The sequence below is a fragment of the Phyllostomus hastatus genome, unplaced genomic scaffold (genome assembly GCF_019186645.2).
Source record: "Phyllostomus hastatus isolate PE091 unplaced genomic scaffold, TTU_PhHast_1.1 phas_scaffold_11, whole genome shotgun sequence".
Classification (NCBI taxonomy): Eukaryota; Metazoa; Chordata; class Mammalia; order Chiroptera; family Phyllostomidae; genus Phyllostomus; species Phyllostomus hastatus.
Window position 1 is genome coordinate 5425852 of NW_025334005.1, and position 131559 is coordinate 5557410.

The 131559-nt window shown below is 55.3% G+C and overlaps 13 protein-coding genes, 2 non-coding genes and 1 pseudogene across 22 annotated transcripts in view; 12 read left to right on the forward strand and 4 right to left on the reverse strand.

Moving 5' to 3' along the window:
• The first annotated feature begins 3500 nt into the window (after positions 1 to 3500).
• Positions 3501 to 6162, forward strand: UBXN1 (UBX domain protein 1). Its single transcript, XM_045855093.1, has 10 exons — positions 3501 to 3630; positions 3734 to 3821; positions 3961 to 4014; positions 4100 to 4206; positions 4290 to 4359; positions 4591 to 4782; positions 4873 to 4924; positions 5061 to 5174; positions 5664 to 5856; positions 6024 to 6162. The coding sequence occupies exons 2-10, from the start codon at positions 3763 to 3765 to the stop codon at positions 6071 to 6073; spliced, it is 891 nt and encodes a 296-aa protein (XP_045711049.1). The 5' UTR covers positions 3501 to 3630; positions 3734 to 3762; the 3' UTR covers positions 6074 to 6162.
• A 1772-nt stretch (positions 6163 to 7934) lies between these two features.
• LOC123829451 (ubiquinol-cytochrome-c reductase complex assembly factor 3) lies at positions 7935 to 8915 on the reverse strand. Its single transcript, XM_045855183.1, has 2 exons — positions 8395 to 8915; positions 7935 to 8304 (listed from the first exon to the last, which is right to left on the reverse strand). Exons 1-2 carry the CDS (start codon positions 8512 to 8514, stop codon positions 8161 to 8163), a joined length of 264 nt encoding a protein of 87 aa, XP_045711139.1. The 5' UTR covers positions 8515 to 8915; the 3' UTR covers positions 7935 to 8160.
• A 3331-nt stretch (positions 8916 to 12246) lies between these two features.
• Positions 12247 to 14126, reverse strand: CSKMT (citrate synthase lysine methyltransferase). 4 transcript variants are annotated; one of them, XM_045855408.1, is made up of 4 exons: positions 14102 to 14118; positions 13733 to 13824; positions 13503 to 13634; positions 12247 to 13343 (listed from the first exon to the last, which is right to left on the reverse strand). In XM_045855408.1, exons 3-4 carry the CDS (start codon positions 13567 to 13569, stop codon positions 12688 to 12690), a joined length of 723 nt encoding a protein of 240 aa, XP_045711364.1. In that variant the 5' UTR covers positions 13570 to 13634; positions 13733 to 13824; positions 14102 to 14118; the 3' UTR covers positions 12247 to 12687. The 4 variants fall into 4 exon arrangements, with proteins under 4 accessions (XP_045711364.1, XP_045711362.1, XP_045711360.1 ...); XM_045855406.1 differs by having other exon boundaries at positions 13503 to 13824; positions 14111 to 14126; XM_045855404.1 differs by having other exon boundaries at positions 13503 to 13824; positions 14100 to 14123.
• Positions 13902 to 14050, reverse strand: LOC123829628. The gene has a single exon (XR_006787631.1). It is a non-coding gene; the product is annotated as a small nucleolar RNA SNORA57 (small nucleolar RNA).
• Positions 14127 to 14234: 108 nt separating the features above from the next.
• On the forward strand, positions 14235 to 16537 carry CUNH11orf98 (chromosome unknown C11orf98 homolog). Its single transcript, XM_045855409.1, has 4 exons — positions 14235 to 14315; positions 14469 to 14593; positions 16009 to 16106; positions 16194 to 16537. Exons 1-4 carry the CDS (start codon positions 14277 to 14279, stop codon positions 16301 to 16303), a joined length of 372 nt encoding a protein of 123 aa, XP_045711365.1. The 5' UTR covers positions 14235 to 14276; the 3' UTR covers positions 16304 to 16537.
• Positions 16538 to 21320: 4783 nt separating this feature from the next.
• On the forward strand, positions 21321 to 26206 carry INTS5 (integrator complex subunit 5). Its single transcript, XM_045855434.1, has 2 exons — positions 21321 to 21459; positions 23067 to 26206. The coding sequence occupies exons 1-2, from the start codon at positions 21380 to 21382 to the stop codon at positions 26041 to 26043; spliced, it is 3057 nt and encodes a 1018-aa protein (XP_045711390.1). The 5' UTR covers positions 21321 to 21379; the 3' UTR covers positions 26044 to 26206.
• Positions 26207 to 26389: 183 nt separating this feature from the next.
• Positions 26390 to 41481, forward strand: GANAB (glucosidase II alpha subunit). Of its 3 annotated transcripts, none has more exons than XM_045855078.1 (25): positions 26390 to 26491; positions 29364 to 29468; positions 29619 to 29727; positions 29969 to 30096; positions 32730 to 32909; positions 33330 to 33395; positions 34200 to 34269; positions 34444 to 34531; positions 34618 to 34714; positions 34950 to 35130; positions 35708 to 35861; positions 36064 to 36299; positions 36380 to 36506; positions 36593 to 36672; positions 36894 to 37037; positions 37315 to 37411; positions 37719 to 37820; positions 38017 to 38260; positions 39130 to 39194; positions 39377 to 39453; positions 39566 to 39640; positions 39800 to 39913; positions 40023 to 40135; positions 40290 to 40390; positions 40527 to 41481. In XM_045855078.1, exons 1-25 carry the CDS (start codon positions 26454 to 26456, stop codon positions 40634 to 40636), a joined length of 2901 nt encoding a protein of 966 aa, XP_045711034.1. In that variant the 5' UTR covers positions 26390 to 26453; the 3' UTR covers positions 40637 to 41481. The 3 variants fall into 3 exon arrangements, with proteins under 3 accessions (XP_045711034.1, XP_045711035.1, XP_045711036.1); XM_045855079.1 differs by having other exon boundaries at positions 35741 to 35861; XM_045855080.1 differs by lacking the exon at positions 33330 to 33395.
• A 3023-nt stretch (positions 41482 to 44504) lies between these two features.
• Positions 44505 to 49094, forward strand: B3GAT3 (beta-1,3-glucuronyltransferase 3). Its single transcript, XM_045855444.1, has 5 exons — positions 44505 to 44823; positions 45923 to 46097; positions 47325 to 47685; positions 47879 to 48169; positions 48587 to 49094. The coding sequence occupies exons 1-5, from the start codon at positions 44742 to 44744 to the stop codon at positions 48683 to 48685; spliced, it is 1008 nt and encodes a 335-aa protein (XP_045711400.1). The 5' UTR covers positions 44505 to 44741; the 3' UTR covers positions 48686 to 49094.
• A 149-nt stretch (positions 49095 to 49243) lies between these two features.
• Positions 49244 to 51414, reverse strand: ROM1 (retinal outer segment membrane protein 1). The gene is made up of 3 exons (XM_045854722.1): positions 50483 to 51414; positions 49858 to 50104; positions 49244 to 49753 (listed from the first exon to the last, which is right to left on the reverse strand). Exons 1-3 carry the CDS (start codon positions 51070 to 51072, stop codon positions 49535 to 49537), a joined length of 1056 nt encoding a protein of 351 aa, XP_045710678.1. The 5' UTR covers positions 51073 to 51414; the 3' UTR covers positions 49244 to 49534.
• A 158-nt stretch (positions 51415 to 51572) lies between these two features.
• EML3 (EMAP like 3) lies at positions 51573 to 61141 on the forward strand. Its single transcript, XM_045854719.1, has 22 exons — positions 51573 to 51886; positions 52740 to 52911; positions 52992 to 53258; positions 53353 to 53460; positions 54486 to 54553; positions 54726 to 54849; positions 55073 to 55243; positions 55434 to 55503; positions 55611 to 55721; positions 55935 to 56030; positions 56354 to 56509; positions 56661 to 56802; positions 57178 to 57329; positions 57635 to 57760; positions 57847 to 57978; positions 58401 to 58468; positions 59024 to 59112; positions 59184 to 59281; positions 59413 to 59500; positions 60115 to 60213; positions 60477 to 60607; positions 60702 to 61141. Exons 1-22 carry the CDS (start codon positions 51865 to 51867, stop codon positions 60903 to 60905), a joined length of 2694 nt encoding a protein of 897 aa, XP_045710675.1. The 5' UTR covers positions 51573 to 51864; the 3' UTR covers positions 60906 to 61141.
• Positions 61142 to 61258: 117 nt separating this feature from the next.
• On the forward strand, positions 61259 to 70240 carry MTA2 (metastasis associated 1 family member 2). Its single transcript, XM_045854720.1, has 18 exons — positions 61259 to 61935; positions 62640 to 62707; positions 63059 to 63152; positions 65069 to 65186; positions 65330 to 65393; positions 65565 to 65682; positions 66002 to 66104; positions 66290 to 66389; positions 66557 to 66745; positions 66849 to 66923; positions 67004 to 67062; positions 67238 to 67335; positions 67457 to 67596; positions 67858 to 68086; positions 68280 to 68369; positions 68837 to 68955; positions 69061 to 69209; positions 69419 to 70240. The coding sequence occupies exons 1-18, from the start codon at positions 61908 to 61910 to the stop codon at positions 69582 to 69584; spliced, it is 2007 nt and encodes a 668-aa protein (XP_045710676.1). The 5' UTR covers positions 61259 to 61907; the 3' UTR covers positions 69585 to 70240.
• A 2029-nt stretch (positions 70241 to 72269) lies between these two features.
• TUT1 (terminal uridylyl transferase 1, U6 snRNA-specific) lies at positions 72270 to 82270 on the forward strand. Its single transcript, XM_045855435.1, has 9 exons — positions 72270 to 72431; positions 74581 to 74771; positions 77176 to 77491; positions 77694 to 77794; positions 78718 to 79187; positions 80003 to 80112; positions 80236 to 80346; positions 80559 to 80651; positions 81068 to 82270. Exons 1-9 carry the CDS (start codon positions 72350 to 72352, stop codon positions 82225 to 82227), a joined length of 2634 nt encoding a protein of 877 aa, XP_045711391.1. The 5' UTR covers positions 72270 to 72349; the 3' UTR covers positions 82228 to 82270.
• LOC123829617 lies at positions 76502 to 76623 on the forward strand (annotated as a pseudogene).
• Positions 82271 to 83310: 1040 nt separating the features above from the next.
• Positions 83311 to 93151, forward strand: EEF1G (eukaryotic translation elongation factor 1 gamma). The gene is made up of 10 exons (XM_045855464.1): positions 83311 to 83442; positions 84547 to 84705; positions 85427 to 85490; positions 85633 to 85775; positions 86540 to 86683; positions 88124 to 88253; positions 88610 to 88814; positions 92265 to 92437; positions 92523 to 92647; positions 92917 to 93151. The coding sequence occupies exons 1-10, from the start codon at positions 83431 to 83433 to the stop codon at positions 93073 to 93075; spliced, it is 1314 nt and encodes a 437-aa protein (XP_045711420.1). The 5' UTR covers positions 83311 to 83430; the 3' UTR covers positions 93076 to 93151.
• LOC123829632 lies at positions 90374 to 90512 on the forward strand. The gene has a single exon (XR_006787635.1). It is a non-coding gene; the product is annotated as a small nucleolar RNA SNORA29 (small nucleolar RNA).
• An 8967-nt stretch (positions 93152 to 102118) lies between the features above and the next one.
• The window catches only part of AHNAK (AHNAK nucleoprotein), an 83298-nt gene continuing 53857 nt past the window's right edge, over positions 102119 to 131559 (forward strand). The window contains exons 1-7 of one of the 3 annotated variants that reach the window (XM_045855478.1): positions 102127 to 102294; positions 111457 to 111557; positions 111858 to 112017; positions 112464 to 112651; positions 113509 to 113916; positions 114673 to 124422; positions 124807 to 126140. In XM_045855478.1, coding sequence (XP_045711434.1) covers positions 111858 to 112017; positions 112464 to 112651; positions 113509 to 113916; positions 114673 to 124422; positions 124807 to 126000 — 11700 coding nt within the window. In that variant the 5' untranslated portion in view covers positions 102127 to 102294; positions 111457 to 111557 and the 3' untranslated portion in view covers positions 126001 to 126140. Of the gene's footprint in view, positions 102295 to 111456; positions 111558 to 111857; positions 112018 to 112463; positions 112652 to 113508; positions 113917 to 114672; positions 124423 to 124806; positions 126141 to 131559 lie in introns of those variants that run through there. The other 2 variants (XM_045855479.1, XM_045855480.1) reach the window with 2 other exon arrangements.

Consider the following 131559-nt stretch of genomic DNA (forward strand, 5'->3'; position numbering starts at 1 on the left):
ATGAAAGCTTTGCTGGATACAGCAATCTTGGATGTAGGTTCTTGCCTTTCATGGCTTGAAATCCTTCTTTCCAGCCCCTTCTTTTTTTTAATTTAATTTAATTGTAATTGTTGCAGTACAATTTTCTATCTTTTACTCCCATCCCAGCCCACCCACCCATCCCTCCCCACCTCCTTCCCATTGCTATTCCCGCCCTAGTTTTTGTCCATGTGTATTTTATACTTGTTTCTGTAAACCCTTCCCCTTTTCCCCTGAAATTCCCTCCCCTCTCCCCTGTGGTCACTGTCAGCCTGCCCTCTATTTCAGTGTCTTTGGTTATATTTTGCTTGTTTCTTTGTTTTATTGTTTAGGTTCCTGTTAAAGGTGAGATCATATGGTATTTGTCTTTCACTGCCTCGCCTATTTCACTTAGCACAATGCTTTCCAGCTCCATCCAAGCTGTTGCAAAGGGTAGGAGCTCCTTCTTTCTTTCTGCTGCATAGAATTCCATTGTGTAAATGTACCATAGTTTTTTGATCCATTCATTTACTGATGGGCATCTAGGTTGTTTCCAGCACCTAGCTATTGTAAATTGTGGTGCTCTGAACATTGGGGTGCATCGGTTCTTTTGGATTGGTGTTCAGGGTTCTTAGTATATAATCTAGCAGTGGAACTGCTAGGTCAAGAGACAGATCCATTTTCAGTTTTCTGAGAAAATTCCATACTGCTTTCCATAGTGGTTGAACCAGTTTTCCAGCCCCTTCTTACCTACAAAGTCTCTTTTGAGAAATCAGCTGACAGTCTTATGGGCACTCCTTTGTAAGTAACTTTCTCATTTTGTCTTGTTGCTTTTAAGATTCTCTCCTTATCTTTAATCTTGGGTATTGTAATTATGATGTGCCTTGGTGTGTTCCTCCTTGGGTCCAACTTCTTTGGGACTCTCTGAGGTTCCTGTACTTCCTGGAAGTCTATTTCCTTTGCCAGAATGGGGAAGTTCTCCTTTATTATTTGTTCAAATAAGTTTTCCACTTGTTGCTCTTCCTTTTCTCCTTCTGGCACCCCTATAATTTGGATGTTGGAATGTTTAAAGATGTCCTGGAGGTTCCTAAGCCTCTCCTAATTTTTTTTTGAATTCTTGTTTCTTTGTTCTTTTCTGTTTGATTGTTTCTTTCTTCCTTCTGGTCCACTCCATTGATTTGAGTCCCAGTTTCCTTCCCATCACTATTGGTTTCCTGTACTTTCCTTTATTTCTCTTAGCATAGCTTTCATTTTTTCATCTAATTTGTGAACAAATTCAACCAATTCTGTGAGCATCCTGATCACCAGTGCTTTAAACTGTGCATCTGATAGGTTGGCTATCTCTTCGTCACTTAGTTGTATTTTTTTCTGGAGCTTTGCTTTGTTCTTTCATTTGGGCCATTTTTTTTTTTTTGTCTCGATGCACCTGTTTTGTAGTGAGGGGTTGAGCCTTAGGTGTTCATCAGGGCGGGACAACCCAGTTGCTGGGTTATGAGGCTGTATGTGGGGCAGGGGCCTGAGAGGGAACAATGGCGGTGGCTCTACTCTCTGCCACTACCATTTCAGTCACTTCCACCACTTCCCTCAAGCAAACTGGGTTCTTCTGGTGCTGATTCCCATGTGGGTGGGTTTGTGTACATTCTAGGACCTTGCGGGTCTCTCCAACGAACTCTCCTGTGAGGCTGGGTGTGTCTCCCAGCACCTCAACTCCCACAGGTGTTTCCAATCGGTGTTTTGAGGCTTTATTTCCCTGCACTAGGGCCTTGGGTTGGTGGTCTGTCTCACTCCCCAGTTTCTCCTGGTTTATCTGCACACGAATGTGGGACCTCTGGGTCCGCCAGCCACCTTGTGCACCAGTACCCCTCCACAATCCGCCACCTCGCTGGGTCCACCTGCTGCCACCCTGCGTGGGGGCCCGCCAGCACTGCATTTTGCTTTTTTTTGCTGTGACCCCTCTCCACCCAGCCATCCAACTCTGCCCTGCCTGCTGGTCTGGATGAATATGTCTACTTCAACTCCTTGGTTGTCGGACTTCCATACAGTTCACTTTTCTGTCAGTACTGGGCTTTTTTTGTTTCTAAATTTTTGTTGTCCTTATTATGGTTGTGCGAGGAGGCACAATGTGTCTACCTATGCCTCCATCTTGGCCAGAAGTCCAAGTTATAAAAATTTAAAGAAAGAAAGCAAGCCCTGGCTGGTGTGGCTCCGTGGATTGAGTGCCAGCCTGCAAACCAAGGTGGTTCAATTTCTGCTCAGGGAACACATCTGGGTTATGTGCCAGGTTCCCAGTAGGGGGCGCGTGAGAGGCAACCCCATGATGTTTCTGTGCCTCTCTTCCTCCCTCCCTTCTTGTCTCTCTAGAAATAGATAAATAAAATCTTTTAAAAAATAAAAGAAGGAAAGAAGAAAACTCAGAGTCCAGTCCAAAAACTGAGAGTTAACCAAGCCCACAGAAGAGGCAGGACATCCCAGGCAGAGGGACCGGTAGGTGCAAAGGCCAGGAGGAGGGAGAGGGCCTGTTTTGCAATAAGCACAAGTTACCCTCAAGTGGTGGAAGGTAAAACGGCTCACTAATTACTAACATTTATACAGTACAGTCTTGCCAGGTACCTGAGGTAGGTGCTACTGTTATCCTCACTTTACAGATGGGGCTCTAACAAAAAAGGAGGGGGAGGCAGGAGGAAGCCAGACAGACTACTGGCATTTAAATCCCCTCCTAAGTGATTGGGGTGGCATGGAGTTTTAAGCAGGGAGGTGATGACTGGGTAAGATACTGTGTTTTGCAAGCAACTCAATGAATTCCCTGAAGAGGCTGAGCAGGTCAAAGAGTATTCACATTTTTAATCCTGGTAAACAGTGGCAAATAGCTTCCCAACTGGTTGCACCAAAGGACCATACCGGGAACTGGCTTCCTTCCGCCCACGGGTTCAGGGCCGCACCTCCTTCCCCACAGCTCTCAGACGCCCTGCTTTAGGGGCCATTTCTCTATCCGACTCCCACAGGATGCTTGCCTTGCCCGGCTGGTCCTGACAGAAGGCCCACGTTTGTGCTTTCTTTTTTTCCTTATTTTTTTAAACTTTTAAATTTATTTTTCTTTTTTATCCTCACCCCAGTACATTTTTTCACTGCTTTCAGATATAGAGGGAGAGAGAGAAACAGCCATGTGACAGAGAAGCATCAGTTGGTTGCCTGCACCCTAACGGGGGATCGTTCACACCCCTACCGTGGATTAAACACGAAACCTAGATATGTGCCCTGACCGGGGCATCGAACCCTTAACCTTTTAGTTACAAGATAATGCTGCAACCAAATGAGCCACACTGGCCAGGTCTTGTTTATTAATTTTAAAGAGATGGGGGGCGGGCAGAGATGAAGATCGATTTGCCTTTCCACTCATTTATGTATTTATTGGCTGGTTGTTGCACGTCCCGGACCAGGGATAAAACCTGCAACCCTTCCTAATCCAGAGGACGCGCTAACTCGCTGAACTACCCGGTGGGGGTCCAGGCCTGTGCTTTCTGACTCTCAGCGGGACCCGTCCACGGCCTTCTCCACGTGACCCAAACAGATCCGGGCATTTCCGCTTCCCCTCTGCTTTCTTCTCTTAGGTGTCCGCGGCGGGTCCGGAGTTGGGTGAGTGAGCGAGCGCCCCGGTCTGGACCGTCGGGAGCGGGATTGTTCGCGGGCCGAGGGCGCTCCGCGCTGACCCTCTCCGTCCTCCTTCTCGTCCCCCCAGGTCCCCGCGGAAGCGGCGTTGGCGGCGTCATGGCGGAGCTGACGGCTCTGGAGAGTCTCATCGAGATGGGCTTCCCCAGGGGACGCGCGTAAGGGAGCCCCCTTACCCCGGCCCGCGGGGGTCCCGGACGTGTCCGGGCCTTTCCCCCAGCCTGGCCTCAGGCTCTACGCCCCAAGCTGACCGTCACCATGGCTCGTGGGCGCTATTCACGGTGTTTCTGCCCTCAGGGAGAAGGCTCTGGCCCTCACAGGGAACCAGGGCATCGAGGCCGCGATGGACTGGTGAGCGCTCGCACCGGGTGCCAGGGGCCCGGGGGCTCGGAGGGGCAGCCTCAACGTTGACCTCCTTCTCGACCTTTTCTGCCAGGTTGATGGAGCATGAAGACGACCCCGATGTGGACGAGCCGCTAGCGACCCCCCTCGGACATATCCTAGGACGGGAACCCACCCCCTCCGAGCACGGTGGCCCTGAAGGTCCTGACTGAGGGACACGGTGTGATTATTCAGGAGGGCCCGAGGAGGATGAACGGGTAATGACACCGATCACTTGTTTGTAGGACCTGGGTCCGCTGCGGAAGAAAGCAAACCCACCTTGAGTGAAGAGGAAAGACAGGAGCAGACGAAGAGGTAAGAAACAGCCATGCATTCCTGAGGGTCACCTTCCACCTTTCCGCTGTACACAGTCTAATCGGAGAATCTCGAATTTTTCACATTCTTTCTGTCCTTGCTTGGCGCTTCTTTTTGTTCTTTCCTGTTTTATCAGAGGGTTCCTGAGTTGGTTTTCTGAGTCCCTTGTCATAAACTCACCTTCCCCATCCATGTTCATTTCTCTTGAGCTTTTCCCTTTTTGCCATGCAGGATGTTGGAGCTGGTGGCCCAGAAACAGCGGGAGCGGGAAGAAAGAGAAGAGCGGGAGGCGCTGGAACGCGAACGGCAGCGCAGGAGACAAGGGCAGGAGCTGTCAGCTGCCAGACAGCGGCTGCAGGAAGACGAGATGCGCCGGGCCGCCGAGGAGCGGAGGCGGGAAAAGGCTGAAGAGTTAGCAGCCAGGTCTGCCGCTGGGGCTGTGAGATGAGAGATGTGAAAGGAATCAATATGTGCTTTCTCCACACCTGACCTTCCTTTCTGTCCGCATTTCAGGCAAAGAGTCCGAGAAAAGATTGAAAGAGACAAAGCAGAGAGAGCCAAGAAGGTGGGTGACTGGGAAGACACCGGGTAATCGACTAGGGAGAGCTAACCCCGTCTTCTGCATCGGCGGGAAAGGAAGGGCGCACAGCGTTTCTCCTGAGGGCGGGCGCGTGCCTGATGCAGTGTTCTTTGTCCTCCAGTATGGTGGTGGTGTGGGTTCTCAGCCATCCCCGCCGACAGAGCCAGGACCTGTGCCCTCCTCTCCCAGCCAGGAGCCTCCCACCAAGAGGGAGTACGACCAATGTCGCATACAGGTACTGATTCTGGTTCTGCTTGCTCCAGGGACCCGTCCGTTGGCCTAGGAAGCACCTAGTCCAGAGCTTTTTTCAGTCCTGTTTCCTTTGCCAGACCTTCCCCTTCTTTGTAAGTGGCTTTTGAAATCCTACCTCCTCTGCTCCTAGAAAGATCAAATTTCACTTGCCCAATCTTACTTAAATCCGTGTCTCCCTCTTAACTCAGCAGTCATCTCTTCATGCTTTCATTGGGTTTATCACACAGCTGTTTATCCAGGTAGTTTTGTGTAATCTTGCCTTTGTCTTTCTTAAATTGTGAGGGAGCAGGGAGTATGTTTCTGTTCAGTACGTGGTCGAGCAGAGCCCAAGTCGTCGTTTATTAGGTGCTTTTAATAGTAGTTGTGTTGGTTCGATCTGAGGAGGAGGAGGAGCCAGCTTTGCTCTTCTTTCCCTTACTTGGGTGCCTCACTCAGCTTTGACACTCACCGTCGTCTTTCACTCGCCCTCTAGGTCAGGCTGCCAGATGGGACCTCGCTGACCCAGACCTTCCGGGCTCGGGAACAGCTGGCAGCTGTTAGGCTCTATGTGGAGCTCCACCGTGGGGAGGAACCTGGAGGGGGCCGGGACCCTGTGCAGTTGCTCAGTGGCTTCCCCCGGCGGGCCTTCTCAGAGGCCGACATGGAGCGGCCCCTGCAGGAGCTGGGTATGACGACATGGGGGACCTGAAGCAGGACTTGGGTGTGATAGGGGACATACCTGAGAAAGGAAGGGATGCAGAGAGAAGGGACCTTGTGGAGATGATGTGAGGCCAGGAATTTTGGGGGACGGATAGGTATGTGTGGTTTAAACCTGTTTTTCTTCCATCTTTAGGACTTGTGCCTTCTGCTGTTCTCATTGTGGCCAAGAAATGTCCCAGCTGAGAAGGCTTTCTCCCACCTTACCTGACCTCGTCATCTTTGATAAAGCACTGACATCTCCTTCCTAATAAACAGACCCTCTGAGTTCTCTATATGCGGACTCCTTCCTGAATGGCTGGGAGGGACCGAACCGAGGCAGAGGAAGAATCTAAAGGGAATGCTTTTAGAGTAGATACTACTCATCTTAACGTTTTAAACACAGAGACTTGTTTCTAATCTCTGGGTCTGATGAGTTTTCTGGGGAAGTTGAAGGGGAAGAGGAACTAGGGGTGGGGAATACAGTGGATGACACCCTTTGCTCCTATGGGTAAGGCGGTGCATAAGCCTGAAATCCTGGTTAGCTGTGTGCCTGACCTTCTTAAGCCTGTTTTCCTCTTTTAGTGAAACATGACCGCACACGTCAGTGGGTTATGCAATGCGGGGGGGAAGGTGCTTGAGCACAGCGCCCAGAGCTGAGTCAGTCCTCAGGAATGTTCCTGAGTTGTTCCTGAATGTTCCTCAGCTGTTCCTGAATGTTGAGGAACATTAGTGACTCTCACAAGCGCATCTCTTCTGCACTAAAAAGTATTGAAAACTTAATAGCACACATTTTAAAGTACTTTTATATGCGTGAACTGGGATATGGAGGTACTATTACCTATGAATGGGTACCATTGTCCCATTTTAGAGACAGGGACACTGAGCCATGTGACTTAGCCACACTGACATGGGTTAGAGATCCTTGACACACACTTGGGGAGCCCACAAATCTAGGGCTTGGGTCCTGTAACTGCCAAACACCTTTATGAGAGCTGGTCCGTCTGCTGCTGCTAACCTCAGCCTAGCGTTCCCGCAGACTCCTCTCATTCCCAGCCTGTGAAAGGACCACAAACTGTAAAGGTCATATATGATGTGATTTCAGCAGCTGAAAACTGCTCCAACACTCAGCCTGGGCTTATACCTCAGTGTACGTGGTGGTCTGGCTAAATTTATTTGTTAAAGCAGCCTTTTTTCCTATTGCCAGGATATAAAATAGACAAAAGCAATGGACTTGACTATGGGGCCATTACTTCACCAACAGTTTTGTGCCATCTCTTCAGTAGCCTTTCCAGTAGGCCTCGTGAGTGGACTCTGATGGAAAACTACAGTGAAAACCTGGAGTGGGGAAAGCCCCACTATCTGTTGAGAGGTTGCTCTGCCAGGCATTGCACTTACTGTTCTAAATTAACCTTAGGACAGCCCTGGCTGGTGTAGCTCAGTGCACTAGGGTTGCCTGATTGATTCCCAGTCAGGGCACATGCTTGGGTTGCAGGCCAGTTCAGGTCCCAAGAAGGGGCATGCATGAGGCAACCACACATTCATGTTTCTTTCCCTCTCGATCTCCTTCCCCTCTATAAACAAACAAATAAATATATAAATCTTTAAAATTAACCTTAGGACAGACCTTAAGATAATTACCACTTTTTATAGAACAGGACTGAGGCTCAGATTTTGTAACATGATGGAATTGAATCAAGATGTGACTCAAAGCATGCTTTCACTACTTCAAACAAATGGGCTCCAAAGGTTAAATAATGGCCACAGGAGACATCTGGCGCATGTTAAGTGCTAGAAGTCCCACTCCAACCTCACTTGAAAGGTAGGAACCTGTGTGGGCATTTCTGCTACAAGATTTTCTGGTATAGTTCTGAGTTCAGGAATATTCCCAAAAGTACAGACAGGTCACGTGACCTGACTCGTGTTTTGAAAACCTGGTCGCTGTGCCTATTGGGCTTCAGCCTCACGTGGGGAGCGGGGCAGGCGGGAGCCGAGGTCATCCCCGCCCACAGAACCGACCCCAGAACTCGGCATTTACAAGCGTCAGACTGCACGGCTCACTTCTGGATAGAGGAACACGATTTACTGATTTCTTCAGTTCGATGACCACGTCCGATGACTCTGGCCAGCGATAAGAACGTGAACGCACAGTCAGTGCAAGGTTTAGGGGGAACGTGCTCACTCGGCAGCAGCTTCCCGGTCCGGGCTACCCGCCAGGTCCATGAAAGAGGAAGACGGCCTTGGACTCCAGCGCCAGAGCGGAGCTCCCAGCACCCACCGGTTCGGGTCCCATCTCATGTTGACTTTCCGCTGCTCACCCAGTTCTTCCTCCAGGTCACGTTCTCCTGCGTGGCAGCTGCCTCCTGCAGAGTGGCCAGCAGTAACTGTTTGGTCCTGGCCGCCTCTTCCCTGCTCCGTGGATCCTGTCCCGGCATCTCCTGTGGGCAGGGAGAAAGGATCGCAGTTACGGCTGGTCCCATGCTCTCCGCCGGCCCACCCACCCCTTCTCTGATTTCCATTGCTCCCACCTTTAGCATCGCCTGAACGCGATCCTCTCCCGGGGTTACCAGGACAAAGAGTGCGGAGCCCACGCCAGCCCACGCACTCACTACTGCAACTGCGATCAGTGCTTTACGCAAGGACCCCATTGCTGACCGCCGGAAGAGCGAGACGACCTCAGGCCGTGTCCCGCATTCTAGACAGACTCGCACCGCGTCTCACTGGCTCCTGTGCGGGCTAGAGCGACCCACAGCAGATACCATAGAGGGGAACGGGCTAGAGAGGACCGATCAGGAAACGTTTAGAATCTAGAGCGCCTGGGTCTTAAGTTTAAATTTGGCGGAGAGGATTGAGCTGTCATGAAGGTTTTGGACCTGGCTGGTGTGGCTCAGTGGATTGAGTGCCGACCTGAGAACCAAAGGGTTGCGGGTCCGATTCCCAGTGGGGTCACATGCCTGGGTTGCAGGCAGGATTCCCAGTGTGGGCGTGCCAAAGGCAGACAGACACTGGTGTTTCTCTCCCTTTCTTCTTCCCTCTCCCCTTCTCTAAAAATAAATAAATACAACTTTTTAAAAAAGGGCTGCATATCATTTCTTTAAACAAACAACAACAAAAAAGGTTTTGACACCAAAGTCCGGAGTGGGAGTGTGTGTTTTTGTTTTGTTCTAATTTTAGAGAGAAACATGGATTTGTGTTCCACTTACTCATTCATTGATTGCTTCTTTTCCTAAGATTTTTATTTATTTATTTTTAGAGGGGAAGGGAGGGAGAAAGGAGAGAAACATCAATATGTGGTTGCCTGTGGAGCCCCACCCCCCTTGCCCCAGCTGGGGACCTGGCCCAAACCCAGGCATGTGCCCTGTCCTCTGACTGGGAATCATATCTGTGACTGTGTGGTTCGCAGGCCTGCGGTCAATCCGCTGAGCCACAACAGCCAGGGCCATTGGTTGCTTTAAAAAAAAATCCTCACCACCTGTTTATTTTTTTTAATTGATTTTAGAGAGAGGAAAGGCAAGTGAGAGAAACATCCATGGGTTACCTACCAGCAGTGCCCCTACCAAGCATGGAGGCCAAATTTACGCATGTGCTCTGACGCAGAATGGAACCTACAACCCTTTGGGGTATGGATGACTCTCCACCCAACTGAGCACCCTGGCCAGGGCTCATTGGTCGCTTCTTGTAGGTGCCCTGACCAGAGATCAAACCTGCAACTCTGGAGTATCAGACATGCTTTAACCTACTGAACTACCAGACCAACAATGTGTGTCTTTGTGGTTGCTGTGGGTTTTACAACTAACTGCCCAGTTCCAACATTTACTTCTATTGATCTATCTCATCAATAGAAGGCCAGGGCAAAAAAGGGGGATGGGGGGGAGGCTAGGGTTGTGGTCTGTGGTCTCCTATAATAACCTGTGGTGTTTCAATACACATAGTAGACATCCAGATACTCGAACACATCAATTCGTCTACAGATTCTCTTCAGCCCCTTCAAGTCCTGAACAAAAACTCAAAGCCAAGTATACTAGGTGTGGAAAAGGGTGTATTCATATATTTCTTTATCTTACTTGCTAATAAACTGGTTACGTCCTAGATGAGTAACTCAGTTGGTTAGAGCATCATCCTGGTACTTCAACATCCCTGGCCAAAGCAGAGACAAGACTCAATCAATAAATACATAAATAAGTGGGACAACAAACTGATGTTTCTCTCTCTCACTAAAAATCAATCAATAAAAAATCTTTAAATAAGAAGAGTTAACGTGTTTAATTTTTCATTATGGTATGCCCTTGGCATTCATACACACACACACACACACACACACACACATAAAGTTCAGATTTTGTGTAACACAAAAAATTCCAATTTGGAGAAGAAAACACCTTAGTTGTGCATGGACAGTTATTTAACATTTAAGTTCTTTGTGCCCTGGTTTTTGCATTGTAAAAGGGAGCTGATAACAATGTCTCATAGTTTTAGGATAATTAAATGAGTTTACACATAGAGCCCTGGCGAATAGTAAATGCCATATAAATATTCATTTAAAGATACAAGGAAATATGCCAATTTGGGAAACCTGGTAAACAAAGGAATAAGGAAGTTATGAGTTTGTTATTAAGGCTCTCACAGGGCTTTAATCCAGATGTCCTTCTTAATATCCCTACTGCCTTTCCTAGTGTCACCAGGGAGTGAGTAGAAATAAAGCTCTTATCCCAGCCTTGGGATTTCCCCCTCCCCTGGGAGGCCCATAATCTCCTGGCATGTCATCCTGCTCTCAGAAGTGATTAAGGAGCCAGGCTCCAAAGAAGATTAAAGGAGCAGTCTGTGGAGTACACTGGGCAGGGGTTCAGAACTCTACTCTGAGTTCAACCACCCCGCACGCTAAAACTCAGCAGCCATGGACCTTGAGCCAGGGAGCAGTGAGGATGGGCATCCAGAAAGTCCTAGGCTGACCACCCCTCTGTGGAAGGACAGAGAAGAAATCGACAGAGATGAAGTTCATCAGGATGCTCAGGTCAGTACTTTCCCACCCTGTGCCCTGCTGCTGGCTCATCCTCCAAGTTAGCCCAAGACCTCTGCTGTCCCCATGCAGGTTGTCTCTCAAAAGACCCAGCTGCCCTCCCTTGTGGTGGAAGCTTCAGAGGTAAGTGAAGAGAGCGGGGAGCTCCGGTGGCCGCATGAGGAGCTGCTGTTGCTCACTGATGATGAGAGAGAAGAGGCCCAGGTCTGCTTCCAGGACCAAAGTGAAGAGCCAGGTGAGGGAGCTGGCAGGTTCATTGGGGCCCTTGTGACCTGGAAGTTCTGGAGAGGACCAAGATGGAAAACTCAGTTGTGTTCATGAATTAAGCAATGCCAGGCACACAGACGTTTAGTCAACAGAGTCAAGAAAAATGTTGAGATGGGAGAGAAAGGTCAGGGTGGCTGCCAGAATTGACCTTTAGAGGACAGTTCCGATGTTGGATAGATCATGTCTTTTTTTTTTTTTTAAGATTTCATTTATTTAGAGGGGAAGGGAGGGAGAGAGGGAGAGAAACATCAATGTGTGGTTGCCTCCTGTGCACCCCAACCAAGGACCTGGCCCTCACCCCAAGCATGTGCCCTGACTGGGAATCGAACCAGCAACCCTCCCACCCACAGGCTGGCACTCAATCCACTGAGCCACACTAGCTAGGGCTCATGTCTTTTAATATGTGTTTTTAGTATTTAAAAATATTTAGTTTGTTGTAGGGGAAAATAGATAATAAAATTACCCCAAATCTAACTACCTAGAGACAGTTAACATTTGAGATGCTTTCTTTTGCAGATATTTTATCATGTCTACATACTGTTATAGAATTTTTTTTTCTTTGAGTATTTACTATGTGCCAGGCACTGTATTATAAACTTACACCTCAAGATTTTCAGCATCCAATGAGGGATATATTTTCCCCTCTAGAGGAAACTGAGGCTGTGAATTTAGGCTTTTCATTATAATTGCCGTATTACTTTATAGGCACAAATTACAAATCCATGTTTGTTTTTTAAATAAAAGGCGAAACATTTGATCTGAAGTGAAACAAGCATCACAAGTTCATTTTATTTTTTAAAAATTCAACGGACCAGAAATATTTTTCATTGTCCATAGGCTCTTTAACTCCCTCCCCCCCACGCAGGCTGGACATGGAGCCCACTGGACCCCAGATCTCCTTTAAGAACCGTTAACCCACAACTCAGCTGGGGGCAGGAACAGGTAGAGCAAGATGCCTGTTGGATTCCTGAGGACGCAGAGTGTCAGGAAGCACCCAATGCCTGTCCGCTCTGGGATCCTACAGGCTTCCGTGTTGGCAGAAGCCAATACATGGAATACCCCCATCTCCTGCCTCCCAGGAGCTTTGAGGGTAAGTTCTTGTTTGTTCTCTCTCCTTGAACATTTCAGCTAGGTTTCTTCATAGAGCAATTTTACCTATCCTTTCACAACTTTCTCCTGTTCCCAGGAGAGGAAAATGAGATTAGAGGCTTGGCCACTGGGTTTGATGAACAATTCTTATCTGCTGCTTCTAGAGAAGTTCCAGTTAGCTGGAGGTGGGGAATGATCCACTTGGATCTTCTCTGTTCAGTACTCATTTTGGGCCTGGGCCTGCTCAATGTTTCAGCTATCGCTGTATGTAATCCATAACCCCAGGTTCCATTCCTACCTTGCTGATGGGTAAACTGGGCACAGAAACCATCAATACTGAGTGCACCCACCTAGGAAACATGGAAGCCAGGACTGAAACCCTCCTTTTCCAGCCATCTTGCAAAGGCAAAGCTCTCTCCACCTCTCCTCACCCAACAAAAACTAGTCTTTAATGGGAGCCTTGAACCAAGTAAGCAAAGTAGGTGATGCCCCTGAAAGGACCTATCTCCTGCACAGTCACAGTCCGGCCTTGGGATCTTTGCTCCAAGCAGGGAAGCCGGACATCCGGGTCCTCATCTGAAAACTGAATCAGGGTCCCCTGGGGGTGTAGGACCCTCAGGCATTCTGACAGCACCTGATAAGCCCCAGGCAGACCACCCCTAGCAACGGCATCCCAGGTGCCCTTGTCCAGTACTAGCTGGAAGGAGCCGGAGGAAGCCACTGGCTCCAGGTTCTGGGCATCAGCCTGCATGAAGTGGAGGCGGGAGGCAGGGTGCCCAGGGCACAGAGGTGTTTGGCCTTGACCACCTTCCAGGACGCTGTTCATGTGGGCCACAGCCACAGGAGAGAAGTCCACCCCCAGCACGTCCACGGGATGTGGGCACTTGGTGTAGAGGCCTGTACACAGGCTGGAAGTCCCACAGCCCACGTCTAACACTCGCAGTGGACAGGCAGCCTGGGACCCCTGCAACAGCGGCAGTAGGAGCCCCTGGACTTCCTCGTACCCAAAGAACCAGTCGAACGTGGGGACACAGCCCAGACGGGGCTGGGCGTGGAGCTTATCCCAGAGGCAGCGGTCCGCCAGGCAGCTACTGGCCAGGGAGCCTGTGGACGGGTGGAAGGCATGTGTCATCCGGAGCCCGAATTCTATCAAACTGCTGCAAAAACAGCGCAGTGTAACCTGGGATTTTAAAAGCCACCCTACAGGGAGTAGACTCCCGGGGCAGGAAGAAACCACCTTGCCCTCCCCGACTCTAGTCCTACCCGCCAAATTGCGGCGCGTCCCAGCAGCCAGGGTCGCCCAGTGCAGGATTCGGCGCAGCGCGGCCATTCGGAGGTGGCGGCAAGATCAGCCAGAGAACCTTCTTTGAAATGTTGCCAGCCCTTCCACGAAGCCTGAGGTTCAAGAGACGATCTGCAAAATCCGCTTTGCGGAATAACGCGTGTAGGCTAACTCTGCAGCCTCGGAAAAGAGCACGCGGGCACACACACACCTACAACGGTATGAACGGCCTTTATTGGTTACAAACGGGAATGGAAAAGGCGGAGATAGGAGAGCTTCGGTTCCTGGGGCGGCTTCGCAGACCTGAAACAAAAGGAGGACGCATGAGTACCCCGTGGAGCAGCCCGCAGAACTTCGGTTTTGCCCGGCTTTTTCTAGATCAGTGTCCCGGCGCTTGAGGATAGAACCGGCGGACTGGAAACCGTCGGCACCGAAGACATGACGCCGAGGGGGCCGGAGCCCCTTTCCTCTGCCTCCGTACATTACGGGGACCGAGACCGCAAGCCCGACCCCCGCCAAGAAGAGGAGGGTCCGCAAACCCCGCCCCAAACCGTCACACGCCAGGTTACCAAACTAACACCAGACTCACTCTGCGATGATCCTCGGAAAGGTTGAAGAGCGGGCTGAGCTCCTTTATATAGCAGCCGGGCCCGCCCCCGAGCCACGATTGGCTTGCGGAGGGCTGAGGGGCGGGGCCCATACGGACCCAGCGTGGAGCGGAAACGCAGACCCAAAGACGGCAACGCTGCTCAGCCATGGGTGGTCCGGGAGGGAAGATCAACCGGCCCCGAACGGTGACTGTGTGGGAGCGCCGACTTTGTTTCCGAAGTGTCCCGGAGCTCTCTAGTCCTGCCCGAGATGGGATCGATAGGCCAGAGTCGCCGGGTGCGGGGATCCCGGGTCGGGGTGCGCGGCCTCCGTATAATTAGCATCTTCCTTCCCTGCAGGAGCTGAAGAAGAAACTGTTCAAGCGACGGCGGGTGTTGACTCGGGAGCGGAGGCTGAAGCACCGAGTGGTCGGGGCTGTGATAGACGAAGGGCTGATCACGAAGCACCACCTGAAGAAGCGGGCGTGAGTGCCAGACCCTGGGTCCTCCCCACTGAGTCTCCTTTCTTGTTTTGGCCGAGCTCCGGAGTCGCTAGCACCTCTCTGCTTCCGTAGTGCACTCGCGTTTATGCAAGGAACGTGTCTGCTGTGCTAGTGCCTTAAGTCTTCTAGCCTCTCACTATACCGGCACCTTACAGCCTTTCTTTGGGTCTTGGGCCTCACTGAGAATCTTAAGGAGAGCTGTCGACTCTCCCATCTCTGAACATAGATTTTTATAAGTAAATTTTAAAGCGCACACAGAAATGTGCATACAACTAGATGAATTTTCCGAGGCACATGTGGGGTTTTGCATATAAGTTTCAGGGGCGCCGGGGCCTTGGGGAAGAGTTCCCATCCCATCCTTTCATCGACTTCTTTATCAATATTTGCAGAGTTTATAATAAGAAAATTTCTGGGTTTTGTCCCTGGTTCCTGGCACAGAGCTCCTAAAACCTTCAGACAGATAGCAGTGTCTTTTTATTTCCTTAGGAGCCCCTTCTGAGCATACCTAAATTTATACTAATGAATGACAGGGTGGGACTGGTCACCAGAAAAACCCAGTGATTAGAGGATCAGAAAATTAAGCCTCACCCCGCCTCGCTGCCTCTCGACCTCTAAGAGGTAGGGCAGGAGCCGGTGCGGGGTGCTGGCTATTAAGCTCTACGAAAACTCGGGAACAACAGATTAGGTGAGCTTCCTGGTTGGTGAATTGGTGGAGGTGCTGAGAAGGCAGCTTACTTGGACAGGGCATGGAAACTTCGGTGGAGGAGGGGTATAAGAGGATAAAATGGTAATGGGCAAAAAATGCAATAAAGATTAAATCAAAAAGAAAAAAGGAAAGAAACTTCTGGCCTCTTCCCCATACCTTGCCTTCTGCTTCTCTTCCATCTGGCTGTTCTGAGTTGCATCCTCTTATAATAAATCGGTAAATGCAAGTAAATGTTCCCTGATTCTATGAGCTATTCCAACAAATTGTGGAGTCTGAAAAAGGGGTGAGAACCTTGATTTATAGCAGGTGGGTCAGAATGCGGGTAACAATGTGCTATCTCCAGGTGAGTAATGTCAGAGTTGAATTAAATTTGTAGGACACTGTTAATAACTGTTGAGAACTGAAGAATTGTTTGATGTGAGAACCCCCCCCCCCCCGCCACCACACACACACCCCTACCTCAGGTGTCAGAAGTATGGAGAATAGAGTAGAAAAATAGTTTTCCCTTAGAAGTTTCTACAATATACTAACATTTAACATTAAATATTTGTTCAGTTTAAACTCACTCCCTTAGGGCCTTGCTTTTCAAACAGTTCTTTGAAGTGGCCAGACCTTTTCAATAGCTAAAACCACTTCTGTGGTTTCTGTTGGTTCTGGCTAACCTGGACCTTTGCTCCTACCGACCCTTCAGGTCCAGCGCACGTGCCAACATTACTCTGTCCGGGAAGAAGCGCAGAAAACTCCTCCAGCAGATCCGTCTTTCCCAGAAAGAGAAAGCAGCCATGGAAGGTGAGGGTGGGACACCGAGGGGGGTTGGCGAGGGGGCAGCCTGGATCCACTTGGGTTCTTGAATGCTTCTTTTTTCTCTTTGCTCAGTGGAAATCTCTGCAAAGCCAGCCAGGACTAGTGAACCACAGCCCAAATCTCAAAAGAAGACCAAAGCCCCCCAGGATGTAGACATGGAGGACCTTGAAGAAGGGAGCTGAATCTTACCCCTTGCACCAGAAGATTCTCAGCCGGAGCCAGGAGGACTCAGTGGTTGTTTCAGAACAGTTTTGAGTAAACATTGCACGTTTTCGCTCGCCCCAGACTCCTTTTCATAATGGCCTAGTGACCTGCTATGGAAGGAGGTGTTGAGAGAAGAGTGGAAAAGAAAGATCAGAGAGAGGGCTTCTTAGTAGTCAGCGTTGTTTGAAATAAAGCCCTCGAGTTCTCGCTGAGATGTGTGTGATTAAATGTAGGGATGGGGACGGGCCATGAACAGGAGTCTGTGAGTACAGAAAAACGCAGTTGGGAAAGGGGACCCCAGAGTATACCTGAGCAAAAGCATCAAGAAGCCAGCCTCTGGGACAGCCCTGTCTCTCTAGTGAGCGACACTCTAACTTTTCATTTGTGAACAAAATACAGATTATTGTAGAGATGGCAAAGGAAGTAAGGGTCCTGATACCAGCCCCACCACGTCTGTGTGACCAGGGTGGGCAAGTCACTTTATATCAGATTTGTCGCTGTTTCCTTTGCTGGATTACCTTTTTAATAAAGTGAAGACCAAACGTTATTTTTCCCTTTTAATTTTCAGAAACTTTTGGAAGCCACAGCTGGGGTGTTTAATTAATGTGAAAAGCTGCCTGTGTGGAGGTGTGTTTGGGGAAAAGCGTGTTCTCTGCGCCCCCTTTAATCAGTGCATGCTTCCTGGAAGAGGGAGGGTCTGGGCCCAGAGTCACAACTTTATGTTTTGAATAATACCAAACTTCTAGTGAATTTAAGAGATCAGTACTCTAACTTCCGGTGAAGTTAAGAGATTAGTACAATGAACCCTTATATATGCATTCTACCTGGATTTACCAATTTGCAACACTTTTCACTTGTTTTATCTCTTTCTACACATTTGCAAATGTGTATGTGTATGGATATGTACCTTTGTTGTCTTTGCTGACTCATTTGAAAGTCAATTGCAGATGACATTCCTTCGCTAAATGTTGCTATATTTCTATAGAGCAAAAATACTATGATCATGCCTAAGACTTAACAGTAGGGAAATAGCTAACACTCAGTTTTTCATATTCAAATTTCCTCAGTTGTCCCAATAATGTTCTTTATAGATGTTTTTTCCCCCTTAGTCAAGAGACCAGTCAAGGATCCCATTCCATTCCATTGTCGTATTTCTTTAGTTTTCTATGAATTGAGAACAGTATCCTTTCCTGGCCTTAGATGTCTTTGTGTTTTTGGAAGAGTTCAGCCTCATATTTTTTTTTCTTTAACAGTGTCCTACAACCTAGGTTTGAGTGTTGTTGTATGTTTTCTCATAATTAGGTTTAGGTTAACCATTTTGGGGGCAAATTCTGCATAGATGATTCTGTTTTATTTTTCATTGCATCACATCAGGAAGTACAGTGGACCCTTGAACCATATGGATTTAAACTACACAGGTCCACTATATGTAGTTCTGTTTCAGTTAATAGTGTAGAGGTGTTTTCCTTATGATTTTCTTTCTTTTAAGATGCATTTCTCTTTTGTAAATTGTTGGTCAGTTTCCTCATTTTTCTCCTATTACTCTCCCCTGCCCTCCCCTTCCCGCACCTCCCACATTCAATCCTCCCCCCCTTGTCTTTGTCCATGTGTCCTTTATACATGTTCTTTGACCCTTCCCCTTTTCCCCCCCGTTGATACTCTTTTTTTTTTTTTTTAAGATTTTATTTATTTTTAGAGGGGGAGGGAGGGAGAAAGAGAGAGAGAGAAACATCAATGTGCGGTTGCTGGGGGTCATGGCCTGAACCCAGGCATGTACCCCGACTGGGAATCGAACCTGTGACACTTTGGTTCGCAGCTCGAGCTCAATCCACTGAGCTATGCCAGCCAGGGTGATACTCTTTTCTTTGTATTGAATTTATTGGGGTGACACTGGTTATCAAAATTACACAGATTTCAAGTGCACAATTCCACAACACCATCTGTATACCGTATTATGTGTTCACACCCAAGTCACGTCTCTGCCCATCACCATTTATCACCCTCCCCCTCACCCCACCCCCCACAATCACCACACTGTTGTCTGGATCCAGGAGTTTTTTCTTTTTTTGCTCAATCCCTCTGCCCCTGCCACCAAGCTTCTTATGATTTTCTATTTTTATGCATTGATTTTTAGATAGGGGAAGGAAGAGAAAGTGAAACATCGATGTGTTGTTCCACTTATTTATGCACTCATTGGCTGATTCTTGTTTGTGCCCTGACCTGGAATCAAACCTGTAACCTTGACGAACCAAGAAGATGCACTAACCAACTGAGCTACCCGGCCAGGGCTCCTTATGATTTTCTTAGTAATATTTTCTTAAGCTTATTTATTGTCAGAATACAATATATAATACATATAGCATACAAAGTATGTGTTACATGACTTATCAGTAAGACTTCTGGTCAGCAGAAGGCTGTGATTTAAGTTTTGCAGGGAGTCAAAAGTTATATGAAGGTTTTTTACTGTATGGGGGACAAGGGGCCAGTGCCTCTAACCGTCACATTCAAGGGTCAACTTGAATGCAATGCCAGTTTGTCTCATTACTGGTAGAGACTTGCTTGAGTGGGTGTAAGATCTCTCCACTGTTAAGGTATCCTTTTCCTTTGTAGTTAATAAGTAATCTGTGGAGTGATACTTGAGATTGTATGAATATCCTATTGCCCAAAGACCCAATGGGTTTAGCATCCACGATTATTTTCACCTGAATTAGTGCTGCAAAATGGTGATTTTCTAATTCTATCATGCATTCATATTATTCAACATACTCGACATTTTTAGTGACTGCCGAATTCTCTATAAAGAAATCACCTCCCTCCTATTTCATTTATTTATTTTTAGAGATAAGGGAAGGGAGGATAAAAAGAGACATCAATCCCTTGCCTCTCACATGCGCCCCACTGGGGGGCTGAACCCGCAACCCAGCCAAAGTGGCCTGACTGGGAATTAACAGCAACCTTTCACTTTGCTAGACAACACTCAACCATCTGAGCCATGCCAGTCAGGGCCCTCCCTTCTATTTTTAACATCGCTATGGATTTAGATTGTTTTTCAATGTGTTATAATTCATTACTATTGCTTTTTCATGCTCAAAATGATACCAAGTTTGACCAGCAGAAGTCTTTTCAAGGTGATCTGTGTCCTTTTGACACAACACCATCAGTCTCGGGCATTTCCTCGCTTTCTGCCACAAGGGGATGTTTCAGCCTCACCTACTATTTACCCTGGCCTAAAATTTGGATCAGCCATTTTCCCAGGGGGACAGTATTATGTCCAGTTTTAAACACAGGAAGAAAAAGTACTTGTTTGAGAATGAACTATTCAGATGCCATAAGGAGAGGAGGGAGAAGGAAAGACATTCAACATCTCAGTATGCCTGTCCTTCATAATTTTGTTCTCCCTGTGCCTGGAGTGGGAAAGAGCTTGCTATGAAGAATTTCTGTGTCTGGCATTACGCTAAGTCCTTTACATAAATGATCTCAAGTGATCTTTGCAAAATGTCAGAGATAGGAGACATCATGCCCACTTTACAGATCAAAGAACTAGCTCCAAAGGACTGGACCACTTGCTCAGGGTTACTTTGTGAATAAATAGCAGACGTGAATCCAGATCTAATGCCAAAACAAGCTCCCTTACAATGTGAAATCCTTAAGGGCAAGGACCACATAAGTCTCATAGCTGAAAGAACTCATCTGATTCAAAGGCCTACTTTCACAGCTCAAAAGTCAATGCCCAGAGAAGGGAAGTGTTAGGTCCAAGTTTAGGCAGAACTAGGAGCAGAAATTATCTCATATTTACTGTCTTAGAACAGTTCTTGCTAGTAGGTAGGTAGTATATGCACTTTGGGAGTAATTGAACTTCTAAAATTTAAGGAAAAATGAATAATTAGTCTTTTAAAACACAATCACTTCAAAAGTACCTTAGGGGCATACCATCTGCTGTTGTTCTAACTTTCACTTCCATTGAGAACAATGAGCCTAATTAACACAGGCCTCAGAACCTACTTTCCTTTTCATTTATTCAACCAACTATTTATTAAAAACCTACTAAGTGTCAGGCAGATACTGTTGTAGATGATGAAGATCATAGTCTTTAACAAAATAGCAAAGGCCTTGTTTTCAAAGACCTTATTTTCTGGAGTTCATTGAACAAATATAATAAAAATAGCTAATGTTTATTTAAGTGTTTGCTTACCGTACTACCTGGTTTCAATTTTCACAACTCTGTGAGGTAGTTGTATTACCATCCCCATTTCCAGAAGAGAAAACAGTCGTAGAAAAGCTAAGTACCTAGCCAGTAAGTGGAATACCTGGGAGTTACATAGACCGGCTGGAGTTGGGGGAGGGGGTCTTGATAAGGTGTCCTAGCTTCGTACATAGTTACCAAGCTTCCTTTCTGCACGTATGGGGATGTGGGGTACAGGTAAGTAACCGCCCTGGGAGGTGGAGGAGACAGCAGAGCCTAAACAACGATTATAGGACCAAGTTAGAACTTGGAGCACAACTTCAACCTAGTCAGTCCAATTTATTTCGGGCTTTCTCTCCCTCCTCTCTTCTTTCCTTCATCTTCTCCTATGAATTTTCTCTTTTCTGTTTCCTGCTTTCCCTATTCTCTTCACTCCTTAACTGCTATTTACATCAGTCCTGTCTTGAATAAAATGTCTCCTAAGGAGGTGTTTCATTTTGTTAAAACCTCGTGAAGTCGAATATTTTGCATTTTGGGCTTTAGAAAAAAAATAACTGAAGTCAATCGTGAATGGCAGCAGCTAGCAGTAGTCTGTGTATCAGTGCAATGGCTTTGTGCAGGACGTGGCGGGGGGTGGGGGCTGGGGCGGGGAAGGTTCCATTGAGGGCGGGTCGGCTTCCTGCTGTCATCGTCCTAATTCTGCTCCTGGATCTTGTCACGGGCGGAACCAATGTAAGAGGGTCGCGGGCGTCGCCGGATCGGTTTTCTTGAGCAACCCCGCCGCCTTTTCCTTTCGGGTTTCCCGTCAGTGCGCATGCGCTGCTTGCGCTCTGCCGCTCCCGCCTCGGGCTCCGGCTAGGAGGGCTCCGGGATGTCCGCGTTGTGCGACCCTCCCGGGGCCCCAGGGCCTCCCGGGCCTGCCCCGGCCACCCACGGTCCCGCGCCGCTCAGGTAGTCAGAGCCCCTGTCATCTTCCTTCAGCGCGCCGCCCCGCGCCAATTCCCCAGCCTTCTCGGCGGAAACCCGGATCCTACCTCGAGAACTCGCTTTGGGCTTCTCAGAGATTCCTGGTTGGGTCTTCCCAGAACTCAGGGACTGCCTCACCAAAACTCTGGGCTCCAGTGCCCGCACTCCCTCTAAACCCCAATGCTTAGGTACTCCGGTCCCTGGCCTTGCTCGCGCAAGAGGTGGGGATATCAGAACTCTTGGGAATCCAGCTGCCCAGCCCCTTTTAGACCAGAGGAAACCCAGGGTCCCCTGACTTGAGGGGGACTCCCTGAGAACCCAGCCCCAGAAACCCACAGAATGCTTCCTTCTAGCCATTGCCTTGCCTTTCGATGGAGACACTTCTCTCACCTTAGGGTGGGATGTTTGTTTGTTTTGAGGGTTCAGAGAGGTATGGCACAGTCAGAACCCTAGAGGATGCGGTCCTCTGGTGGAAAGGGCAATAAGAAGAAGGGGATTTTGCTCCTTCTAACACCGAACCTCTAAGGCTGAACCCATATGTTTTGGGAGGCGAAGGGTTGAAAGGCATTGCCGTGTCTGCCCAGGGACACCCCGATTTCTAGGCACATTGAGGGTGCTAGGAAGGTGGTTGTCATTGAGTGGAATCCAAGTGGTAGAATGGTTAGGATGCTTGCAGACTATGGGAAGAAACAGGTATTGGGAGGGAGATCCCTTAGTAAAGGACAAATTTGACCTTAGGAATTTCTTTTCATAAAGAGTGAAATCCAGGGTGCTTGTGTTGTGGGGAGTGCAGTAAAATTGGAAAAGTGTTTTTAAAGCAGATGTTATAGGAACACAAAATATACCCAACTCAACAAAAATTTATTATTTCTTTTATACCAAGCACCTCCATAGGAATGAGATTCGGTGCTGAAGATTGCAGAAATGGTTATTACCCTCTTGGAGCTTTTAGTCTGATTACTTAACCTTGGTTTCCTTATCTGTAAACTGGGGTCATAATAGTACCTGCCTTATTGGACTGTTGTCTGAATTGAAATAATACTTGTAAAGTACTTTAAAAAGTACCTGAGGGAGCAAGGGGGTGGTGGAGGTGGAAGAAGGTAAAAGAGGGATAAATGGTCATGGGAGAAAAAAGAAGTACCTGACACATTCTAAAAGTTATCTAATATCATTCTTTTTTAAAAGATTTTATTTATTTATTTTTAGAGAGGGGGGGAGGGAGAGAGGAAGAGGGAGAGAAACGTAAATGTGTGGTTGCCTCTCACGCAGTCCCCCACCAGGGACCTGGCCTGCAATCCAGGCATGTGCCCCAACTGGGAATCAAACCAGCAACCCTTTGGTTCGTAGGCTGGCACTCAGTCCACTGAGCCACATCAGCCAGGACTAATATCATTATTACTGAAAGAAAAAAAACTCGCATTTATTGAGTAATTAATGTAAAATATATATGATGCTTAAGTGCTTTATTAACATTATTTCATGTGGGAGGTATAGTTAGCCCTATTTTACATAAAAAGATACAAGCTCATGGAAGGAATGTAACTTGTCCAACATTTCCACACAGTAAGTCTGCTTCTCTTGTTTCCTTACAGTGCTCAGGAGCTGTCCCAGGAAATCAAGGCTTTTCTGACTGGCGTTGACCCCATTCTGGGCCACCAACTCTCCGCCCGGGAACATGCCCGCTGTGGTCTTCTCCTGCTCCGTTCTTTGCCACCTGCTCGGGCTGCTGTGCTTGACCACTTGCGAGGCGTCTTTGATGAGAGTGTCCGGGCCCACCTAGCTGCCCTGGATGAAAGCCCTGTGGCCGGCCCACCTCATCTCCGTCCGCCTGCACCCTCCCATGTCCCTGCTGGGGGACCTGGTCTAGAGGATGTAGTGCAGGAAGTGCAGCAGGTACTCTCTGAGTTTATCCGGGCCAACCCGAAGGCCTGGGCGCCTGTGATTAGTGCATGGTCCATCGACCTCATGGGGCAACTAAGCAGTACGTACTCAGGCCAGCACCAGCGTGTGCCCCATGCCACTGGCTCTCTCAACGAATTGCTGCAGCTGTGGATGGGCTGTCGGGCCACACGCACATTGATGGACATCTATGTTCAGTGCCTCTCAGCGCTCATTGGTAGCTGCCCAGATGCCTGCGTGGATGCCTTGCTGGATACCTCTGTCCAGCATTCCCCACACTTTGACTGGGTTGTGGCCCATATTGGCTCCTCTTTTCCTGGCACCATCATCTCCCGTGTTCTCTCCTGTGGCCTTAAAGACTTCTGTGTTCATGGTGGGGCTGGAGGTGGAGCTGGTGGCAGCGGTGGAAGCTCTTCTCAGATCCCCTCTACAGACCCCTTCCCTGGATCTCCTGCTATCCCTGGGGAGAAGCGGGTGCCCAAGATTGCCTCGGTTGTGGGCATCCTCGGCCACCTGGCCTCCCGCCATGGAGACAGCATCCGACGGGAGCTCCTGCGAATGTTCCATGATAGCCTGGCAGGGGGCACTGGGGGCCGGAGTGGGGACCCCTCCCTTCAGGCCACAGTTCCCTTCCTCTTGCAACTGGCAGTGATGTCACCAGCTTTGCTGGGCACAGTCTCGGGAGAGCTAGTGGATTGCCTTAAGCCCCCAGCCGTGCTGAGCCAGCTGCAGCAACACCTGCAGGGATTTCCTCGAGAGGAACTGGACAACATGTTGAACCTGGCTGTGCATCTGGTGAGCCAGGCCTCTGGGGCAGGTGCCTACCGCCTTTTGCAGTTCCTGGTCGACACAGCCATGCCTGCCTCAGTCATTACTACCCAGGGCATGACCGTGCCAGATACTGTGCGTGAGGCCTGTGACCGGTTGATTCAGCTGCTGCTTCTACATCTGCAAAAACTGGTTCATCACCGGGGAGGGTCTCCTGGGGAAGGGGTGCTGGGCCCACCCCCACCCCCTCGCCCTGTGCCCTTTCTAGATGCACTAAGAAACCACGTTGGAGAACTATGTGGAGAGACATTACGATTGGAACGGAAGCGCTTCCTCTGGCAACACCAGCTCCTGGGCCTGCTCTCTGTCTATACCCGGCCTAGCTGTGGACCTGAGGCCTTGGGCCATCTCCTGAGCCGAGCTCGAAGCCCTGAAGAGTTGAGTTTGGCCACCCAATTATATGCGGGGTTGGTGGTCAGCCTCTCGGGCCTCCTGCCCCTGGCCTTTCGAAGCTGCTTGGCTCGGGTACATGCGGGGACTTTGCAACCTCCCTTCACGGCACGGTTCCTGCGCAACTTGGCACTGCTGGTGGGGTGGGAACAGCAGGGTGGTGAGGGCCCTGCAGCCCTAGGAGCCCGGTTTGGGGAGTCTGCTTCAGCCCATCTTACTGACCTGGCTCCTCTCTTGCTACATCCTGAGGAGGAAGTGGCTGAAGCTGCTGCCTCCCTCTTGGCCATTTGTCCCTTTCCTCCAGAATCCCTGTCTCCCTCCCAACTCCTGGGACTGGTGAGAGCTGGAGTGCATCGCTTCTTTGCCTCTCTGAGGCTTCATGGCCCCCCAGGTGTGGCTTCAGCCTCCCAGCTTCTTACCCGCCTCTCTCAGACTTCCCCTGCAGGGCTTAAGGCTGTCTTGCAACTGCTAGTTGAAGGAGCCTTACATCGGGGCAACACAGAACTGTTTGGAGGGGAAGTGGACGAGGACGAGACTGTTTCAGTTGTCTCAGCTTCTTTGCCTTCTGCCTCTCTATTGGACACAAACCGACGACACACTGCAGCTGTGCCAGGTCCTGGAGGGATTTGGTCTGTTTTCCATGCTGGAGTCATCGGTCGTGGCCTAAAGCCACCCAAGGTTATCCAGTCACGAAATCAGCAGGAAGTGACCTATAACACCCAGAGCCTCCTCAGCCTCCTGGTGCACTGCTGCAGTGTTCCTGGGGGCACTGAATGTGGGGACTGCTGGGGGGCTCCCACCCTGAGCCCGGAGGCAGCCAAAGCTGTGGCAGTGACCTTGGTGGAGAGTGTGTGTCCTGATGCAGCTGGTGCTGAGTTAGCCTGGCCCCCTGAGGAGCATGCCCGGGCCACTGTGGAGCGGGATCTCCGCATTGGCCGGCGCTTCCGGGAACAACCCCTACTTTTTGAGCTGTTAAAGCTGGTAGCAGCTGCTCCCCCAGCCCTGTGCTACTGCTCTGTGCTGCTGCGGGGGTTGCTGGCCGCCCTCTTGGGCCATTGGGAAGCCTCTCGCCACCCTGATACAGCTCACTCACCCTGGCACCTGGAGGCATCCTGCACCTTGGTGGCTGTCATGGCCGAGGGAAGCCTCTTGCCACCAGCCCTGGGTAATATGCATGAGGTGTTTAGCCAACTGGCACCTTTTGAAGTGCGTCTGCTGCTGCTCAGTGTCTGGGGCTTTCTCCGGGAGCATGGGCCCTTGCCCCAGAAGTTCATCTTCCAGTCAGAGCGTGGCCGCTTCATCCGGGACTTCTCCAGGGAGGGTGGGGGTGAGGGTGGACCCCATCTGGCTGTGCTGCACAGTGTCCTCCACCGCAACATTGACCGCCTGGGCCTTTTCTCTGGCCGTTTCCAGCCACCTTCACCGTCCACTCTACTTCGGCAGGGGACATAGCCTTTTCCATGCCCCAGAAGCCGAAGATGTTTGAGAAGTGAGACGGGGCTAAGGTGCTGCAGAAAGATGGAGGTTTCTTTTCTAAGACCTTAGCGTAAAGAGCGCTGTCACTTTTTTCCCTACCTTTTTTTTTTCTAAATAAAATTTGCTGATTTGAGAGAAACAAGAGTCCAATGCCTCTGTCTGACGCTTAAGAGCCAATAAAGTAAGACAGCTCCTGGCTCTGGACCATCCCGCCTCTGCCCTCAGGCCCCGCCCCCTGCGAACATTTAGGGTGCGCCCTCCGCCAATGGGAGATCTGCTCGTAGTCGGGCCAATCCGAAAGCCGGAAAGGGCGGGCGCTAAGATACGTGGCTCAACGCGTGCAGGGGGAAGGGAGGCTCGGGGTCAAGGAGCAAACCCGGCACAAGATGGCGGCGGTAGCGGCTGTGGCTGCGCGTAGGAGGCGGTGAGGAGTCCGGAACCCTGGGGCGTGCCCCCAGACCCCCAAGCCCCGTATCTCTTCCTCTTGTATGCCTTCCTGAGACTCTGCCACCCCGGCCCTGTGAGGACTATTTGTGTCTTTGGAGGAGGCCTCAAACGCCCCAGCTTGCTCGCCGTACATCCGCGCGGCGTTGGGGGCCCGTACTTTTGGTGTTTCTCACTCCGGCTGGAGGCTCAAAAAGGCCGCAGTCTGCGCTCTTGCCTTTGGCCGCTCTCAGCCGCCGCCCTCCCCTGACGGCTCGCTGAGGTTAATATGCCGCCTCCTTCCTGCAGTGCGCGGGGCCGTCGGGGCGGGGACGAGAGAGCGGCCGGGTCCCCGGGAACGCAGCCTGCAGCCGGCAGCCCCGCCTGCACTACCCTTTTTGCCCTCTTCCCCCCAGAGCCCCAGACCCTGCCCCGTCCTTGTCTTCTTCACGTGGACACCAGCCCTGGCTTGCGGGGTGTTCACGCTCAGTAGGCACGGCTGGGGCAGGATCCAGTAAGTTCACAGTCTGCCTGGCTGATGTTGCTCAAACACAACATGTAATCGAACGGTTCGGTCTGCGCTCTCGAGTTTATATTACCGTAAAGCGGTTCGAAAGAATCACCAGCTCCACTAAGCGTATACCAGGACCTAACGGATGTACCGGGATGGGGAGAGGCGTGTACTATCGCCAGCAGTGAGAAAAGCGTGGCTCCTAAACCCCACTCTTCGGAAGCCTGTGATCTGAAACAATAAACGAGTGCGACCTGCCCTGTGGCTGATTCCTGATTTTGGCTTTTCGGCCACCTCTGGCTCAGGGCCATTCAAGGCATCCACGGAGTTCCTAGGGCTTTCCAACAGGTCACATCTGAAGGATTTAGAGAAATCCTGCCCCGCTGGCACCTCTCCAAACTCATTTTATAGATTGTGCAAATAGGACTCCAGAGGGCAGTTCACTCACTGTACTTACGGTTACTGCTGCTTTGGACAGGTCGCCATGGGTCCAGAGGGTCAGGGTGCCTGTTGCAGGCACTCCTCAGGACCTGGGCCACATGCCTTGCTGTTGAGTTTTCTGGTAGAATTTCTACTGCATGTTTGCTACTGCTTATTCCTTTTTGGCATATTAAACTACAATGCCGGATGTTTTCCTCGGCTTTCTGTCGGGCCTGGGCCTGGTACATGCTTCTGGAACTGGAGGGCCTACTGTGTTCTGTGACCTCCTTTCTGGTGGTTTTCCTTTCCTTTAGTTTGCGAGCAGATTTTCAAGCAGATACTACGGCTAGTGCTCGATACATGTGCATGGTGGGCCCTAATCTTTAGTTTCCCCTTTAGCAACTTGCAGAGTGTTAATGCTTAGAAGAAGCCTGTGTTTTTGTTTGTGGAAGCTCTGGGACTACCCCCATCAGTCACTGGGAGAGCTTGTTTAAAACGCAGATTCTTGGGCTCTGGGAAGCTTCATTTCATAAGTACTGCAGGTGATTCTTAACAGACATTAACCTTTGAGAACCCCTGTTTAGGATATACTCAGAATGGATGAATACATTGTTCAAATTAACTTGTTTAAATAAGCCTATTAAGTCCCTCATTTGCCATTTGAAACTATATTGGGGAAGTGGCAGTTTATGGTAACCTGGGGGAGATGGGTCTCAGTGGGACAGGCCCCACCGGTGGCTGGTGTGCTGTGTGGTGCATTGTGAAGTGTGCAGGCCCTGGAGTTGGGCAACGCTGAGTTCAATCCCATGTTCACCCCTTACTAGCTGTTCAGCCTTGGATAAATTATATACCCATTTGTGCCTTCATTTTCCCATCTGGAAAAATCTCAACCCTACAATTCACCAAGAAAACAAGCAAAGGGAAAGGAGGCAGTGCGGATGAAGAAGTGAATCTTAGCTGTGGTTGCTTACTAGAATTGTTGTGGAAGTTTTTGAAAATTTTCTGATGCCCAGTCCCCTCTTCAAACCCATTAACTCAGAACTGCTGGGGGTGAGACCCAGGTGTCAACATTTTAAAAAGACTGCAGAGTCAAAAATCAGATAGGAAGCAGTTGGCCAGGCCCCTGGGGGTGCATTCGGATTCAGTACAAGTCAGCTAGTTTTATTCTTTCCAGGCTTAGGGAGGGATGGTGGTGACTTATCTTGAAGACTCAGGAGTGAAGATCGGAGGAGCAGGATGCCTGGGGTGCTGGGGATGTTAGGACCCTAGAGCTGTGACCAGGAGGCCAGCGAGGGTACATGTGTAACTTTTTCACTGTAGCTCTACCCAGTATCTTCTCCTGGAAAGGCATGGCTTGCTGTTTCCTTCTTCCACACACGTGGTACCACCACTTCCCCTGGGACGGGCTGTTATTGCTCCTTTACTGTGAGAGGCTGATGTAACCAGAGTCAATAGCAGGGCCTCCAAAGGCCTGAGATCCATGCTTTGTCCACTGCCATTGCCTTTTTATTTATTTTATTTTTAAAAAGATTTTACTTATTTATTTTTAGAGAGAGGGGAAGGAAGGTAGGAAGAGAGGAAGAAAAACGTTAGTGTGAGGGAAAAACATCAATCGGTTGCCTCTCATATGCGCCCTGCAAACCCAGGCATGTGCCCTGACTAGGAATCGAGCCGGCGACCTTTTGCTTGGTGGTATGACACCCAACCAACTGAGCCACACTGGCCAGGGCTCCGTTGCCTTTTTAAAGGGAAGGTGGGAGTAAGCCAACTTCTCGTGCTTGATAACTTAACCCTGTGCCCACCTGCCTTCTTTTCTATTCAATGGGGATCCATCTTTCCTTTTTCCTGAGTTGTCTTTTAGGGCTGTGGCCTTTACCTCTGAAAGTGAGGCTCTTTCTGACCCCTCACTGATTGTTCCCTCTTTTGTCTTTTTTCTCCTTAGGTCTTGGACAGCTTTGGTACTGGCTTGTTTAGGGTTCTGCGTGGGAATTACCCTTGCTGTGGATAGAAGCAACTTTAAGACCTGTGAAGAGAGTTCCTTCTGCAAGTATGATATTCTAGGAGAGTGGGATGGAATGTAGGGTAATATGGGCAGTATGTGAGTGGTAGATGGGGTAGCCTGGGGACACTGCAGGTCATAGGGGGACCTACAGGCATTGGGGTGCCCTCCCACCTTCTTAACCATTTCACCTGGCAGGCGGCAGCGAAGCATACAGCCTGGCCTCTCTCCGTACCGAGCCTTGTTGGATTCTCTGCAGCTTGGTCCTGATGGCCTCACAGTCCATCTGATCAACGAGGTCACCAAGGTCAGGGGAGAAAAAGAAGCCTGGTGGGGGTGGGGCAATGGCTGAGGGGTCCTTCGGAAAGGGGGAACCTACAGCCAACGTCCTGTCCTAGCCTAATCTTGGGACTTTGCATTTGTGTGGAATTCAGACCTCGGGTCCCTTCAGCCAAGGAGGAGGAGGCCTCTCGGGAGGGAGTGGGTTCGGAGGGCATTCCGTGGTGTGGTTCTCTGCCTTATCCAGAGCCCCACCTCTGCCTGCACAGGTGCTGCTGGTGCTGGAGCTCCAAGGGCTTCAGAAGAACATGACCCGGATCAGGATCGATGAACTGGAGCCCCGTCGGCCCCGATACCGTGTGCCAGACGTGTTGGTAGCCAATCCCCCCACTGCTCAGTAAGCTTTTTTGGAGAGACGTATCCACTTCATGGCCCTTTTCTCCTCCTGGTGAATTTTTACCTGGCATCTGACCTTTCCCACACTGGGGTGATAGCTGACGAACACCTTGCCACTCGCCTCAACCTCCCCCTGTCTCTTTCTCTGTTTCACTTGTTTTCTCTTTCATTTTTTAAGCTTCATTCAGCAGACACTGCCTCCTCTCCTGGGCCAGGTCCTGGGCTAGGTGCTAGGGACACAGGAGGAAATGACCGAGGCTCAGACCTTGCCCTCCAGGAACACAGTGCCTCTGTGGTTGGTTCCCTCCTCCCTTCGCTTTTCTTCCCTTTCCCTTGTGTCATTTCTTTCCTCTCTTCTTCCTCCTTCGTCCAGGATAAGATTACTCAGTCTTTGGTCATGACTCACTGACATCGTTGTTCCATGCATTGCTGTTAAGTGTTTAATTTAGAAAACAACGTAAGCCTTCCACCAGACCCATCCGTATAGTTCTCATTGTCCTGTGCCCCTGACTCCCCCAGCGATGATCGCTGCTCTGAAGTTTACCATTCCCTTGGCTTTTTGTTCTCCCAGTTGTGCCGTGTGTGTATCAACACATATATATATATACACTATGTATTTATGCCTAAGCAATAAATTATGTGGTTTTGTTCATTTTTGACCTTTATAGGGACATTCATCTAATGAATGTCTTGTGGGGTCATGTAACTGGATCCAGTTCTATCGCACATAGTTCATTTCACTACTGTAAAATGTTGTATGAATGTATCTTGACTTAACGTATCCATTTCTGTGTTGATGGACATTTGAGTTTGTAGTGTTTTGCTATTCAAAGTGTCGGCGTGAGCATCCTTGTCCACGTCGTCCGTGTCCCAGCGCAGGGGTTTCTCTTCGGTGCGTAGCTAAGGAGAGGAGCCACGGGGCTGTAGATCATGGAAATGACCGGCTTCCTAAGATAACGCCGAAGTGGCTTACCAGTTCACACGTCCAGCAGTAACGCGGTCCACACTGGTGCCGTCGGACTCCGTTTCTGTCCGTAGAATGGGCGCGGAATGACGCCGCGTGGTGGTTTTGGCTCGGTTGTCTTTCCCAGGTTGTTGACGAGACTGAGCATCTCTTCACGTGCTCTCTGGCGTTCTAGATAACTAGTCTGCGAGGTGGTGGTTGCCAGCTGTGCTTATTTTCCTTTTGTGTCGCTTGTCCTTACTGGTTTGTAGAAACTTGTTGTCTTAATAGTAATTTTTAAAAATCTTTTTTCAAAAAAATTTAGTGATTTTTAGAGAGAGAGAGAGAGGGAGGGAGGAAGGTGGGAAGGAGAGAAGAGGAAGAAACAATGATTTGCTGTTCCACTTATTTATGCATTCATTGGTTGATTTTTAAAAAATTAATCTTTGTTGTATTTTTTTGCCATTACCATTTAGTCACCTTGTACCTACCTTCCCCCATGGTTGATTCTTTTATGTTCCCTGACCAGGGATTGAACCCACAATCTTGGTGTATGGGGATGATGCTCTAACCAGCGGAGTTGCCCCGCCAGGGCTTGATACTAACTCTTTACCACTTACATTTATTGTAGCTCTCTTTCCCAGGTTGCAGCTTATCTTTTTACTTTCCTAAAACTGTCTTGAAAAAAACAGACTTTTTAAAAAAGATCTTATTTATTTATTTATTTTTGGAGAGAGGGGAAGGGAGAGATACATCAGTGTGTGGTTGCCTCTTGCCAGCTGGCCTGCAACCCAGGCGTGTGCCCTGACTGGGAATAAAACTGGCTCACAGTTTTCCACACTCAATCCACTGAGCCACCCCAGCCAGGGCAAAAAGGGTTTTTTAAATTTTAGAATAGTTTTAAATGTATAGGAAGTTGCAAAAATATTTCGAGAGTTCCTGTATACCCTCCCTTGCTGTTTTCCCCTGTTAACATTATTTTGGTGCATTTGTCCTATCTAATGAATTGATATCATTATTATTAACTAACTAAAGTCCCTATTTTATTCAGATTTCATGAGCTTTTACCTAGAGCCCTTTTTCTACCCCATCTTGGACATCATGTGGTGTTAGTTGTCGTGTCTCCTTAGACTCCTCGAGTTTGGGACAGTTTCTCTAACTTTTCTTGTTTTTGTTGATGCTAAGGTGTTTTTCTGTAACTAGAGGTTCTGAATTGCAGCGTTGTCAAACGTATCAGTCTTTTACCTTCTGGTGTTAGCATTTAAGAAGAAATTGTTGTGTTTAAATACTTCTTCCCTGCCTCAAGGTCAGAAAATTATTTGTTTTTGTTTTCTTCTGAAGATTTTACTTTTAAGTTTTAAGTCATAATCTGTCTGGAGTTGATACTTGTATCTAGTATGAGGTAGGAATTTGATGCTATCCAGAAACTTTGTTTTTCGTCTGCGTCACTGACAAGTCCTTCTTCGTCCCCCCGAGCTCACTGAGCTGCCACGCCTGCTCTGTCACGTTTCGGAGTTCTAACCATGCTTCTGTCTGTTTCCAGGCTCTTTGTTTGGTTCCTTCGGTCGGTTTGTCCCTGCACCATTACCACACTGCCTGCAGCTCTTAGCAGGTCCCCCTGCTTCTGAAGGGTCGTGACTACGCTCTTAGCCCTTTCCACGCACTTCTGTCCTTGTTGATTGCTTTCCCAGGCTTTCTGTCTCTGGCCGCGATGACAACAGCGTGGAGCTAACCGTGGCTGAGGGACCCTATAAGATCATCCTGACGGCGCGGCCATTCCGCCTTGACCTGCTGGAGGACCGCAGCCTTCTGCTCAGTGTCAACGCCCGAGGACTCTTAGGTTTTGAGCACCAGAGGGCCCCCAGGGTCTCGTGAGTACAGGGGTGGGGACTAAAAGTGACCTAATGTGAAAGAGCCGAGGGGTGTTGTGGGGTGTGGCACTGGGTCCCTGGGAGAAGACAGGGTGGCAGGGCAGTCAGGCAGGGGCTGAGGGCTGGGAGAAGCTGTCAGCCAGGGTAGGAAGCAGGCCGGGTCTCAGTTTTCTTCATTTCCTCTAAGGATCAGGAGGCAGTCACTTTTGTGCCTGGGCACCCCCTCTGAGAGGCCTGCCTGGGTCTGCCTTTCCTTTCTCCCCTTCTCACGCCATCACATTTCCCAGATTTGTTTTCTTCCTCTCCCCCCCACCCCCCATCTCTGGGAGTTTGTCGCCTGAAACTCACTTTTATGTTTCTGTTTTTGTGTTGGTTTTGTGCCTCCTTTTCCCCTTCCCTACCCATCTCCTCCTGCCCTAGTTTCTCGGATAAAGTTAGTGTCACGCTCGGTAGCATTTGGGATAAGATCAAGAACATTTTCTCTAGGTAAATTCATGGCCATTGGTACTGTATGTGTTCCTCTGCCCTTACCTGCCCTTCACTCTGACCCCCAGGGGAAGGCGCCCCAGACCCTTCTGTGCCCTGCCCTTCACTCACCTCTCTCTCTTCAGCTGTGTGGTATCTGGTCCCTGTTCCCTGTTCTCCTGACTGGGGCCCTTTGGGAGAAGGAAGATGAAATGTTGGAAGTCCTTAAGGAATGTAGGGAGCTTCTTGCTTTGCCAAGGGGTGGAGACCTGCCGCCTGTTGCTGGGGTTCCTGGCTCTCGGCTGGGGTGCACTGAGGCACTGGGCAGAGCTGCTTGCCAGCTGCCCTTGAAAGCATTCTTTGGCACAACCTCTCGCTTGAGTCCCTGCGTATGTCTGCGGAGGCTTCATCATGGTATGACCCACTTGCCTTTGCAAAACCCCGTGTCAGGCCAAGAGGCTGCCGCCCAGTGAAGGCATTTGGGGCCAGAGTCTCTCAGTGGAGGCAGCAGAGCCAGGACCGGCATTCCGAGCCCAGGCCCTCGCACCTGCCCGTCTCTTGGAATGCTGGCTGATGATTGGGGCCCATGTGAGGAAAGCATCTCCTGGCAGCATTTACTTCTCATTTCCCTTTCTTATTTCTCTCCACGTCCTTTGCACACTTACACGGTCACTGGGGGCCCTCTCCAGCCTTTAACATTCAGTCCCTTCCTCCAATGCCTTCGTTCCTTTGGACCCTTGGCTCTCTATTCCCTCACCCCTCCTTCCACTAGCCCCTCGTCCCTGCCCCCTCTGGATTGGAGCAGACAGCTCTCCTACCTTCCAGGCAAGGATCAAAAGACCCAGCTGAGGGCGATGGGGCCCAGCCTGAGGAAACACCTGGGGATGGTGACAAGGCAAGTCCGTGGGGGTGGGTGGTTAGAGCACAGGGCTGGCTGGGAGGCTGGAGGGGAAAGGCCCACAAGAAACTTGAGCTTAGTCTCGCTATCAGGGATGGGGTTCAGAAAATGGGCAGGGGAAGAGGGAGAACTGGTGCATGATTAGGGAGTGGTCTGCTTTCCTCCTCACAGCCAGAAGAGACCCAGGAGAAGGCAGAGAAAGATGAGCCAGGAGCCTGGGAGGAGACATTCAAAACCCACTCGGACAGCAAGCCCTATGGTGAGGGCCAGGGAGAGCCTGGGGCGCAGGGAGTCCTCACCCCGCAGAAGCTCTGGAGCCTTTCCTTTCCTTTCCTTCCCTTCCAGGCCCCACGTCTGTGGGCTTGGACTTCTCTCTGCCAGGCATGGAGCATGTGTATGGGATCCCGGAGCATGCAGAGAACCTGAGGCTGAAGGTCACTGAGTGAGTCCCGGGGTGACCTCAGGATGTGGAGGACAGAGGGGTTGGCGGTGTGGGACATGTGCGTGCAGATCGGGTGCTCTGGACGGGCATGGACTACGTCCTGTGCCCAGGGCACCTTTGGTGACTGGAAAATTCTTTGAGAAAGGGTGGAGGGCCCAGTTCGTATTCCTCACCTGTGTCTTTGGGAGCGGGGGTGTGCGTAGGGCCTGGGGCCAGTCCGTCTGTCTGCCTGCAGGGGTGGGGAGCCGTACCGCCTCTACAATTTGGATGTGTTCCAGTACGAGCTGTACAACCCCATGGCGCTGTACGGGTCTGTGCCTGTGCTCCTGGCGCACAGTCCTCATCGGGACCTGGGCATCTTCTGGCTCAATGCCGCGGAGACTTGGGTGGACATATCCTCCAACACTGCCGGGAAGGTGAGCACACGGGCAGGCGGAGCAGCGAGGGGGGGAGTCTGGAGGCCCGGAGACAGATGGGTGTGCCGGGGCCGCAGCTGTGAAGAGGCTGATGGGGTAGCCCATTTGGGATTGGGTGAGAGGAGGGGCCCTGGTCCTCGTGAGCAGCCATTGAGCTCCCTAGTCACTGCAGAAGACACACACTAGACAGGGGCAGCCTGCTCTGCATTTGTTGTCAGTACATTTGTCATTGGGCGCGCATGGCATGCGCCATCGTTTTCCCGGTGCTGGGAATGCATTGCTCATCGAGGCAGGAGAGGGCCTCGCTCAGGCAGCAGACAGAGGTGCAACAGAGCGGCGAGGGCAGGGTGTGGGCAGTGGTGGCAGGAGCTGACGAAGAGGTGCCGCAGCCGTAGGGGGCGGGGCAGCGGTGCTTCAGATGGGGGCATCCAGGGAAGCCTCTCTGAGAGGGTGACGTGTAATCTCAGCCCAGTGGCTCATTAGGAGCCAGCGTTAGGGGGATTTTGAGGAAACATTGCTTCTTTGGGTTGGGGGACGAGAAGGTGGGTGTTGGACCTCTCCCTGGTCCCCTGTACAGACCCTGTTTGGGAAGATGCTGGACTACCTGCAGGGCTCTGGGGAGACGCCGCAGACAGATGTGCGCTGGATGTCGGAGAGCGGCATCATCGACGTCTTCCTGCTGCTGGGGCCCTCTGTCTTCGACGTCTTTCGGCAGTACGCTAGCCTGACAGGTATGCGGCCTCCGCGCCCCGGCAGCCAGCAGCCCGTCGTCGTTCGGCCTGCGTCGTCGTGAGAGGAGTGGCTGCGTGTTCAGGAGTCTTGCGCCCCTCAGCCTCCCCGTAGTTTACAAGCCTCCCTCAACTTCTGGGTGTCCCCACTGGCCCCAGGTTGCCCTGACTCCATGGTGACCCCGGTGCCTCGCTGAACCTGCAGGGACCCAGGCTTTGCCCCCGCTCTTCTCCCTCGGCTACCACCAGAGCCGCTGGAACTACCGGGACGAGGCCGACGTGCTGGAGGTCAGTCAGGGCTTCGATGACCACAACATGCCCTGCGATTTCATCTGGCTGGACATCGAGCATGCTGATGGCAAGCGGTACTTCACCTGGGACCCCAGCCGTTTCCCACAGCCCCTCACCATGCTGGAGCGCTTGGCCTCCAAGAGGCGGAAGGTAAGAGGCCTACAGCCACGGTTGGTCTTCCGACAGAGGAGCCCTGGGGAGCTCTGACCACCCGTGTTCCTTGCTCCCAGCTGGTCACCATCGTGGACCCCCACATCAAGGTGGACTCCGGCTACCGTGTACACGAAGAGTTGCAGAGCCAGGGTCTGTATGTTAAAACCCGGGATGGCTCTGACTACGAGGGCTGGTGCTGGCCAGGTAGGTGGTGCAAGCCCAGACCTGAGGGGGGACTGCCGGAAGACCAGGGAGGTCAGATGGTTGACGGCCACCTTAACTTCTCCTAGGCGCAGCTGGTTACCCCGACTTCACCAACCCCACGATGAGGGCCTGGTGGGCTAGCATGTTCAGCTTTGACAATTACGTGGTACGGCAGGCCCCTCTCTACCTGTCTTCCCCACCCTGCCTCCTTAAGTTGGTCGTTCTCTGCATGTTGATCCTGCTGTCGTTGGTTGCCTATAGTATATCAGGGGGGCTTGATGATCCCCGAGAAACTCTTCATTCTGGATTCCTGGGAGCTCTTTGCTCTGACATTGTCTTCTCCCCCCCCCCATTCTTCTGTCCCCATCGTCTTCCGTGTGTTCTCAGGGCTCCGCTTCCAACCTCTATGTCTGGAATGACATGAATGAGCCGTCTGTGTTCAATGGTCCAGAGGTCACCATGCTCAAGGATGCCCGGCATCATGGGGGCTGGGAGCACCGAGACGTGCACAACATCTACGGCCTCTATGTGGTGAGGGGCTGAGGGCTCGGGGACGTGCGTGGTGCCTGGGGCCTCCGTGTGGTGAGGGGCTGAGGGCTCGGGGACGTGCGTGGTGCCTGGGGCCTCCGGGTGGTGAGGGGCTGAGGGCTCGGGGACGTGCGTGGTGCCTGGGGCCTCCGTGTGGTGAGGGGCTGAGGGCTCGGGGACGTGCGTGGTGCCTGGGGCCTCCGGGTGGTGAGGGGCTGAGGGCCAGACGACAGCTGGCCTTGGCTCCTCACCACGCTTCTTCTCTCCTGTCTCCACTCAGCAAATGGCGACTGCCGACGGACTGGTGCAGCGCTCCGGGGGTGTGGAACGCCCCTTTGTCCTGAGCAGAGCTTTCTTCGCTGGCTCCCAGCGCTACGGTGAGGTCTGAGAGCAGAGCCGAGGGAGAGGGTGTGAAGGCCAGGCGGGAGGAGCCGTGGACCTGGGCCTGGATCGCAGAGAAGGCTGCCCACGCAGCCGTGCTCTGAGGGCTGCACTCTGCACCCTGCCAGCTCTGCACTCGAAGGGAGCCAGGGAGTGGGGCGTCTGTACAAATGCTGTGAACTCAGCCATCGTCCGCAGGACCTTGGGGGCCCCAGAGCAGATGTGGCAGGTCAGAGAGGTCAGCTGTATAAGAGGCTGAGCCCTGTCGCTGTAGGCAAGCGTCCTCCCTCTGGTCTTCCTCAGGAGCCGTGTGGACTGGGGACAACACTGCTGAGTGGGACCATTTGAAAATCAGTATCCCTATGTGTCTCAGCCTCGGGCTGGTGGGACTGTCCTTCTGTGGAGGTGAGACGGGGAGGACTCCGTGGTCCTCGGTCCGGTGGAAGAGGGGCAAGGGAGAGGGCACAGGCTCGGGGTGTGAGCGCAGCGCCGGGAGTCCAGCGCGGACCCTGGGAGTCTAGCGCGGGGCCCTGGGGAGCTCCCGGGCAGCAGCTCTCCTTCGCCCTCTTTTCCAACCTGCTTCCTCCCTCGCCTCTCCCAGCTGATGTGGGTGGCTTTTTCAAGAATCCAGACCCAGAGCTGCTCGTGCGCTGGTACCAGATGGGTGCCTACCAGCCATTCTTCCGGGCACACGCCCACTTGGACACCGGGCGGCGCGAGCCGTGGCTGTTGCCATCTCAGTACCACGACATAATCCGAGATGCCTTGGGCCAGCGGTATTCCTTGTTGCCTTTCTGGTATACCCTCTTCTATCACGCCCACCTCGAGGGGATTCCTGTCATGAGGTGAGGCACTCGGTTGGGTCTGAGCGGGCTGGGGTGGCTGGGGGACAGTGGGGACGGGGCTCCATCTCTGAGCCTCCTCTGCACCCACCAGGGCCTTGTAAAGGACAAAAGGCTGCTTTCAAGGTCAAGAATAAGTGGAGACTAGTAGGGCTGAATAGCAGTAGACGTTATTGAGCGCTTATGACGTGCTGGGCATTATTCATTCATCACTGTCCCAAAGCCTGAAACAAGGCGGACCAGTGCCCTGCCCTCGTGGAACGTACGTTCTTGGGAGGAAACAAATACGTAAACTTAAAAAGTTGCCAGTAATGACGAGCTGTTTGAAAAAGTAAAAGAGGAGAATGGAAGTGGGATCCACAAGTGGCCTTTTTGAGAAGAAGGCCATGTGCAGTGAGGCCTGAACAATGACCCAGACAGGGTTTGTGACCCAGAGGAAGAATGTTTCAAGCAGGGACCCCAAGTGCAAAAATTCTGAAATGGAAATGAGTTTATTGGGTTCTAGGAGTAGGAAAAACGAAACGGAACAACAGCCACAAAACAAAACAAAACAAAAACAGTGCATCTTGGGTAAGGAGCCACAGGGAGAGGTAGGGGACGAGATGAGAGAGAAAAGTCCGACCTGGTCCAGGATGACACGGTGGCCCCTGGAAGGCTGCCGTGCAGACAGTGTCAAGAGGGGCCGCGGCAGGGAGATGGGCTAGGAAGTTAGGTGAGGTTGTGTCACTGAGGCGTGATGCCCACCCACGCACTGTCGGGCTGGGAGCACCTGGGTCTTTCCCTGGTGGTGGTCTTACTAGTTCCTGGGGTAGCATCTTTGACATCTGCCAAAATAGCAAGTGTCTTCCTTTCTTGTCTTGCGATCTTCCTAGGCCCCTGTGGGTGCATTATCCTCAGGACGTGACCACCTTCAGTATAGACGACCAGTTCCTGCTTGGTGAGAAATGGGGAGGACAGGGTGGCTGGGCTGAGAAGTAAGCACTTGTGGGCGGAAGAGAGTCTGTGGGTGCACGGGGAGGGGCGAGCGAATGAGCTGGTGGCGCATGGGGGCAGGTGGTTCGGTGCTCCGTGCCTGGGAACTGATCTCCTCAGCTCCCAGTTGACTCTGGTGTGTTGTAGGGGATGCCTTGCTGGTTCACCCTGTGTCAGACGCCGGGGCTCATGGTGTGCAGGTCTATCTGCCTGGCCAAGGGGAGGTGAGTTAAGGAAAGGTGTGGTGGGGAGTGGTGGGCGGTGGAGGCCAAACGGGGTAGTGCGGATGGGGGCCCTGTGTGGCGAGTGACCACATGTGTCTCCTGCCATCCACAGGTGTGGTATGACATTCAGAGCTACCAGAAACATCATGGTCCCCAGACCCTGTACCTGCCTGTAACTCTCAGCAGTGTGAGTATGCCGGAGCCACCTCCCGCCTCCATCTCCCTGTAGGTTTCCAGAAAGGGACGGGGGGTGTGCGTTGGGGTCCAGTACTTAGGTGGCACAGCTGGGCCGCAGGGCCAAGCTGGGCAACGGGAGAGCTTCACCGCAGCGTTGCTCTTGCCCTAGATCCCTGTGTTCCAGCGTGGCGGGACCATTGTGCCTCGGTGGATGCGAGTGCGGCGTTCTTCAGACTGCATGAAGGATGACCCCATCACTCTCTTCGTTGCGCTCAGCCCCCAGGTGAGAGCCTACCTTCCTAGGACTCAGTCCCCTGGGGTGGACCCCTCTCTTCCTCCCTCCCTCGCTCCCTCCGGGGTTCAGGCTCTCACCTGTCCCACTTCCTCCCCAGGGGACAGCCCAGGGACAGCTCTTTCTAGATGATGGGCACACGTTCAACTATCAGACGCGCCGTGAGTTTCTGCTGCGTCAGTTCTCGTTCTCTGGCAACACTCTCGTCTCCAGGTAATGAGGCGCCCGTCCGGCCTTGGCAGCCTCGGGAGGAGGCGGGGCCTCGGAGATGCTCAGCTCACTGTGCTCTTTTCTTGCTCTGCGTCTACTCCTTCCTTCTGCTCTGACATCTTTTTCCCTGGCGGGCACCCATTTTTGCTCCCTCCAGCTCAGCAGACCCCAAAGGCCACTTTGAGACGCCAGTCTGGATTGAGCGGGTGGTGATAATGGGGGCTGGGAAGCCAGCAGCCGTGGTGCTCCAGACAAAAGGTGAGGGAGTGACCTGGCACCCAGGGTGAGGAAGGGGGCACGGGGGCAGGGCTGGGGACGCTTGCCTGTTGGAAAGTAGTTGTGATGCTGCAGCCGGTTGCTGTGACTACGGCAGTCTGTCTGCTTCCTCCACCAGGATCTCCTGAGAGCCGCCTGTCCTTCCAGCACGACCCTGAGACCTCTGTGTTGATCCTGCGCAAGCCAGGCGTCAACGTGGCATCTGACTGGAGTATTCACTTGCGATAACCCAAGGGATGTTGGGGGTGGGAGGGGTGCTATTGTGATGAGAGTTACTCTTCCTTCTGCCTTGGAGTTGGAACCTCCCAGACTTAACCTTTCTCATCCCAGGACCAGGTTCTGCCAACGTCTGGGCAGGATGAGGGGGCTGCCTCTGGGCTCCGAATTCCTCTTGTGATCTTCCGGCCTCTCTTGCCCATTGACTCCGAGCCGCCCTTCGTCCCCCACACTCTGTTGCTCTGTCTGGAGCACATTCACCTGTGAAGACCTGGGGCCCGCAGGGTCCTTGCTTTCCCTTCTCTTTGTGGGGGGTCCTGAATCCTCCAGACTGTCCATTCATGCCTCTTGGTGTCGATGCCATTTCTTGAAAGAAGTTGAGGGCAGTGAGCTTTAGGGCTCCTTTTCTCCTTCCCCCTCCCTCCCCATGAGACTACTTTCCCTCTTTATATTTCCTCCCCCGGCTCTTCTCTGTCATCTCTCCCCTTCCTGTGCCCCACCGATGCACTGGGACCACTCCTTACCTGACGAGGGATGAATGGATCAAAGGAGTGAGGTTGCTGGAGAGCTTGCTCTTCCCTCTCTCCCAGCCTTCCCTCTCCCCCGTTCCTTCCAGAGCTGCTGCAGTTCTGACAGGGGCAGTTCTACCTCCCCTGCCCCTTAGGGGAAAGAAGTTTCCACTTCTTAAGTGGGGGTGGGCATTAAACTTTTTTCGTCCCTTTCTTTGTCCCCTTGAGGGGCATTCAAGATGGAGAAGTCAGTTGCGGTTTCATGGAATCACAGTTGCCTGTATTTATTGCTGGGGGAAGGCTGGGGGTGGGAGGGGATGATCATGTGTGCCCTGGCTTGGCCCTGAGCCCTGGGCGGGGGGTGGGGGAGGGTTAACTGGGGATGAGGGGGCATATTTGTGACCCTTTTTTTTTTTACTCCCTCTTGGCCCCCAGCTGTGACAGGTTTTGATAAAAGGAGAAACAATAAAGAAAGAAAAGATAACTGTTGGGTGTCTGGATTCTGGTTCTGGTGTGAACCACAGGTCCTCAGAAGCCTGAGGCCCTGGTGTTTTCATCTGGCCTCAGCACAAGCCTTGTCCGTTCAGCAAAAGGAGCAGGTCAGGCTTTCCTCAGTTTGTTGATAGAAGGGTCCTACAAGGCCAGCGGGTTGTGGATAAATTATGCAATAAACCTAACGAGTTAGGGGGACCACAGCAGACCTGACAAGCTCAGTGACCGAAAGTAACCGCACAGGATGGTCCCATCCCAAATTTCTGCCCTGGCTGGTGTGGCTCAGTGGATTGAGCGGCAGTTTGCAAGCTGGAGGGTCGCTGGCTCAATTCCCAGTCAGGGCACATGCCTGAGATGTGGGCCAGGTCTCTGGTAGGGGGCATGTGAGAGGTAACCACACATTCATGTTTCTTTCCCTCTCCCTCCCTTTCTCTCTAAAAATAAATAAAATCTTTAAAGAAAACAAAAACAAATTCCTGACTAGATAGGTAATGACTGGTAGTCACATCTCAGGCCAGAAAGGTCAATCTATAGGTGAGCTCTGTGCCTTATCCTTACGCATCCAGGCTAATATACCTTTAAAATGTCAGCAATTTTCTTTCCTACCCCTGGAAGGTACAACCCCACAGGCACCAGAGCGTTACCCTGTTCCCCACATGGGTCTCCATGTGCTGTCAATGGCACTAACTTCCCTGTACCCCCCTGTGTAAAGGAAGTGTCTCCGTTTTGCCTTCTGTCTGGTCCTAGAGATTTCCCTGCTCTGCTTTCTTAACGTACCACCAGTGACTCTCATGCACCTACCTGAAATCTTTGATCCTAATGTGTAAAATGAGCTATAAAACTTCCATTCTCAGCAGCATTTGAGCATTTGTTCCCTGGCCTATGTCCTCAGTTCGGCTCAAATGAAGTCAAAAAAGTCTCTACAGGTTTGGACCTTTCTTACATTTACAAGATTTTAATAGGCCCAGTGTTTTAATAGTGGCGACCAGAGCCGATGGGGTCACTCTGGAACAGAAATGGCTGTGTGGTCGGATGGACTCCCGTGAAAGGCTGCTTCTCTTTAGCTAGAGGCGGTTTTTAAAACTTCCCACTGTTCCAGTGACAGGAAGTATTTTGTTTCCCACTCTGTAGACCACAAGTCTTCAGGAGATTATTTTGCAAGAAAACTTTTTTTCCCCTTAAGGAAGAATACTTAGGATGATCGATACGTCATGACGAGTGTGGGAAGAAAAAATAATTTTCCTTTTGTAGTTTCTGACTGGTCTAATAATTGAATGAAATTACTAGGAGGAAGTGACCAAATGTATTATGTTATATACATGTGGGGTTCCCAAAGAATAGGAGACCGGAGGACACATCAGCCATTTAAGGTTTACGTGTCATTCTGAACTACGGAGAGGGCGGCGGGGGTCTGGGGCTTCAAAGGGGATGTGGGCAATTCACAAGTAGGAGAGCAAGAGCAAACATTTGGTGAACACATTCTTGCCTGGCCTCCCAGAAACAAAAGGACACAGAGGGGAGTCTAACAGACTTGCTAGATTTCTCCCTGCTTGCTACACTTAGTTCTGGTGACGATACGATGATAGTTCCCTTCCTTGGAACAGGTTTTTCTGAATCCCTGTAGGCAGGTAAGGGGTGAGGGTGGGGGTAGGAGGCTCTTTAGTCATTTGTTAACAAAGACCGCTTAGAGCCCTGGCTCGGTAGCTCAGTTGGTTAGAGCATCCTCCTGATACACCAGGGTTGCAGGTTCTTAAAAATAACCAGCTTGGCCAGGTAGCTCAAACTGAAAAACGTATTCAAGACATCACGGAGCCCTGGCTTGTGTGGCTCAGTTGGTTGGAGTGTTGTCCCCATGAAGTGAAAAGTCACGGGTTCTACTCCCAGTCAGGGCACATACCTGGGTTACGGGTTCAATTCCCAGTTGGAGCACACATGAGAAGGCAACCTGTGAACCAAAGGGTCACTGGTTTGATTCCCAGTTGGCACATGTCTGGGTTGCAGGCCAGGTCCCCTGTAGAGGGTTTGTGAGAGGCAACCACACATTGATGTTTCTCTCCCTCTCTTTCTCCCTCCCTTCCCCTCAATAAATAAATAAATAAATAAATAAATAAATAAAATCTTTAAAAAATATACCCAAAAGGCATACTTTGTGGTGGCAAAACTCTGCCTCTTCTCAGGAGTTAGGGGGTGTGTTCATGGAATACCTCAGCTCAGGAAATATTTTTCTTAAAAAAATTTGATGTATGAGAGAGAGGGAGGGAGAGAAACTTTGGTTTGTCGTTCCACTTCTTTATGCATACATTGGTTGATGCTTGTAGTACCCTGCCCCAGGGCTCAAATCCACAGCCTCGGTGCACCGCCAGTGGGGGGGTGGAAAGGCAGGAAATACTTCAATCAACAATCTGGGAGACAGCCCACTGCCTTGGCACTTCATCCCTCCCGGGTCCCCATTGTCATCTGAGAAATGTGGGTCAGAGGATACCTGGAGTCAATCCGGAAGAGATGTAGAAAATTGCACCATGGCAATTGGATAACGTCTGTCAACCTTCGTTACTTAGGTGTAAAACAGGACAATACCATCTATCGCCTAGGATCTTAGTGAGGATTATATGTGACGGACCTAGAACTCAGGCCTGGCGCATGACAGCCCCTAGCTCTCCTCCATTCGTGTAACACGTATGTACTGAGCTATGGTTACTGGGTCCTGTGGCTGACGGATGGATGAACGAATATAAGGAGAAAACCTGGGCACAATGACTTGGAGTTCAAGGGGAAGGTCTCAAAGTCGCTCCCACGTGTTCCCACCAGGCTTCTGACTGCCGGCCCGGCACGCTGGACACGCCGGATATGACGTCACTCACTCCCGAGGTTCCCAGAACTAGGCGATGGGACCGGAAATTAACCGGGGCAGAGGGTGGTGTTGCAGACAAACCTGATGTTGGCCCCGGCGGGCTCGCCAGCCCCAGCTCCCGGGAGCCGGTCTAGAAGCGCGTGAGGAAGGCGGAGCAAGGGGCGGGGCCGCTGCAGGGGCGGGGCCTGCAGGCTGTCCGGCGCGGGGCGGGGACCTCTTGTCCCCGCGGGACCCCGCCTGCCTGGACGCCGGCGGCGGCACGGCCATGAAGCTGAAGCTGAAGAACGTGTTTCTCGCCTACTTCCTGGTGTCGATCGCCGGCCTCCTCTACGCGCTGGTGCAGCTCGGTGAGCGGGGCGGGGCGGGGGTGCGGCGGGCCTGCCCGCAGGCGCCCGCCGCCGTGCTTCCCGCCCTGGGGACGAACCCCAGTGCAGACACCATTCATCCGGCTCGGCCCTCCGACAGCCCTCTGCGGCTGCTGGGCGCACTCCCTTCTTCGGAGCGCGCCGCGGCTTCCCGCCGCATCTCGGGTGAAAGCCAGACTCCTTTCCAGGGCGTGCAGGGCCCCGCAGGATCCTGCCGCCGTCTGCCTCTCTAACCCACTCTCCCAACCCTCTCGCTCGCTCTGCTCCGGCCACTCTGGCTTCGTGACAGTTTCTCGAAAACCGCACGCTCATTGCTCTCTCAAGCTCTTAGCTTGTTCCCTCTGCCTGCGGTGCCTTTCCCCCAGCTCTTTCCTGCTGCCTCTTTCTCATCCTTCAGGTCTCAGCTCAGATGTGACCACCTCAGAGAGGCCTTCTCTGACCACCTTAGCTAGAGGAACGCGTTTTCCCCCGGATTCTCTTTTATTCTCTATGCTGTTGGCTTCCTTCTTCGCCCTTAGCACAATTTGTAACGTTCTTTGCTTAGTGACTGCCCCCTCCACTGAAGTGAAAGCGCTACCAGAACAGGGGTCATAACTGCTTTGCTTCCTGATGCACCCCCAGGAAGAGCATTCAATAAACATTTACCCAATAATGGAATTGATAAATTTAATGAGTCTTTGGTCGCACAGCCAAGGGAACAGATTGAACTCTGCCTCTTATGCAGGGATTGCCAGACAGGGCCACTGCATGATCCCCGGGTATTTGAAAGACTGCCCTGTTTTGGGGAGAGAGGCTTGTTCTTTATGGCTGCAGAAGGCACAGTTAGAACCACCGGGTAGAAAGGATGGAGGCACATAATCAGCTCAATATCCAAATGAAAATTGTCACAGATGGAATTTGTTGAAGTTGGAGAGGGGCTGGCAATCAAGCCAGTGAGCCGCCCACCACCAGAGGTGTAGAGACGGCTGTTAGCGGACCCGTAAGGAGGTTGATGCCCTGGCTAAATTGTATGAGATTGTGGCCCTTTGGGATGCTGAACATGCTGTGATTCTCTGCTCCCATCCCTGCTTCCTGGGACCAGGCCAGCCATGTGACTGCCTCCCTCCCTTGCGGGCAGCAGCAGAGCAGCTTCGGCAGAAGGATCTGAGGATTTCCCAGCTGCAAGCTGACCTCCATCGGCCAGTCCCTGCCCCTGCCCAGCCCCCTGAGCCTGAGGCCCTGCCTACTATCTATGTTGTTACCCCCACCTATGCCAGGTATGGGCTCTGGTGCACCCAACAGGCCCGCATGGACCCAGAGATTGGGGTTGATGTGGAGATTTGGGGGCGGCATTGGGCCGGGGAATGTTCCTCAAACTAGGGCATGCCAAATGACAGGACAAATGAACCAATCTTTACTCAGAGATTTTTTTTTTTTGGGGGGGGATGGTTATTTTCCAGTAAAAGAGACAGGGGTGTACTATGAAGTAGAATGCAAAATTCCTGACTAATTTTAAGGTAATAAAGTTGCAAGGAAATTTGAAGCTTGCCAATGAGTTCACTCTCTCTCCTTAAGGATCTTTTGGTGAGAAAGTTTGAGAACCCCTATCCAGCTTGGTCCTGTAGTCATACCCGGGTCTAGAAATAGTTATGCTATTATTTACAGTGTGTTTACTCTTACCAGGTGCTGTGCTAACTCAGTGCCTTACCTTTCCAAAAAAAAAATTAAAATGTAGCCTTTTTACTCACATTAAACCCAAGTGGGGAACTGTGGTTTTGGATCTGCAGCGGAAGGGCCTGCTAATTGCTCCCTGGAATCAGGTGGCTGAGCCACCTAGGCACAGGCCGCGCTAGACCCTGGCCCCCCCACACCCCTACCCCCACCACACGCACCCCACCCAGCCTGTGGCAGGCAGGCAGGCAGGCAGGCAGGCCAGTCTGAACAACGAAGCAGCCTAGAGCAGGCTGGGCCACACTTCCCAGTACTTTGTGCAAACCCCAGTCATCCTCCCCTGGAGGGGAGCGAGTCAAGGGCCTCCTCTGAACTCCTCTGCCTGGAAACCCAAGCACAGGAGGAAAAGAAGCTGGTCCTACCGGTGCGTTAGAAAATCGTCATTTCACCTTTAAGTCAACATTGTTTTAGAGCACTGTTATTCCCATTTTGCAGCCCAGGAAACTGAGACTTGGGGAGAGTGAGCCATTTTCCCCAGATGCCTCACCTAATTAGACACCTAGCCTTCGAACCCAGATCTGTCTGGTTCCAAAGGCTGGACCCTTTGCTTATAGTCCCCCACAGGGTTGGGGTTGGGGTGGGTGACAGGCACGATTGGAAGAACAGGGCAGGTGAGTGTCAGTGTGAAGTTGACAGGCGAGAAAGAGTTGGGGATTGGTTGGGGAAAGGCCGTGGGGATGCTAGAAGTGGTTCGGAAGAAGCTATGTCTGCTAGCTGGAGTGGGCAGATGGTGTCCACCCCTTTCCCTCCTGCTGCATCTTCCCCCTCCGCAGGCTGGTGCAGAAGGCAGAGCTGGTGCGGCTGTCCCAGACTCTGAGTCTGGTGCCCCGGCTGCATTGGCTGCTGGTGGAGGATGCCGAGGGCCCTACCCCACTGGTCTCGGGGCTGCTGGCTGCCTCTGGCCTCCTCTTCACACACCTGGCGGTCCTTACTCCCAAGGCCCAGCGGCTCCGGGAGGGCGAGCCAGGCTGGGTTCGTCCCCGCGGTGTAGAGCAACGGAACAGGGCTCTGGACTGGCTCCGGACTGGAAGGGGCGCCATAGGGGGCGAGAAGGACCCACCTCCCCCAGGGACCCGGGGAGTTGTGTACTTTGCTGATGATGACAACACCTACAGCCGGGAGCTCTTTGAGGAGGTGAGCTCTGGGATGGGGCTGGGAAAGAGGCTGGGTGGCCCAGCTCCCTCTGTTGCCTTGGTTACCCTGGTTGCTCTAGGCTGCTGGGTGAGGAGGGGGGAACATGGAGGAGAGTGACCCAAGTGGCCCTTCGTGCTGCTCCCCTGCCCCTGGACCACCCCCTCTCTTTTTCTTGTCTCCTGACCTCTGTTAGATGCGCTGGACCCGTGGTGTCTCAGTGTGGCCTGTGGGGCTGGTGGGCGGCCTGCGATTCGAGGGCCCTCGGGTGCAGGACGGCCGGGTCGTGGGCTTCCACACGGCGTGGGAGCCCACTCGGCCCTTCCCAATGGATATGGCGGGATTTGCGGTCTCCCTGCCCTTGCTGTTGGCTAAGCCCAATGCCCAGTTTGATGCCACGGCTCCTCGGGGCCATCTGGAGAGCAGTTTCCTGAGCCACCTGGTGGATCCCAAGGACCTGGAGCCACGGGCGGCCAACTGCACTCGGGTAAGGGGGTGGAGGTGGGTCGAGTAGCTCTGGGGTGGGCAGGTGATGGGAGAAGTGGAGGGAGGCCCTGGGGAGGGGCATCAAAGGGCAGGTGCTGCAACCAGGAAGGACCCTCCAGAACTCAGCTACAACCTTGCTTACTCTCCTGAAGAGGAAGTCGGGAGCCAGCAGAAAAAGCTGGTCTGTTACCTGCTACTCTGTCTCTCAGAGTTCTGAGCACCGGTGTGGCCCAGAGAGGCGGAGGGATGAAGGCCCCGCTCTGGAGGCACAGAGGCTCCCCTCCAGCCTGCCCTTCGCACTCGGCAGCCAACGCTGTGTGTGTGTGCGGAGGGGGTTGGAGAACGCGGCCTCACTCAGGGCCCCGGGGTCCCGGCTGTGTGGCTGGGCCTGGCTCTAATGGCAGCCCTCCCGGGACAGGTCCTGGTGTGGCATACTCGGACAGAGAAGCCCAAGATGAAGCAGGAGGAGCAGCTGCAGCGGCAGGGCCGAGGCTCAGACCCAGCCGTGGAGGTGTGATGGACATCCCGCCCCGACTACAGCCTCATCAGGCACAGCCCTGTGGGCCTGGGCCCCCGGCCTGCCCAGGATGTGGTTTTCCAAGTCCTGACCCCTCAGAGCCAGGGTGGCCCTGTCCCTCTGCCATTGCAAGCCCTAGGGCGTGGCCCAGCTGCTTTCCCCCTCCCTCACCCTGCCATGTGGCACTGCCCATAAGCTGGGGACAAGCAGCCCTTGTGTTGAGCCTGGTTGGCCCTGTCTGGGGCGGAGCAAAGGACAGAAAGACTCAGGAGGGAGGGCAGCTGAGTAACTGGGTAACTTATTGGGGCTGGGCATGCACTGGGGGGCTGGAGGAGCTGGGCTGGACCCTCCCCACCTGAGCATGCTAACCCCTTCCTACCTCCACAGAATAAAAAAAAATATCAACCTGGAGGGGCCTCTGTTTTTTTTCTCATCTCTCGAGTCTGGCTCTTGCATTCTGATTCTTACTGGGTCAAGACCTTGGCGCCCTGGCTTCCGGCTCAGGCAGAAATCACTTCTCCGAGGGCCCCCATCCCCTCGAAGAGAAAGATCAATGGCTTCAGTCCGAGAGCTTTATTGCATCCGCACACCAGAAGCAGTCTCCAGCCCTTCCCGTGCCACTTTCCCGTCACCCTGTTTTCTGTTTCTGGGTGGTTCTGGCCACGGGGGCTAGGCCCTAGGACCCCTTGTTTCTCCTCAGTAGGTTCACTGATTATTCCAAACCCCCCTCACCCCAGGGACCACCCCCTGCCCCACCGGGGGCCCTGGTAAAAGAGTTGTGAGGTCTCCGGTCGGTCTCATCCACCCCTTCCCCGACCTCCCCCAGTCGCTGCCCCAAGCTCCAGGCCACTAGGCCTCAGGTAGATCCTCCTTAGGAGGTGCCTCTTCTGGAGGGGACTCCTCAGGGGCTGGCCTGTGGGCGGCCGCTCCCTGTAGCCACACTGTCTTCAGCATGTCTCTCAGCCCACCGGGGAAAAGATAGCCCTGGGTCTCTCCTTCCCCATCGATGACCCCTCCCAGCCCCTCCAGTGCTGTTTGCAGGTAGCGCAGGCCCAGGAGCACCAGAGTCTGGGGAAAGAAAGGGGAAGGAGGTCAGTGAGGCTCAGCATTTCCAGGGGCCCCAGAGTCAGAGGCCCAGATGGAGGGAGGCCGCAGCCACTTTGCTGACTCACCTGCAGCAGGAAGGTGACAGCCAGCATGCTGCCCAGCATGCTCGCCAACCCCTGCAGGTGCCCCAGCAGCACCCCGTGGCATCCTTGGGCCCAGAGGTTTAGGTTGGGCTGACGGGGATCGAAGAGGGGGTGGGCGTGGGGGTCTGAGAGCCGGGTTTGCAGGCAAGGCCTGGGCGAGTGGGGGTTGCAGCAGGAAAAAGGGACTCCGTCCATCAGGTATAGGCCTTCCACATTGCTCTGGATCTGGCTGCAAAGGGAGGGGCAGGGGTGTCAGGGGGTCTGGAGACAGAGGCCTTGGGGAGAAGCTTCGGGGCACAGGAGTTGAGAAGGGAAAAATGAGAGGAAGACATTTACTGACTGCTTTGCTCTGTGCCAGGCATGCATAATTCATTTGTCTTCACAGCAACTCTGTAAGGTGGGTGCTATTATTATCTCTGTGCTACGCAGGAGGAAAGGGCCCAGAGGAGCTTGGTAACATGCCCTGGGTCACACAGCCAAGAAATGGTCGAGCCGTAACCCATTCCCTCAATCACTGTGCCCTATTTATTGCCCGTGTGGGTGAGGTGCGGTTTTAAGGGATGGAGGAGGAGGAGGAGGGCGGAGAGGAGAGAAGCGAGTCACTCACTCAACTGTGTCCTGGTCATTGGGATCCAGGTAACGGCTGCTGACCCACTGGACCCCAAACCAATCCTTGTACCCGTGGCGCCCACAGCAGTGGTGCCTCAGCTGCAGCTCATCCATCAGCCGTTTGGCATGACAGTGTCCTGGCACCTCGGTGTCCTTGTAGTGAGCCATGGCAGCCCCCAGGCCTTCCTCCAGCCCTGCGTCCAGACTCCCAGGTAAAGCCAGGGCTAGTGCCAGGGCGAGGACCAGGAGCCCTCCACCTCCTGCAGTACCAGCCACCAGCAGTGGGCCCAGGACCCTTCGCCAGGGAGGGTATTGAGCTGCATCCAGACTGGCCCTGCTGGCTCCTGCACCCACCAGTCCGGTGCCCAGAGCCACTGCACCAGCTGCCAGGGCAACCTGGGGCAGGGCAGAGAACGGGCAGGAGGGAGCCAAGAAAGTGCGGAAGTGCCAAAGCTGGACCAGGAGGTGCCCGCTACACAGGAGAGTGAGGCCACCAGCCAGCGCCAGTAGCCAGGAGAGGAGCCAGAGCCCCTGCGCCAGACGGATCCGGGGCTGGAGGGGCAGCACCAGGGGCAGCACGGGCGCCATCTCCCATCTCTGCCCAGGGAAGAGCAGTGTTGTCAGGGACCCGTTGGCTGGGGCAGGACGCTGAGTCAGCTCAGCCCGGCTCGAGCTGGGCTAATGCCACCCTGACCCCAATACCCTGGGAATCCTCCCACCCCAGTTTAATAACCTGCAGCCCTATCCCCTCTGCCTGCCCCAATTCGGGATGCCTTGGCCTTGCCCCTTAGGAAGAGTCCCGCCTCCGGGCCCCTCCCGGAAGAGGGGTGGGGCTGGTCGGCTCAGCCCCCGAGGGGCTAGGGGCTGGGGGGCAGGGACACCCGAAGGACCCGGCTCCCTAGGGTGTCCCCAGGGAGTCCGGGGGCGGAGATCCCGGAAGGGCCCGGAGGGCGGAGGCCGGACTAGGGCCAGGGGGTCAGCGGGTTGGTCCCGCCCCATGCTGAGCCGCGGGGCCCGGACAGGGAGGGGTTACCAGGCTGCCCGGCCCCCCCTTGTCCCGCCCCCCCCTCCCGCGCTTCCTGGCGGCTCCGCGTCCGGCGCCTGTTTGTGCTGCGGCGCTGGGGCCCGGGACGGCCCCGCCAACCCACCCCCGGGAGCCGAGAGCGGCCCCGGGAGAGTCCGAGGCCCCAGCGGGCCCCGAAGACTGCATCCCCCGCCCCCTCCAGGACCTTTCCCCGAGCCCGACAGCGCCCCCGGGGGGTGGCACGGCACCTTTGCGCGCGTGCCCGGGGTGCTTCCCCTTCCCCTCTCCCTGGCCATGGTCCCCGCGGCTTAGACGCCTCCTCCGCCGCTGCCGCTCGGAGCAAGCCCGGGGGCAGGATGGACGGGGCCGGGGGGCCCGGTGAGTACGGGGCGGGTGTGGGCGGCGTGCCGCTTCCCGGAGCGCCCGGCCGGTGGGTCAGGCGCTGCTACTGCCTGCCGGCCGTCTAGTGGCGTCCCCGCGTGCTCCACGGACCCAGGGGCTCTGAGCATCCTCCACTGTTCCTCAGGTCGCTCTCCCTAGTTACTTGGGTCCTACTACTGTCATTTCGGACTTAGCCAACCTCGTCCTACCCCCACCCCCACCCCATGTTCCTCAGGGCACCTCGATGTTTCCCTGTCTCCTGTGTTACTCTGGGCCTCTTCTGCTGGTATTTTGGGTCTTTTTACTTTTGACCCCCACGGTTACCCTAGGACCTTCCCTATGGCTCTGTCTCCACTGGTGCTCTTTCCTGTCATTCTAGATTTCTTTTCCTGGTCCTCTGAGTCCCCAGAATGACTGCACTCTTGTGTCCCCCATTCTGTCCCCGTGCTGCCTGCTCAGTTTCTGTGCTTTCCCCTGAGACCCGAGCTTGCTGTGGGGTGGGCCCTGTCGCGTCCCTCACCAGTACTGCGACTCCCGAGGTGGTCCCCACGTTCCTCGGCAGTGCTCTGTATTTCCCCCCCGCCCCCCGTACTCCATGGTACACCCTGCCTTTGCGGAGGCTGGGACGGCAGCAGGAAAGGAGCTTTGCCAGCCTCTTTGCCTGCCCTGCCAGAAGGAGGCCCTTGATCCTCCACCACCGGTCTCCTCCCCTCTGAGCAAGCCTTCAAGCCTGGGGCTGCTTTCAGGGGGCAGTCCCGTCGGACAGATGCAATGTTGGGGGCAGAGAGAATCACCTCGACTCACTCCCCAGGTGGCGGTACATTCTGAGTGCTCCTTGCCCCTTTGCCAGGTGAGGGCCCTGCTCAGGAGGCCCTGCAGTCCCTGAGCCGGCGGCTTCAGGTGCAGGAGAAGGAGATGGAGCTGGTGAAGGCGGCCCTGGCAGAAGCCCTTCGCCTGCTGCGGCTGCAGGCGCCCCCCACCTCCCTGCAGGACTCTGGCAGGATAGCTCCTCCGAGGGACAGGTTTGCATGTTGTCACACCCTCTCCCCCTCCTTCTCGGAACCTCAGAGGGCATCGGGTTGATTCACTGTCCCCTCGGCAGCCCTGCAGCCCCACCGGGACTGCCACCCTCGTGCAGCCCCTCCGTGGTGAGCCGAGGCACCCAGACGGAGACAGAGGTGGAGACGGAGCCACCCCCGGGAACCCCTGGCCTGAGCAATGGGCCCCCAGCCCCTCAGGGGAGCAGCGAAGAGCCCAGCGGGACCCAGTCTGAAGGAGGGGGCAGCAGCAGCAGTGGCACTGGCTCCCCTGGGGGCATTGGCTCCCCAAGTATTCTCAGGCTTGTACAGACCCCACAGCGCGCTGACTCGTGAGTGTCCTGTGGCGGAGGCTGGGAGGGGTGGGAGCACCGGGGGGCGCGAGTAGGGGCGGTGACCTTCACCTGCCCGCTGTGTTCCCGTCAGGGTGCGGAGAAACTCCTCCTCGTCCCCCTCCGAGCGGCCTCGACAGAAACTCTCCCGGAAGGCAGCTTCCTCGGCCAACCTGTTACTGCGGTCAGGGAGCACAGAGAGGTGGGCGAGGCTCCCCCGACCTGCCCCACCCCAGGCTCAGGCTCTTGGCTTTCCTCATCCCTCACTCGCTTCCCTCGGTGGGGTGGGGGGACCTCGTTGCCCAACAGGAAGAAAGGAACAAGCACTCCTGGGGCGCCTGCTGTGTACCGGGCACTGTGCTAAATCCTCGACCTCCTCCATCTCATTCAGTCCCACGACATCCTTGGGGGGTAGGTGGTCTCATGCTGTTCATTGTCCAGGTGAGGAAGCAGGCTCAGAGAGGGTAAGTCATTTGCCTGGGGTCACACAGCTAGAGGCAGGATTTGAACTTAACTCTTCCGGACTTAACTCCCTTGCCCTTTCCACTGCCTGGTAATGCACCTCCCGAGATTCCAAGAGCCTCCGTGATTTCCATGGATGATTGTTCTCAGTTTCAGTTGCCCCCTCCTCCAATTTACCAGATTTTACTTTTAGAGAGAAAGGAGAAATCCCAGTGGCTGAGCACAGTTGTCTCAGAGTGCCTAAAGGCCCCAGGACATCCGGGTGCTCGTTCTAGCCCTATCCTTGGTCTCTCCTTTATTCTACGGAGAGATAGTACCACCCTATAATTATCTGATGACAGTGACGTGTGGAATGCTCACTTTCCCCTGGAGAGATAAGGATTTTTCTTGTTTACCTCCTAGATCTCTGAAAGGCAGGGCTGCTGTGCCTTCCGGAGTCACTCCCTCCCGTTTTGTAGACGGGGAAATGGAAAGGCCCACAGCCCGAGCCCTGGTGGTCTGGAGGAAGGGGCTCCTCCCTGTCACCCCGCACGGCTTTGTGCCTTGTGCTAGGTGCTCAGCCCTTTAGCCCCTGCCTCCCCATTTCTTAAATGGAGCTGAAATTTCCCATCTGCTCTAGGGCCCTAAATGCCCAGAATGTCAACTAGAGCCTGCAGAGGTGACCGTGGTCGCTGCAGCAGCACCCACCTTCTTGTGCTCTGCCCCTCCACTTTTAGGTCTTGGGACCTGACCCCAACCCTTGATGCCTTTTTCTCTTCCCAACAGCCGTGGGGGGAAAGACCCCCTCTCCAGCCCTGGGGGTCCTGGATCTCGGAGGAGCAATTACAATTTAGGTAAGTGCAGAAGCATCTGGAAGAATTTGGATGAAAGAGTTAGGATTTGGGCTAGAGCCCCAGGATCTACTTTGGGGGTACCTGTCAGGTCTGGTGGGTAGAGTTCTGCTCTGGCTTTCCTGGAGGGAGGCTGCAGGGTGGCAGTTGACACCCCCCCCCCTTTTCTCTGTAGAAGGCATCTCAGTGAAGATGTTCCTTCGCGGCCGCCCAATTACCATGTACATCCCATCTGGCATCCGCAGCCTTGAGGAGCTGCCCAGCGGCCCACCCCCGGAGACCCTCAGCCTTGACTGGGTGTATCCTGCCCCTCCCAGCCCATGGGAACCATTTTTCCCATCTTGGGACACCCCTGCCTTCTTCTTTATGGTTTCTTCCTGGGTCTGCAGGGACAGGGAACTCTGAATCCTCCCTCCCTCGCTATCCTCTGCCCATGGCCCTGCCAGCCAGAAGCCCTGTGCTCCTTGCTCCTTCATCCCGCCCTCTATCTGACCCTTTCCTTGACCGGGATCCCCGCTCCAGCTATGGGTACAGGGGTCGTGATTCCCGTTCTAATCTGTTTGTGCTGCGTTCTGGGGAGGTGGTCTACTTTATCGCCTGTGTGGTGGTGCTGTACCGGCCTGGGGGAGGCCCAGGGGGTCCTGGAGGTGGCGGCCAGAGACATTACCGGGGGCACACGGACTGCGTTCGATGGTGAGGGTCCCGGGGACGGGGAGTGGGGAGCTCTAGGCCTGGGGTCGATGGGCTTGGCAGGAAAGGGGGTTGGGCAGGCGTGGAGGAGCCAGAGAGAGAGAGTTGTCTTGCGGCTCTGCAAGCATAGCGGTGTCCTGGGTGGTCTTGAGCGACCCTCCCCCTTCCTCAGAGTGTCTTCTCCCCGACCTAGCCTGGCCGTTCACCCTGATGGTGTTCGCGTGGCCTCAGGACAGACAGCTGGAGTGGATAAGGATGGGAAGGTAAGGGCAAAACCCAATGCAGGCAGCCAGGATGAAGTTCCGCCCAGCTGTCCCTCACACCCACCCCCCCTCCGCCCCCCCCCCCCCGACCGCTTCTCTCGTTCCAGCCCTTGCAGCCTGTGGTTCACGTCTGGGACTCGGAGACGCTGCTGAAGCTGCAGGAGATTGGACTGGGGGCCTTCGAGCGGGGCGTGGGCGCCCTGGCCTTCTCCGTTGTGGTGAGCTGGCCCCGAAGCCTGTAGACCCCCCTTCTCGCACTCCACTAGGAAGCCTCAGACTGGCCCCCCTGAACTCCGCCATGGTGGTTCTCCTGAGAGAGGGACACGTGTCCACTGCTTCCCTCCCAACCTGTCACACGTCCCTTGCTTAATGACCACGGGCTCCCGGGCCGCTAGCTGTCACTCAGCCCTCGCAATGCGTGCCCTCTGCAGGACCAGGGCGCTTTTCTGTGCGTGGTGGATGACTCCAACGAGCACATGCTGTCCGTGTGGGACTGCAGTCGGGGCGCAAAGCTGGCTGAGATCAAGGTGAGGAGTGCGGGTGGCCTGGGGGCGCCGAGGGCTGGGGGCGGGAGCAGTGGGGTGCAGAGAGTCCAGGCTTACCCGGCCTCTCCGAGGCTGTGAAATGGGGACTATGGAAGCTCTGCGCTCACAGGAGATAATGTTAGGCAATTGGGTGACTAATCATGAGTGGCCAGGAGCAGTGCTCTTAGGGGACCGGGGTCTGGAAGGAGGGGCACCCTGGGGTTTCTGGACTTCCGCAGACCAGCTGTCAGGTGCAGGTGAGGAGAGCCGAGTGGAGTGAGGGTGCTCAGGGCTCGGGGTGGCTGAACCCAGTGTCTTCCCTTCAGAGCACGAACGACTCCGTCCTGGCTGTGGGCTTCAGCCCTCGTGACAGCAGCTGCATTGTCACCAGTGGGAAGTCCCATGTCCACTTCTGGAACTGGAGTGGTGGAGTAGGGGTTCCTGGGAATGGGGCCCTCACGCGGAAACAGGGTGTCTTTGGGGTGAGTGTGGATGGGGCCAGGGTGGTGGAGGGAGGGCAAAATGCAGGTGGAAATGTTGGTCTGAGGATCACAGACCCTAATGCTACTCAACTCCCAACCGTCCCGGGACTTTTGGTTTTTGCCCTATCTCTTGATCTCTTCTCTCCCCTAGAAATACAAGAAACCCAAGTTTATCCCTTGCTTTGTGTTCCTCCCGGATGGAGACATTCTCACTGGGGACTCAGAGGGGAACATTCTCACCTGGGGGCGGAGCCTGTCAGATTCCAAGACCCCAGGCAGGGGCGGGGCCAAAGGTATGTGGCTGAGGGTGGCCTCTGGGAGGTCTGGTATCCTAGAGGGCCCATGGGAGTTGACAGTTCTCTGTGGGCCCATCTCAAAAGGTAGGGGGTGGCATGGCAGAGAATAAAGGGCTGGGGCTTTGGGGTCTGCCAGACCCTGGGTTCAAATCCCAGTGTTGCCACCAATGGGCCTTTAGGAAGTTACCTCGCTTCTTTGAGTCTCAGTTGTCCAGTCTGTGAACTGGGGAGAATAATAGCCAAGGATCAGAAATGGTCATCAGTAGGCTCAACGCCTGGGGCCTATTACTTTAGTGTGACTGCCTCAGACTGCTCCTGTTCCCCACTTCCCTGCACCCCAAGAGCCTGACCTGTGCAGGACTTTGCCCACAGAGACCTATGGGATTGTGGCCCAGGCCCATGCTCATGAAGGTTCCATCTTTGCCCTGTGTCTCCGGCGGGACGGGACTGTGCTGAGCGGTGGCGGGCGGGACCGCCGGCTGGTGCAGTGGGGGCCCGGTTTGGTGGCCCTCCAGGAGGCTGAGGTGAGAGCTGGGCAGGGGTTGAAGGAGGGAGGGGAAAGAGGAATGGCCAGTGGGGCCCTAACTTCCTTCTTTTCTTTTAAAAAAATATTTATTTATTTGTAGAGAGAGGGGAGGGAGGGAAAAGGAGGGAGAGAAACATTGATGGTTGCCTCTCACAAGCCCCCAGCTGGGGACCTGGCCTGCAACCGAGGCATGTGCCCCGACTGTGAATCCAACCAGTGACTTATCACTGTGTGGGGCGACTCCCAACCCACCGAGCCACGCCGGTCAGGGCAGGCCCCTGACTTTCTGCTCGCACTCCGCAGATTCCTGAACACTTTGGGGCTGTGCGGGCCATTGCCGAGGGCCCGGGCTCTGAGCTGCTGGTGGGAACCACGAAGAACGCGTTGCTGAGAGGAGATCTGGCCCAGGGCTTCTCTCCTGTGATCCAGGTTCGGGGGGGCCAGGGGCTCTTGGGAGGAGAGAGGGCAGAGCCGTTGGGGAGGGGCAGAGGTGATGGCGCACGCCTTTGCCGCAGGGCCACACGGACGAGCTGTGGGGGCTGTGCACACACCCCTTCCAGAACCGCTTCCTCACCTGCGGCCACGACAGGCAGCTCTGCCTGTGGGATGGGGAGAGCCATGCGCTGGCCTGGAGCATCGACCTCAAGGTAGAGCCCTGAGCCCCTGGATCCCCAGTGCCACAACCACCATGACTCCTGTGGCCACCGCTACTTCCCCAATATCCCCTTCCCTTCTGCTTCCCAGAAGCAGCCAGTGTGTACTGGTATGGCTACTGAAACGTTCATTCTTCTGTGCTGATGCCTCCAGTACCCCTCGCTCCCTTGATCCAGCCGCTGGTGGTTGATCTCTGACCCAGCTGGGAGCCTCCGTTCTGGTTGTTAAATATTTTGAATATCACCTCCTGTTTGGTCTCTAGCGAAACCATGCCTGCACCCCAGGTGTACTGCCCTCTCTTCCTGTCTCCCCGTTGGGAGGAGGTGGCTTTGACGTTACCAAGATGACAAGGTGCCTGTCTTGGTTCCCTCGCTAGAAAGGCATTTTCTGGAATTCATCTTCTCTCCCCTCCCAGGAGACTGGTCTCTGTGCTGACTTCCACCCCAGTGGGGCAGTTGTGGCCGTAGGACTGAACACAGGCAGGTGAGAGGCAGTCGGGGGAAAGCAGGAGGGAAGGAAGGGTTCCTGGTCATGGGGTGTGTGCATGTGCGTGCGTGAAGGAGCGTGATTACTGCCTGCTCAGGAGCCCCATCTGCACCTTCCTGTTCCTCTGTGCTTCTCCCTGCAGCCCAGCCTTCCCCTGCTCTCCTGCGGCTGCTGCTGGCACACCCTCCCCCAGCCACTCTCCCCACCAAGCCTGGGAGCGCAGGAGGTGGCCGCTCAGGATAGAGAAGCTCAGGATAGAGAAGCGGCGGAGATGGGAGGGGCAGAGGGGAGGCTAACACAGAAAAGTGAAAGGTTTACAGACTTCTTAAGGCCCTTTGTAGCCCAGTCCCGTATTCCTTTCTCAGGCAGCATCAGAATCCTCTCAGCTTTTACCTGCCCCTTAGCCCCTTCCCACTTCCCAGCATAAGACTGCAGTGGGGGACCTTTCTGTCTACCCCACAGCTTTTCTGTGGGTGTTCGTCTCTCCAGCTTGTCAACGTGGGGGCCCAGGACAGGTATATTCACACCTGCTTTCTGACCCCTCCCTGCCAGGTGGCTGGTTTTGGATACGGAGACCAGAGAGATCGTGTCTGACATCACCGATGGCAATGAACAGCTCTCAGTGGTTCGGTACAGCCCAGGTGGGAGCCGCCCCCACCCTGGCCCCACACCTGTCCCTGGCCCTTCCTTCTCTGAGTGACTGTCTTTGTAGATGGGGTATACCTGGCCATTGGTTCCCATGACAACATGATCTACATCTATAGCGTTTCCAGTGATGGTGCCAAGTCCAGCCGCTTTGGCCGCTGTGTGGTAAGAAAGCTGGGTTGCAGGGTGGGGTGTTGCCACAGCAGATGAACTTCTCAGGGGGTCCAATGCACTACGGGGGCTTGGGGGATGGGAAATGGGGGCTCTATTTTTAGTCTCTTGACCCTTGCTCCCAGGGTCACTCCAGCTTTATTACTCACCTTGACTGGTCCAAGGATGGGAACTTCATCATGTCCAATTCTGGGGACTATGAGATCCTTTACTGTGAGTGGCAATAGGGTGGGCATGGGGAGAGGGTCATTGGGGTGGGTTCTGTTTGTGTGTGGGGAGGCTCCTGAGTGGGAGGGGATGAAGGAGGATAGGCGGGGAGCTCCAGGAGGAGCTGTGGGGGAGAGGTGGAGAGGGGTTGGAGTCGGACTTATACACATAGGAGAAATTTTGTGATTTGGGGAAAAAAAAAAAACACATTCAGTTTCACACCGGGTTTCATTCCCATGAGGATTTGAGCAAGTTGAAAATACACCAAGATTGTTTAGGAAAAGTTTCTCAGGGCCGGTGTGGGAGGGATCGTCTTGTCTAGGGAGAAGGAACTGATGAGAAGCTCTTAGCAGAACTTCAGGGGGAACTCAGGAAGCACGTTGGGCTGCGTTTTGCCTTGGGCTGAGGGCCACAGTGGTGACCAGATCACACGCCCTGGCTTCAAGTCAGTCTCACCAACCTGGCCTTCCTGGTAGCTTCCCCGTGGAGGATAGGGTGAGGGCTGAGCTGAGTGGGCTACCTCTCCCTGGGGGATGTGGCCGCAGGCTGCAGGCTGCATTCCCAGCATCCTCTCCACTCGCCTGGGAGAGGGCTGAGCTGGGTGGGCTTCCTTTGCCCAGGGGACGTGGCTGGAGGCTGCAAGCTGCTGAGGAATCGCTATGAGAGCCGAGACCGGGAATGGGCCACCTACACCTGCGTGCTGGGCTTCCACGTCTATGGTGAGCAGGGGTCCAGGGGTGTGGAATCCTGCGGGGGGATGGGGGGACAAGGTGGAGCCTGCCCTGGGCTTGGAATGCTGGGCGTCAAGAAACCGGCAGGTCCAGCCCAGGAAGGCCCCTCAGGCCGGCGGCCCTCCCTGGGAAGGATTGTCTGGAACGTGGCTGGTGGGTGGCCGCGGCTAACAGAGCGCCAGAAACGGTGAAGCTCTGGGTTGTGGGTGGAGGCGGCAGGGAGGCTGGGCTGAGACCAGCCGATGTGTTAGGCGTGTGGCCAGACGGCTCGGATGGCACCGACATCAACTCCCTGTGCCGCTCCCACAACGAGCGTGTGGTGGCCGTGGCCGATGACTTCTGCAAAGTGCACCTCTTCCAGTACCCTTGCGCTCGCGCCAAGGTGAGGCCTCCTGGGACCTGGGGGGTGGGGTGGGGCGGGAGCGGCTGGGCCGGGGCTCCGCATCCTTCGCAACTCCACCTTCCCCCGAACCTAGGCGCCGAGCCTCGTGTACGGTGGGCATGGTAGCCACGTGACCAGTGTCCGGTTCACCCACGATGACTCGCACCTCATCTCTCTGGGCGGCAAGGACGCCAGCATCTTCCAGTGGCGAGTGCTGGGCGCCGGGGGCTCGGGACTGGCGCCTGCCACGCCCTCTCGAACCCCGTCTCTGTCCCCAGCCTCCTCTCTTGACGTCTGACCGCTGCGGGACGGGACCCACCAACCCTGCAGGACGGCCCCGCCCTTCTCGACCCCTCAGGACCAAGGGCCGACTTTTCCTTGACTTAGAGACATTCCCGATCGTGCATTTCCCTGGAGGGGGCGAACGGCACCCCTGCACACACTGTATAGACCCGCTGGCTGAGCCGGGCAGCTCCAGCCTGCGCCCTGACTCCCGCTGCCTGCTGAGGGGCAATAAACCAAAAGCAAAGTCGCCTCCCAGTCCTTTTGTGGGGCTCAGCTGGGCGCCTCCGGGGCCTTGTGGGGGTGGGGATGCAGCTAAAGGGGAGCGCGGAAAGGGTTAGGGAGAGTAGGCCAGTCATGCAAATGACAGGCAAATAACCCGGCGAGGCGCACAGGCGCGCGAGTCTTTCGTGGCCGGAGGCGGAGTCGTAGGCGTGGCGAGGAGAGAGTTAAGCCCAACGGGTCTCCCGCCCTCGGAGGAGGGGCGGAGCTGCAACGGAAATAACCGAGCGCGGGGCCGCCGGTGGCCGGAGGGAGCCGAGCCGCGTCCGGAAGTGGCCGATCTGCGGGGTCTCGCTCTCCGACCCGAGCCGAGCGCCGGGCCTTGTTCTCCCGGTCCGCCGAAGGTGTTCCGGAAGGAGGCGAGCCCCAAGGCCGGCAGGGCCCGGCTTCCCCGCTGCCGGCAGAGCCCAACGTCTGGTGGGGCTCCGCGAGGGCCCGGGACTCGGAAGCTGGCTCCGGGCCGGCGGTAGCCGAGCTCGTCCGGAAGGAGCCGAGCGGACCGGTGCGGGCCTCGGCGTCCCAGGCGTGAGGCGGTAGCGGCGCAGCGGCGACGACAGCGCGGGCCGGGATGAACTGTGACGGCTGAGGCGGCGGAGGTGCCGGCTGCGCGGGCCCGACCGAGACTTGAGCGAAGCGCCAGCCCCGTCCGGGCTTCGCCTCGAACCGAGCCCTCCCCGACTCCCCGAGTCTCCCGGACCCCTTTGTGCGGCCGGAGGCGGCGGCGGCGGGAACGACCATGGCGGCCAACATGTACCGGGTGGGGGGTGAGTACCGGGCGTAGGGGCTGCAGGGCCCCGGGAGGGAGAAGTTGGGGGCCGGGACCGGAGACGCTCGGCCCCCGGCGGCGTGGGTCCCGAGCGCGGACCGGAACCGGAACCCGGGGCACGGGGAGCCGGGGTGCAGGGACGGCGACGCGTCCCGACGCCTCGGCTCCCCGAGAGGCCGGAGACAGCCCCGACGGCACTCTCGGGGCTGCGTCGGAGGTCCCCGCGTCGGGGAGCGGGTCTCGGGAAAGTGGTTCCGAAGGGACTGACAAGCAGGCATGGGGCGCGAAGGGCCCGGGGCGACCGCTTTAACCCCTCGCGGGGGAGCCGCCGGGACGTTTCCTCTCCCCGGACGTTGTTGTACGCCGCGGTTCGCAGAGGCGGGGGCCCTGCGCTTGGGTGAACAATTGCTTGCTTCGCTGACACTGGGGTGGAACTCCATCGCTCAGTTGGGACTGCAGGTGAACCCGCTGCTGCTCGTTTCTTCCTTAAGGCTCACTTTTGAGTGAAATACCTAATTTTCGAACTAGGTGGTCGGGAGTGGGGGTGCATCCCTTATTTCCTGTTAGTCTCTCTACTTCCACTTCTCAGCGTCCCGTCTACCGGGATCCTTAATCTCCTTTTGGCCCAGCCAGGCCTTCTTGCTCTCCTCCTGCCCGGGTACTCCTCTGATCTTCCTGGTTCTTCCCCACCCTCTCCTGCAGATTACGTCTATTTTGAGAACTCCTCCAGCAATCCTTACCTGGTTAGACGGATTGAGGAGCTTAACAAGGTGAGTGGAGCAGAGTTCCCCACCCCCCTTGCCGGAAGTGGTCTCTTTCTCCTGAGGTCTCTAGCTTAAGGTGGGAGAGCCAGAGGACTCTAACCTAAGTACCCATTCGTATTCATTCATTCATTCTGTCGTTGCTTTCAGGAAAGGCTATTGAGAGCTTAGGGGAGCTTGACTCTACTATCTCTTGGGGGCCAAGGGAAGGGATTTAGAAGTGTGTCCTTAAATGTGTCTCATACTCATAATTTCTTGGGGTTTTCTACACCCCTGAGAAACTTACTGACTGTTGTTAGTCTCTGTGCATTTCTACTTTTCAGTGACCAATTTTCACTGCCCTTTCCTCCCCGCTCTTAGACTGCAAATGGAAATGTGGAGGCAAAGGTGGTGTGCCTTTTCCGGCGAAGGGACATTTCTAGTAGCCTCAACAGCTTGGCTGACAGTAATGCCAGTGAGTGACTCTGTGCCTTCACCCCCCCCCCTTCCCCGGCCCCCTTCCCCCTTTCCCCTTGGTCTAAGGCCTGGGCATGTCCCTGCAGGTGTTTCCCCTGGTAGCATGCCCAAGGCACAGGTGGGAGTCTGGGGGTGGGAAGTGCCTGGTCTGTGGAGGGAAGCCTGTTTTTACACGCTGGGGTTGGAGGCAGGGTGGCGAGACCGTGGTGAGGAGAGCCAGGGCATGGCTAGTGTGCGAGTGGGCACGTGTGAGCGATGTGTGTCGGAGAGATGGTGGCATTTAAATGGGGGACGAGGGGCTTCAGAGAAGCAGGGCCCTTGGGGGGGGCAGCTTTGGGTAAGCTGGGCCGATGGCTGGTGACTGAGGCAAGGTGCAGAGGAAGAGACTGTGCTTGGAAGCCTGCGTAGCAGGGAGGCAGGCTTGGTTTGTGGTCACGAGGTGGGGACACTTTGGAAGGACAGCATAGGAAGCGAGGAAAGCTTTCTTGCACTTTTTTCTTTCATCTCTTGTTTCCCCCTCCACTCCGTTTTACCTCTTTTCCTTTTGCCCTATATTCGTTCCCTTTATGCTTTCATCTTTTTTAAAAAAGATGTTATTTATTTATTTTTAGAGAGGGAAGGGAGGGAGATAGAGAGAGAAACATCAATGTGTAGTTGCTGGGGGTCATGGCCTGCAACCCAGGCATGCACCCTGACTGGGAATCGAACCTGTGACACTTGCTTTCATCTTTCAAAAAATATATCTCCTGTTTGATTCCCAGTCAGGGCACATGCCTGGGTTGCAGGCCAGGTTCCCAGTAGGGGGTGTGCTAGAGGCAACCACACATTGATGTTTCGCTCGCTCCCTCTCTTTCTCCCTCCCTTCCTCATCTCTCTAAAATAAATAAATAAAAACTTCAATATATACATATATCCCCTTTAATTTTCTTCAGTTTCTTTTTCCTTTCCTGCTTTGGTTTTCTTCCCCCCCGCCCCCCGCCCCCCCTTGTTCCTCCTCCCTAAATCATTCTGCTTGCTTCAAGCTGCTTTGGGCATGAAGGGGTTACCGAGAAGCTGGGCCTAACGAGTTCTCTGGCCCTCTGGGGTTTCCAGCTCCATCTGGCAGGGGCTGACCTTGGCCTTGTCCAATCAGAAGGGGGGTGGGGGGTGTGGTCCCCCTTCCCTTTGCACTGGGTTTCCGGAGCACACAGGCGGGGGTGGGGCCTGTTGCACTCCCCCTTCTCCCGGTGGTTGGGAACAATGCACCAATGAGCCTGGGCCTGTGGCTCTTCTGCCCCCTCCCACTTTGGTTGGCGCCCAGCCAGGTTAACCCTTTCCACCAAGGTTTCAGGGCAAGTTACAGCTCCTTGGGGAGGAGGTGTTGGCAGGGGTTGAGAGATGCTGGCCTGGAAAGCCCCACAAACCCACTTAGCTACCGTAAGCAGAACGTGAGGGATAGTTAGGGTTGCGTGTGATGTTGAAGAGCAGAGTCTCCTGAACTCTGAAAAGAGGAAGTGTGGAACGTAACCTTGTGCGATGCTTTTTCATCCTGCTCAGTTTCTGGGCCTGAGGCTGGTTCAGCGAGAAAGAGACAAGTGTGATATGATATTCTTGCTGGGCCTGAGGTGCGCAGATCTGGGCTTTATGAACGGCGTCTGAGCATTGGCCACCTGGGTGTGGGATGTGTTTCTGCGGCATCCTTTTGTACTCTCAGCAGCGTTTTCCTAAGAGCATTAGTGAGGGAGGGTTAGGAACATCTCTGATGGGGGAGAGGGCTAAGCAGGAGAGCTGGCAGGGTGAGGGTATGGAAGGCAAGTGCCTGGGGAGCGTGAGAAAAACAGCTGAGACGGGGAATGTTTTCCCTGGGCCAGACTGTCCAAGTGGCTTCTTTCTGGGTTGCTTTCTGACTTGGTTTCTTCCTCCTTAATCTCCCAGGGGAGTTTGAGGAGGAATCAAAGCAGCCCGGGGTGTCGGAGCAGCAGCGACATCAACTGAAGCACCGAGAGCTTTTCCTTTCTCGGCAGTTCGAGTCATTACCAGCCACCCACATACGGTATGGGACAGGCAGGACCACTGGGGGGCACTTGCTTAAAAGATGGAGAGGAGGGAGGGGTGGTGTATGTGGGGGCGGGGAGGGTGCTGCTGTGGAGAAGGAATGAGGAGCTCACCCAGAGTCTTCTGACCTCTCTCCTATAGAGGAAAATGCAGTGTGACCCTCTTGAATGAGACAGATATCTTGAGCCAGTACCTGGAAAAGGAGGTGAGAAGGAGGTGTTGGGAGAAGAGGGAGGGGAGTGGGTATTGCCCCAAGAGGCGAGAGGAACAGGCAGGCCAGGTACCGTTGGCAGACCGCCTCTCTGGGGGGCTCTAGGGCACGGCCCCTGCCCGTGAGGACTTCGGCCCTGCTCATCTTCTCTCTTCCCGCCCGCAGGACTGCTTTTTTTACTCGCTGGTCTTTGACCCTGTGCAGAAGACACTTCTGGCTGATCAGGGTGAGATCCGAGTTGGGTGCAAATACCAAGCTGAAATCCCAGATCGCCTGGCAGAGGGTAAGCAGCGGGACAGACTGTACAGCTACCGGGTTATCTAACATCAGAGTCCCTGTGAATCGCGTGCCTTGGGGTTGTACCGTGCACGGTCTGCATGGCTCTGCGCTGTGACCCTGACAGAATGTGACCTCAGGAACCTGGGCGGTGGTGGTGGTGGCGGGGGCAGGCAGTGGGCACAGTTGGGAAGAGAAGTCTGAGACTGGAGGTGGCTGGCAGAATCCAGTCAGGAGACAAGGAGGAGCGAGGAGCTGTTGTGAGCATCAGCATACCGACTGTTCTCCCTCCCCTGTCCCTGATGATGCCCTTGCGCATTCCCCAGGAGAATCTGATAACCGGAACCAACAGAAGATGGAGATGAAGGTCTGGGACCCAGACAACCCGCTCACGGACCGGCAGATTGATCAGTTCCTCGTGGTGGCCCGGTGAGGGGTGGGTGGATGGGGAAGATGGGCTGAGGGAGGTGTGGACCCAGTTCTGAGTCCCATTCTAAGAGATGGACGTCGTTATGTTTTTGGCATGGGTGTCGTCCTTTTTTCTCATCTGGCTTAGTTCCTCGGCCCACTTGTGCTTTCTTCTTTCCCTCCTGACTTCTCAACTTTTCTCTTAGGGCGGTGGGGACCTTCGCGAGAGCCCTAGACTGCAGCAGCTCCATTCGGCAGCCAAGCCTGCACATGAGTGCAGCCGCTGCCTCTCGAGATATCACCCTGGTGAGCAGGAGTTGGTGGGTGGTCGGGCGGGCTGGGCCTTGTGGGGAGCTGCAGAGCCCAGCGACAGGAGAGGGGGTGCCTCCGAGCTAGTGGGTTCATTTCAAGAGCAGCAGGAGAGCATGCTGAGGGGTCCAGGTCATGAGCTTCGTTTCCTGCCTTCCTTGTAGTTTCATGCAATGGATACGTTGCAAAGGAACGGCTATGACCTGGCGAAGGCCATGTCGACCCTGGTGCCCCAGGGGGGGCCAGTGCTCTGCCGCGATGAGATGGAGGAATGGTCCGCCTCAGAGGCCATGCTATTCGAGGAGGCCCTGGAGAAGTACGGGAAGGATTTCAACGATATCCGCCAGGATTTTGTAAGTGGATGGGCCTTGGAGGGGTGGGGGAAGAGATGGCAGGTAAGGGGCCAGGACCTGCGGCCAGATGCGAGCTCACCCTTGTTCCCTCTGCCCTCCTTAGCTACCCTGGAAGTCACTCGCCAGCATAGTCCAGTTTTATTACATGTGGAAAACCACAGACCGCTATATTCAGCAGGTACGGTCTGGGCTGGGGAGGCTGGGCCAGAGGCCTCCTGCGGAGATGCTCTGATCCCTCTCTTTGTCTCCTTCCTGCAGAAGAGATTGAAGGCTGCTGAAGCGGACAGCAAACTGAAGCAGGTCTACATCCCCACCTAGTGAGTGTGATGGGACGGGGAGCCTTATCGTGCTGCCCTTTTCTTTCCCCAGCCTGTGCTTTCTTCAGTGATGAAGGCTGGGCGGGAGGCAGGGCCAGATTATTATAGAGACGAGGTGGATATAGATTCTTTTCCTTGAATCCTTTTCTTTTCTCCTCCTTCCCGCCCCTGTCAGCACGAAGCCAAACCCTAACCAGATCATCTCCGTGGGCTCAAAACCTGGCATGAATGGGGCCGGGTTCCAGAAGGGCCTGACCTGCGAGAGCTGCCACAGTGAGTCCCGGGGAAGGATGGGGTGCTGAGGGGGCGAGAGGTCCGCTCCGACCCAGGAATCTGAGGGGCTCGCGTGTCACGCGTCCCCCCTGACCTCCACCTCCCGTCTGTGCTCCCACAGCCACACAGTCAGCTCAGTGGTATGCTTGGGGCCCGCCCAACATGCAGTGCCGCCTCTGTGCTTCCTGTTGGATCTACTGGAAGAAGTATGGGGGACTGAAGACCCCGACCCAGCTTGAGGGGGCTGCTCGGGGCACCACAGTAAGGACCAGTGGGGGACAGGGAGAGGGGGAGAGCAGTAGGCACACTGACGTGAACTGATGTGAAGGCCAGAGCACCCAGGTCCGTGTACAGTAATGGTGTGCCGTGCGTGGGAGGGCTGGGGTGTGGGGGGTGGTTCAGGAGCTAGGTAGGTCTGGAGAGCAGTAGATATTAGTCGGGAATAAATTGCCCTCTTCAGAGAACCGAAGGAAAATGGGAGTCTCAGTGTCTGTGTTTTCCCTTTTTTCTGTGTCCTCCCAGGAGCCACACTCGAGGGGTCATTTGTCCAGACCTGAAGCCCAAAGTCTCTCTCCCTATACGACCAGCGCCAACCGGGCCAAGCTGCTGGCTAAGAACAGGCAAACATTCCTGCTCCAGACCACGAAGCTGACCCGTCTTGCCAGGCGCATGTGCAGGGACCTGTTACAGCCGAGGAGGGCTGCCCGACGACCCTATGCCCCTATCAATGCCAACGCCATCAAGGCGGAGTGTAAGGACAGGAGTGCCGGGGCTGGTGGCGGGTTTGCGGTTGCCCTGGCCAGAGATGAGTGTTTCTCTGGGTGTCTGGTGGCAGCGGGGGGAGTTGGCCACAGGGGTTTGTGAAGAAACTAGACGTGGCTGCGGGTCCTGGGAGAGGCCTGCACAGGTGAGCCCTTTCCCAAGCTTTCGCCTTTGTTCTCCAGGCTCCATCAGACTTCCTAAGGCCGCCAAGACCCCGCTGAAGATTCACCCTCTGGTGCGGCTGCCCCTGGCAACTATCGTCAAAGATCTGGGTATGGGAAGGGGAAGCAGCTGCGATACAGGGTGGCTGTGGGATGGGGAACCGGTTCGGGTGGTGGCAGGCTTTCCGCCCTTTTACTGTCAAAACCTTTTCTCCCCTTGCTTTCTTCTTTCCACTTCAGCCCTTAGAGATTCAGTCTGGCACACTGTCCCCTTGTAGGTGAACAGTGTCTTCTCATGAGCTATCCGGCATGGCCATACTGATTTGACAAGATCACACTCCTGTGTTATTTTTGAAATACTGGTTAAGTTTTGGGGGAGTCTGAGGCTATATGGGTTTTTTTGCAGTGTGTATGGGGGTCGGTGCCCCTAACCCCCGCATTGTTCAAGGGTCAACTGTACTGGTAATGGCTTGTCAGACCTCTCCCCATCACTGCTCTTAGGGATGCCGTGGGAAACTGCGTAGAGAAAAGAACGTACAAAAGTTCTTTACGTTTTCTTTTCTTTTTTTACCTGGCAGTGGCCCAGGCACCTCTGAAACCAAAAACACCTCGGGGTACCAAGACACCAATCAACAGAAACCAGCTGACCCAGAACCGGGGGCTGGGGAGCATTATGGTGAAACGGGCCTATGAGACTGTGAGTTGACAGACTGGAGTGGGCCCCGCTGAGCTGGGTGGGCTTTGCTGGCTGATGAGAGTCTGAGAGAGTCCCCTCTCGTTGTGTTGCCCCGCCCTTTTCCAGATGGCAGGGGCAGGGGTCCCCTTCTCTGCCAACGGAAGGCCTTTGGCCTCAGGGATTCGCTCAAGCTCACAGCCAGCAGCCAAGCGTCAGAAACTAAACCCAGCTGATGCCCCCAATCCTGTGGTGTTCGTGGCCACAAAAGATACCAGGTAGGGAGCCCACCCTGGGAGGTGCTGAAAGGTTGGCAGTCTGGGTTGGCAGGCAAGGGAAATAGTGTCTGAGCGAGACCAGCTCCAGGAAGACTGGGTGCAGAGTGGGGGTGCCAGAAAACAGCACGTCAGGCAGATTGCAGTGTGGTCTGTGGGGTTTCAACTCGAGGGTCTCAGCCTCCTTGATCCTCCTCTTCTCTTCCTGGCAGGGCCCTGCGGAAGGCTCTGACCCACCTGGAAATGCGGCGAGCTGCCCGCAGGCCCAACTTGCCCCTGAAAGTGAAGCCACCTCTGATTGCAGTGAGGCCCCCAGTCTCGCTGCCTGCACCCTCGCACCCTGCCAGCACCAACGAGCCCATTGTCCTGGAGGACTGAGCATCTGTGGGCAAGGGAGGTGGGCTGAAAGCTGGAGGGTGGGTGCCCAGGTCACCCAAGTTCCCTGCCCTCTGGTGTCCAAGGGAGTGAGGAGCGAGGGAGGCAGGGCGCAAGTGTGTCCTCGGAGGGGTTGCCCTCTGGTGTTACTGCTTCAAGGCTTGTCCCTTCCCTGTCCTCTCCACGCCTGGTGACGGAAGGCTGCCTGCAGGGACCTGGCCCATTGTGGAGACCTAGCCTGTTTTGGGGGGTAGGACCCACAGTTGTCGTGGACAGTTTTAGGGGGAGGGTTTTTTAATTTTTTAAAAATTTTGCCTCCCTTTGTGAAAGGGGATGGGGGAGGGGAAGATACCAGGTGGCAGCACCTGGTTGGGGGCGGGGGGCGTGCACTGCCATGACTGCCATGTCTGTCTGGTTTTTGTTTTTTGTTTTTCCTAATTGGGGGTTTCTCTTCCTGTCCGGTGTCCGGACTTTCCTAAATAGTTCGAGGCCCCTCAGCTGGCATCCACGTCAGCCCACGCTCACTCTTCCCTTCCCTTCCCCGGTCCCCTTCGCCTTTTGTACGCCAATTCTCAGAAATAAAGATCTTTTGTCCATTTTTTAAACCTTGGATTCTGTAATTGGTTCTTATAGTAACAAATAAAAAGCTGTTTTCTTCAGCTTCTCCTGGCTCAGCTGTTCTCTGCCATGGGCGTGTGGGGTGGGGGGAGTATCTTCAATGAGGAAAATAAAAGGAAAAAAGAACAATAATAAAAAAAAAAAGCTCAGCTGGGACTTGCCCTGGGAACAGCTTTAGGAGATACGCAGTCTGGACAGGTGGCCTGCTCCAGCCAGCTTTCTCGTGGTACCCAGACTGCTCCCCAGCTCTTTGTGTTGCTGGAGCTCCATCCTGACAGATTTATTCAAAGCAGCTGAGTTGGGTGGGTTTTCTGGATGGAACTCCTCCATAGGAGAAGCTTGTGTTCTTTCCTAACTCAACACCCCTCTCCCTTTTACTTACGGAATTCTGGGAGTTGCTAGAGGCCAGGGCAAGACATAGCCCACCTTGGAGAGGGTCTTACCACCTACCTCTGGTATATCTGCACAGAATGCCGCTTTCTGGGTCCCCGAGGCTAGCCTCAGCGACTGTGTTAATATCAGGGTCCACTCTAGTGCTGTTTCTGCCTTTTTAGGTTTGAGAGGCAGACACCTGAGGTAGGCCCAATGGAAGCATGTGTCAGCTGATGGCTGGTGCCAATTCAATGCCAATAGGAGCTCCCAATTTAACTGGCCCAGCCCCTCTGTAGCTACACACCTCTGTGCTGCTGCTGCTGTCTTCCAAGACATCAACAGCCAAGCTCTGCCAGGAAAACCCACCTTTCAGAGTGCAGTCTCAGGGCCACAGAGGAGCTGACTTACATGGATGGAAGTCCTTGCTCCCGGTTCCTGATTGGTCTGTCCTCATGCAAATGAGGACTCCAAATCTTCACAGTTTGATTGGTCCAAAAGGTATTGTCCTGATTGGGCAGGCACTCTTTATAAGGGCTGCCTCAGATGGCAGAAACACAGTGCAGGCAGGTCTGTGCAGGGTTCTTGTAAAGCGCAGTTTACATGAGAAATCCCCATGTAGAAATGGCTGTTAGGCTCCTTTTGAAAATCTGAGCCCACTTAGCCACGAGGAGCCCTTTTTAGTAGGCATCTTCTTTCTCAGGGTCTACACATCTCAGGAGATCAAGAAGTCTGTTAGGTGCTCCCTGGGCTTTCTTTTAAAGATAGGGAACAGCCTGAGCAGTTGTGACTTGCTCAAGGTTACAGACCTTGAGAAGTCTGCCTCAGGTCCAGTGCTCTTTCCACCGTCCACAGCTGTGAGCGGATACCTGCAGCAAGAGCTGCATAGCTCATATGACAATCCTCTATCTCATGGTCCCTGCCCCTAGGGCCTCCCCAGGTCCCGTACTCTCTTTGTCCTGAGCTTACATTTGTAGTGTCAGGATAAACCACTATACTAGTCTAGAGGAAAGCAACGTTTTCCCCTCCAGTGTCTTTTACTCAGTTGCTACCATACTAGGGTCTGTTGCATGCCTTGAAGTCGGCTGGTGGCTCTGGCTCTTCGTGAGTGCAGCCCACTATCGGGGAAAGAAAGCCGGAATCATCTGACTGCAGCGTTCTGGCTGTGGCCCCTTAAAGTCCAGAAGGTGACGGGTTGGGCAGAGCTCTCCAGCCAGGGCTAGGGGTACATGGAGGGCAGAGAGAGAGAGAGTAACAACAGCACTGCGGTTGGGAGTCCAGGGACAGCCCTGGGCTTCGTGGAGGCTGCCCAACCTCTGGCTTATTTCCCTAGATAAATATGGGGTTGAGGATACAGCCACGCGGGTCTCTCTCTACTGCCCTTTAAAGCACTGCATAACCCTCCCAGGACCACCAGCAAGGAAACAGCTGGCTGTCAACCCCGCGCCAGTCAGTGTCTGTTGTTATGAATATTCACGATTCTTTGGGCCAATCAGCACCTGAACAGCTCAGAGCACACCAATCGGCTTACCGCATGCAGATAAGACTCGTGGATGGGCGGCTCTTCCTAAACCCTACAAACTTAAAGCCTTAATACCCGCTGGAAACGGAACCCTGAGTCGAAGGAACCTGGTTTCCGGAGGAGTGTGCCAGCAGATTAGCCGCCTTACGTCACTTCCTATCGTACTGGCGGAAGTTGCTTCCGAGTACATCAGGATTTGGAAGGCTGAGTTCCGCTGGTGGCAGGAGTGGTTGCATTTGTTCGGTACCGGGGAGTCGCGATGGCGGCGGTGGATTCGGATGTCGAATCGCTGCCGCGTGGGGCTTTCCGCTGCTGCCTCTGCCACGTCACTACTGCCAACCGTAAGCGGTGGCTAGTGAGGAGGGTGGTTGTGGGCTTTCGGCTTTGGATCCTAGAGAAAGTTAGGGTTACAGGTCATAGTTCTTGTGAAGTGGATAAAGGTGGGAGTCACCTCCGTTTTCACTCCGCCCGTCCCAAGGTATTAGAGAGTGGGGAAAGTCGCACCACCTTACATCCTCCTTTCCAGTATCCGAAATCTCCAGGACGAAAGTTTCGTCTCTTTATTCTCCCTTTAACCACCGTCTATTGGACACCCCCGTCGTGCCTGGTACTTTGCTGGCCTCTGCCGTGAGAGGGGATTCGGAAAATGAAGGAGCTCACGATCTAAAGATGGAGGCAATTTTAGTGCTCTAAAGACATTTTGGGGAGCTGTGGGGTCAAAGAGAAGGTAGTAATTAAGTGAGGGAAGCCCTGCAGAGGCAAAGATGGGTGAAGTACCATGGCGTACATAACCGGAAGGTGGGTTTGGAAAAGTTGCCAAGGTGCTTGTATGACAGCACACGGGGTTCAATGAAACCTCCGTTTTCACTCTTGAAGTCTGAAATCACGGTATTACTTAAACAGGGTTTTCCTTTTTTTTTTTCCCCAAAGGACGAAATTGGTTTATTTAGTCAGTAAGCATTTATTCATAGTCCTTTTTTCCCCTTTATGAATGGCTCTACTGCTGTGTCCAGCAGGGCCAGCCAAAAATCCAGGAGCGTCTTCCCTGGCCCGACGTAGGTGCTGATGACGTGAAGCAGCCGACTAAAAATGTAATAAAAATAATGGCAACTAAACTTTGTCCTCATTCGCCATGTACCCGACTCTCTCTGCCGAGTGCTATATATGAACTATATCTATTTGTTATGTACTATTATCTCAACTTTATATCTGAGGAAACTGATGCAAGAGAGGTTAAGTAAGTTGCCCATGATCTCAGCTTGATAGGGCTGGGATTTGAACTTGGACAGTGTGGTTTCATATCTTGCTTTTGTAATCTTAATTTTATTTATTTATTTATTTAAAGATTTTATTTATTTTTTAGAGAGGGAAGGGAGGGACAGAGAGAGAAACATCAATGTGTGGTTGCTGGGGGCCGTCGCCTGCAACCCAGGCATGTACCCTGACTGGGAATTGAACCTGTGACACTTTGGTTCACAGCCTGCACTCAATCCACTGAGCTACGCCAGCCAGGGCTCTGTAATCTTATTTTTTTAAAAAATATTTATTGGTTTTAGAGGAAGTGAGGGAGAAATAAACATAATTTGTTGTTCCACTTATTTATGTATTCATTGGTTGTCTTTTTAATTTTTTAAATATTTTATTTATTTTTAGAGAGAGGGGAAGGGAGAGAGAAAGAGGGGAGAAACTTTGATGTGTGAGAGAAACTCTGATTGACTGCCTCTTGCACGCCCCCAACTGGGGACCTGGCTGGCAACCCAGGCATGTGCCCTGACCAGGAATCTAACTGGTAACCTTTCAGTTTGCAGGCCGGTGCTCAACCCATTGAGCCACATCAGTCAGGGCTGATTCTTTTTTTAAAAAATATTTTATTTAGAGAGAGGGAAAGGGAAAGAGAGCGAGAGAAACATCCATGTGCGAGAGGAACATCAGTTGATTACGCACCCTGACTGGGGACTGGACCCATGCCCTAGGCGTGCACACTGATGGGGAAATCAAACGGGAGACCTTTCACTTTGCAGGATGACACCCAACCAACTGAGCCACACCGGTCAGGGCCATTGCTTGATTCTTTGTGTGCCCTGACCTGGGATCAAACCCTCAGCCTTTGCATATTGGGATGATGCTCCGCTTGTAATCTTTATACCACACTCAGAGATGCCCCGTAGGGCCTGATGTAGTTAGTTCTTCTATATGTGATTTGGAAAAGTTACCTGTTCATTTTGGTTCAGTTTGTAGGTGTTGCTCTTCCTAGCACTCCTAGGTGGTTTAAGAAATACTTGTAGTCGGTTTTCCTAGGAACCAGTTGGAATGCACTACATGTAAAGACAGATGGATGAGAGAGGAAGGCGCAAGGAGCCCGGACTTCGTTTATTCAAAGTTCACACTTTCTACGGCTTCCAAGTAGGATTTAGGATGCAGAGAACAAAGTCAGGGACAAGTGCGCAGAAGAGTGATTTGGATATTTCTGTTTCATGTTTGCCTCTGCAGGTCCCAGCCTAGATGCCCACCTGGGAGGCCGGAAGCACCGGCATCTGGTGGAACTACGAGCTGCCCGAAAGGCCCAGGGACTTCGAAGTGTGTTTGTCAGTGGCTTTCCCCGGAATGTGGATTCTACGCAGCTCTCTGAGTACTTCCAGGCATTTGGACCTGTGGCCAGTGTCGTCATGGATAAGGACAAGGTAGAGTGAACGGCTCTGAGGGGAAATAGTGAGTCACATGCGGGACATACCAAAATAAATGAGAGAGAGAAACCAGCAGCGTGTTGTGGCTGGTTCCTGTTGTGGCCGGTGCATGGTGGACACCAGAGCACTTGAGCTGGCCGGCTACCACCCGACTTCAATTTTCTCTGTTCGCCAGAGCTAGTCCCTGGGGCATGTGTAGTTCACTTACTTATTCAGTCAATCTTTTATTTGCTATTTATTTATTTATTAAAACTTAACATTTAAAAAATTTTTTTTTGATTCTAGAGAAAGAGAGAGGAAGGGAGAGAGAGAAACATCATTTTGTTCCACTTAATGTATGCATTCATTAGCTGTTCCTTATAGGTGCCCTGACCCAGGGATCTAACCTGCTACCTTGGCGTATTGGGATGACGCTCTAACCAGCTGAGCTAGCCAGCCAGGGCCTGCCAAGTGTGAATTAACTGCTGACTGTCCTAGGCACAGTGCTGAGAGCTGCATTCTGAGTAGCGAACAGGGTAGATGTGGTCCCTGCTCGCACAAAGCTCACAGCAGTGGAGAAAGTAGACAGTTAAAATGAGTAATGACCATGAAGTGGGTGCTTTAAAACCACGTCATTGGGAGACATATCCTAATTCCACAGGAGACTGGATGATAAACCAGCTAGCAGTTTATCAACGGGCGGGGCGGGCAGAGGGGCATGGGGCTGTCCAGAGTGGTGTGTGGTTTAAAACTGGTGAATTGCTGATTTCTGGAATTGTTCATTGTTTGGTTGTTTCGGACCAGGGCTGACCACAGGTAACCAACCGGAAGGGCAGAAAGTGAAATCTCGGATGGGGGGAACTGTGTACTTCCAGGGCCCTGGAGTCATGTCCACTGTCTAATTCCGGAACGTTCTGTCACCCGCTAAAGAAAAGCACACCCTTTGTCAGTCATTCCCCGCCCGTGACTCGGGCCTGTGTGCTGGTGAGGCTGTACCTGCCCACCCCCCCCACAATGGTTAATTTTTGAATGTGGGAGAGGTAGGGGTCCAACACTGTTCTTTTGTGTGCGGCTCTCCGCGTGTCGCAGCTCCTTGGATTGAGAAGACTGTGCTGTCGTCAGTGAATGGTCTTGGCCATTCATTTCCAACTTTTGTTGAAATTCAGTTGCCCGTAGATTTATTTCTGGAGACTCAATTACATTTCCTTCATCTGCAGTTCTGTCCATTTTATTTTTTTTTAATTGATTTGAGAGAGAGAGAAAGAGGGAAACATCGATTTGTTTTTCCACTTCTTTATGCATTCAGTGGTTGATTCCTGCATGTGCCCTGACCAGGGGCCAAACCCACAACCTTGGCATATCGGGATGACATTCTAACCAACTGAGCTACCCAGCCAGGGTTGCATGTTAATGCCAGTACCACACTATCTTGATTACTGTAGAAGGTTTCTTTCTTTTTTTTAAAAAAGATTTTATTTTATTTATTTTTAAATAGAGGGGAAAGGAGGGAGAAAGAGAGGGAGAGAAACATCAGTATGTGGTTGTCTCTCGTGCACCCCACACTGGGGAACCTGGCTGCAACCCAGGCATGTGCCCTGGCTGGGAGTCGAACCTATGACCCTTTGGTTCATAGGCTGGCGCTCAGTCCACTGAGCCACACCAGCCCGGGCTGTCAAGGGTTTCTTGGCATAAACAGGCAGTGGGCTGTAGTTTTGCCATTGAAGAGAATGTAAAAGAATGTAGATTTTGTCTACAGCCATACCACCCTGAACACGCTTAATCTCCTCTGATCTTGGGGAGCTAAGCAGGGTCAGGCCTGGTTAGTACTTGGAGGGAACTAACCACCTGGGAATATTTGGTGCTGTAGGCTTTAAAAAAATGTAGTTTTTTCCCCCTAAAGCAGTATTTTTTCCTGCTCCTGCTAACATTTTAGTTTTTTAAAAAATACGGACCAATGAATGTTACTGAGCTCAAATCACAGCAACACAGCTACCGCATCTCTACGGTTCCCAGGTGGTGAGTTAGTTAGTCAAAGGTGGTGTTTATGTGTTTATATCTACACTTAGCATGGTGTCCGTTACATGGATTCTCCATCAATGTGAAAAGAGTCTAGTTAAAGCAGGCAAAGTGAGGGGTGGGCCAGAGTCAAACCAGGGAAGACCTCGTCACCGGGGAGAGGCGGGGACACTGGGATGGGTGAAGCGAGAGTCGCAGAGGCCAGCAGGGGTGCACGTGACCCATGTGGGATCCGAGCGAAGGGGAGCGTTGCTTCTCCAAATGTGCTCCCCGTTGTCCCAGACACAGCGACACATGTTCCCGGCTTATCCGGTGCCCCCCAGCTCAGCCTTCCTGCCCACTGTCGGACCCTGTGTTTGGGTTCCTGGTGCAAAACCGCGTCCCCGCCCCTGCTGTGATTTTCCAGGGAGTGTTTGCCATCGTGGAGATGGGGGATGTGGGCGCCCAGGAAGCTCTTCTGTCACAGCCCCAGCACAGCCTGGGAGGACACCGCCTGCGCGTCCGGCCACGGGAACAGAAAGAATTCCAGAGGCCAGCGTCCAAATCGCCCAAAGGAGCGGCCCCGGACGGTCACCAGCTGGCCACGGCACTGGCTGAGGCCCCTGACGTGGGGGCACAAATGGTAAAGCTGGTGGGGCTGAGGGAGTTGTCCCAGGCCGAGCGCCAGCTTCGGAGCCTCGTGGTGGCCCTGATCCAGGAGGTCTTCACGGAGTTCTTCCCTGGTGAGCCACCGCCGTCACGCCGTCATGGTGCCAGAGCCCGCCCCGCCCGCCCTGTGCTTCCCCGCCCCGGGTCCGCATCCTCCATGCTCCCTCGACTGGCTGGCGGGGTTCACGCGGTTGCTCTTCCGTGCCCTGTACGTCCTTCCACCCCTCAGCGTCCCCCGCAGCGTCTCCTGACCGTTGTTCTCTGCTCGGCACCCAGGCTGTGTGGTCCATCCTTTTGGCTCTTCTGTAAACAGCTTTGACGTCCATGGCTGTGATCTCGACCTCTTCCTGGATCTGGGCGACTTGGAGGAGCCCCAGGTGAGTGCCCAGGGAAGTCGGCGGTGGGAGTGGTCGCGTGACTCTGGCAGGCACGTGGGCTCTCCTGCCTCAGCCCCTCGTCTGTGAAAGGGGATGGCAGGGCCTGCCTGAAGGGGCCGTTGTAGCTCGAGAAACGTGAGTGCGGCTGTGTGCAGACAGGATGCAAACGAACTGGCATTTGTGACAGAGATAACCCAGATTCCGAAATGCCATGGATAATACCTTATTTTGAAAAAAAAATACATGACAGGACATACAATAAAGTAATTTTTGGGTTGTACTTGATTGCTCATCTGTTTTTTCTTTTCCTTTTTAAAAAAGATTTTATTTATTTTTAGAGAGGGGGCGGGAGGGAGAGAGAACATTTTCATCATTCTACACTCACACACACACACACACACACACACACACACACACACCCTGTATTTGCGGAGTCACCTGACAGGAGGTGGCACACATCTTCGCGCCTTCACCCCCTGGTGTTCTGGGGCGCGCCGCCCGCGGCGAGAGGGCTCTGGTGTGTGAGCACAGCGCAGGTGCCCGGCTCGGGAGGCGCTCCCCTGGCGCGGGGGTGTGAGGCCTTGCAAGCCACCAGCGCACACAGCTGTTTCGTGGCTGCCCCGACGGCGGACTGTCGTGCTGTCTTCAGTATTCTCCCCTCCGGGACAGCTGCTCTGCCGTCTTGGCCTTTCTTGACAGTGACATTTCTTTCGAATACAGACCATTTGTTTTATGGGATCAAAAGGTTGTTTTTAATTCTAAAAAAGTATCGTGAGGATTAGATGAGTTAATACGTATAAAGGCCTTGGAATCGGGCCTGGCCCATAATAAGCAGTAAGTCACAGGTATGTCTTGGGGATGGGCGTGTTCCCTGGTTAGGGGACAGCGGGAGAGGAATTCACTCAGCTCATTTCCATCCACAGCCAGTGCCTAAGGCTCCAGAGTCTCCGTCCTTGGACTCGGCCCTTGCATCCCCGGTGGACCCTCAAGCCCTGGCCTGCACCCCAGCCTCCCCTCCAGACTCACAGCCTCCATCTTCTCCCCAAGACTCAGAAGCCCTGGACTTGGAAATCCCCTCCTCCTCTCTGGCGCCCCGGACTCCGGACTCAGCCTTGGCCTCTGAGACCCTCGCTTCTCCCCAGTCCCTGCCTCCAGCCTCACCACTGCAGGAGGACCAGGGAGAGGGGGACCTGGGGAAGGCTCTGGAACTGGCAGAGGCCCTGAAGGGGGAGAAAACGGAGCAGGGAGCCATGCTGGAGCTGGTGGGGTCCATTCTTCGGGGCTGCGTCCCGGGAGTGTACAGAGTCCAAACCGTGCCCTCTGCCCGGCGCCCCGTGGTCAAGTTCTGCCATCGGCCTTCGGGTCTCCATGGTGACGTCTCCCTCAGTAACCGGTACCTTTGTTTAGGGGGGCGGTTGGGGAGGCCCACTGAGCATTCTGGGGTGGCTGGGGCAGGAACCCTGGTGTGGGAGCTCTCGCGCCCACCAAGCCTCGAGGTGGTCCTTGTTTGGTCCCTTCCCTCTTCCAGCCACTCTGCTCCTGTGCGGCTTCCACTTCAGTGTTCATAAAGTGTGTGTTTTTGAAAACTATTTTTAAGGCATTTAGAAAGAGTTCCAAGGCCTGGCCGGCTGGCTCGGTAGGTGGGAGTGTTGTCCCGATGCAGCGAGGCTGGGGGTTCGCTCCCCGGTCAGGGCGCGTCTGAGAAACCGCCAGTGACAGCATCAATAAGTGGAACAGCAAAGCGATGCTTGTCTGTGCCTCTCTCCCTCCCTCTCTCTCCCTTCCTCGCTCTCTCTCCTTATCAATAAATAAATTTAAAAGGAGAAAAAAAGAGTTCCATGGTTGAATAAGTTTGGGAAATGCTAAGATAAATACAAACAGCTTTCCCCCCTCCCCGACTTCCTCTCTCTCTCTCTCCTTTCCTCCCTCCCTCCCTCCCTCCCTCCCTGTCTTTGTTTCTGTGCACACCCAAGGTTCCGAGCAGTCTTATGACGACACGCCCCGTGTCTGAGACAGGCACACACGGCAGATAGGATGCAGTGTCCTTTGTGCACCCTCTCACAAGACCAGTGTGTCAGCAAACCCTTTGGAAATGCCCTCTGGGCCTTAGTCCTCGCTCCCCTTACGCAAGTCTGGAGTAAGAGCTGGGGGTGATGTAGGTCCAGAGGGTTGCTGAGCCCTGACATCCTTGTCTCCTCGCTGTCCCAGGCTGGCCCTGCATAACTCGCGCTTCCTGAGTCTCTGCTCTGAGCTGGACGGGCGAGTGCGGCCCCTCGTGTACACCGTCCGCTGCTGGGCTCAGGGTCGAGGGCTGTCAGGTGAGAGTCAGGTTGGACCTGGGGCCTTGGGGCAGAGGAGAAGGGGGGCAGGGCTGGGAAAGACCACCCCGGAGGGGATCGGAAGCACCTCTAATCTAACAAATTGTTGATTATTTTACCCAGGGAGTGGCCCCCTTCTCAATAACTACGCCCTGACCTTGCTCGTGATCTATTTCCTTCAGACCAGGGACCCCCCTGTGTTGCCCACTGTGTCCCAGCTCACCCAGGAAGCAGGTACAGCAAGCAGCCCGGCCCCCACCTTCTCCACCTCGTCGTGAACTTCATCTCTCCAACTCTTCGTCTCGGGGGGACGCCCCGAGCCACCCTGGGAACGAGATCTCTGCTGCCACCCTCATTTCCACCCCTCCCCCTCCTTTCCCCCCAGGCTTCTAGCTCCCAGCTTCCAGGCTGACCCGAGCCTTTTTTTTTTTTTTTCACTTTTACAGGTGAGGGCGAACAGGTGGAGGTTGACGGCTGGGACTGTAGTTTCCCCAGAGATGCCTCGAGACTGGAGCCCAGCACCAATAAGGAGCCCCTGAGTGAGTGTGGGGATGGATGAAAGGTGTTGATCACAGCAGTTGGGCATACGTGTACGCCCCACGGTTACCATGTGCCGGGCGTGGTTCTCACAGCAGCCTTGGTGGACAGCTAGTGTCGTTACTGCCATTTCACAGATGAAGAAACCATGCCTTGGGGTAATTGATGAAGCCGCTCGCCCCAGGGTAACACTGCTAGCAAGGGAAGGAGCAGCATCTGGGGAAGGAGGTTTCCAGGGGAACAGAGAGCGCATGTGGCCTCCCGTTTATAGGGATATGAGAGGCCTGGCTTCTGGCCTTGTTCTGAGCCACTCGGAAGGGAAAATGAAAGTCCTGCTAAGAGAACGGTCCTGGTTCAGGGCCTGCATCAGTTCTGGCCTCTAAGTAACCCCTTCTCCCTGGTCTTCCTCCTCCTCCAGGTTCCCTGCTAGCCCAGTTCTTCTCCTGCGTCTCTGGCTGGGATCTTCGCGGCTCACTGCTGTCCCTGCGGGAGGGTCAGGCACTGCCCGTGGCAGAGGGCCTGCCCTCTAATCTCTGGGAGGGTCTGCGTCTGGGCCCCATGAATCTCCAGGACCCCTTTGACCTGAGTCACAATGTGGCCGCCAATGTAACCAGCAGGGTAGCCGGGCGGCTACAGAACTGCTGCCGAGCGGCAGCCAATTACTGCCGGAGCCTCCAGTACCAGCAGCGTTCTTCCCGGGGCCGGGACTGGGGGCTGCTCCCCCTTCTGCAGCCCAGCTCCCCTAGCTCTCTGCTGTCTGCAACACCCATCCCTTTACCTCCTGCGCCCTTTTCCCAGCTCACTGCCGCCCTGGCCCAGGTGTTGAGGGAAGCACTGGGTTGCCATATAGAACAGGGGACCAAGAGACTTCGGTCAGAGGGAGGTGGAACTGGGGATTCTCCCCGGGGAGGATCGCGCAAAAGATTGAAACTAGAAGAACAGAAAAAGAGCTCTGAGGAGGGGGAGCCCGAGCAGCAGGGATGTGGAGGGGAGCACGGCAAAGATGGGGTGGAAGAAATGGTTATAGAGGTTGGAGAGACAGTGCAGGACTGGGCCATGCGGAGCCCTGGGCAGTCAGGGGAGCCTCCCCTGACGACTGCAAAGCATCTAGCCACTGGAGAAGAGGAGCAGTCAGGCCACACGGTGCTGGCAGAACAGGGTCCCACAGGACCTCAGGCAGCCCAAGAAGGGTCCCAGGTTGAGACAGCGAAGGGGGAGTCACTCTCATCCGTGAGCTGGCGCTGCGCCTTGGGGCACCGCGTGTGGCAGGGGCGGCGGCGCGCCCGGAGACGCTTGCAGCAGCAAACCAAGGGAGGCGGTGGAAGCGGTGGAGGCGGTGCTGGCACAGGAGTAGAGTGGCTGGCGACCGAGGCTCGAGTAACCCAGGAGCTGAGAGGATTGAGCGGTGCTGAACAGAGGCCAGAGGCTGAGCCGCTCCTGGTCTTTGTGGCGTCTGTCTCCCGGGCTGACCCGGCGCTCACTGTGACCCCACTCCAGGATGCCCAAGGCCTGTTCCCTGATCTCCATCATTTCTTACAGGTTTTCCTCCCTCAAGCACTTCGAAATCTCCTTAAGTGAAGACTGGGACCCTAAAGGGCAATAAAGCTGCTAGTTTAATAAACATTACAGTTTCCTCTAGTTTCTGCCTGGTAACAGCCGTCCTTTCCCCAGTAGTTCCCCTCCCATGACCTTAATGCAGCCTTTATCAGTGGTGCCTTCTCTGGCCACGGAGGAATAGGCTCAGCCTGCTTCTGGCCCCCCGCTTATCACAACAGGGAATGGCTGGGGCAGTTGGTGTCTGGCACCTGGGGCCTTCCAGTGGAGTTCTAGAATGATGGGGTGCTGGGTGGGGGTACTGAACAGTCGCTGTGAGAAAAGACAGGTTTGCCCCCCACTTTTACCTTGCAGATGATCAACGGTGACGTCCTGAAATTTGGGTTCAGGGTTCTTAATTTTCTCACTTAGCAGAATTCATCCTGTTCTAAAATTGGATAAAAGGTTTTCAGACCTGAACATGCGTAAAGGGCGCTTGTCCCATCAGTTTGTTTTAAAAGATGACGGGAGGTGGAGGGGAAAGGGCTGTTCTCCCGAAGCCCCTGCCCCGTCGCAGGCCCTCGGACTAAGTGTCCTTTCTCGCAGGAACAGCCTCCCTGAGCGGCAAGGTGATTTAATGGGACGAAACTTCAGTTTAACAAAGGGTTTCAGACTCGGTCTCCGGTTAGACACGCATCCTCTCTAGAAAAAAAGCCCCAGAGCGGTCCAAAGGAATCTGGCACACCGCCACTTCGACGCGGTGGTCTGCGCTCCCGTGTCACACAAGCATGATGTTGGGGGCTTGGCAGGACCTCCCACCAAGCCACTTGTCTCTGGGCCTCACACAAACCGAGGGCCGGAAGTGGGTGCCTGCAGGACCTGGCGCGGCACAGGGCTGGCAGCTGTGCCACGTAGCCACCGAGGGGCAGCTGTCCAGCAAGTTCTCACAGTGCCCGCTCCGCACCGTTTCCCTCCACGTAGGAACTCAGATTGGCCGTACCTGAGAGGCGGGCCAGCCCAGTGCCCCACTGCGCAGGCGCGAGCTTCTCCGGCACAGACGAGTAGGCCCCACCCCTTTTTCCAATTCCGCCACCATAGTAACCCGAACTGTCGTGCGTGTGCCTTCTATGCGGTCCTCGCTTTCCGGCTGCTGTTTCTCCACGTCTCTCTCCTACCCCCCCTTCTCTCTTTGACGGCTTACTTTGCGGCAGCACTGAGAGCCCCACCCCCTTTCTCTGCGGAATCACCATGGCGGCTGGGGTAGGTTTGCCGGCTCTGGCCATCCAGGTCACCGTATCCGACTCCATCCTCTGTCCGAGTGGGACCAGCCGGCGTCAGAGGAGTTCTGGAGCCGAGTGGGGAACTGGCCCGGGCTTAGAGGCCGTACTGTCGGAAAGCAGGGCTTCCCGGCCCCGGAGAAGAACTGGCGCTGGGACTGTGGGAAGCCAAAGAGGTGGAATGGTGTGGGTCAGAGGAGAAAAGACGTGCCCGATCCTGGCCGTCTGGGTCCTGAGAAAGAGGTTCGGGTTCATTGCCGCCTCGAGACGTGAGATCCGGGCAGGTTAACAGAACTTTTGCGACCTTTTTTTGTGGCAGCAGCAGGGACCGGGCGGAGAAGAGGGTCTTTGTAGGCTTGTCCGACTCGCCACGGTTAAGGGTCGTCCATCGGGGAGGGTTGGGAGCGAGAAGACTCCAGACGGTGGAGGCAGGCCAGGGGGACCCCGCTGGCCAGGCTAACAGAAGGAGAGGCGGCAAAACCGGGAACTCACTGCGGGACGGGACCGGCGGGGTGGTGTGCGTGACGAGGAAAGAAAGGTTTTTAAATTAGGAAGACCGAATTGATTGAGGGAGAGAAGATGCCCTTCGGCATCTCCGCGGCTGTCGGGAGCGGGACTTGGGAATGTCTTGGTAGGCGTGTGTGTGTGTGTGTTAAGAGACTCGAGTGATGTTTTGAAGTGGCGAGTGGCTCCGCAGTAGAGTAGGCAGGCGCGGGTAGCCATCAATGAATGAAACGAGGGCCCTGGGAAGGGAGGGGTGTATGTGTGTCCACAGATGGAGTCCGGGGGAGCCTGAGGTTCTGGGTTTCCCGGAGACAGACTTGAGAAGCGAATGTTTCTAAAGACGTCCTTAGGGAAGGTCACATCTGTCAGCGGTCTTTATTTAGCTCTTGGTGTGTGTCTGCCCTGGGTACTGCGGAGGGCTCTGATTACAAGTGAGACGGGACTGCACAGCCTGGGTCCCCCGCGGGAGCGAAAGAGCAAGTTGAACAGATTGGGACTGTTCAGGGTGGGCATCCCGGGAGGTGACGTTTAAGGACGGGGACCCTTGTACTCACACTAACCGTGTCCCCCTTTTCTTGCCCAGACCCTGTACACATACCCTGAAAACTGGAGGGCCTTCAAGGCCCTCATCGCCGCCCAGTACAGCGGGGCTCAGGTCCGCGTGCTGTCCGCACCGCCCCACTTCCACTTCGGCCAGACCAACCGCACCCCGGAATTTCTCCGAAAATTTCCTGCCGGCAAGGTGAGTGCGGAAGTGGGAAGGGGTCCTCCCTCGGTCCTGGCAACCCAAGTGGCTGGAAGATTCCATCACTTTGAAGATGACCTCTGTCTTTATAAGACAGCTTTCCACTTTTTCCTCCGTTGTAGTGATTTAAAAAAAAACAACTTATTTTGAAATGCAGATTTTCATGTAGTTAAAAGTAATGATCGGCCGTAATTAGAAAATAAACAGTGACTTCAAAGGTAATGAGCTACTCGATGACATTTAATAAAGTTCACAGGCTTACTTTGTGTTGGTGGGGGCGAGGATGAGTTTTGACTGTTTTCAGGGCAAATATGTGAAGTATGCATTGCGAGCGGGATTCTTTTCCCAAGGGGCTCACGGAGGGTGAACCGCCATCCTGATTAGGAGTAGAAGTCCCGTGCGGGGTGGGGCGCACCCTGCTCTGAGTGTCACATAGATACGAGACTTGGCTTCGGACCTTCTGCTTATTTCATTGAGGAATTTTCTCCAAATAGCCAATAATGTCTAAAAATCTTTTGGGTTTCTTAATGTGAGTTGGTAAGGGATACCACATTAATCAAATGTTTTGGTTCCTGAGTTTTAGGGAACATCAAGAGTTTGGTTAGCAAGGATTGTCGGCCTTATGTAAAAACTGTCTGTCAGAACGGTTCTGGTTTTGGGATTGGATAGTGAGAAATGACTGTGTGTTTCCCTTACATTTTCCCTGCTTTGTGCCCAGGTTCCAGCATTTGAAGGTGACGATGGATTCTGTGTGTTTGAGAGCAATGCTATCGCCTACTATGGTACTTGGCAGAGGGTGTGGGAATGGGAGGGTCTGGAGGAGAGGGTGAGGGTGAGCCGGAGTGGACAAGGAGAGGACTTTCAGGGCCCGGGCTGGTGTTGGCGTGACCCCACGGTTCTGACCTTTGTGTTCCGCCTGTGCAGTGGGCAATGAGGAGCTGCGGGGGAGCAGTCCAGAGGCAGCGGCCCAGGTGGTGCAGTGGGTGAGCTTTGCTGACAGTGACATAGTGCCCCCAGCCAGCACCTGGGTGTTCCCCACCTTGGGCATCATGCACTACAACAAGCAGGTAAGCTTGGAGCCCGGGGAGGAGCCAGAAGTGGGGTGGTGTGAGCTCCAGGGCGTCAGGCAGCCAGGAATGAGGAGAAAGGAAATGCCAAGAATGTGGGGAGAGCAGGGGACCTGATTCTCGGGCTGGAAGTTCGGAGCAGTACACTGTTGGTAGCGCCCGAGTTCTTTGTCGGGCGTCATCAGGCAGGCCCGTGGGGGCGGCGTCTGTCACGAGTGGTCAGCCCTGGCTGCTGTGGCTCAGTGGTGGAGCGCCGGCCTGCAAACCGAAAGGTCGCAGGTTCAATTCCTGGTCAGGGCACATGCCCCTGTGTGGGCCAGGGCCCCAGCTGGGGGTGTGTGAGAGGCAACCAATCAATGTTTCTTTCCCCATCTTTCTCTCTTCTTGGTTTCTCTAAGAAGTAATTAAAATCTTAAATAAAATTTCTTTTAAAGGGGGGTCAGAGGAGAGGCTTCTGCTGTAGGAAGGTTAGGTCCAATGACAGTGGAGTGGTTAGACCAGATAGGTGACTGCTAAGGTCCCCTCCGCAACACAAAGATGCCCACATGGCTATGAGCAGTAGCGTGGAAGATGGAGCCAGACCGCCCCGAGAGCAGATTTAACAGTGAGGCTTCACGTGCAGCACGCTCGAGTCCGACTCCGCTGAGCGAGGGTGGGGGTGAGCCGGGGCTCAGTGAGCGAAGTGGCTGCCCCGGTCAGCCGTTGGGGGGAGGGGGAGGGCCTGACGCTCACCACCGCTCAGCCGGATCGCTGTGAATCCACAGGCCACAGAGAATGCCAAGGAGGAGGTGAGGCGCGTTCTGGGGCTGCTGGATGCCCACCTGAAGACGCGGACTTTCCTGGTGGGCGAACGCGTGACCCTGGCTGACATCACGGTTGTCTGCACCCTGCTGTGGCTCTACAAACAGGTGCGTTTGTGAAGGGTCGAGCTGGCAGAGGGCAGGCGGGGTTAGCACCCGAGGGACGAGTCTTGCGGGCCGCTCGCTGTCCTGCTCTGAGGCAGTCCGGGTAGTCGTCTCCGGGAGCCCCAGGGTGGGGGGCCGTGCCTGCCCTGCTTCCTCCCTCCTTCTGAGAAGCCTGGCGGTGTTCTGTGGCCCCGAGTGTCTGTTTGGCAGAAACTCAGATATTTCTGGTGAAGCCCGGCTGTGGTTAGTTGGAAAGACAGAGGTAGGTGTGGTAGGTTCAGCATCAAAGTCTTCTGGAGGCAGAGGCAGGTTCCGTTCTTGGCCTCATTGCTTACGAGTTGTAGGTGGGGGTGTGGGGGTGTGAATTCCTTTAGTCTGTGAAACCAGGGCACTGGCAATCGCTGTGGAGGTTCTTGGGTCAGAGGAGATGGCAGATTGCTGGTTCCCAAACCACAGCCCTTGGACTGATGCTGTGCAGAACAGCAGTTTGCGATACTACGGAAAAAAGCACCTACTTCGTGCCGGACCCCATGCCAAGGGCCTTAGGGCCAACGTAGTGAGTCTCGCCTGTTTGGGTGAGGGGAAATTTCACCGGCCCGCGGGCGCAGCTGGTCGGTGGCGGAGTAGACTGGGGACCCGGGTGCCGCAGGACCGCACCGCGGCACTGACCGCTGTGTCTGCTTCCACGGCAAGACGATTTCCCCTCTGATCTTGGCAAACTAAAAAAGTGGTGAATGAGTTTGCTGTGAAACTGTTTAAAGGTCTGTCATGCTGAAATCAGGTTTTTGCTTTTGTATATTTTGCTTTTTTACTTATTATTTACTTATTAAAATGAGTGATTGATAGACCTTTGTGAATCCCAACCTTTGAAAAAAATTTTTATTGACGCGTTATATTTAAAAGATTGGAAACTGGCCCTGGCTGGTGTGGCTCAGTGGATTGAGCACTGGCCTGGGAACCGAAGAGTCACCAGTTCAATTCCCAGTCAGGGCACAACCCCAGCCTGGGTTGTGGGCCAGGTCCCCAGTAGGGGGAACATGAGAGGCAGCCACACATTGATGTTTCTCTCCGTCTCTTTCACCTTCTCTTCCCCCTCTCTAAAAAAAAGTAATAAAATCTTTAAAAAAAAAAAAGATTGGATACTGGGTGTGAAATGGACCTGGGCACCATATAAATATCATTCCTACCCAGTAGATGCTTAGCGAACGGAGGGTGGGACTGAGCGCCCATCAGATTGGACTGGACCGCCAGAAAGGGATTGGGAAGGTTGGTGGGAAGGGGCCCTCCAGGGGGAGATGGTGTTCTAGATGGCCGGCCGCCGTCTGGGGCGGGGAGTGGGGAGGAGCCCCGGGGCAGGGAGAGGCAGGGGTGTCTCCGTCTCTGGCTTGAGACTTCAGGTCCTTCCCTTCCTCTGACCTTGTTTCCACCGTCCCGTCCTGGCAGGTCCTGGAGCCTGCCTTCCGCCAGGCCTTCCCCAACACCAACCGCTGGTTCCTCACCTGCATTAACCAGCCCCAGTTCCGCTCCGTCCTGGGGGAGGTGAAGCTCTGTGAGAAGATGGCCCAGTTTGACGGTGAGTCCAGGAGGCAGGGCTGCCGGGCGGGGCTGGCCTGCTCAGTCTCAGCCCCTGGATTTCCTGCGGAGCTTTGGGTGACGTGGGCCCGCGGGGTGTAGGGCATCCCACGTGGTGACAGGCGTGTTGTGAAGGTGCACCTGCTCGTTTGTAAGACTGCTGTAGGTGCACGTGTGTTGGTTACGGAGGGCCGGGGTCTGGCGCAGGGATGCATAGCGCACTGGTGGTGGCGTGGGTGGAGCCCGGCTCCCAGAGCCGCCCCAGCCGGCAGTTTTCCTCCGCCCTGCTTGCTGCCTGGCTTCGGACGGTGGCGCAGAGACGCGTAATACTGACTCTTCTCTCTTCCCCTGTACCAGCTAAGAAGTTTGCCGAGAGCCAGCCTAAAAAGGACACCCCTCGGAAGGAGAAGGGGTCTCGGGAGGAGAAGCAGAAACCCCAGGCCGAGCGGAAAGAGGAGAAGAAGGCGGCCGCCCCCGCCCCCGAGGAGGAGATGGACGAGTGTGAGCAGGCGCTGGCCGCTGAGCCAAAGGCCAAGGACCCCTTTGCTCACCTGCCCAAGAGGTAAGTGAGGCTGGTGGAAGGTGGGGGGGCGTGTGTCCTTCACCCAGCTGGGGCCCAGAATTTCGGGATGTCTCCGCACAAAATAATGAAGTATGTTTTAGTGGCAAATGAGGCGGCTTCCTGAATTTAAATAAGAGTTGGGTGGGTTTTGAGATTAGGCATCCAGTGTTGGGGAAGCTCAGAACTTCCTTTCTGGTAACAAAAGAAAAGGCAGGTGGGCACGGACTCGGCGTGGAGGTGCTCTGGTCCTGAGTGTGCTCGCTGACATCTGAGGCTCCCCAGCACCAATGGGGGGGTTGCCAGTGGGAGGAGGCAGCCAAGCATCCACTCTGCGGGCCGGTTGCTGAGTCGGGACGCCACGTGCGTGTCCTTCGGTGACTTTGTCGTCGTTGCTCCTGCTGTTCTGATGCATCAGGCTGGACACGGTGCCCACTGAGAAAGGATGGTGTCCATGACCCCGTGGAGCCCGTCTGGTTCTCTGTTTCCCAGACTGGTTTGGGGGGGGTTAACCCCTCGGAGAGGAGGAAGTAGATGGGATGCCTGTGTGTATCCTCTTTCCAGGGGTTCTTGGAAGAAAGAATACAGTAAAAGAGAGATTTTTTGGTGTGAAAAAAGGGGGTGCCTGTACTTTCCTAGTTATCTGTGTTGTGTAAAATTTTCTGGGTCTGAGAGACTTTGAAAGAGGCCAACCACTCCATCGTTACACCAAGAATTTATTAAGAACTTACATAGCAGGCCCTGGCTGGTGTGGCTCAGTGGACTGAGTGCCAGTCTGCAAACCAAAGGGTCACTGGTTCGATTCCCAGTCAGGGCACAGGGCTAGGTTGCGGGCCAGGTCCCCAGTAGAGGGCAATGAGAGGCAACTTAGACATAGATGTTTCCCCTTCTCTCTCTCTAAAAATAAATAAAACCTTAAAAAAAAAAAAACTTACTAGCAGGTGCAGGTGCGTCTTGGTGCAGATGACATGCACCTACTCCGTCCTCCATGCCATGTGGCAGGTGCTGAGGGTCTGTGTAGGACAGGGGGATGGACAGGGTACAGCAGGGTCCTCCCCCCCAGGATGAGGAGAGGCTGCTCTGCAGGCTTGCTGCTCCAGGCAGGAGCCTGCACAAACAGCAGGCCCTGGGGCGCAGGGGTGGGCTGCATCCGGCAGTCTCTGCTCGGCCAGGGTCCTGCTGGGTCTGGATGGAGCCTCGGGGTCCAGCGTGGTGATGCCATCAGACAGTCCGTCTTCCACGCTCTGCCGTCCGGTCTTTTGTCGCTTGCTGCCCCAAGTCATTTTATTAGAATCTCAAGCAACGTGAGGAATGTCTTTTCTCACCCACTCGAGCACCCTTTCGCTAGTTGGTCTGTGGTTGTTGAGCAGGGTCTCCCGCCCCGCTCCCCGTTCCCCATTCCCTGTTCCGTAGGGGTTTCGATGGGAGGTAGCGCGCGCCACTGGTGGGCCCCGAGGCTGTGCCGAGGGGAGGCTCCCGGCTGGGGGCGACGTGGAGTGGGCTGGGAACCCGGCGGGCACGGGGGCTCGGGCACGGGGGCTCGCCGGCGGTGGGCAGGACTTCCTCCCGCTTGACTGCCGCGGCTTCTTCTCCGCGTGGGTTTCGTGGCTATGCTTACGGGACAGAGGAAAGCAGCCGTGATCTGAGGAGGGAGGGCTGGCCCGTGTCCTCCCTCTGTATGAAATGGCTGGACAGTGCGGTCAGCGACCCGGACGCTGCTCGTTCTTCGGAGACTCTCACGCTCGGCAGGCCTGCGCTCTGGGCAGAGAGTGGGTCGGAGACCCACTTGCAAGTTATCCCAGACTTGCAGTCTGGGATAAACTCTGCCTTCCTTAAAGCCTTTTGGGAATGTCTGTGCTCCCCGTTTGCTGCATCACCGAGGTGCTCCATGTGCTGGGCTGCCAGGGTTTCGCTGTCACAGAGCGAAGGCCCTCGGCGCCCCAGACCCTGGGCCCAGGCTTCGTCCTTGCCCCCTGAAGGCTTCCAGCTCCCCGTTCCTGGGGCTGGTCAGAGCCCGCGTTCACCGGGTGGGGGGACTGTGGTCAGTAACAGCACAGGTGGCCCGGGAAGGTGTGAAACAGACCCTCCGCCCCATTTCGTGGGTGTTGAGGTGGTGAGGCTCCGTAGGTGAGGCCCCTGGTGTCAGGAGGAACCTGGGGGCTTTGCTGCAGTGTCACTGGGCAGGTCACCCCCCCCCCCCAGCCTGATCTGTGAAGGGAGGGAAGGCCAGACACCAGGGTTCGTTGTCAGGATGCATGAAGTAGGTGGATCGCTCGTGGCGTTGTCAACACTAATGAATAATTGAACCAACTCAAACATTCAGCAGGGAGCTTAATAGATTTATGGCGCATCTCATCCCGTGGAGGTTATCTAGCCGTTAAAGGGCTTGCAGAGAATTCTCCGTAGCGTGTCACTGTGTTAAATGAACAGTTTGTAAGGCTCAAAACTATCATCTCTGGAAAGTCACCAGTGGGAAATGCGTAAAAACACTAGTTGTCTCATTTGCTGGATTTGTGGGTGATTAGCTTCAGGCAGAGTAGTTTTTGTTTTTTTGTATAAGGGTTTATTTTTGGAGGGGAAGAGAGGGAGGGAAGCATCGATATGTGAGTGAAGCATGAAAACATGGATTGGTTGCCTTTTGCACGTCAGGGACCAGGCCTGCAGCCCCAAATCAACCCCAGATCAACCCAAAGTCAGCTTTGTGGGGCTTTGCTGGCGATGAGCCACCAGCTGAGCCGCGCCTGCTCTGCAGGGCAGTGTGGTCTTTTGTTAATTGGGAAAGAAAGAAAACAGAGCCCCTCCTGGCAGGCAGGGGCGGGTGGGGGCGCTGGCATCCTTGGCTCCCTGCACCAGATTGCTTCCAAGATAACCTGCACCTCAGGGTTTATCGGTTTATCAGCAGCTGAGTTGGGCAGAAGGCTGAAGGACGGGGCGTAAGGTTTGGGTGGGAGGCCCCTCGAGAACGCTCACTGCTTAACGTTGCTGTCACATTACATACAGTGTGTGTAACCCGAAGAGGCCTGGGTGGTGGGGAAGAGACGGGTGAGTCACTCACTGAGTGTGACTCATGGAAAAGAGCCACACGGGAGGGCTGGCCAGGAAGCAAGAGTCCTCACTCTGTGTCTCCACCAGGGGGCAGCACCTCACCGTGGTTTTTTCCCTGGGGCAGGTCTCCCTCTGGGCCCCCTTGGGTCCCACCCTCTGCATACCGAGCATACTTGAGTGGGGGTGGGGGGGTGGGGGGGGTGGGGAGCAAGGGAGTGCCCTAGGCCTCTGGCCATACCCTTCGGCCCTTTTCCCACGAGGTTAATACACGTCTTCGAGTCCAGGGACTCTTCCTTTAAACCAGTGCGTTTTTAAGGGACCATGCCCTTCGCTGCTTTTAGCCTGGCAGCCCTCTGCTGTCTCGGCGGCGCCTCCTCTGCGCTGACCTTGCTGTTTCCCTCCTCTCAGTACCTTTGTGTTGGATGAGTTCAAGCGCAAGTACTCCAACGAGGACACTCTCTCCGTGGCGCTGCCGTACTTCTGGGAGCACTTCGACAAGGACGGCTGGTCGCTGTGGTACTCCGAGTACCGCTTCCCCGAGGAGCTCACGCAGACCTTCATGAGCTGCAACCTCATCACCGGTGAGCAGCGGGCGGCTCCGGGGAGGGGGAGGGAGGGCGAGGCAACGTGATCTCCAAGGCTGAGCGCTCTCCCTCGCTCCTTCAGGAATGTTCCAGCGGTTGGACAAGCTGAGGAAGAACGCCTTTGCCAGTGTCATCCTCTTTGGAACCAACAACAGCAGCTCCATTTCTGGAGTCTGGGTCTTCCGAGGCCAGGAGCTGGCCTTTCCGGTGAGGAGAGTGTAGGGCAGGGGGGGCGGGGGGGACTGTGTCTCCACACAGTGCGGGGCGAGGACAGGTGATCCCCGCACACGCTGGTGCCGGGGCCCCGGGCACTCGGGAGAGTTCTGGGAGTGTGTGTGCAGGAGGGGGCGGCCATGCCCCCGGGAGCCCCGGGTTCTGGTGATGACGTGGGTTTGAGCGGGAAGTAGCAGGTGTGAGGAGGCGGTGCCCGATCGGTAACCCAACCACGCGCTTCTCACCTGGCTTCGTCCCCTCAGCTGAGTCCGGACTGGCAGGTGGACTACGAGTCGTACACGTGGCGGAAGCTGGACCCCGGCAGCGAGGAGGCCCAGACGCTGGTCCGAGAGTACTTCTGCTGGGAGGGGGCCTTCCAGCACGTGGGCAAAGCCTTCAACCAGGGCAAGATCTTCAAGTGAACGCCTCTGCCGCCGCCCCGCTGCCTGCTCCCGCCCTTCGGGGAGATGGGGTCATTAAAGGAAACTGAACACTGAACCTTTCTTGTCCTGCCTCCTTTGTGACGGCGGCTCCTTCAGAGGGCGTGGGCGTGGGGGAGCTCGCCTCCCCTGTGCCCCCTTTGCAGGAGAGCGGTCTTTGGAGAGCAGGCCCGTCCTCGCCAGCGGCTGCCCTGCCTCCTGCTGTGGTGACGGTCTTCTGGCGGCAGGTGCGGGACGCAGGGCGGGTGGGGACATGGGGCCCTGTGAGTGCCCACTTAGGGGCCAGATCCCGCACCTTGCCCAGTGAGCAGAGGGAGTGCCTGCCGGCGAGGGTGGAGCTAACACGAAGCTCGCAGGGCGAGAGGGACTGCGAGCCGCCCCCTCCACGGCCGCGCTGGGAGGGAGGGCGGCCAGCAGGAGTGGGGTCTGATCGTGCCCTTCGCTGGCCCCGACCTGGCCGCCCACCGTCTCGGGGCACCGCTCCTCCCTGGAGGGCGTTGTGTGACGGCATCAGGGGCAGAGGCAGGACTTCAAACTCGAGGAGCAGTCACAGCCGTCGTGTGGTGCCCCACCCAGATCAGTGGTTACGGTTTTTTCCTCCCTTGAGCTTAATTTTTATTCTCTTCAGAGATTCTCGCCCCCTACTGAGATCCTCATTTCTGAGGAGCACCAATGATTAATAACAGCCCAGGTCGACCCGGACACCCGGCTGGATTCGAGTTTTGAGTCATGCAGAAACAGGCGTGACTCTGTCTGTTGGTAGTCGGGTTGTGTTTCTGTGGGCGATTGTTCTCTCCTGCCCCTCCAGTCTGAGCGCAAGGGGCTTGGGAGGGCCAGAGGTGGTACTGGCAGCCGGAGAGCAGCAGAGCTGTAACCTCGCTGGGGGACCGCGGCTGCAGTCGGGGTTTGGAATCCAGCTAGGCGAGGATGGGTTGGTTCTTGCTCAGTTTGCTTCCTGGAATCGCCTCTCGCAAGAGATCCAAACTTGGGACCTGCGCTGCCTCGGAGCCTCCTGGGCTGCTCTCGGGTGGGAGCTGGAAGTGCCGCGTGCCGGCCGGGGTCTCACCGAGCCTGTCGGGCTCCTGCGCCCCCCCCGCTCTGCCTGTGCAATCCTCCCCACCTTCCTGGTGCCCTTCATCTCCCCGGTAGCTGACGATGCAGGCAGGGGAGACCAAGCTGTGCCAGCAGGTTTGAGGGGCAGGCTTGAGGCCCTTTTCAGTTGGGCCCCTGGGTAACCCGGGTCTGGGGCAGCAGCAGGCCTGGCAGCCTGTGTGGACTGTGGCCGGCTCCGGCCTCGGGGGTGGGACCCTGCCTCCTAGCTCTCTCTGAGGCTGCAGGAAGAGTGACTCATTCGCACCTCCTGCCTCCTGTGCCTCTAGCTCCTGCGGTTTGGTGCAGAGGAGGGCACCGGGTTGTCGGATGAGGCCTAGTCTGTGCCTGGGTCACCCACAAGCTAGAGGTGGGCTGGAAGTCAGGAGGGGAGGGGGCTGTGGCCCGAGGAAGGCTTGCAATTGGCCTCCAAAAGCGGGTGGGGTAGACCGGCCTCTTTCCTACCCAGATGGGCAAGAAAGAGGTTAACAGCACAAGCTTCTAGCAGCAGATGTGGGGCTGGAAAGAGGGGAAGTACATCTGGAGCTGGTTCGGTCCTGCCCTGCCCCTGGGAAGCCTGAGTCACCGCACCGCTGAGGGCTCTGGACTCGACCCTCCCCGTCCCATGGATCCCATCCCCGTGGGGAGCCCTGCCTTTCCCTGCCCGCTCTTCCCAGCTCTGGCTGGGGGCGCCTGGCTCCCCTCGGGCAGCCAGTGAGGACCTGTGCCTGGGACACATCTCTGCTTGCTGGGCCGCTTTCTTGACCTGCCAGCGGGGCTGGAGCCACCCCTGCGCCACCAAGAACCAGCCTCCTTGGCTGCCACAGCTAGGCGCATGCCCCCAGTGGCTGGGCGGGGGCGGGGGGGGGGTCTCTGGCAGAGGAAAGGGGCTGCGGTGAAGGGGTGGAGGCTGAGAGCAGGGTGTGGTCTTGGAGAACTAGGGAAGTTAGGAGGCTATTTTTTTACCCACTTTCTGGGCAAACCCTCAGAGCCTCAAGAAAGGGAGGCTGAGAAACTGGATCGGGGGCCGGGCTCAGAGATGCATTTGAGTGCAGATAAAAGCCTTCCAGAGCCTGGAGTGTGAATGGGAACGGGCTGAGATCTGGTTGAGCTTGTAGATAAACCAGTAGATACTGGTTAGAAGCAGCTATTTATTTTAGCTTTGTTGGCGCTTCTGGCTTAAGCCACTTACTAAAAAGTCAGAAGCCTTTCAAGTTCTTCCAAGAAAGACCTGGGTTGTCATTTGGTTCACGTCCTGCTTTGAGCCAGGGCCGGACAGCTGCTGCTTTCGGTGGGCCACACCCCTCCCACCCGCTGCCTACGTGCCCCAAATGTGCCACTTCCCCTTCTGAGAGGTGGGCGGGGGGGGGGGGTCTAGCGTGTTGAAGGGAGAGGAATGAAGTGCTCTGGAGGCTCCACCCAGTCGTTTCTGAAATTAATACTGTGGTTCTCATGGCAACCGGCAGGCCCTCTGTCCTCAGAACCCAGGACCGTCCCTCCAGCATCACATGGGCTTTGCTGGGCGGCTGTGGCTTCCTCGGCTCGCCCGTCCAGGACACTGTTTCTTGCCCACGTAGCTGTGGTCCTGCCTGCTTCAGGGCAACCCCGGGGTGCCCACCCTCTGCTCCAGTCCTGTGAGGCTGCAGAGCAGGAGTGCTGGCACTCCTGGAGGTTAGAGGAACCGTGCCACCTGCTCTTGTCTGTCTGTCCGAGTCGGGCTGGCACCGCTCCCCGAGGAGGCCCTCGTTTTCCTCCAGTGGAATCACCGGGGTGCCCCGGTGCCCCAGCACCCAAGGGATGGGCGGAGTGTGGGATAGTGGCAAAGGCTGGGGAGCAGCCCTTGACTTGAATCCCTCATAGGAGAGAGTTCCTCGGGCAGGTGGGGCTGGGTCAGGGGCAGCGATGGCTTTGATGACCTTAAGAGATATTCCCGGGTTCTCTTCCTTCTTGTCACCCTCGCCCCTCTTGTAGCCCCGCCCACCTTTGTTTCCCGGTTTCCTCGGGATTCGGGAGGGATCCTGCCGCTGGCCTTTACCTAGTGGACACAGGGGCGGGGCGACCAGAGCTGGGGCAGGACGGTCCGTCAGGGTTTGGGGCTATTTCTGATCGGATTTCCCAGGAATGCGCCTCCCTCGGGTTTCAGCGGCCCCCTCCCCTCGGCCGCGGGAGCAGCTGTCATGTGAGGGCCTCTCCCGCTGGCTCAGCCCTTTTGCAATCCTCTGGCTGGCTCTGCCGGGACCGGCTGGGGGGAGGGGGATAGTGAGGACGGGCAGAGCCAAGGGGTAAACGAGGGGGCGTGGCAGGGCCGGGGGAGCGGGCGGAGGAGGGGAAAGCGAGGCGGTGCGGATGAGTGCGGAAGGCCAGGCAGGAGGGAGGAAGGACGGGCGCCCGCCCGCCGAAGGAAGCGGGCTGCGCGGGGCTCGCGCTGTCCAGGTGCGAGGGAGAGCTGTCGTAGCGGGGGCCGCGGCCATTCTGCAGGGAGATCCGCATTTCTCCTGACTCACAGGAGGCCACGGGGTGCTTTCCTGCCAGTCCACCTCGATATGGGATCTGAGTCACCGAGTTGCCTAGGGTGTTGGCTGCCCTGCGGTGACAGGGCCTACCCCACCCACTCACTCCCACGGCCAGGACAGGGGTCAGCAAACACGCCCCTTTATCCCACTGTCCTCGGTAGTAACTCTCCATCTCCTTGACTCACGCGCAGAAAATGCACCACATGCAGGGGTTGCTGGGGCAACCACACCAAGGAGTCCCTCGTTTTACCGGGGAGGAAACGGGAGCCCAGAGAGGGGAAGTGACTTATCAAGGGCACATGCTAGTCTTTGCAGGGCTCTCGCAGCCGCTCCCTGAGTCACTCTGGCTCCTGCGAGGAGCAGGAGGACGCTTCCCTCCAAGGCCCCGGGGGGTGCGCACGGTGGGCGAAGCATGCTAGGTCTGCGGGGCAGCGGGGACCCGGCTGTGTTGAGGGCTGCCCAGAGAGCCCGGCAGCCCCTGCTGGGGTCAGAAGCGTGGAAGAGGGGCGAGGCCTGGGGCAGGGTCACCCCTAGGGATCCGAGGTCTGGGGCTGGGGCTGGGGCGGACAGAGGGCACAGGGTGCAGAGGAGGCGGGGCTTCCAGTAACAGGAACCTCAACTATGTGGTGACTCAGGCACGGAGCAGCCTAGGCCCTTCCTTCCCTGCTCGGCCTGATTTCCTTCAACCAGACTTGGAAAGTGTAAGCTCCGGACCGAGGGAAACCTGGGCTGATCTGCCTTCCCCTCCCCCCACCCCGGGGAACTCGGGGGGAAAGGCAGGGGAAGTTGGAAAAGAGGGGAGAAAGGCAGAATCCGAAAAAGGGGCGACGGGGCCTGGTGCTCCCCTGTCTGGGCCCCTCCCTCCCCGCGCCCTGCGCCCTGCGCCCCGCCGGGGAGGGAGCCGGCCGGGCGTTGGCTGCTCCGATCATTCCAGCTCCCTCCCTCGACTCCTGTTTACAAGCTGGTCGGCCCAGTCCCCAGGCCAGTTCGGAGCTCTTCTTTTTTCCCTCCTTCCCTCCCTCCCTCCCTCCTCACACAGCGTTATTCAGTCGTGTCTTGCAGCTTCTTTTCCTTAATCTCGGGACCACGTTTCCTATTATCTTCTTGCTCCCACAGCAGCATCCCCACACCCGTGACTCACCAGCCTCCAGGCCGCCTCTCGCTGCTGCCTGGACTCTAACCAGGCCTGGGGTGGCCACCTGCCCTGCTCTCCCCGCCCACCTCTGTCCCCTCGCCCTGGGCCTGACAGTTTTTCCTTGCCTCCTTTCCCCCCACGGAGTCCGTACTCAGAGCACGTTGGCTTGGCTCTAGTTCTCTAAGCAGCTGGGACTTGGGCCCTGTTTGGGGCTGAAGACTTTGGTTTAGGACGAGTGTGACAGGGAGGTGCCGGTATCCTGACTGTCTGGTCTGAGTAATTCAGGAACTCCTTGTTTGAAACCTGAGCCTTAAAGACAGCCTGGGATTTGCATTGAACTGGAGGAGGGTGGTTTCACCTGGCGTCAGACTTTTGAGTTGGGATTAGGAGTCCGGGGTTTGCCACTTGCTCAGGAAATAAGACTGTTCGGGTCCCAGGATCACCCAGGAGGCTGGCTGACCCGCGGAGGAGGATGGCAGTTAGGAAGCCGTGGACTGAAAGGAGAAGGGCCTGGGTGGAGGTGGGGTCTGGGCCACCCCCGACGGCTCCAGGAAGGGCTGACGGCCAGCCCATTTCTCTGCCGCTAAGGTGGCCATGCCAAAGGGACCTCGAACACACTGTACACTTCACTTCCTTTCTGAGATCGAAGCCTGAAAACTACGATCGCTTTTTGAACTGTCAACGTCTTTCCTTTTCTGTAAGGCACCACCGGTTTCAAAGAAGGGGACTTGTGGCCAGGAGGGAGCGGAAGGGGAATCCCCTGGCAAGGGGCTTGCCCACAGAACGCCCCTTTCTGGTTGCTGTGGAAACGGGCATAATAGGAACAAAACAGGCACGGTCGCTGGGCAACGGGAGTCCACGTTCAGACACTACTGTACACATCAGGGAAGCCCCGAGGGAGAGCCCTTGGAGGAAGCTGGGGGATCCCGGTGACGACAAGTCCTGGAGCTCACCTGGCTTTGCCAGGGAGCCTGCAGGACCGTGGTCTGGGACTTTGCCTCTGCTGGGGGGGGGGGAGGGGCGGAGTGCCACCGGGTCGGCTGAAGTCCTCCCGGATTCCTGGACAGCCCTTATTTTGACGGAGGAATCTGAACCCGGACAGAGCTTTTCTTTGCAGCATTGGGACGGAAAGGACTCATTATCCTGCAGGTTGTCTGTCTCCTGGACCACCACAGCACCACAGGCGCCGGTGGCGTGGGCCATGGGAAATGTTTGTGCAGCGGCATCAAAGTCTACAAGTGGGGGGACTGATATGGGCAGGGGGAGCTGAGACCGAGGGGGGGGTGTGGGGCACAGGATACTGTTGCGAAAAGTTCATTCATTCACTCAACAATGCAATCCTGAGGGAGTGCTCCATGCCAGCCACTGCTCTAGGCACAGGGAGAACGGGATACCCCTGCCCTCGTGGGGCTCAGGAGCCAGTGAGAGCTGTGGCCCCTGCTTCTGAGAGCTGTGCGGCTGCAGGTAAATCACGAACCCTCTCCGAGACCGTTCGCTCCCAGAGGCAACCCCAGACCATTAGATGAACTAACACACGAAAATGCCTTCTGCAGTGTCAGACACAACCACCGTGCACGTCCCTTGGGGGTGAGGTGGGGGTGGGGGGGCCGCGACAGCAATGGGCAGAAGAGGGTTGGCAGACATGTCTAAGTGTGTATTTTCAATGGCATCATTGAAAACTCTTGAGGGAAAGAAAAAAACCTGTTGAAAATACTCCCTTCCCCTGGGCTATATAATGGGCTGCCCTAGGAAACCCCAGCTCTGGCTGCAGCAGGAAAGGTCACGGTTTCTTAGGGGGCAGGGTCTTGGTTACCCCTCTCTAGCTTCTAGCCTGGAGGCCGGGAGGAGCCAGTCCCCGGGACTCCCCACCCCACCCCAACCTGGCAGTGACAGCCCCAGTGAATGGATTACCTGGACAGCAATCACTATTCTGCGGCTGCTCCCAAAACCAGCCTGTCCTGCCTTCTTCCCTGTTGACCAGCAGGCCGGCCAGAGCAAACAATGGAGCTGATAAGTTGGCCCTGAGCCTGGGACACTAGCCTCTGCTCTCTGGCTCCTGGGGGGCCCTAGCAGAGGTGAGGGCGCCACACCCACACCAGCATCCACACCCTCCCCACTCTTGCCTTCCTGCTCTGGCCCCTCCCTCCCAGGGGCCCCTCCCGGAGCCCTTCATTTTGCAGATACCGTATCTACGTCTTCCTGGCCCGAGTTGCGCCGTAACTATCTTTCCCAGGTGAGAACCTGGGTAGAAAGCAGCTCCCGTGTTTGCTGGGCACAGGGAGAACGTGCATTGTCAGGGAAGCAAATGAGTCATGCCATCAAGTGAAAAGTCCTTTGGTGAACTACTCACAGTGCGCCTGCCGGAGGGGCACCGGGTGGGGAGCAGGGGGGGCACTGTTTGTGTTGTCCGGCCTTGCCGCCCTGTTGACATTCTTCACCATATGGAGGTACTGTTGATTTTATTTACTTTTCTTTTAAATGATATTCCACTGACCACCCTGTTATTATTGATTTTATTTAAAAGACATCAACAAGGGTTAGCTGACTTACAGCGTCACAGCCTGCTTCAGTTTCTCTGTATCCTCGATTCGCCTTTCAAGTGCTGAGTACACGGTAAAGGGAATAAAAATCGAAAAGCCATTGGTAAAGGACATCATTGGCTCTTGGTTTTTCTTTCTATGATTATTTTTTAAAGCAACCCAACGTTGTGAAGTTTAGATTGTGCGTCTTCAGATCAGGAAGGCGCTGGGAAAGGGGTGCAGAACCAAATAGGGAGACTCCCCCAGGAAGTCTCTGGTCCGGCACTGCGTGCTGTGATGTGCGTGCTCTGGTGCGGGCCTGCCTGTCTGTGGGGTTAGGTCGCGCTCTGGGTGTGTGTGCGTTACACAGAGAGACACACACACACACACACACACACACACACAATAAAACAGAGGAAATGCCGGTGCCTAGTTCTCTGCTCTCTCCCTGTGCCTCTGCGTGTCCGTGCCTGCCTGAGTGTCTCCACGTGTCTCCACCTTTCTGGGCCCATGATGAGTGTCTGCACGTCTGTGTCTCCTTCGGCCGTCTCTTCCCTCCCCCACAGCCTGCACCCTGTGTGGGTAACTGGACCTGGGACACAGCCCCCAGGGCTGGCAGCAGAGTTGGCTGCTGGGTATTTTTAGCCTGTAAACATGTTTGCCATTTCAGAGGACAGGGCCTCTGGTCTCAGCCCCAGCCCACTCACGATCTTGCAGCAAGGAGGGTGCTCCTGCCCAGGGGGAGGGGGTCTTTTCAGGTCCCCAGCCTGGGGTCTCCCCTCTGCAGCACTGGGGAAGGAAGGAAAGCTGGCCTGACGTGGGCGGTGGGTGGCGGCTAGGAGGGAGGATAGAGGATTCCTGGGGGAGAAGGAATGGGGGTGTGGAAGGGGGTGGGTGTAGGCAGAAGGACCCCGCACCCTATCATTAAGCGTTTAATAAAATCTCCATGCAGTTCGAAGTGGCTGTGGGAAATGACTGTAAATTTGGAGACAAAGCGTCCAGCAAGTGGGAGGTGGGGGAGGGGCTCGGAGAGGGAATGGGCAGGTGGAGGGCACGCGGGAGCACGGTTTCCCGGCTGCTGCCGGGGGTCTGGAGAAAGGGGGGCAGCTGGGGCCGAGGGGTGCAAGCCTGACTCCCGCGCCGCTGCGGCAGTGGTGCCGGCCCTGGTGACTCCGGCTCTGAGAGGTGCGGCAGGGTCTCCAAGCCGGTTCTGTGGGGGGAGGGGGGAGGGGGCCCCCAGAAAGAGGGAAGATGAAAAAGGGGCGCGTCTGCATGGAACTTGGGAGCCAAGTGAGGAGACTGAGGCCTAGGATTTCAAGTGCAGTTGCCTGTGCTGAGAAAAATCTCGAAAGGTCAGTGTCAGTCTGGAGGTCGCAGCTGAACCGCCCAAGCTCCCCAGACGCCTTTCTGAACCCCTTATTCATTCCTGGAAAATGTTCTGATTCCCCGCTGCAGCTGGGTGGATGAGCTCCGGCGAGCTGGGACGGGTTTCCTGCGGGAGAAGCCCCACAGTGCACTCGTTGGTGGCAGTCCCAGGCTCGGGCCGGGACAGGGGGCAGCGGATGGGGGCGGGGGTAGGTAGCATCTCGGACATGCGCCCCCTTGTCCCCAGGTCTCTCCCCTCCACTCCCACCCTCCCCGCCCCCAGCAGCCCGCTCCCGCGTCCCTGCAGAGTCGGCCCAGCTCGCTGGTCCCAACCCCACTGCGGCCCCGCCCGGCCCCGCCCTCTCCCCACAGCTCTGGGCAGACCCGCCCGCCCCAGCCGGAGTTACAAGAGCCGCCTCCCTGCACGGGGGCCCGGCCACTCGGAGCAGCTCCGCCGCGGGGACTGCACCGCCCGCCCTGCCGGACCCGCCCCGACCGGGGCTCGACGCCTGCAGCAGCCGCAGCACCGCGACCACGGCCCAGCGCGGGCTATGTCTGTGCCCCGGGGCTGAGCGCTCAGGTAAGGGCCCGGCGCACTGAGGCGCGGTCCGGAAACCGGACACCGGGAGCGGGGAAGGGAGGTGGGGTGCAGGGCTTGGGCGAGGCACTTCGGTGGGTGTCACTGGGAGGATTCAAACAGTTTGGAACAAGCTGGGCAGTCCGGGGCTGTCGCGCCCTGGGAGCCGAGCTCCGGCTCGGGAGTTGGGGTGCAAGTTGGGCGAAGTTGGCAAGTTGCTCCAAAGCGTGCTTTGCTCCGGTCCGTATTTCTTTCGAGGGCTGGTTTTTGGCCCTACTGCACGTCAGGGCGCCGCGTTCCTGGCCTGGTGGCCCCCGTCCCACCCCCTCCCTCTGCGTGGGGCGGTGGCTGGGCGCGCTGATCCGGTCCTATTCCCTGTTTACAGGAGAAGTTTCCGAGATCTTTGCCGCGGCCCCCTGGCCCCTCCGGACGCCCCTGCCCCTGTCCCTCCCGTTACCCCACACCTCCACCCCGAACTCCGCGTCCCCGGCCCTCCCGGCCCCACCCAATTCTGTACCACCCGCCTCTCCCTCTCACTTGCTCCTGGCTGCCCCCCAACCCCCTTCCAGTTGCCGCACCCTAGCCTTGTTCCTCTGTGTACCCCATCCCGAAAACTCCCTTCTTCCTTTAGGGCTGGGGAGCCTGCAAGTTTGCAGCGCGCCTCCCTGCGGGACGGGTGGGAGTGGGGGTGGGGGACATAATTAGGGAGATTCCTGCACTGGGGTGGGCGGAGAAGGGGGGGGACAGCGCGGCGGCACCGCCCTTGGGACCGCCCCTTCCCCCGGAGGCGGTGCTCTGTCCCCCAACCCACTCCCAAACCCGTCCGGGCGGGATGGCCCCCGCCCCAGCGCCTGGATTGGCGCCAGCAGCCTGAGGAATGTGGTGGTTGGAGCCGGTGACTAATTCAAACCAGAACTCGGGAGGAGTGGTGGGGGGCAAAGGGGAGGAGGAAGGGGCTGTGTGTGGGAGTTGGGGGCTGGAGCCGTGCTCGGCGTTGGAGGAGGGCCGAGCTGCGCTCCCTGCAACCCTGCGCGGACGCGAGGTGCGCTCCAGGAGAGAGGGCCCGGGGGCCAGGTCCCCGCGGCGGAGTTGGAAAGGCAGCGTGCTTAGGGTGTGTTCGAACTGTGTTATGTAAGGCTTTCCCCTGCCGCGAGAGGGTGTGCAGTGTGCTAGGGACTGGCCCTCCCCTCACGGGGCTGGGCGACCCCTGCAGTGCCGGGCAGGGGATGTGGGGGCGCAGCTCCCTGGCGACGCTGGCCCGGAGGGACCCGTCGGGTCTGGGCCGGACCGGCAGTGCCCCTTGCGTGGGAGGGGACTGGAGTGGGCAGATGAGGCATCTCACAGCTCTGACTGGGCCTGGACACCAGGTGGGGGTGGTGGCTCTGGCGCCTCTGCTCGATGTGGCCGCAGAGAATTATGTGGGATGTGTGTGCTCGCGCCTTTCACAGGGTGTGGCCGCCGAGAGGTGGTGGTGGTGCTCAGGGGTCCCCAGGGAGCCTGCCGTGGCTGCTGAGTGCCCTGCTCTGTGGAGTGGATTTGTGGCAAGGGAGGTCGGTGTCTTCCCCTGGGAAGTGGGGTCCTTAGAGAATGGCCTGGAATTTCTGGGAGAAAGTGACCCAGATATTTACTTCTGTGTCTCCACCATACCGTCAGGCGCCCAATAATTGGTTTTGAGAGTGTCCCGTGTTAGACCGTAGCCTCTGATTTCAGGGGTCACGTGGCCCTCCTCACACAGACGAGCACACGGTAGGGGCTGGGCTGATTTTGTGGGGTGCAGGGATGCCTTGGGGGGGCTAGGACGTGCAGGGGAGAGAGGGAGATCGACAATGCCTTGGGAGACATTGTAGGGGCCCCACCTATGCTGGGTCTAAAATAGGGGAGTAGATTCTGCTTTCACGCCCCCTTCTTCCCCTGCCCGCTGGGAGGGAAACCCCTGGGGCAGGGTGTGGCACTCACTTCCTTTCGAAGCTGAATGGGGAAGCTTCCTTCTTGCCCTGGGATGACGGGCTGGGCCCGCGTGCGGGAGTGGAGAGCCGAGGGAGCACTGGGCTTGGGGGGCTCCTTCTTGCTGTGAGCTGTGAGCTGTGAGCTGTGAGGGAAGGTGGGAACGGGCCTGGGACTGTGTGAGCTGGGCAGGCAGAGGGCCTGGGGTGATTGGAGGTGGAGATTGGAGGATATCCCTAAAACCCCACTCTTAAGAGGTTATGCCGAGGGACAGGGCTCAGAGAACGCCGACCACGGGCAGCCACAGAAGTCAGTCGTTCCGAGCTTAGGGCTGCAACCCAGAGGAGGAGGCCCAGAGCTGTGAGCCAAGGGTCCGTGATTCAAGGGGCTCCTTGAAGAGCTCACCTCATGGTGCTCAGGACCTGCACCCGCCAGACTGGGTTCAGGGGCCGAGGCCCGGGCAGGGGCATGACACAGTGACCTGTGGGAGACCTGTGAGGGAAGAGGCCAGCATCAGTCAAGAACAGGGGAGGAGCTGGGGTCCCCCCGGGGGTTCCCCCTGGTCCCAGGGAGGCCCTGGGTGGTGCTGCCTGGGCACTGCCAGGCTGGATCCTTTGGCTCAGCCTGGAATTGAGCTCATCACGGCCCTGGCAGAGCTCCTCCCGGAGCCTGAGGAGCTGGTTTGAGGGGTTGCGGCGAAGCGGTGGGGGTGGAGGGGTGTGTGGGGCCTTGGGTGTGGTCACCACCTTCCTCAGAACCTGGGAACCGCCTGGGGACAGACAAAGGGGCAGACTGGGAGAGCTGGTCTGACTCCTAGCAGGATCTCTGCCCCAGCTGGCCCTCCCCCACCGCTCCCAGCCACCCCCAGGTTTCTCTCCCTGGAGCCGGGCTGACCACGTGGAAGGGAGGTGGCCACTGGAGAGGGTTTAGCATGTTACAGTGGCCGGCCGGTGTCCGGGGCCTCTGCTCTCTGGGTCTCCCGTGGCCTCACCCGGGCTCCCAGGGGCTGCCATTTCCCTAGGTTCCAGCCATGCCACGGGCCCACGGGCCTTCCCAGGGCCCATGGCGGGGCCACGAGGGTGGGCACGGCAGGGCTCAGTAGGGCCGTGTGTTTTGGTGGAGCCCCTCTTGCTTCCTGCTGGCCTTTGTTCCCATCAGGGGGCCGGCTGGGCCATCGCAGCAGCGGGAGGTCCTGGGTCCAGGGTGGAGGTTTCACTGTGGCCTTGGGGTGTGCTGCGTCGGCCAGTGTCACGGCAGAGAGAGCGAGGCATGAGGGTGTCCCTCTGTCTGCCCACGGTGGTCCCCGCATTGCCTTGGGCCTGGGTGTGTCGCCACGGCTGGTGTCTGGGGTTTGTCGGGCAGGGGGCAGTGTCGGGACTCGCCCTGGTGGTGGAAGTTTCACGGGCACCGCAGGGGCCGTGGGTAAGGACTGAAGTGAGTTTCTCCATCCCGGGCGGGTTCTGGACCCTGGAGTTTGTGTCCAGGGGTCCCGTAGGAGGGCAAGGACAGCCCTGGGGATGAGGCCTGGCCCCGCTGAGCGGAGCAAGGCGCTGCCCTGGGCGGCCAGGGAGGGGCATCCTGCCCTGTCCCTAGGGGCTGGAGCGGAGGTTCCAGGGGAAGGGGAAGTGCCTGGGGCTGATCCGGACTTTGGGCCTCGCGTCCTGGCTGGGCTGGGGGCAGCTCTTCGGCAGCCGAGGGCCCTGCACTGGCGGGACCTCACCACTGGGTGGAGAGCTGGGCCCCGGTGGGGGCTCTGATTTGGGCACAGGTAGGGCTGGTGGGCGGCGGCTCCCGAGCTGTAAGCACCCCGCCCGCCCCCCCCCCCCCCGCCCCCAGGGAGAGCCAGCCAGTTCTTCACCTCCCCACCCCTCCCGTGGAGGGCGACATCCACAGAGTTGGTGTCTTCATCCCAGCAGCTCTGGGTCAGGGCCCAGGCCTCCAGGGCCCTGCGGCCGGGTGTGGGGGGACCGCCTGCTGGCAGATGCAGTGCTGCCCCCAGCCCCCTGTCACAAGGAAGGGAGAGTCCCTCCTGGTCAGGGGAGGCAGAGGGAAGCTCCCTCCCCGATAAGAGTGAGAACTGAGAACTGGCTTCTGAGCTCACTGGGGAAGTGGCCGCAGGAGAGAGGTGGGGAGAGGTGGGGAATGGCGGCTGGCACGGCGGCCGGGCGGAGCCCAAGAAGCAGCTGGCAGGCTGGGGTGGGAGAGGGGAGGCCCTGGAAGTCAGGCGCAGGAAGCTGGCGTGATGGTGAGGGCCGGCCGGGGCTGGAGAAACGTCCGCCTGCTGGGTTGTGGGCTGGGCCGGTGGCCCAGGTACTGATCCGTGAGATGGGCAGGTGCACACAGGTGGAGGGAGGCAGAGACCCGTGTCTCTCCAGTGCCCCTGTCCCTGGTGTGGGTCTAATGCGTCCATCCTCTCAACAGGCTCCTTGCATTCTGGTCACCGGTGTCCCCCACCTCCTTGCCCCCCAGCTGGTGCGCCCCCCAGAATCAGCCGAGTGTAAAAGTCCAGGCTTCCAGCCTGGACCCCGGCGATGGCGGTGCAGGTCTGCTCCAGTTGGACTGGGGCCTGGTTGCTTTTCCAGACCGAGATCTGCCAGCTGCGTGCGTGGGGGTCCATTTGGAGGCTTAGGCCCCTGGAAGAGACCCACCTCCGGGTTTCTCCTCGTCCTTCCGGGAGGAGGGTCTGCCTGCCCCATGCTGTTCCCATTTCTCGGTGAGTGGAGGTGTTTGCCGCGCCCTCCCAGGCCCGGCTCTGCGGGTCCTGTGCTGCCCAAGCCCCGGACGGGGATGATTCTCTGGGCCTTGACGTGTTGGGGCCCAAGAAAGCTGGGTCTTGGGCCGCTCAGGGCTTCTGACCCCTGGGGACATGGCCTCGACAAGCCTCATCACCAGAAGACCCCTCAGGGAGGCCTTGGACATGGCCCACTCTGGGTCCACTGTGCCCACGCTGGACCACGACGAGGCCCACCTTCCCGTGGGTGTGTCCCCCTGGCTCTTCCTCGCCCCACCTCCAGCGGAGGTCTCTCTCCTCCGTGTATCTCCCTTGCGCATCTTGCTGTGTGGTTTCTCATCCTGTGTGCGCCTCTGCATGTGCCCTCGTCCCCGACCCGCCTACAGACTGCTGGCCTTGGTGTCGGAGGCCTCGGGGCTTGCCCGCCAATCCTGGCCTCTCCGTGGGCCTGGGCACGGCACCCACCTCTGGGGCCTGTTTCCGCATCTCTAAAATGAGGACGTGAATTTTTAGTCACAGAGGGCTGTCTGGGGGTCGAGGGGGACCCCCGGCGCGGAACCCCAGCAGCGCCTGCCCGGCATGCCCTGGGAGCTCTGCGGAATCCTCTTCCAGCTGGTTGGGCTTTTCTTTCCATGCGGGACTTTCTCTTCCTCTTTGACGTCTGGTGAGTGAGTGTGAGAGTCGGCCGCCCCTCTGGGCGTCTTGTTTACCCCGGTCGCCCTGGTTACACGGGTTTGGGGCTTTCCCTCTGGCGGTGGTCTCCACCCGGCGGTGAGTCATTTCATCTCCTGGTGTGGGGGCTGCTTCTCCCAGCCCCGTGTGTGGGGTGGGTCGGCTGGCTCACGTGTGTGTGTGTGTGTCCTGTGCTGCTGGGGGAAGTTTCGTCGCTGTTAGTGCCCTCCTCGTTGTGACCTCAGAGGGTCACTTCTCGTGTCCAGCTGGCGCTGGGTGCTTGTGCCGACGCGAGCTCCTCTGGTGCGTGTGTCTGGTGTCCAGGTTGGGGGCTCAGAGGCACTGACGCCCTGTCCTGCCTCTCAGGGGTGTGTGTGTGTGTGCGCATGTGTGCACCAGTTCCTGTCCCTTGACGCTGCTGCTGGCTGCATGTGGGTCTCCGGCTGTGGCAGCAGTAGACAGCGTTGGACCAGCCCCGCCCTGCTGTCTTCCGAGGGCCGTGGGGACGAAGGGGCTGTGCTCAGGGTGGCGCTGGGGGAGGGTGCTCCTCTGGAGGTCACACCTGGTGGAAGCCCTCTGCCCGGGGCCAGGAGTCCTCTCCCTGGATCTGTCCGGGTGTCGTCCCCAATCTACAGAGGCCGCGCGGGCTCTGCCCCTCCTCTTTGAGGTTTTGAAGGGACAGGACGACTTCATTCTTCTTGCTGCTTTGGGCCTGAACTGCTCTCTGTCTCGCAGTCTCAGACGCGTGTGCTCTCAGCCTGGCGGCGGGAGGGGCCTCAACGTCATCTCAGGCCTTTTCTGCCCCCCCAGCAGCCCACCCCCTCCGCTTTCAAGGGGCCCCGCTGCAGCCCTGCCCGTGCTGTTGCCCGTGTTGGGGTGGGCAGGAGGGGGCAGGCAGCTGGCCTTGGGCTCTGGGCCCCACGCCCCCCTGTCCTCACCCGCGGACCTCACTCTCTCCACGTGCAAATACATACCAGGTGGTGCCGTGGCCTTCTCTGCAGGGGCGGGAATGTTCTCTCTCCGTGCTGCCCCGTATGGTAACTGTGTATGGTTGTTGAGCTCTTGAAATGTGGCTGATACGACCAGTGACCCAGATTTTAAATATAATTTCAGTTAATTTAAACGTAAATGGCCACCTGTGCCTGCCTGGTTGGCGGCACACAGCTGCACAGGCTTCTGGCGCTTGGCTGAGTGCACGGCACGGAACTCCCCGGAGCGCCGGAGACCCTGCCTTGGGTGGCCTGGCTCCTCCTGACTTGTGTGGGCGGAAGGGGGAGCCGCAGGGCTTGGCGCAGGCTCCAGGGCTGGGAGAGACCAGGGGCTGCGGCCCAGGTGCAGAGAGCACATCCTGGGCACGGTGGCCCCGAGTCCCTGTTGGGACCCCCATGTCCAGCCGTCTGGTCTGCGTGGCCCAGATCGGATGAGATGAGAGGGGAGGGGAGTCCTCCTGGCTGGGCCCGTGGGCGGTGCAGCCAGAGCAGACAGGGTGGCTGGCAGCCCCAGCTGGCCGGGAAGCCAGTGGCGCTCTGCCAGGGCCAACCTGTGGCCCCGGGTCCAGGGCTTCCCGCTCTCGCGGCCTGCGGGCCCTGCTCCACTCCACATGGCCGTCTCCCCTCCTCAGCAGCAGTCTGGGGCCAGGCAAATCCAAGCCCCTCCTGAGCCTCCCGGCTGTGCTCCCAGGGCCTCTGTCCCTAGCACTGTGTCTGGCTCGGGGCCCCGTGGGAGCAGCTGGCGGGGAAGCCGACGGCCTGTGTCCACTGGAGCCCCAGCCCCTCTGGCACTGGGGGTCTGGCCTGTGGAACCCTCTGTCGGGTGGTTTTTAGGTGTTGCCCTTAGCATGTTTGGGGCTGTTGTGGCCACAGTGACTCATTGGGGAAGGAGGGGAGGGTGGGGCCGAGATGTGGGCGAGGGGGAGCTCGCGCTCCCCCTGTGCCCGCTGCGGGCTCAGCACCAGGCTGCTGGGCTGAGCAGTGGGGGGCCCCCCTCCGGGAGGAAGGCAGGTGCCAGGGCCATCAGCGGCTTCAGAGATCCGAGAAGCCCTCGGGCTGCTGCGGGCCTCTTCCTTCCTTGCCCTGCCCGGCCCTGGTCTGCAGGGCGGGCTGGCTTCTCAGCGCTGGCCGCAGCAGGGGGCGCGGTTTAAGTTCCGGCTCTGCCCGTTTCATGTGGGTGGGGAAGGGTCCGTGTGGCTTCTCGTCATCCTCGTCTGCCTGTGAGGAAGGGCGGAGGCGTGGCCCCAGCTCACACTTGTGCCCACGGGCTGCTCCCCCGGCACAGCCCTGCTGGCCTCCCGGAGCACCTGTGCCGAGGAGGAGCCGCAGTATCTTAAATACCGCAGGTGTGAGTGCAGGTGGTCGGGCGGGTGCCTGAGGGTCCGTGGGCTATCCTTTCCCCCGTGTTGTGACACTGGAAATGCTCAGCGCCCGCGAGTGTCCACGAACAGTCCTGTTTCTGAGAGGCCAACGAGCACCTTGGAGACCCCACTTAGGTTTCATCCTCTCGGAAGCCTCCCAAGCCTTCTGGAGCACCTGTTCACGTTCTGTACCCAGGACGGGAACCGGGTCCTTCGCATCCCCACGTCTGGCCCGTGGAGGACCGGGGGGTGCAGTCAGGTGGCAGGTGGGCGCTGGGCCGAGCGGAGCTGCCCCTCCCCTGTGTGCTCTGCTCTGCGGGGCCCCGGGCGGAGCGGGACGTGCAGGAGGCGATCCGCACGCACACGTCTGTCGACTGGCTGACTCACTTCTGTGTGCCAGTGGCTGCAGGGTGGGGCGCCGGGCCAGGTGCTCCTCGATTGACAGCGCCTCCCCCCCAGGTCCCCCGACGTGCTCTGGGTGACGCTGCCACCGCCATTTTGTGTGGGTGGCCGTAGGCGGTGACTGGAGCCGGGGTCCCACCTGCGGTCTCTCGGGGCACCTCGCCTGCTGCCAGCTCACCCTGCGGCCGGAGGACGCCTTTGCTCCCGAGTGCCTGCACCTATGGGAGCCTGGCCCGGGGCCCAGCGTGGGTGGCCAGATGGGCCCTGACTCACCCCGTCCCTGAGGCCGCTCCGCTGGACGCCAGCCTCTCGGGCTGGGACCAGTGCCTGGGGTGGGTGGGTCAGCGGGTGGGGGGCTGGGGTTTCCTTTGTTCAGTGGCCGCCTGTGTGTGACCGGGCTCCTGCAGCTCCCAGCTGGCAAGGGTCCCCCTGGTCCCTGAGGACGGATTTAGACAGGGTGACCCAGAGTCACCGTCGCCACCGTCCCTGCCTGCAGGCCTGCCCGTCGCCACCTGCAGAGCAGATATGACCGGGTGTGGGGAGGGAGGTCCAGGTCTCGGCCTGTGCCCAGGGACAGCCGCTTCCTTACTGCGTGTGGGCCTGGGGCCAGCTGGCCTCTGAGTGCCGGCCACGCTGTCTGTGCAGTGGCAGCCCCCCCTGAGGCCGGTGTGGAGACCCTCTCGGGGCTGTGTGTGTCGGGGGGCTCCTGTGCCCGGATCTATCTTTCCAGGCCCGCTGTCTCTCCCCTTCAGTCCTCATGGAAGTCCTTATCCTCTCCATGGTAACACATGAGGAGACGGAGGCTCGGGGATCTGAGGGGACTTGGCGGGGGTCTCCCCTCTGGGAGCACGCAGAGCCAGGGTTTGAGGCTGAGCCGGGCCTCCTCTCACCTGTCTCCGTGCTTCCAGGCTGGTGAGTCCCGAGTGGATGGGACCGATGACAGCGAGGGTCAGGGGCTTCGGTCTGGCCCGGGGAACAGAACGTCAGCCATCGCTTGCGTGGCCACGGGTTGGGGTTCCAGCAAGCTGTTGTTGAGGGCGTGCAGTCAGTGTGAACTTCTCCCTAGGCTGTGAGATCGAGCTCCCCCACGGAGAGACTGAGGAGAGGACAGGAAGGAGGGGCGGGCTCCTGGCAAGGCATTCGCTCCTGAGCTGAGTCCTGCAAAAGGTGAGTAGGAGGGAAGGTGATGAGAGGGGTGGAGGCGATGGGGCGGGGAGGGTGCAGACCGCTGGGTGGCATCGGGGAAGCTGGGCGTGGGCGGGTGGGAGCAACATGGGGCTGGTGACCTGGGAGGCCGGTGGCATCCCCCCGTCTCCCTTCCATCTTGTTCGCCGCACCTTGGGGCATCTCTGCCTCAGGAGCGGGCACTTTGGAGACGCACCCAAGATCCATCCCCGGCCTTCTCATCCTCTGACCGGTGTGCCTTGTGCCCCGTTGTCTTGAACTCATCCCCTTCCCTCGTTCCAGATGGAGAAGGAGGAGGAGACAACGCGGGAGCTGCTGCTGCCCAACTGGCAGGGCAGTGGCTCCTCCCACGGGCTGACCATTGCCCAGAGGGACGATGGCGTCTTTGTGCAGGAGGTCGTGCAGAATTCCCCTGCGGCCCGCACTGGGGTGGTCAAGGAGGGTGAGTCACCACAGGGCGTTGCCTGGGGGGCTGGGTTGGGGTGGGTGAGGGTGGCAGAGGGAAGGGCAGAGGGCAAGCAAAAGTGGACATGTGGTTGTGGAGGGCTGGGTCCCAGTGCCATCAGGATGGTCGGTACCCAAGCCCTACCCTCTCTTGTCCACTCTGTGTGTCTGCCACTTGCTCAGGATCCCCAGGAGAGGTGGTTACGTGGGGAAGAGGCTGGAGACAGTCCTCAGTTCTGACTGCAGCACTCACGAGCTCTTGCCACTTTGGGAAAATTAGTTGACCTCTCTAAGCCTCAGTTTCCTCCTCTGTATAATGGGTGCCCCCACGCCTGCCTTGCAGAATGGTCATGCCATGCATGAAATGCAAGTCAGTTGGAGTGCCGAGCACACGTGTTTGTGTGTCCTCTCCCTGAGACCTGCTCCCTGTTCCTCCCTGCCCAGGGGACCAGATTGTGGGTGCCACCATCTACTTCGACAACCTGCAGTCGGGAGAGGTGACGCAGCTGCTGAGCTGCATGGGGCACCACACCGTGGGCCTGAAGCTGCACCGTAAGGGGGACCGCTCCCCTGAGCCTGGCCAGACCTGGACCCACGAGGTCTTCAGCTCCCACTCCTCTGAAGTGGTTCTGGTGAGTGCCTTGCCGGCCCGCCTGCGTCCGAGCTTCCCCCCAGCCGCACTGACCCGCTGGCCCCACTTCCTGAGCTTTCTGTCTGCTCCTGGACCTCTCCTGTTGCTCCTCCTCCTAATTTCACTGCTCTGCACTCTCGGTTGAGTCAGCCAGGTGGTTCCTGCTCACGGGTGGCACGCGGCTGATGCTGCCCCTCAAGCTCAGTCTCTGCAGAGTGCTGTAGCGTGGGCGCCGGCTCATGCTGTCTGGCCCTAGATGCCAGCAGGAAGGTCGGCTGCTTTGCCGGCATCTTTGACATGACTTCACGGGTGCCCGGCTCTACCTCACACGACATTTTTTACTTCCAGAGGCCCGGACTCACAGGGCTTCTGACGGCTTCTTTCTGTAACACATACTGGGGCTCACAGGGAAAGCGTTCGCCCAGGCACGGCCGCTCTCACCCCGGCTTTCCAGGGCTCCCCACTTCAATGATCACGCGCCAGGGAGTCGGGAGTTGTGAGCCTCAGGGTCAAGTTGGTGCAGACAGAGCTGGTCGCCCGGAGGCATCCCCGTACCTGACTGGCGATTTGAGTCTAGAATCCGATGGTGAATCCTTCTCCCACACTGTGCCATCCAGGGGTCCACGCCCTTCCTCTCCCCCAAGGCTTTTGCTTCCTTGAGTTTCCCCAAGTAATCTCTGTCTTCCTCCTGCGATGTGGTTGTCAGCCCCTCTCGCCAGCCCTCTGTGCTCTGCCCGGGGAGGCTCCTCGGACTGCCGTTATGGCCCCAGCTTCTCTGGGAAGCAGGCTGGGCTGCGGCCGGCGTCTGCGACTCAGGCAGACTCTGCTGCAACCTCTGCTGGGCGTGTCTCTCTGCAGAGCGGGGATGATGAGGAGTACCAGCGCATCTATGACACAAAGATCAAGCCTCGGCTGAAGTCGGAGGACGGTGTGGAAGGGGAGACCCAGAGTCGCACCATCACGGTGACTAGAAGGGTCACAGCCTACACTGTGGATGTGACGGGCCGGGAAGGAGCCAAGGACATCGACATCAGCAGCCCTGAGTTCAAGATCAAGATTCCACGGCACGAACTGACCGAAATCTCCACTGTGGATGTGCACAGCCAGCCTGGGAAGACCGTGATCAGGCTGCCCTCGGGCCTGGGGGAAGTGTCTTCAGCCACGGGCCCTGCTGTGGACATTCAAGCAGGTTCCATGGTCACTTCTGGACCGGAGCTCCAAGGTGCCAGTCACTCGAAACTCCAGGTCACCGTGCCTGGTGTAAAGGTGGGAAGCTCAGACATCAATGTTGGTGCAAAGGGCTTAGACTTGGGTGGCAAAGCGGGAGGCCACGTTCCTGGAGTGGGCATTTCATCTGCTTTTAGGGGTGGGGCGGTAGAGGTACAGGGCCCATCTCTTGAGTATGACAATAATGGAAAAATTAAAATGCCCACCGTGAAGGTGCCAAAATTTGGTATCTCCGGAAGGCCTGAGGGCCAGGCACCAGAGACAGGGTTTAGTGTTTCTGCACCTGAATTCTCTGTGGGGCACGAGAGCAGCAAGCCAGGCGTGACCGTGGGTGGGAACATCCAAACCCCGCAGCTAGAAGCCAGTGCTCCCTGTGCCAATGTTGAGGGGAAGCTGAAGGGCCCCCAGATTACCGGACCATCACTTGAGGGAGACCTAAGCCTGAAAGGTGCCAAGCCACAGGGGAGTATAGGGATGAACATCTCTGCTCCAAAAGTCAAGGGCAGCATCACTGGCCCCAGTGTGGAAGTTCAAGGCCCTGATGTTGATAGCCAGGGGCCTGGAGGCAAACTAAATATGCCCAAGATGAAAGTCCCCAAATTCTCCGCCTCGGGTTCTAAGGGAGAAGGAGCTGGAGTTGATGTGACATTACCCACAGGTGAAGCGGCTCTTCCTGGGGTCTCTGGGCATGTCAGCCCGCCTAAGGTTGCTACTGGGGGGCTGGAAGGGAAGGTAAAGGGTACTAAAGTCAAGAATCCTGAAATGATTATTCAGAAACCTAAAATCTCCTTGCAGGAGGTGGATCTGACCCTTGGGTCCTCCAAACTGAAAGGAGATATTAAAGTTTCCACTCAGGAGGTGCAAGGTGATGTTAAGGGCCCTCAAGTGGCAGTTAAAGGCTCCAAAGTGGACATAGAGACACCCAGCCTAGAGGGCACCCTGGCAGGACCCAGGCTGAGTGGTTCTCCTGGGAAAGTCGGAACCTGCAGTATCTCTATGGCAGATGTAGACCTAACTGTGGGTGCACCTCGAGTGAAAGGGAGTGCAGATGTCACACTCCCGAAAGTAGAAGGGAAAGTCAAAGTCCCTGAAGTCAATGTCAAAGGCCCCAAAGTGGACGTCAGTGCCCCAGATGTGGACCTTCATGGCCCAGAGTGGAACCTGAAAATGCCCAAGATGAAGATGCCCAAGTTCAGCACTCCCGGAGTCAAAGGGGAAGGTCCCGACGTAGATGTGAATCTGCCCAAAGGACATGCCAGTATTACAGGGCCCAAGGTCAACGTGGAAGCCCCAGACGTCAACATAGGAGGCCTGAGGGGTGAACTCAAAGGCCCTGATGTTCAGTTGCCTGAAGTGAGTGCCAAGACACCCAAGATCTCCATGCCTGACGTAGAGCTACATGTCAAAGGCACCAAGATAAAAGGAGAGTATGATGTCACAGCACCAAAACTCGAAGGGGAACTGAAAGGCCCCCAGGTGAACATTAACGCTCCAGATGTGGATGTTCACGGCCCTGACTGGCATCTGAAGATGCCCAAGATGAAAATGCCCAAGTTCAGCGTGCCAGGGCTCAAGGCAGAGGGCCCAGATGTGGACGTGAACCTGCCCAAGCCTGATGTGGGCATTTCTGGGCCCAAGGTAGATGTTAGTGCTCCCGACGTGAGAATTGAGGGACCAGAAGGAAAATTGAAAGGACCCAAGTTCAAGATGCCTGAGATGAACATCAAAGCCCCAAAGATCTCCATGCCTGATGTACATTTGAAAGGCCCTAGTGTAAAAGGAGAATATGATGTCACAACACCAAAGATTGAAGGTGAGATTAAAGTTCCCGATGTTGAACTCAAAAGTGCCAAAGTGGACATCGATGCCCCGGATGTGGACGTGCACGGCCCAGACTGGCACCTGAAGATGCCCAAGATGAAAATGCCCAAGTTCAGCATGCCTGGCTTCAAAGCAGAGGGCCCAGAAGTGGATGTGAACCTGCCCAAGGCCGACATTGACATCTCAGGACCCAAGGTTGATGTTGAAGTTCCAGATGTGAGCATTGAAGGACCAGAAGGAAAGCTGAAGGGTCCCAAGTTCAAGATGCCTGAGATGAACATCAAGGCCCCAAAGATCTCCATGCCTGATGTGGATTTGCATATGAAAGGTCCTAAAGTAAAGGGAGAATATGATGTCACAGTGCCAAAGCTGGAAGGTGACCTGAAAGGGCCAAAAGTAGATGTCGGTGCCCCAGATGTTGAAGTTCATGGTCCTGATTGGAACCTAAAGATGCCCAAGATGAAAATGCCCAAATTCACCATGCCTAGTCTCAAAGGAGAGGGCCCGGAACTGGATGTGAATCTGCCCAAGCCTGATGTGGACCTTTCTGCACCCAAGGTAGATGTCAGTGCTCCAGATCTGAGCCTTGAAGGACCTGAAGGGAAGTTGAAAGGCCCCAAGTTTAAGATGCCTGAAATGCACTTCAAAGCTCCTAAGATGACTCTGCCTGATGTTGACCTCGATCTTAAAGGACCCAAAATGAAAGGAAATTTAGATATGTCTGCACCAAAAATAGAAGGCGAGGTGAAAGTTCCAGACGTGGAAATCAAAGGCCCCAAGGTAGATGTGAAAGCACCAGATGTGGACGTACAAGGTGGAGACTGGGGCCTGAAGATGCCCAAGATGAAAATGCCCAAGTTCAGCATGCCTGGCTTCAAAGGAGAAGGCCCAGAAGTGGATGTGAACCTGCCCAAGGCCGACATTGACATCTCTGGACCCAAGGTTGACATTGAAGCCCCAGATGTGAGCCTGGAGGGACCAGATGGGAAGCTGAAGGGTCCCAAGTTCAAGATGCCTGAGATGCACTTCAAGGCTCCCAAGATCTCCATGCCTGATGTACACTTGAAAGGCCCCAAAGTCAAAGGGGATGTGGATGTGTCTGTGCCCAAGATAGAAGGTGAAATGAAAGTGCCAGATGTGGACATCAAAGGCCCCAAAGTGGACATTGATGTCCCAGATGTGGATGTTCACGGCCCAGACTGGAACTTGAAGATGCCCAAGATGAAAATGCCCAAGTTCAGCATGCCTGGCTTCAAAGGAGAGGGCCCAGAAGTGGATGTGAACCTGCCCAAGGCCGACATTGACATCTCTGGACCCAAGGTTGACATTGAAGCCCCAGATGTGAGCCTGGAGGGACCAGATGGGAAGCTGAAGGGTCCCAAGTTCAAGATGCCAGAGATGCACTTCAAGGCTCCCAAGATCTCCATGCCTGATGTGAACCTGAATCTTAAGGGACCAAAACTGAAGGGAGATGCAGATGTGTCTTTGCCTGATGTAGAAGGTGAAATAAAAGTGCCAGATGTCAATCTCAAAGGACCCAAGGTTGATGTCAGTGCCCCAGATGTGGACGTTCACGGCCCAGACTGGCACCTGAAGATGCCCAAGATGAAAATGCCCAAGTTCAGCATGCCTGGCTTCAAAGGAGAAGGCCCTGAGGTGGATGTGAACCTGCCCAAGGCTGACATTGATGTCTCAGGACCCAAGGTGGAAGTGGAAGTTCCAGATGTGAACATTGAAGGTCCAGATGCAAAACTAAAGGGTCCTAAATTTAAGATGCCAGAAATGAACATAAAGCCTCAGAAGATAAACATGCCAGATGTTGGTTTGCATTTGAAAGGTCCTAAAATGAAAGGAGATTTTGATGTTACAGTACCAAAAGTAGAAGGAGAGATAAAAGCTCCTGATGTTGACATGAAAGGGCCCAAAGTGGATATCAATGCACCAGATGTGGGAGTTCATGGCCCAGACTGGCACCTGAAGATGCCCAAAGTGAAAATGCCCAAGTTCAGCATGCCTGGCTTCAAAGGAGAAGGCCCAGAAGTGGATGTGAACCTTCCCAAGGCTGACATTAGTGTCTCTGGACCCAAGGCAGACATCAGTGCCCCAGAGGTGACTCTTGAAGGTCCAGAGGGGAAGCTAAAGGGTCCCAAGTTCAAAATGCCAAGCATGAGTATACAGACACACAAAATTTCTATGCCTGATGTTGGACTTAATCTGAAAGGCCCTAAACTGAAGACTGATGTGGATGTTTCCCTTCCTAAAGTGGAAGGAGACCTAAAATTGCCTGAAGTAGATGTGAAAGCTCCTCAGGTGGATGTGGATGTTGGTGATATTGATATTGAATGTCCTGAAGGAAAGATAAAAGGCCCTAAATTTAAGATGCCTGAGATGCACTTCAAGACTCCCAAGATCTCCATGCCTGATGTACACTTGAAAGGCCCCAAAGTCAAAGGGGATGTGGATGTGTCAGTGCCCAAGATAGAAGGTGAAATGAAAGTGCCAGATGTGGACATCAAAGGCCCCAAAGTGGACGTTGATGTCCCAGATGTGGACGTTCACGGCCCAGACTGGCACCTGAAGATGCCCAAGGTGAAAATGCCCAAGTTCAGCATGCCTGGCTTCAAAGGAGAGGGCCCAGAAGTGGATGTGAACTTGCCAAAGGCCGACATTAGTGTTTCTGGCCCCAAAGTGGACATTGATGCTCCTGATTTGGATATTGAGGGACCAGAAGGAAAATTGAAAGGCTCTAAATTTAAGATGCCTAAATTGAATATCAAAACTTCCAAGATATCCATGCCAGATGTGGACTTGAATTTGAAGGGACCCAAACTGAAAGGCGAGATAGATGCTTCTATGCCAGAACTAGAAGGGGATATCAGAGGTCCACAAGTTGATATCAAAGGTCCCAGTGTGGATGTGGAGGTGCCTGATGTCGATCTGGAATGTCCTGATGCAAAGTTGAAGGGTCCCAAGTTTAAGATGCCTGAGATGCACTTCAAGACCCCCAAGATCTCCATGCCTGATGTACACTTGAAAGGCCCCAAAGTCAAAGGGGATGTGGATGTGTCGGTGCCAAAATTGGAGGGAGATTTGAAGGGCCCCAGCGTGGACGTGGAGTTGCCTGACGTCGATCTAGAATGTCCTGATGCAAAGTTGAAGGGTCCCAAGTTTAAGATGCCTGAGATGCACTTCAAGACCCCCAAGATCTCCATGCCTGATGTAGACTTACACTTGAAAGGCCCCAAAGTCAAAGGGGATGTGGATGTGTCTGTGCCCAAGATAGAAGGTGAAATGAAAGTGCCAGATGTGGACATCAAAGGGCCCAAAGTGGACATTGATGTCCCAGACGTGGACGTGCACGGCCCAGACTGGCACCTGAAGATGCCCAAGATGAAAATGCCCAAGTTCAGCATGCCTGGCTTCAAAGCAGAGGGCCCAGAAGTGGATGTGAACCTGCCCAAGGCTGACATTGACATCTCTGGACCCAAGGTTGACATTGAAGCCCCAGATGTAAGCTTTGAAGGACCAGAAGGGAAGCTGAAGGGTCCCAAGTTCAAGATGCCAGAGATGCACTTCAAGACCCCCAAGATCTCCATGCCTGATGTAGACTTACACTTGAAAGGCCCCAAAGTCAAAGGGGATGTGGATGTGTCGGTGCCAAAATTGGAGGGAGACTTGAAGGGCCCCAGCGTGGACGTGGAGTTGCCTGACGTCGATCTGGAATGTCCTGATGCAAAGTTGAAAGGTCCCAAGTTTAAGATGCCTGAGATGCACTTCAAGACCCCAAAGATCTCCATGCCTGATGTACACTTGAAAGGCCCCAAAGTCAAAGGGGATGTGGATGTGTCTGTGCCCAAGATAGAAGGTGAAATGAAAGTGCCAGATGTGGACATCAAAGGGCCCAAAGTGGACATTGATGTCCCAGATGTGGATGTTCACGGCCCAGACTGGCACCTGAAGATGCCCAAGGTGAAAATGCCCAAGTTCAGCATGCCTGGCTTCAAAGGAGAGGGCCCAGAAGTGGATGTGAACCTGCCCAAGGCTGACATTGACATCTCTGGACCCAAGGTTGACATTGAAGCCCCAGATGTGAGCCTTGAAGGCCCAGAAGGAAAACTGAAAGGCCCGAAGTTCAAGATGCCAGAGATGCACTTTCATGCTCCCAAAATCTCCATGCCTGATGTTGACTTCAACTTAAAGGGGCCTAAAATGAAAGGAGACTTGGATGTTTCTGCCCCAAAGATGGAAGGAGAGTTCAAGGGTCCAGAATTGGATGTCAAGGGCCCCAAATTGGATGTTGAAGTGCCAGATGTAGCTGTGGAAGGCCCAGATGGCAAATGGAAAAGTCCTAAATTTAAGATGCCAGACATGCATTTTAAAGCTCCCAAAATCTCCATGCCAGACCTCAATCTACACTTAAAAAGCCCTAAGGTCAAAGGAGAGGTGGATGTAGATGTTCCCAAATTGGAAGGTGACCTCAAAGGTGACATCAGTGGGCCAGATATCGACATTGAAGGACCAGAAGGCAAATTGAAAGGCCCCAAGTTCAAGATGCCTGACATGCATTTCAAAGCCCCAAATATTTCTATGCCTGATGTGGACCTGAATCTGAAAGGACCTAAAATCAAGGGGGATGTTGATGTGTCTGTGCCCAAGGTAGAAGGTCAAGTACCAGATGTGAACATCAAGGGCCCCAAAGTAGACATAAGTGCTCCTGAAGTTCATGGCCCAGACTGGCACCTGAAGATGCCCAAGATGAAAATGCCAAAGTTCAGCATGCCTGGCTTCAAAGGAGAGGGCCCAGAAGTGGATGTGAACCTGCCCAAGGCCGACATTGATGTCTCAGGACCCAAAGTGGACATTGAAGGCCCTGATGTGAACATTGAAGGGCCAGAAGGAAAACTGAAAGGTCCTAAATTCAAGATGCCTGAGATGAACATCAAAGCCCCTAAGATCTCCATGCCTGACTTTGATTTGCATCTGAAAGGCCCAAAAGTAAAGGGTGATGTGGATGTTTCTCTGCCTAAAGTTGAAGGTCCTGAGGTTGACATCAAGGGCCCCAAAGTGGACATTGATGCACCAGATGTGGATGTTCATGGCCCAGACTGGCATCTGAAGATGCCCAAGGTGAAAATGCCCAAGTTCAGCATGCCAGGCTTCAAAGGAGAAGGCCCTGATGTGGATGTGAACCTGCCCAAGGCTGACATTGACGTCTCAGGACCCAAAGTGGACATTGAAGGTCCTGATGTGAATATTGAAGGACCTGAAGGGAAGTGGAAAAGTCCAAAGTTTAAGATGCCTGAAATGCATTTTAAGACTCCAAAGATATCCATGCCAGATATTGATCTTAATCTAACAGGTCCAAAAATGAAAGGAGGCATGGAAGTCACAGGTCCCAAGGTAGAAGGAGATCTGAAAGGCCCTGAAGTTGACCTCAAGGGCCCCAAAGTGGACATCGATGTCCCAGATGTGGACGTTCATGGACCAGACTGGCACCTGAAGATGCCTAAGATGAAAATGCCCAAGTTCAGCATGCCTGGCTTCAAAGGAGAGGGCCCAGAAGTGGATGTGAACCTGCCCAAGGCCGATATTGATGTTACCGGACCAAAGGTGGACATTGAGGGCCCTGATGTGAACATTGAAGGGCCAGAAGGAAAGTTGAAAGGTCCTAAATTCAAGATGCCTGAGATGAACATCAAAGCCCCCAAGATCTCCATGCCTGACTTTGATTTGCATCTGAAAGGCCCAAAAGTAAAAGGTGATGTGGATGTTTCCCTCCCTAAGGTGGAAGGTGACCTGAAAGGTCCTGAAGTTGACATCAAAGGCCCCAAAGTGGGCGTCGATGTCCCAGATGTGGATGTTCATGGCCCGGACTGGCACCTGAAGATGCCCAAGGTGAAAATGCCCAAGTTCAGCATGCCAGGCTTCAAAGGAGAAGGCCCTGATGTGGATGTGAACCTGCCCAAGGCTGACATTGGTGTCTCAGGACCCAAGGTGGACATTGATGTTCCAGATGTGAATATTGAAGGTCCAGATGCAAAACTGAAGGGTCCCAAGTTCAAGATGCCCGAGATGAACATCAAAGCTCCTAAGATCTCCATGCCTGACATTGATCTTAACCTGAAAGGCCCCAAAGTGAAGGGAGATGTGGATGTGTCTTTACCAAAAGTGGAAGGTGACATTAAAGTTCCTGAAGTTGACATCAAAGGCCCTAAAGTGGACATCGATGTCCCAGATGTGGATGTTCATGGCCCGGACTGGCACCTGAAGATGCCCAAAATGAAAATGCCCAAGTTCAGCATGCCTGGCTTCAAAGGAGAAGGCCCTGAGGTGGATGTGAACCTGCCCAAAGGCGATATTGATGTCTCAGGACCCAAGGTGGACATTGATGTTCCAGATGTGAATATCGAAGGTCCAGATGCAAAACTGAAGGGCCCCAAGTTCAAGATGCCCGAGATGAACATCAAAGCTCCTAAGATATCAATGCCAGATTTAGATCTCAATCTAAAAGGCCCTAAAATGAAAGGAGAGGTCGATGTTTCACTTCCAACTGTTGAAGGTGATTTGAAGGGGCCTAGTATTGACATCAAGGGCCCGAAGATAGATTTGGATGCTCCAGAGGTTGACATTCATGGCCCAGAAGGCAAATTAAAAGGCCCCAAACTGAAGATGCCTGACATGCATGTAAACATGCCCAAGATCTCCATGCCAGAAATTGACTTGAATTTGAAAGGCTCGAAGCTTAAGGGAGATGTGGATGTTTCTGGGCCCAAGTTGGAAGGTGACATTAAAGCTCCCAAGTTGGACGTAAAGGGCCCAGAAGTGGACATTTCTGGTCCTAAGCTTAATGTTGAAGGCAAAGCAAAGAAATCTCGTTTTAAGCTTCCCAAATTTAATTTTTCGGGCTCCAAAGTTCAGACACCCGAGGTGGATGTCAAAGTTAAAAAGCCAGATATCGATGTAACAGGCCCCAAAGTTGATATCAATGCTCCTGATGTTGAGGTCCAAGGAAAAGTAAAAGGGTCCAAGTTCAAAATGCCTTTTTTGAGTATTTCATCTCCTAAAGTTTCTATGCCTGATGTGGAGTTAAATCTGAAAGGTCCTAAAGTCAAAGGAGACTTAGATGTTACAGGTCCCAACTTAGAAGGTGACTTGAAAGGACCACAGGTGGATCTTAAGGCACCAGAAGTTCATCTTGATGCACCTGATGTGGATGTACATGGCCCAGAGTGGAATTTGAAAATGCCCAAGATGAAAATGCCCAAATTTGGTGTGCCTGGCTTGAAAGCAGAAGGGCCGGATGTGGCTGTGGATCTACCAAAAGGAGATATCCACATGGAGGCTCCTAAAATGGACATCGAGGGCCCAGAAGTCAATGTGGAAGGTCTAGAAGGAGGCTTAAAAGGTCCCAAAATCAAGATGCCTGACGTGAATATCAAAGCTCCCAAGCTCTCCATGCCTGACATTGACTTAAACCTGAAGGGCCCCAAAGTAAAAGGTGATGTGGATGTTTCTCTGCCCAAAGTAGAAGGAGATCTAAAATTGTCAGGGGTTGACATCAAAGGGCCCAAAGTGGGCGTCGATGTCCCAGATGTGGATGTTCATGGCCCAGACTGGCACCTGAAGATGCCCAAGATGAAAATGCCCAAGTTCAGCATGCCTGGCTTCAAAGGAGAGGGCCCTGATGTGGATGTGAACCTGCCCAAGGCTGACATCGATGTTACTGGACCCAAGGTGGACATTGATGTTCCAGATGTGAATATCGAAGGTCCAGATGCAAAACTGAAGGGCCCCAAGTTCAAGATGCCCGAGATGAACATCAAAGCTCCCAAGATCTCCATGCCTGATTTTGATTTGAACCTGAAGGGCCCCAAAATGAAGGGAGATGTGGATGTGTCTTTGCCAAAAGTGGAAGGTGACCTCAAAGGCCCTGAGGTGGACATCAAGGGCCCCAAAGTGGACATTGACACCCCTGATATTAACATTGAAGGCCCAGAGGGGAAACTGAAAGGACCCAAATTTAAGATGCCAGAAATGCACATAAAGGCTCCCAAGATCTCCATGCCTGACATTGATTTAAACCTGAAAGGCCCCAAAGTAAAGGGTGATGTGGATGTTTCCCTGCCTAAGGTTGAAGGTGACCTGAAAGGCCCTGAATTCGACATCAAAGGCCCCAAAGTGGACATTGATGCACCAGATGTGGATGTCCAAGGCCCAGACTGGCACCTGAAGATGCCCAAGATAAAAATGCCAAAGATCAGCATGCCTGGCTTCAAAGGAGAGGGCCCTGATGTGGATGTGAACCTGCCCAAGGCCGACATTGATGTCTCAGGACCCAAAGTGGACATTGAAGGCCCTGATGTGAACATTGAAGGGCCAGAAGGAAAACTGAAAGGTCCTAAATTCAAGATGCCCGAGATGAACATCAAAGCCCCCAAGATCTCCATGCCTGACTTTGATTTGCATCTGAAAGGTCCTAAGGTCAAAGGAGATGTGGATGTTTCCCTGCCTAAGGTGGAAGGTGACCTGAAAGGCCCTGAAGTGGATATCAAAGCCCCCAAAGTGGACATTGATGCACCAGATGTGGATGTTCAAGGCCCAGATTGGCACCTGAAGATGCCTAAGATAAAAATGCCCAAGTTCAGCATGCCTGGCTTCAAAGGAGAAGGCCCTGAGGTGGATGTGAACCTCCCCAAGGCTGACATTGACATCTCAGGACCCAAGGTGGACATAGACACTCCTGACATTGACATTCATGGCCCAGAAGGGAAACTGAAGGGCCCCAAGTTTAAAATGCCTGACCTGCACCTCAAAGCACCCAAGATCTCCATGCCTGAGGTTGACCTGAATCTGAAGGGCCCCAAAGTGAAGGGAGATGTGGATGTGTCTCTGCCCAAAGTGGAAGGTGACCTCAAGGGCCCTGAAGTTGACATCAAGGGCCCTAAAGTGGACATCGATGTCCCAGATGTGGATGTTCATGGCCCGGACTGGCACCTGAAGATGCCCAAGGTGAAAATGCCCAAGTTCAGCATGCCAGGCTTCAAAGGAGAAGGCCCTGATGTGGATGTGGACCTGCCCAAGGCTGACATTGGTGTCTCAGGACCCAAGGTGGACATTGATGTTCCAGATGTGAATATCGAAGGTCCAGATGCAAAACTGAAGGGCCCCAAGTTCAAGATGCCCGAGATGAACATCAAAGCTCCTAAGATCTCCATGCCTGACATTGACTTAAACCTGAAAGGTCCCAAAGTAAAGGGCGATGTGGATGTTTCCCTGCCTAAGGTGGAAGGTGACCTCAAGGGCCCTGGAATTGACATCAAAGGGCCCAAAGTGGACATTGATGCTCCTGATGTGGACGTTCATGGCCCAGACTGGCACCTGAAGATGCCCAAGGTGAAGATGCCCAAGTTCAGCATGCCTGGCTTCAAAGGAGAGGGCCCAGAAATAGATGTGAACTTGCCCAAAGCTGACATTGATGTCTCAGGACCCAAGGTGGGCATTGATGTTCCAGATGTGAATATCGAAGGTCCAGATGCGAAACTGAAGGGTCCCAAGTTCAAGATGCCTGAGATGAACATCAAAGCTCCCAAAATCTCCATGCCTGACCTTGACTTAAACTTGAAGGGCCCCAAAGTGAAGGGTAATGTGGATGTCTCTCTGCCTAAAGTGGAAGGTGACCTCAAAGGCCCTGAGGTGGACATCAAGGGCCCCAAATTGGACATTGATACTCCTGATATCAATATTGAAGGTCCAGAAGGAAAACTGAAGGGGCCCAAGTTTAAGATGCCAGAGATGCACATTAAAGCCCCCAAGATCTCCATGCCTGACTTTGACTTAAACCTGAAAGGGCCAAAGGCAAAGGGTGATGTGGACCTTTCACTGCCTAAGGTGGAAGGTGATCTGAAAGGGCCAGAGATGGACATTGAGGGTCCTGAAGGGAAACTCAAAGGACCTAAATTTAAGATGCCTGATGTGCATTTCAAAACCCCACAAATCTCCATGAGTGACATTGATTTGAACTTGAAAGGACCAAAGGTAAAAGGAGATTTGGACATTTCTGTTCCTAAACTAGAAGGAGATCTGAAAGGCCCCAAAGTGGATGTTAAAGGCCCTAAGCTGGACATAGACACTCCTGACATTGACATTCATGGCCCAGAAGGGAAACTGAAGGGCCCCAAGTTTAAAATGCCTGACCTGCACCTCAAAGCACCCAAGATCTCCATGCCTGAGGTTGACCTGAATCTGAAGGGCCCCAAAAGTGAAGGGAGATGTGGATGTGTCTCTGCCCAAAGTGGAAGGTGACCTCAAGGGCCCTGAAGTTGACATCAAGGGCCCTAAAGTGGACATCGATGTCCCGGATGTGGATGTTCATGGCCCGGACTGGCACCTGAAGATGCCCAAGGTGAAAATGCCCAAGTTCAGCATGCCAGGCTTCAAAGGAGAAGGCCCTGATGTGGATGTGAACCTGCCCAAGGCTGACATTGGTGTCTCAGGACCCAAGGTGGACATTGATGTTCCAGATGTGAATATCGAAGGTCCAGATGCAAAACTGAAGGGTCCCAAGTTCAAGATGCCTGACCTGCACCTCAAAGCACCCAAGATCTCCATGCCTGAGGTTGACCTGAATCTGAAGGGCCCCAAAGTGAAGGGAGATGTGGATGTGTCTCTGCCCAAAGTGGAAGGTGACCTCAAGGGCCCTGGAATTGACATCAAGGGCCCTAAAGTGGACATCGATGTCCCAGATGTGGATGTTCATGGTCCCGGACTGGCACCTGAAGATGCCCAAGGTGAAAATGCCCAAGTTCAGCATGCCAGGCTTCAAAGGAGAAGGCCCTGATGTGGATGTGAACCTGCCCAAGGCTGACATTGGTGTCTCAGGACCCAAGGTGGACATTGATGTTCCAGATGTGAATATCGAAGGTCCAGATGCAAAACTGAAGGGCCCCAAGTTCAAGATGCCCGAGATGAACATCAAAGCTCCTAAGATCTCCATGCCTGACATTGACTTAAACCTGAAAGGTCCCAAAGTAAAGGGCGATGTGGATGTTTCCCTGCCTAAGGTGGAAGGTGACCTCAAGGGCCCTGGAATTGACATCAAAGGGCCCAAAGTGGACATTGATGCTCCTGATGTGGACGTTCATGGCCCAGACTGGCACCTGAAGATGCCCAAGGTGAAGATGCCCAAGTTCAGCATGCCTGGCTTCAAAGGAGAGGGCCCAGAAATAGATGTGAACTTGCCCAAAGCTGACATTGATGTCTCAGGACCCAAGGTGGGCATTGATGTTGCAGATGTGAATATCGAAGGTCCTGATGCGAAACTGAAGGGTCCCAAGTTCAAGATGCCTGAGATTAATATCAAAGCTCCCAAAATCTCCATGCCTGATGTTGATCTAGATTTGAAAGGACCCAAAGTCAAAGGAGACTTTGATGTGTCTGTCCCTAAGATGAAAGGTAATTTCCAAGGCCCAGAAGTAGACCTTAAGGGTCCAGGTTTGGATTTTGAAGGCCCTGATGCCAAACTCAGCGGCCCGCATTTGAAGATGCCATCACTGGATATATCTGCCCCCAAAGTAACTGTTCCTGATGTCGATTTGCACCTCAAGGCACCCAAAATTGGAATTTCTGGTCCCAAATTAGAAGGCGGAGAACTGGACCTGAAGGGGCCTAATGTCGATCTAGACACTCCAAACTTAGACATGCACCTGGAGAGCCCAGATGTGAACATTGAGGGACCAGATGTTAAAGTCCCCAAATTGAAGAAACCCAAGTTTGGATTTGGGGCAAAAGGCCCCAAAGCTGACCTGAAGTCACCTTCGGTTGATGTGACTGTTCCTGAGGCAGAGCTGAACGTTGAGACTCCTGACATCAGTGTTGGTGGCAAGGGCAAGAAAAGTAAATTTAAAATGCCTAAAATCCACATGAGTGGCCCTAAAATTAAAACCAAGAAACAAGGCTTTGATTTGAATGTTCCCGGGGGCGAGATCGACGCCAGTTTGAAGGCTCCTGATGTAGACGTCAGCGTGACCGGGCCAGACGCCGCACTTAAAGTCGACGCGAAATCTCCAAGAACCAAGAAAAGTATGTTTGGAAAAATGTACTTCCCGGATGTAGAATTTGACATTAAATCGCCCAAATTTAAAGCGGAGGCCCCCAAAGTGGAGGGTGAAATCCAGGTCCGTGAGCTGGATATGTCTTCACCAGGGCTGAATGTGGAAGGTCCTGACATCAAGCTGAAGGTGCCGGGTGTGGATGTGTCAGGGCCCAAGATGGAGGGCAGCTTGAAAGGCCCCAGGGTGCAGGCAAACTTGGATGCGCCTGATATCAACATCGAGGGCCCAGATGCTAAGGTCAAGGCGCCATCATTCAACGTTTCGGCCCCTCAAGTCGCCACCCCTGATGTGAATGTTGGCTTGAAAGGACCAAAGGTGAAGGGCGATGTCCCCGGTGTGGGACTGGAAGGGCCAGACATCGATCTGCAAGGTCCAGAATCGAAAATCAAGTTCCCCAAGTTCTCGATGCCCAAGATCGGCGTCCCTGGTGTGAAAGTGGAGGGCGGGGTGGCCGAGGCCCATGCCCAGCTGCCCTCGCTTGAAGGAGGCGTGAGCTCACCGCAGGTTAAACTTTCAGGGCCCGACCTGTCTCTGAAGGGGCCAAAAGTAGACTTGCCTTCAGGGAACCTCTCGATGCCAAAAATCTCCGGACCTGACCTGGACCTGAACTTGAAAGGACCAAGTGTGAAGGGAGACCTGGCCGTCTCTGGTGACATTAAATGCCCTAAAGTATCAGTAGGTGCCCCTGACCTAAGCTTGGAGACCCCTGAAGGTGGTTTTAAGCTTCCCCACATGAAGCTGCCCCAGTTCGGCATCTCCTGTCCGGGGTCCGACTTGGACGTTAGCGTCAAGGGGCCACAGGTCACTGGAGATCTAAAGGGGCCGGGTGTGGACATGAACCTCGGAGGACTGAACTTGAAAGGGCCTCAGATCTCTGGCCCTCAGATCTCAGCGCCGGATGTGGACTTGAACTTGGAAGGACCAAAAGTAAAAGGGGGCCTTGGGGGCATCGGTGAGTTCAAAGGCCCCTCTTTTGGAGGAGGTCTTCCAGGCGTCGGTGTTCAAGGCCTAGAAGGGAACCTCCAGATGCCCGGAATTAAGGCCTCTTCATGTGACATGGAGCTGCAAGGGGTGAATGTGAAACTCCCCACCGGGCAAATTTCCGGCCCTGAAATCAAAGGCAGCCTGCCAGGAATAGGTGTCCACGGGGCCGCTCCCGACATTAGTGTGAAAGGGCCTTCACTTCATACGGCATCTCCAGGGTCCGACTTTGGTATTGGCTTGAAGGGCCCGAAAATCAAAGGAGGTGTGGACGTTTCAGGGGGTGTCAGTGCCCCAGATCTCAGCCTGGGGGAAGGGCATATGAGTGTCAAAGGTTCCGGGGTTGAGTGGAAAGGACCCCAGGTCTCCTCTGCTCTCAACTTGGAGGCTGGAGGACTTCATTTCTCAGGACCAAAAGCAGGAGGAGGTGTGAAAGGCCAGATTGGACTCCAGGGTCCTGGGCTGAGTGTGTCTGGGCCTCAAGGTCACTTGGAAAGCAGATCTGGAAAAGTAACATTCCCGAAGATGAAGATCCCCAAATTCACCTTCTCTGGCCGTGAGCTGGTTGGCAGAGAAGTGGGGGTGGATATCAATTTCCCCAAAGCAGAGGCCAGTGTCCAGCCCGGTGCCGTGGAGTGCGAGTGGGAGGAGTCCGATGTAAAACTTAAAAAGTCCAAAATCAAAATGCCCAAGTTCAATTTTTCCAAAACTAAAGGGAAAGGCGGCGTCACGGGCTCGCCAGAGGCGTCCATCTCAGGGTCCAAAGGGGACCTGAAGAGCTCGAAGGTCAGCCTAGGCTCCTTGGAGGGAGAAGTGGAGGCTGAAGCATCTTCGCCCAAAGCCAAGTTCTCCTTGTTTAAAAGTAAGAAGCCGCAGCACCGCTCCAATTCCTTCAGCGACGAAAGGGAGTTCTCTGCACCGTCCACCCCGACCGGGACTTTGGAGTTCGAAGGTGGGGAAGTGTTGCTGGAAGGTGAAAAAGTCAAAGGGAAGCATGGGAAGCTGAAATTTGGTACCTTTGGTGGATTAGGGTCAAAGAGCAAAGGTCATTATGAGGTGACTGGAAGTGATGACGAGGCAGGCAAGGTACAGGGGAGTGGAGTGTCCTTGGCCTCCAAGAAGTCCCGGCTGTCCTCTTCTTCCAGCAACGACAGTGGGACGAAGGTTGGCATCCAGCTTCCCGAGGTGGAGGTGGTGGTTTCCACAAAGAAAGAGTAGCAGGCCTCCGTGTACATAGATGTATAAAAAGATCCATCAGCTTCGGGTGTGTTTGTATATAACCTCCCAAGAGAAACACGCCGACAGCCTCAGCAGCCGTGCGAAGACCTGGCCTCTGCTGGCGGCAGGTGCCGACTTGCCGGCCGCCCTTAAGCTCCCGGAGCCTCCCAGATAGGTCAAGAGCTCCGCGCTCCGCCAGCCCACACGCAGAGTCGCAGTGCCCGCCTGAGGGTTTCAGTGCTGTTGCTGTTGTTGCATTGTACGCTGAGAGCTCCTGTTTACTATGCAAGCTTTTGTGTTTATTATCCTCATTTTTACTGAACATTGTTAGCGTTGGGGAAATGGAAACCCACTTTTTCATTGCAAGGAGGACTTTGGGGGGCTTTTGTTAGCAAGGGGGGTGGGGGTGGGGTAGGAAGGCAGTAGAGGGGGGGCCAGACCTCTGTTTTCTCCTAAAATCGGATCTACTCGAACAGCAGACACCCAGGGGGCCGAGAGGAGGCGGCAGGCCGGGTGTGTGGGTGTTGTTTTAGAATTCTCTTCAGCAGCGCTTTTCCCCCAGGGGTGGTGGTCCCAGCCAGTGGGGGGCTTCAGTCAGAGGGAGCTAGGAACTGTGTGCCAATGGGCCGACCCACGAGCCAAACACCAGGGGCTTCCAATTCTGTGTGTTGGAAGAGAAACGTTCCCTTCGTGGCCACCATTTTCCTGATTAGTTCTGATTTCTTGTAACAACTGTTATCATGTTTAAGAAATTTTCCCGCACTTTAATGGCAACCTAATTAAGAATGTAAGAAAATTTGACGCTGTCAAAGGCAAATAAAGCTGTGTATTAACCCTGACGTCCTGTGCCTTGGCGTTCTGTGTCGAGCGGGGGAAGCCGGAGGAGGCTGCACATGGGCCCTGAGTTCACACGGGGTCCGCCCGGGGGCATTGCCCGTTTCGTGACTGGGCAGGGGGAGGGATTCCGGGCTTCCTGGTCCTCCTGGTGAGGCTGGCCGTGCCACTGCTTTATGCTGGCGGGCCAAGCCCCAGGACCCACTCATCCATCACCTTTGCCACCTCAGAGCTGAAGACACAATTCAGAAATGGTTCTAAATTGGCGAAACGATACAGAGGGGAGTTTTAAGAAAGGTCCGTTGGAGCGGTCGGAAGGATCTGGCTGTGAGTCCTCGGCCGGCTGTCGAATCCTGGCTTGGCCGCAGCTTTGCTGGGTGGTCTCCAGTCACCTGCCCTGCGTGGGCCTCAGTTTGCTCTCTGAGATAAGTGAGGCTGCTGGGCTTGTATGAGACACCTTCGAGGTTCCTTTGAGTCCCTGTTGTCAGGGCTGAACCTTATGGCAGGTCTCTTCTGAGCATAGTCCCCTTTCGATTTCCAGCTCTGCGCACGGTACCCGGTGGGGCGGGCAGTGGGGGGGCAGCCTTGTAGAACGGGGCTCTTCCGGTTGGACATTGCTGGGCAGAGGGTCATGTCCTCTTACACCAAAGCAAGGAGACCAAGCTCTTGGCCCTCGCCCTCCCCAGAGCTGCTACCTTTCTGCCAGTGCGGGCAGCTC

Excerpts from the sequence above, each read along its gene's own strand:
- UBXN1 (XM_045855093.1), top strand. The coding sequence starts at position 3,763 with ATGGCGGAGCTGACGGCTCTGGAGAGTCTCATCGAGATGGGCTTCCCC. Across the intron at positions 4,925-5,060 it reads AAGCAGAGAGAGCCAAGAAG|TATGGTGGTGGTGTGGGTTC; the intron begins GTGGGTGACTGG and ends TTTGTCCTCCAG. Across the intron at positions 5,175-5,663 it reads ACGACCAATGTCGCATACAG|GTCAGGCTGCCAGATGGGAC; the intron begins GTACTGATTCTG and ends CTCGCCCTCTAG.
- LOC123829451 (XM_045855183.1), bottom strand. The coding sequence starts at position 8,514 with ATGGGGTCCTTGCGTAAAGCACTGATCGCAGTTGCAGTAGTGAGTGCG. Across the intron at positions 8,305-8,394 it reads GCGTTCAGGCGATGCTAAAG|GAGATGCCGGGACAGGATCC; the intron begins GTGGGAGCAATG and ends CCCTGCCCACAG.
- CSKMT (XM_045855406.1), bottom strand. The coding sequence starts at position 13,569 with ATGGCCGCGCTGCGCCGAATCCTGCACTGGGCGACCCTGGCTGCTGGG. Across the intron at positions 13,344-13,502 it reads GACGCGCCGCAATTTGGCGG|GCTCCCTGGCCAGTAGCTGC; the intron begins GTAGGACTAGAG and ends ACCCGTCCACAG.
- CUNH11orf98 (XM_045855409.1), top strand. The coding sequence starts at position 14,277 with ATGGGTGGTCCGGGAGGGAAGATCAACCGGCCCCGAACG. Across the intron at positions 14,316-14,468 it reads AGATCAACCGGCCCCGAACG|GAGCTGAAGAAGAAACTGTT; the intron begins GTGACTGTGTGG and ends CCTTCCCTGCAG. Across the intron at positions 14,594-16,008 it reads CACCACCTGAAGAAGCGGGC|GTCCAGCGCACGTGCCAACA; the intron begins GTGAGTGCCAGA and ends CCGACCCTTCAG.
- INTS5 (XM_045855434.1), top strand. The coding sequence starts at position 21,380 with ATGTCCGCGTTGTGCGACCCTCCCGGGGCCCCAGGGCCTCCCGGGCCT. Across the intron at positions 21,460-23,066 it reads CACGGTCCCGCGCCGCTCAG|TGCTCAGGAGCTGTCCCAGG; the intron begins GTAGTCAGAGCC and ends GTTTCCTTACAG.
- GANAB (XM_045855078.1), top strand. The coding sequence starts at position 26,454 with ATGGCGGCGGTAGCGGCTGTGGCTGCGCGTAGGAGGCG. Across the intron at positions 30,097-32,729 it reads GCCAATCCCCCCACTGCTCA|GCTTTCTGTCTCTGGCCGCG; the intron begins GTAAGCTTTTTT and ends TTGCTTTCCCAG. Across the intron at positions 40,136-40,289 it reads GGCAACACTCTCGTCTCCAG|CTCAGCAGACCCCAAAGGCC; the intron begins GTAATGAGGCGC and ends TGCTCCCTCCAG.
- B3GAT3 (XM_045855444.1), top strand. The coding sequence starts at position 44,742 with ATGAAGCTGAAGCTGAAGAACGTGTTTCTCGCCTACTTCCTGGTGTCG. Across the intron at positions 46,098-47,324 it reads GTTACCCCCACCTATGCCAG|GCTGGTGCAGAAGGCAGAGC; the intron begins GTATGGGCTCTG and ends CCCCCTCCGCAG. Across the intron at positions 47,686-47,878 it reads GCCGGGAGCTCTTTGAGGAG|ATGCGCTGGACCCGTGGTGT; the intron begins GTGAGCTCTGGG and ends GACCTCTGTTAG.
- ROM1 (XM_045854722.1), bottom strand. The coding sequence starts at position 51,072 with ATGGCGCCCGTGCTGCCCCTGGTGCTGCCCCTCCAGCCCCGGATCCGT. Across the intron at positions 50,105-50,482 it reads AATGACCAGGACACAGTTGA|CCAGATCCAGAGCAATGTGG; the intron begins GTGAGTGACTCG and ends CTCCCTTTGCAG. Across the intron at positions 49,754-49,857 it reads CTGTCACCTTCCTGCTGCAG|ACTCTGGTGCTCCTGGGCCT; the intron begins GTGAGTCAGCAA and ends TTCTTTCCCCAG.
- EML3 (XM_045854719.1), top strand. The coding sequence starts at position 51,865 with ATGGACGGGGCCGGGGGGCCCG. Across the intron at positions 55,244-55,433 it reads CACACGGACTGCGTTCGATG|CCTGGCCGTTCACCCTGATG; the intron begins GTGAGGGTCCCG and ends TCCCCGACCTAG. Across the intron at positions 57,330-57,634 it reads TGGCCCTCCAGGAGGCTGAG|ATTCCTGAACACTTTGGGGC; the intron begins GTGAGAGCTGGG and ends CGCACTCCGCAG.
- MTA2 (XM_045854720.1), top strand. The coding sequence starts at position 61,908 with ATGGCGGCCAACATGTACCGGGTGGGGG. Across the intron at positions 62,708-63,058 it reads GGATTGAGGAGCTTAACAAG|ACTGCAAATGGAAATGTGGA; the intron begins GTGAGTGGAGCA and ends CCCCGCTCTTAG. Across the intron at positions 68,370-68,836 it reads AACTATCGTCAAAGATCTGG|TGGCCCAGGCACCTCTGAAA; the intron begins GTATGGGAAGGG and ends TTTACCTGGCAG.
- TUT1 (XM_045855435.1), top strand. The coding sequence starts at position 72,350 with ATGGCGGCGGTGGATTCGGATGTCGAATCGCTGCCGCGTGGGGCTTTC. Across the intron at positions 77,795-78,717 it reads GCGACTTGGAGGAGCCCCAG|CCAGTGCCTAAGGCTCCAGA; the intron begins GTGAGTGCCCAG and ends TTCCATCCACAG. Across the intron at positions 80,347-80,558 it reads CCAGCTCACCCAGGAAGCAG|GTGAGGGCGAACAGGTGGAG; the intron begins GTACAGCAAGCA and ends TCACTTTTACAG.
- EEF1G (XM_045855464.1), top strand. Across the intron at positions 88,815-92,264 it reads TTTGCTCACCTGCCCAAGAG|TACCTTTGTGTTGGATGAGT; the intron begins GTAAGTGAGGCT and ends CCCTCCTCTCAG. Across the intron at positions 92,648-92,916 it reads GCCAGGAGCTGGCCTTTCCG|CTGAGTCCGGACTGGCAGGT; the intron begins GTGAGGAGAGTG and ends TCGTCCCCTCAG.